This window comes from Patagioenas fasciata, chromosome 16 (assembly GCF_037038585.1).
Source record: "Patagioenas fasciata isolate bPatFas1 chromosome 16, bPatFas1.hap1, whole genome shotgun sequence".
NCBI lineage: Eukaryota > Metazoa > Chordata > Aves > Columbiformes > Columbidae > Patagioenas > Patagioenas fasciata.
Genome location: NC_092535.1, coordinates 8736239 through 8853387, shown reverse-complemented (window position 1 = coordinate 8853387; position 117149 = coordinate 8736239). Strand labels below are relative to the sequence as shown.

The 117149-nt window shown below is 42.8% G+C and overlaps 6 protein-coding genes and 1 long non-coding RNA gene across 13 annotated transcripts; 3 read left to right on the top strand and 4 right to left on the bottom strand.

Annotated features, from left to right (window-relative positions):
* Positions 1–11503: 11503 nt before the first annotated feature.
* Positions 11504–47403, bottom strand: TAF4 (TATA-box binding protein associated factor 4). Its single transcript, XM_065849997.2, has 16 exons — positions 47061–47403; positions 44057–45136; positions 27023–27189; positions 26355–26474; positions 24586–24705; positions 24031–24153; positions 23295–23384; positions 21917–22171; positions 20486–20630; positions 20001–20115; positions 19218–19387; positions 18512–18642; positions 17751–17876; positions 16937–16993; positions 16736–16855; positions 11504–13136 (listed from the first exon to the last, which is right to left on the bottom strand). Exons 1-16 carry the CDS (start codon positions 47374–47376, stop codon positions 12969–12971), a joined length of 3303 nt encoding a protein of 1100 aa, XP_065706069.1. The 5' UTR covers positions 47377–47403; the 3' UTR covers positions 11504–12968.
* A 1240-nt stretch (positions 47404–48643) lies between these two features.
* LOC136108281 (uncharacterized) lies at positions 48644–61629 on the bottom strand. 3 transcript variants are annotated; one of them, XR_011741581.1, is made up of 4 exons: positions 61013–61629; positions 59763–59876; positions 54934–56061; positions 48644–54660 (listed from the first exon to the last, which is right to left on the bottom strand). It is a non-coding gene; the product is annotated as an uncharacterized lncRNA (long non-coding RNA). The 3 variants fall into 3 exon arrangements; XR_011741583.1 differs by having other exon boundaries at positions 54934–55993; XR_011741582.1 differs by having other exon boundaries at positions 54934–54985.
* A 240-nt stretch (positions 61630–61869) lies between these two features.
* On the top strand, positions 61870–74078 carry LSM14B (LSM family member 14B). Of its 5 annotated transcripts, none has more exons than XM_065849806.2 (10): positions 61872–62145; positions 66543–66706; positions 67060–67195; positions 67658–67774; positions 69573–69743; positions 69857–69937; positions 70972–71133; positions 71310–71463; positions 72276–72493; positions 72797–74078. In XM_065849806.2, exons 1-9 carry the CDS (start codon positions 62025–62027, stop codon positions 72445–72447), a joined length of 1278 nt encoding a protein of 425 aa, XP_065705878.1. In that variant the 5' UTR covers positions 61872–62024; the 3' UTR covers positions 72448–72493; positions 72797–74078. The 5 variants fall into 5 exon arrangements, with proteins under 5 accessions (XP_065705881.1, XP_065705878.1, XP_065705879.1 ...); XM_065849807.2 differs by having other exon boundaries at positions 61873–62145; positions 69860–69937; positions 72276–72455; XM_065849805.2 differs by having other exon boundaries at positions 61874–62145; positions 72276–72455.
* Positions 74079–75409: 1331 nt separating this feature from the next.
* Positions 75410–81132, bottom strand: PSMA7 (proteasome 20S subunit alpha 7). The gene is made up of 7 exons (XM_065849759.2): positions 80959–81132; positions 79434–79560; positions 77889–78013; positions 76994–77116; positions 76501–76620; positions 75895–75957; positions 75410–75639 (listed from the first exon to the last, which is right to left on the bottom strand). The coding sequence occupies exons 1-7, from the start codon at positions 81052–81054 to the stop codon at positions 75547–75549; spliced, it is 747 nt and encodes a 248-aa protein (XP_065705831.1). The 5' UTR covers positions 81055–81132; the 3' UTR covers positions 75410–75546.
* A 359-nt stretch (positions 81133–81491) lies between these two features.
* SS18L1 (SS18L1 subunit of BAF chromatin remodeling complex) lies at positions 81492–95783 on the top strand. The gene is made up of 11 exons (XM_065850224.2): positions 81492–81780; positions 85143–85219; positions 86509–86593; positions 87374–87518; positions 88699–88896; positions 89885–90049; positions 90953–91054; positions 91449–91541; positions 92070–92189; positions 93232–93359; positions 93563–95783. Exons 1-11 carry the CDS (start codon positions 81712–81714, stop codon positions 93587–93589), a joined length of 1209 nt encoding a protein of 402 aa, XP_065706296.1. The 5' UTR covers positions 81492–81711; the 3' UTR covers positions 93590–95783.
* Positions 95784–97268: 1485 nt separating this feature from the next.
* Positions 97269–103239, top strand: MTG2 (mitochondrial ribosome associated GTPase 2). Its single transcript, XM_065850090.2, has 6 exons — positions 97269–97507; positions 98360–98507; positions 99064–99179; positions 99833–100051; positions 101163–101301; positions 101712–103239. The coding sequence occupies exons 1-6, from the start codon at positions 97280–97282 to the stop codon at positions 102104–102106; spliced, it is 1245 nt and encodes a 414-aa protein (XP_065706162.1). The 5' UTR covers positions 97269–97279; the 3' UTR covers positions 102107–103239.
* An 8629-nt stretch (positions 103240–111868) lies between these two features.
* Positions 111869–116640, bottom strand: HRH3 (histamine receptor H3). Its single transcript, XM_065849845.2, has 3 exons — positions 116415–116640; positions 115949–116115; positions 111869–115040 (listed from the first exon to the last, which is right to left on the bottom strand). The coding sequence occupies exons 1-3, from the start codon at positions 116623–116625 to the stop codon at positions 114162–114164; spliced, it is 1257 nt and encodes a 418-aa protein (XP_065705917.1). The 5' UTR covers positions 116626–116640; the 3' UTR covers positions 111869–114161.
* Between the last annotated feature and the right edge of the window lie 509 nt (positions 116641–117149).

Here is a 117149-nt window from a genome sequence, read left to right as displayed (position 1 = left end):
ATGCCAAGCAGCTTCCAGGGCTTTTTCTGAGCTCCCAAATCTTAAAACAAAGAAAACCATCACCAGAGACCACAGGTAATGTCCCCACACGTGCTGGCTCCTGCCCTGGAGCAGGAGGGGGACGGTGCTGAACCTCCAGCCTGCAGCAGGGACACGCTGCTCTGACACAGGCTGCTCTGACACAGGCTGCTCTGACACAGGCTGCTCTGACACAGGCTGCTCTGACACAGGCTGCTCCGCGCCGGGCTTAGTAAGAATAATTAGGTAGAGTAGTTTAAAACAAACACAGCAGCGTTCTGCTGCTCAGATGACCTTAATTAGACTGTAAAGTGGGGAAAACATTAATAGGAAACAGTGCTTGCCTGGAGGTGATGAATAAAATGCATTGATCTCCAAGTATCAACTTGGCAGCCCTTTGTTTGGAGGAAAACATACGATTACACGTAGTCCAACAGTAAATATAGCACAGAACCTCATTTACCTGTTCTGGTACAGGCTGGTCAAGCACATCTCTGCATTCAATGCACCAGCTGCCTGGAGCTACGGGTTACTTTTCTATAGAAGTTAGTGATAGAACAGTCCTTCCCAACCTCGAAGCTTGGGTCTGTGCAGCCACCCATGTCCTGCTACTGAGGCAGAGTGAGATTGCTGTGTAAAATCCCACTTGAACTCACAGATGCAAAAATGAGGAGGTCTTAGCTCACCCCCCTGTGTCACATACATACCACACCTCGTGTTTGCTTGCCAGTAGAGACTCATTTCCCCGTGCTTCTGTACCAGTGGCCTGGAAGCCTGCAGGGTCAGTGTGATGCGCCAGTGTGCTTGGAGGGCACCTGGGGCTGGATGGAGCCGGGTATTATATTTGGTACCTGCTGGTTGCCAGCTTGGCTGCAAACTGATTCTCCGCAGAGCCAGTTGTTCATTACTGGAGCTGTTTGGCACAGTTGCATTTTCCAGGGCACATCTGTGAGAACGAAGGTGAATTTCTGCAAGAGCAGGAGAAGAGAAGGTTTCAGCACTGGGATATTCCTGGGGCTCTGCAGGTGGCTTCCCCAGCATGGGATGTTGGCAGTGAGACACGCGTGTCTTCTCCTTCACCCTGCACAGCTTGGGAGCAGATTTCATTCTGCAAAACTCCTTCCTCCCTCTTGAAACATGTCCTGCGAGGCTCTGCAAGTTTTGTTCCTTTCGCACTTTGTGGTGCCGCGACGGCCGGCGGCAGCCACACTGCAATGCCCTCGCTCGCTGGCCAAGGACACTGGCACAGCGGAGGGGCAGAACCAAGCAGGGATTCTGTTGGTTTTTGCATTTAACTAGAACCATTTTCTTATCCACAACAACTGAGGAAGTCAGAAACTTGTGGCAGAGGAGCCAGCAGCGAGCTGGGTTTCCATCGCTGTTCAATATTTATGCCTTTCCCCACTGCCCATATCCACAGGGTGTTTTGCTGGCCGCTTCCCGTCTCGTTTCTCAGTCTCCAGTATCCCTTTGCCTGTCCCTTTCCCTCCTGCATCTCTTGCAGAGCCAGAGAAAACCTGCATCCCGTACCCCAGGGTACACACTAAGTGCTGAGAGACCAGCAAATACAGCATCAACATGTGATTTGCATCAACATCCCATTTGCAGGCTACGGCAAGGAACCTGGATGAGTTCCTCTACGCGTGTGTACTTTCCATCACCTACATCCCTCCTTTTCACATGGAAGTACTTTCTGTGTCCCAACTGTAGTGTCATTTTTACATGACGCATGCTTGGTTTAGAACATCTTTTAAGGAAATTCTCTGCAGAAGTATTTATTAAATTCCTTTCCAATTCATGCTTGATGTTATCATACACCAGATGGAGCTAAATAAAAACACCACATGAGTGCTGGAGTATACTGATGTGATAGATATATAATAATTAGGATGTGCTGTAAAGCTATTAAGGCTGAAAATCTGAAGTATCTATTATATTTTCCCTATTTCTACAACATTTCTCATAGCATGGTGACAACCAGCAACATTAGCACCCAAATACATATTTTTAAGGCATACACAGACTGTAGTATCTGTGATATTTATCCTGGTGTGACTCAGTCTATCTGATAATAACAGAATTAAAGCAAAGCCCTCTGCACAGTAGACAGCAGTGCCCTGGTCTGGATACACCAGATCTGGACCGATTCCTCCGGGTCGGTGGTTGTGGGAGCAGCAGAGCATCCGTGCTGTAAGGATGGGCAGGGACACAGGGACAGGGGCCAGGGCATTCAGGGACAACATTACCGACTGCAGAAGTGTCATCGCACACTTTGCAGAGAAACCAGCGTGGGGACACTGCTCCCTGCTTGCAGGCAGCAGGAAGACAAGCAGCTCCATGCTGCCGCCTTGCACGGGATGACAGCGGAGAGGAGCAAGTCTGAGCCAGCGTGGGGAACGAGCTGCTAGAAAGACATCCCTGAAACATCGCGTGTCTCCTGTGTTTTACCCTCTGGTATCCCTTAAATTAATGGATCAGCATCCCTGAGCTTGTTCCCAATGTCTGGAGCCACAACAGCAATGTGGTGCTCAGAGGGATGAGCTGCCCAAATCTTTACCCGACTTCTCCGGAGAGACGGCAGCTGGCAGGGAACGCTCCGGCCACCGCAGCAGCTCCAGAGCACCCGTATGACTCGCTCTGGTGGAACCCCCCTCAGTTCGTGGTTCTTCCCTGCTCAGGCAGCTTGTCCCATGGGTCCTGGTGACATTAAGCAGGCAAAGCCACCACCATGTCCTACACACCTGGCCTGTGCAGCCAAGAGCACCTGGACTCGCACTTTCTCATGCATTGCCAAAGCAGCATATCCGTATCACACAGCTCAGTGATCCTCCTTTCCCCCTTCCCTCCTGTATTTAAGATAAAATTCAACCATAAGGTTTTCCTTTCATTATTAATATTCTAATCATTTGAAGCACAGCAACAAACAGCAGTTCCTCCAAAACTGGGCTTCACGACGTGGGGTATATACAGGGAGAGACAGCCCTTCCCAAACACGACCATGTCAGGGAATCCACAGACCCACCGTAGTCCCCCACAATCCACAGTGCAAAGATGAGAATAAACAGACAAAATAATGATTTTCTATTAGGTTGCATCAGCTGCGTTTTGCTCATCAGCCCATCAGGGTTGCAAGGGGAGCACAGTGACAGTTTCCAAATCCCACCTAAGCCCCTCTGCTCACCTTCCCGCTCACATTAATAACTGCCAATAATTAGCTCACAAACAGCCCCGGCTCTAACCCACACCCTTAACCTCCTCCCCTCCTCACACCCAGCAATCTCCAACTATTTAATTATTAGCCAGGATAGTTTATTTTGACTCCCCAGTTCAGCCCTGCTGTTACCGCATCAACGTCAGCAAGACGAGAGCTCCCCATTTCTTCTGGCCCACCGCTCTGAGCCGCTAATGAACAATTTTTAGCAAAGTAAAGCAATACGACACAATTCAATTAAAATGACAAAACGAGGGTAGAAGTGACATGTTTCCTTCAGTGATTTTTTTCCCTTTGGTCCAGGCAAGGTATGAGCCCATTCCCCTGCAGCATCAGCACCAGGGATGCAGCTGGGCAAGGATTGCTGACAGCGCCTGTTCTGGAAGCGGTGGATGGAGGGGGTTCTCCTACCTGTTCAATTAAACATGTTACGAAACTGCAATGGGGAGTTTATTGGATTTCCCCCCCCCGCCCCTTTTCAATGCACTGGAGCTCATTAAAAAATAAAGGGGAGGGGGTGTGCTTGCTGCAAACACAGCTTTCAAATAAGTCTTAATTTAAATAATTAAACAGGTAGCATTTGTTTTTCATGTTGTTTTTATTTTCCTACCGGTTTCCTTGTCAGTTTACCCGAGATTTAAGGTGCTTTGCAGCACCAGGGTGGCTGCACACCTGTGTGATGCTGTGGGCTCTGGACCCCCAAAGATGCTCCAGGAGTTCAGAATATCTGGCCAAGACCTGTGGGGATGGTCCCATTCCATCCCATCCCATCCCACCCCACTCAGAATGGTAAATGTGTCATCACAAGGTCCCCCCTTGCTCCCGCTCTCCAGGGGCTACATTAAACTAAGCAGCTGTCCCTGTCCCCTGCAACTGCAGCCAAACCTCTGGAGTTGGTGTTTTCAGTTTTTAGAAAGCTTTGGGGAACACTAAACAGGACGAAAATTTTATAAGAGAAACATTATACATTTTTATACATATAATCCTCATGTTTCAGGATAAAAGGCACCTTCCAGCTGCCCAGGGTGAGTGGGAAACTCCTCCACGGGGTGCATTAGAGCCTAATTGTTTGTTATGGGTGATACTTCTTGCCCTGTGGGTATTCACTAAAACCTATGGACTCTCCTGAACGTACACATGAATTTAAAAAAAGTCTGATTTTTTAATACTTCTGCCTCAACTGGTCCTGCCTAGGTGACACAGCTCTGGAAATGCACCCCTCGACAGCTTCATCTTCGTCCCCATGGCCACGTGTCACCAGGCTGCTGGGACAGCCTGTCCCCCACGTTCCAAACAGATAACGTCCCCACTGCAGCGGGACACGTCCCGTCCCACCCTCACATAAACCCCCCTGCCAGCCCTGCTAAAACATCACCAGTTTTTCCTATTAGCAAACACAGTCAACTGACCTGTTTACACTGGGGTTGTGAGCGGTGTCACATCCCCTAAGTGCCTTAAAGAAATACTTGATGATATTCTCTCCTTCAGTAAACATATTGATTAGATTACAAATAAGATTACGGTGGAACGCGGCCCTTCGCAGAGAGCCCGGCAGCACCTCTGCTTCCTCCTGACAAGTAGGTTCAAGTTCATTTGTTACACAAGCTCTTGATTATTGCGATTTAATGCGACTCTGCTCTTCCTACCCCCACCCTGGGAACATCAAACAATTAGCAGCTGCATTTTGGGGTGATTATAACACACCTTGGGGGTGTTCAGGAGGCAAAGCATTAAAGAGCAAAGGACTTAAAGACCTAGAAATACAGCAATTCCCTGACACGGCACTGCCTGTGGAGAGGTTTGAGCTGGAATTGATGCAGCAACTGGGGCCGAGCCAGCGCCTGAGCCATGGGGTGACATTAGAGTGGGGTTTGGGGAGCATCTCAGAGGTCTGTGGTGACCCAGGCACCCTGGTTTGACCCTCCACTTGCTGCTGATGTGGATAAGATGGGATGGAAGGGGGTCACCCCGTGGCTGTCCCCACAGCCTGGCCCCGGGTCCACCTCTCGCCATCACAACATCCCCCAGTGACGGATGAGGGGAAAAAAACCCCGCTGCTGCTGAGCTCGGACTAACAGGGATTTAGGGCCAAGAGCCACAGGGAAACTGTGTTTCAGCCCCAGGGAAACCCACCCCAATCTGCTTCTCCACACACAGAAGTTCTCCTGCAAAGGCACAAAGCAGCTGTGAAGTTAATGGTGATGAGAACCAGGACAGACCCTGCTCCACAGCCCCCATTCCTACACCAAACAGTCCTCCCAAAGCACATTCTTGAGATATTTGGGATTTTCCACTTCCCGGCTCAGCTTACCTTGACCCTCTTCAAACGCATCTTGTATTGAGCCTTGTAGGTTTGTAACTTGTAGAAATCACAGCACTTGAAAGAAGGGATGAAATTAGGAGGCGGTGGTTTAAATTGTTGCTTCTGTGTGCACCGTGCTGTTTGACACTGATTTTCTTACATCTTGCCATCACCAGAAGTTCCCTTTGAACACCCGTGTCCTGTTTTGTGAACATTTTTAATCGGCAGCTCACTTTGTTCCGCACCCTGGCTTGTACCTGCCTTTGCGCTTGTAAGCTCACAGACATCTGCTGCCCTCGGCGGTTGTGCCCTCCAAAAAGACTTAAATACATAAATAAACAGTCTGCGGCACCCGTTCTGATCAAAGTCTGCTGAAGCATACAGGCCTGTCCTCGTTGCTCTTTTTTAATTTATTTTTTAATTAGAGGTTTGGGGTTTTTTCCCCTACCGCATCAACTAAGCTACATCCCCTTCTCACTTTCTATTATTTAGCACTCAGCAAATGAATAATTTATACTTTGCATTAGGCAGAAAAGCATTCCCCCCACCGCAGCCCGTGACTGCAGCAGGACCGTGTTTCACCGAGCGGGGATGAGGAGGGATGGAAGACGCTGTTGCTGCGTAGCCGGGCTCAGAGCACCATCTGCCGCCTGCCTGTGCGCGGCTCCGGCCTTTCCCTGCACAGAGAGAGAGACGGATACGGCACCTTATTAATGAAACAACAGCAATTACAGAGCATTTCCCAGCCCTGGGCTTCCCTGTGCTCCCTCAGCAGGAATTGAGCTGAGGCAGGAATGGGATGTGGTGCTAATCCCCTCTGATGGGTGAAGGCACAGGACAGCGAGGACCAGCTGCCTCCGTGACCTTCCCCTTCTAATGAGAAACCCAGGGCTGACCTCTTTACTCCCTCCCACCCCACTCCGCACTGACCCCAGTTTTCTCCCATTAAACTCCTGCTGAGCATTGAACTATTTTGCCAACACTTGGAGTATTTTTTATCTCAGCTTCTCACACATCCCCTTTCTCCCACTCCCAAATCCAGTGACAAAATACAACAGAAATGTTTACTGGATACAAAACAAAACCAGTAGCTTTCCTCGAGTAGCTATTAACATCCACTTTGTCAGAGCAAGCATCTCATTGCACATCTTTCATGCACAAGATGAAACAACTGAGAGGCTCCTCACTGCACAACTGCAGAATGATCCCCTCTTACACCTCTGAGCAGCTTTGGGTGACAGCTTACACCCCCCAGTCCTGCAAAATCAGCTTTAGTGAGGACCAGAGATACAGCAGACCTGTGGGGTCACAGAGCTGGCTATGAGAGAAAGGAGCTTCCCTGCAGAGACTTTTATATATACATGTGTGTATTTATATGTAAATATCTATACAATCTATATATAAACATATATCTACACATATACCATGTGATTTTAAAAAATCAGTCTGGGATTGGGGAGCCGCAGGCGCTGGCTCAGCGCAGCCTGTGCCCACCCAGCACCTCCCAACCTTCCTCCTCAATGGCAAAGTGACTTTACAAACTGGCAGCAGAATCCAGTCCCGGGACACCAGTTCCCATCTCGGGAAGGGGACACTGGCACTGGGGTGTCACTGTCTCCTCACCTTCCCTGCAGCAGCTGCCCCCAGCCCGGCCCCGCTCACCCAGTACAGGTTTCTGTTGCCAAGGAGACAGAGGATGCTCGCACAGCCCTGCTGTGTGTGTTGTGTAGGTAGCAGGGGTCTGGTTTAGCTGCTGTTTTAAATTTAATACCATTGATTATGCACAGGACCAGCTTCTCTCACATTTAAACCAACCTGAACAAAGCAGCAGGTGCAGCCACCTCAAGCTTCCAGTTTGCTCATCCCCTGGTGCTGCCTCAACATCTCTGGGGGTACAAGGGTGGGGAGAGGGCAAGGTCCCACACACATGAGCTCTCAGGCATTTTGCAATCAGGAAACAGAGTTTTGGGGAGTTTTGCTGGGTTCAGGCTACGGCATCGCTGGCCTTGCGGGGACAGGGAGGGACAGAGCTCTGCTGGGATTCAGGGAGCAGTTGGCGCTCAGCTCCACCGGCACCTCTCAGCTCTGCCAACACAGCTATTGCGCTCAAAACAGGGACCCTGAAACATCTGCAGCAAGAACGAGCGCACACACCCAAAACATGCTCCCAACATTCAAGAAGAATAAATGAGGAAGCAAAAACCTCACAACATCAAATCACACACCTCTGCTGTGCACCTATGTGAAGTGTGAGAAATTGTAATTTATTGAGACACTTAACAATTCTCATTTCTCAAACGATCATCCCACCAACTGCACCTCGAGGTGAAGGGCCTTACCACGACTTACCCAGGTTTTTCCTTCTCGAGCTGGAGTAAAGTAGCCTGGGTGCTCAACAGTAACACTACTGAGATGACATTAAGGATTTTCATTTTCTCTTAAAGCAGCTGTATCCAAACATCAGTGTGTTGGTCTCCTGGGAAATGAGATATGTTGTTCTTCAAAGCTCAATCTGTAATAATTGGGCAATGTTCCAATGTGTGTGTTTGAAATTAGAGCACCAAATGCATCACAGTAAACTAGAAAAACACTTGAAACTTTTTCTTTTTGGCAACTTAATTTTGTTATTGGATTGAAAAGTATGTAAGTGCTCAAATAAAACCATACAGTACTTTTACAGTGCAGTAAAAGTGAGATTTGTTATGCATTTATTCAGTACTTTTGCTGAAGCTGGTACATATCACAGACCAAATGCTGCTCATGTTGTTTGTACAAGTTGCCTATTGACTTCTGAACAGGGAAACTCCCAGGAGGAAACCAAACGGGGTGCAGCCCAATTCCTTACAGAAAACAACAGTAAATAAACCGAGCAGGAAAACAAAGGGAAAATATGCCATGTTTCACAAGGAAAACTATTTCTGAAGCGGCAGAACAAAAGCAAAACCAGGTGGTGGCTCTGAGGCACGAAGCCTCCCCAGCACCCCCGGAGCTCCTGCGTCCCCACGTCCGCGCAGCACGGAGCTGGGCTCTCCCGGGAGCCACAGGACACATGAGCCACAACTGAATCCAAAAAGCAAGTTTTAAACTACTTATTCCCCTTCCTCCCAGCTCGATATGTCTTTGGGTAACAACAACACACCAAATTAAGGAGTCCTGGCTTCCCCAGCTTGGTCTCCAGTGCAAACCTTGTCCCAGATGGTGATGGGGGAGTGGAGGCAGCAGGTTCTGGCTGGAGCAGCTTTGGGGGGGGGACAGAGCTGTTCTGTTAAAATGCAGTTTAAAGAACAGTCCCAGTTCGCAGCCTGCAAGATATTCTGACTGGGAGCACTGGGACACTCTCCTGCAGATGTAGCACATGCTGGGTGAGTCAAAGGCAGGTCAGCGAGGCAGAGCAGGCGCTCGTGTGCTGCCCTCCCTATTTATCCCTTCAGCAAACAAATATCTCCCGAATCTGTCAGCTTGACAACTTTCACAAACACAGAAGCATCACTTGCTAAAAAAGCATCTCAAAATACTGAGAATACACTTACATTGCTGTTTGCATGACACTTCCAAAAATCTAAAGATTAGGAGCAACTCATAGTCCCCAAACCTCTTCCTCTCTGCACTTTATACTGTATTTTAATCCAGTAGGTTGATCTGCACTTGCCTAGAGCCCTGATGTGTAAAAATCCTTGCACAAACACTGGAAATGTTTAAAGAAGGGACGTCTCTCACCTTGAACTCGCTGGCACAGGGGCTGAATGCTCACCCGAACACAGGGATCTACGTACCCGCTCCAGGGAATTGCTGCTGCCGAAATCCTCGCCGCAGCCGCACGCCCAGCAGAGCCGCCTCACCCCCGAAGTGATGGCTCTTCTCTGCAGATGGACAAACAACCATCAACACAAGAAAACGGCTCAAGTTATCATTGTATTACACTTCTCATACCATTATTTGTAATTCAGACAATCACGGAAATACGGCGAAGCTTCTCAGATCAGATAAAAATCTTCAATAAAATTTTAATTACTGTGGATGTGATGGCGTTTATCAGAGCACTCGTGCGTGCATCTCTCACTACGTATTTCAGTAGCTCCCTGAAAACGTTTCTATTCAATTATACACCTGCCTAATACAAAACTCTGAGAGCCTCATTACATCCTATTTGTTCTGCTGACTTTCATGCTAGAAAAGGATGATACCAATAGTTCAGGAACTTTACAGCTATGTGCTATCTAATCAAAGGCGTTAAAATATATAGAGACATCAAGGCTTCTGACAGGCAGGGTAGAGAGCCCACCTCAGGTCGGACACACAAGTGCTGGTAAACTCACAGGCAAAAGAGAAGCAACGTGTCACTAACATGGGGGCAAGTGTGATAAAAAAGGGTACAATAAAATATCATGGACTCATCCATGGAGTTTCCATGGGTCTCCAACACAAGCATCTCCAGTTTTGAGGGTGGTACAAAATTGCATCGCTTTTTGGATGAAGGAAAGGGACAGTAAATTCCCTTGCACATTAACTGTTCCTATTTTGGAGGAGTTGTGCAAGCCTATGGGCCAGAAAAGTCACGGTTTGTGTCTTTACGCATCACCAACACACAGAAGGGCTGCTGGACACAGACATTGCCCGGTCTACACCACCCCTCCTCAGGTATGACCTTGCTCTCAAATGTAAGGCTGCTGAGCAGCTTCGGAATAGTCGCTTTTAAATCATAATAACAAAAACAAGAAACAAACAAACTGTAAAGTGAACAACTCACCAGCCGTGAGAACACCTCCTGAGCAGTGCGCCCGTGGCCCCGGGATCACTCCAGCACCCACAATACAGTGAAGAACCAACAGCCCAGTCACAAATGACTTGAATTTGAGCTACTACCAGCTTTTCAGACTACAAGAACAGGAATTTCTACAAGCTGAGAATAATTCTATGGAGTGGAGGGCTGACTGTGCACTTAAAAACCATGTTAGGTAAAACAAAACCAAGAGCTATGGCCTTACAGATGATCTCTCCATCCTCCCAACTCCCTTGGCCTTCCCAGCGTATCTCCAAGCTACAACCTCTATTGAACAGGGAGTACAAGTACAGCACACCATGTAACATTAATAACTTCAATTTTTCCAACCTGTCTTACCCCCAACTTGTTGCTGGAACCAACACTTGCAGATCAGCTTCTTCCCAACTCACCTGCCACAGTTCGGCAGACGCTCGGTCGCTGGACGGCCAGCGGTGAAGAACATAACCAACAATTAAAGGGAGGCTTGGACAACGTTTTGGCCAAAAGTAAGTAGTTTCTTCCCACTTAATAACATTACAGAATTGGAAAGACAGTTTGGAGTTTACAAACAATTAAAAACTTCAGGTAAGTCTCAGACGCGGTGAGCACGTCACTTGAGGAGCCAAGCCGGGCTTTTGGGAACAACTGGTGTGGTGTGGAGTGGGTCCGAGCTGCGCTGCAGCAGCCTCTGCAGACAGATTTGTCTGTATGCAAGAAGTAATTATCAAATTCACGTGATCTTTCTATTATATCACAATTGTGAATTATTTGAGTTGTCCATGAGAGGGGGAATTGAATAAAACACAACAAAAAAAACCAAAAGCTACACATTCAGTACAGTGCATTGGAAACACACCTTCTCAGAAGTTCATGTTAATAATTAAGTGTATCCCTGATTAAATTCCTGTACAGTTGTCCTCCATATTGTGTGGTATGTGTCACACCTTCTTCCGAAAACCACTGCAGTTAACCGCATTTGAACAATAGGGCTGCCCTCAAGGAGAGGGTGTTTTATTAAACCTCCACTAGACAAAACTAAAATACTTCAAAGATCTCTTCTGAAACTTTCCTTGCTTCAAAAACAAATAAACCAAACCCCACCATCCACTGATTTTTGTCCGAGACCCCTAAGACAACGAGATTCCAAGATTCGTAACATTAAATACTTCCAAAGCACTGACAACACAATATAAAAAACCCAAAGTGCATATTTAGGAAACAGCATCCCCTCGGGTAGACTAATCTTTTACTGTACCAAGAAAAATAAATCCAAGAAGAGAAAAGATTTAGAGAGAAAAATACATTAGCAAATACAGATAAATTTGTTTTTAATAAAGGAGTTAATTTTCTTTCAATCCTATATAAAACAATAGCAATTAAAAACTTCATTTTTGAAAGTAAAATATTTACATATGAACAAGTAACTGTGCAAAATTTACATGAAAAAAAAATGGAAAGACAGGATTTCCTAAAAGACAAAATAAAAGGGGTGTAACAGTTGTCAGGTGTTGATAAAAATACTGATCAGCATTCAGTTTACACGCAAGAGAGTTAAATTCTACCATGAGAGTTCACACAAAGAAAGCCAAAGTATTTACAGTCATAAAAGTACTATCAATAGACAATTTAATACAATAACCTCTGAAAATATAAAGAACCAATTAGTATATTTGTAATAAAAAAATAGGTACAAAGAAGGGACTTTGCTCTGGACATCTTTAAAGTAGGTCCACAGCTTGCATACAGTCTTTTAGCAAAATAATTATAGTTTACATAGCCATTTTTATGTTATGTGCCAAAAATTATGTACAATTACTGACAAAATACACCAACCATTTTTCAACACTTGATTCACACTGAGAAACAGTCTTTTGATGATTCCTCTCAACTTTGATTTTATTTAATCTAAGCTTTCACTTTAGCTAAAAAACACAGTGCAAGTAAAATATATTTATGCTGAAAAGGTTTCTCTTTTTTTCCTTTTTTTCCTTTTTTAACTTTACAGCTTTACAAACTATAGCAAATAAAATGCATTTTTACAGATGCTGCTAAAACATTCAGAAGTAACCCTCCTTTATGGGATTTCAGGGCCTCTAATAAGCAATAATGTGATTAAAATTGAGGTTATGTTTAAAATTAACTGTATATCCCTCTAGATTTTGAACATTTGGGGAAAAGATAAATATTCTTAAAAAATCAGTTTGCTTTGCTAACTGACTGTTTAAAAAAAAAAGCTAAATGAAATGAGGTCATCTGCTGTAGACAACACGCCTATAGAATTGATTTAGTTGAATAAAACTGAACTAAAATGTACAATTAATGTTGAAACTGCTACAGGGCTGACAAAGGGTAGCTAGTTATTTGCTAAACGATTCCATCAGTCTTTATATATGGCTTGTTTGGCAAGAAGGCCACTCAATCAAGAGATGAGTTAAAATTTAATTGTCCTTTTATGGTATCCACAGGCCTTGTAAGTATTCTCACTGTTACAGAAATGTATTTCTCTTATACCGAAGAGTTTATTTATAAACAGGAATATAAAACTGTTCCATGTAAAGAGGTGGTTGTTTTTTAAACAATATCCCATTTGCTTGTTACAAAAAGGCGTAATTTGCAAATATATAAAAAATGTCCTCGGGCGTCTCTCCGTCAAAAATACCTTGATCTTTTCCGTTTTACTTAAGGAATGCTTTATATAGCAATAATGAATGGCTTGTCTCTCGCTCATTTTCTAAACAAAATATGAGGTCCCTGAGGTTCACCCGCGTTATCCTTTGTCGCGTAAACTGTCTGGTTGTTCCAACTCCAGAGCTGCCCGGGACTGCTGCACTCGAACCAGATCCCTGCAGATGAGAACAACAGATCAATCACAGCGTGCCAGGGTCCCCAGCTATTCCAAAAGCTTTCAGAGAAAGCAACTATGTACAGGAAGCTATCAAACTATGCTACCAGATCAGCAATTTCTTTTTAATTCTTATAAACAAACAGGCGAACAATCAGAAGTTTTCAGTGACGTTTAATACAGACCAATATACCCCAAAGCCCTGCTCTGATCTGGGGGATGGCACTAACGACAGGTGATCCCAACAACCAGAACAAGAGACAGGATTCTTCACAAGATCACACAGATCCCAAGGGCAGCCCTGGAGCTCTTGACAAACTGGGGAGCAATCCCACCCCCTGGATCATCAGGTCTTAAATAACGTCATAGATCCCCCTTGATCTTCACGGCCCAGTGCCATGAGGTCTCCTTCTGGTGACAAGAAATGTCACCAAGTTCAGGATTAGATTAAGAAGTAGCTATGTAGGCAGAGTCAGACATCCTCTAATGATCTCTGAATTCTTCTCCATAACCCACTAACACTTATCGCTCTGGCACACACTGGTAGCTGTCTGCACAAACCAGCGAGATAAACAAGTAATATATTGTTATATCTGTCACTTAAAAAAAGGAAAAAAACCCAAAACATTTGCTATCTTGAGAGATACCCACATCCTTCAGCTGTTTAGACACACACTGACTGTTAAGTGAGTTATAACACAGGTCTCCTGGGGCTGACCCCAATGCATCTTCACTTGCAGAAAAACACAGTTCTGATATGATATATATGATTAATGCAGCTCTTCTATGACAATTATACTTTCCTTCATATAAGCAAGAAAACCTTGGAGTGCTTTAAAATAACCAGCCATGAGAATAGGCAGGAACACCACCCAGTAACAAGGTGCCTTGTCCAGTAATGACTGGGATTTGATCACGCTCTCTGCATACGCACCAGAAACACCTTTTTTTGGCAGCAGGAGGGGTCGGCGGGCTGCAGGGACCTGAGCAGCAGCACTAAGGCACAGTCGCCAGCAGATGGCATGCAGACACCAAAAACCAGCTTTCAACTCCAATTTTAAAGTCAGGAATCTTTTTGGCAGTTGCCTGTTGCCGATACCTTGCTCTTGGTGTATTCGTGTAAATAATGAAGGTGTCCCGAGTGATTGGGAGCAGGTTATATTTCTGTGCCTTATCTATGGAACCTTTTTTTCCTCCAATTTCATTTACTAGAATAATGTTTTATTTTTTAACACAACTTCAATACTCAGTGACACCAGAAGGTCTGAACACATTCCACCAGGGAATAAAGATTTATCTGCCTGAGAGTTTGGAGAATTTGAAAAGACTGTTCTAAATAAGAACACACGGCTTTGAGAAAAGCCCAGATTTACAGTAGTGCACAAGGCTGCTGAGGTTCACACTAATACAGTCCTCTCTACTTGTGAAAGTAGAGTATTTATGATCAGCGCGCATTATTGATTAAGGAACTGATCTGAACATGTGGGTTAGTTGGACACTGGGTTATGAGCAGGTATGTTTGCTTCACCACACAGCTACCAGTGAAGTCAGACTTCTGTTTCTCAAGGAAGTCACCTGTTAAACCAGCATCAAATCACTGAAATCCTGTAGTTAAAACAGTTTAAAGGTTGAGTTTTCAAAGGGATATTTTAAGGCACTTGCACAACTTAGGAGCCTCATTTTCATCAGCTTCAATGGAAATTAGAAGATGCAGAAGAGCACTGGATGCAAACTAAACTTTGTTAAATACATACATCTGACTACCACCGAAACAACAGAATGGTTTGAAGGGTTCTTAAATTATTTTTTTTAAACATATTCTTTAGTAGAAGCTCAAGCCTGATTTTATTATGTACACTATCCTTCGGTAAATGCAAATGTAAAATGTCAGGAGTCTTCAAAGACAAAGAACAATGCTAGTCCTGTAGGCATGGAATAAGTTAAACAGCTTTTGATAACTTTCAATAAAATCATGTGGATACAGAACTCTAGCACTGACAGCAACCTGTTACGTTGAATTTTGAAATAAACCACTACAATTACTACTTAGACGTGATTTTACGTGTAATTAAAATTCAGCATTCCTAGACATCAAAAGCTTACATTTACACATCTGTGTCTAAGTAATGACAAACCTTATTTTCCACACTTGTAATATGCCTGAACTACAAACTGCACACAAATGGTGACAAGTGGAGCTCAATTTAAAAGTGTCAAGTGACACGGCAGCAAAAGCGCAGCTGTGAGTCTATCAGATCAAAAGCAGCTGGTTCTTAATTAAACAGACAAAAAGATTAGATTTCCAGGGAACCTGTAGTTAATTGGTTAACCAGTAAGTGATTAATCTAGGATAACTAAATTAGTCAGATTTAGATGAAATACAAACACGTGTTCGCAGTAGATGTAAAATACATTCCATAACCTAAGTGACATTAACAGACTATTAACGTTGCACAGTCTGCGTAAGTAAGCGACGCCAATGTTAACACTGCATGAGTTACTTCAGCATATTCCTCAGAGACAGCTTCATTTATATAGACATCTATCTTTGTAAAAGTGCCACATTCTGCAACTTTTATCATTTCAAACCACACTTATAAACCTTTAATACAGCAATTTGTTAACTTAAGTTTAAAAAGTCTTATCACTAACAGGTATTTTAGTAAATTTCAAAACTAAAAATTACTTTAAAAGATGCTTCAGAGGCTTGATTTTTTTAATAAATAAAAATAACATTTACTAATATTCAGATTGTTCTCTAACATTTTAGATCAAGCACATGTAAATCATTGCCTTTAGCAATTCACTATAAAATAAAGTGAATTGTTTTGAAACAAGAGGCTTTTCTACAGTATAAATGCTTTAGCACTACAAATTCGTAACGCTCAGGGAGTCATAAGCATAATTATTAAACTATTACTATCCTGCCACTTGCTATCAGATCCAAAACTCCGTAGGGAAGAATCCCCGAGTTACAAAGAGAGCTTTTGGCCCCGTAAATGCCAAGTTTCAAGAAGATTTTGTTCTTTAACACTAGAGAAACCCCACGTTGCACATGGGACACGGGTTAGTGGTGGACCTGGCAGTGTTTGATGATTTTAAAGGCCTTTTCCAACCTAAACAACTCTAAGATTTTATATTCGAATGGAATTGGTCAAACTGATCTGCTGTAGAGTTACTGAAACTAAGGCAAATCAACAGCTGAAATAAGAAATTAGGCAAGTTCCCACCACCTGAAGCTCCTGCTGTCCAATCTAGTAGTGATTCAGTTCTACCTCACTCCCCTCAGCAGCATTACTCTGCACTCTTAGATTGGCTGCAACCACAATCTCTTCCCAAAACTCTGGAAGTCCAAAAAAAAAGACTGGAGAGAACAGTGATGGCTTTTTTGTCATTCCTCCAGTTCCATCTATCAGGGAATGACAACTCAAATTTTACTCCCTATGCCACTACACAGATGCTAAAAATTGATCTTGGCCTTGGAGCAAACAGATCTGAACCCAAAATACACTTCTGCTGCTCAGAAAGCTGCCGCAAACTATGGAAAAGGTTTTTACAGAGGCTGACACAGCAAAAGCAAAGATCACAGTGGCACTGTACCTCTGTCCCCGATCCAGATCCCGGTGAATCCACTTTCCTTTTCTTTCTGGGACCGATGGCAGCTAATGCAGTCAGGTTGGCATCCCTCTGTCTCATCTGCGCTAGCTCTTGTTGCTGCATCTGCATTGGCCAGAACAAATACAGTTCATTATTTTTCTTTCAATTTCCACAATAAGAGTTCATACTAAGGTGAACACTTACCTCCTTCGCCTTCTGTTTCAACCTAAGCTGCTCTGGGTCTTCTTGTCGAGATCGAGACTATGTTGATAAAGGGTGAACACGGAAGAGTTGGAAAGAAATAAAGAAATAAATTCAGTTACAAAAGCAATTAAAGATAAGTTTCACATAGCATATGAAAGCTTTTCTTAAACTTCTGCAGGAAGCAGAGAATACCCACTGCTCCTGGAGAGGGCAACAGGGGAAAATCTAACAGGAACCAACTGAAATGAAGGTGTTGGTTCACAACTCCTGTGCAAACATTGCACCACAAGAATTGGATTGACATTGGCAACTTATACCGGATTAACAGACCCAATAGAAACCCTGAGTTGTTTTACTAATTACTTCTAGAGTGCTCCTGCCTAGTTTGTCTTATTCATCCTGTATTTGTGTCACTGAGTAAAATGACAGCTTACATCAACTGCTTCCTATTTAGTGTATTTCTGCAACTTATAAAAATCTTTTTGAACTCTATTTCTAGTTTCCAAAATATCTGTAACCTCTCTATTCAATTTAAGAGTATCATCAAGCTATAAAATTCTCTTTCTTTTCCACAATGCAAAGTGTAAAAACTAAGTTAATTTGGGAACACGCAATGAGCCTGGCAAAGCAGCCGCCTCACATGCTTTACCATGAAAAGCACAACAGAGCTCTCGCTAAACAACATATTCATCAAGCTCCATCTTTGAAGATTAGTCTTCCCCTTCATTGCAAGCACTTTAGAATTAAAAGAAACTCTGCAGTTTTGACGTCAAAAATGACACTTTGTAAATGTGTGTGAAATCCAAGCACTTGCCTTTGCTGCACGCATTAAAATTTCCCTTTCTTGTTCATCTTTACGCTGCTTTTCTATTTGATCAAGTTGTTCAAAGAACTTGAGCTGTGCCCGAACATCACTTGCTTGTTCGTATCTTTCATCATCCTGAAAACACAAATATGTTTCCCATTACATTTCTTAAAAACAAAGCTGTTAGCTTGTACTGTACTGTAGAAGAACATATACATTTAAAGCTCAAACGTTCACTTTGTCCTTTTCAAACAAATAGCAAGCATATACTTACACCAGTCAAACTAGCTAGAATTCTTAAAAGCATTTTGTTCTATTCCGTGAATCATCAGATTTTGACTTCTAAACTAATATCATCACAGCTTTAGCATCACAAACATATTCCACGGAGCTGTGTGGTTTTTTTTTAAACGCTGTTTAGGCATTTGCCTATTAAGAACACACATCTGTCAGATAGAAGTCTCTTGAGAATTCAAAGCAGTGCTTTTGTCTGCCTGAGGTACAATCACTCAGATTCTAAACATTCAACATACATAAAAGGGGAGGGTACACCTTCTCTGCATTTGTTTTAAAAACATGTTGTATATGCAAGCCATGGAGTTCTAGTCATCTGTGTGTATTAATATCTTAATGTAAGATGAATCAGTCGAAGAGAATAAACAACCTAACTTCACAGAACAAACACCCAAAGTCACACGTTATAGCCAACTTGACAGCCCGCTGTATTTGTGCAATTTTGCCATTTTATTTGTGCAATTAAATACAGTTACCTTGTAAGAAATGTTCTTTTGTTGAGCAGTCTCTGATAATTTTTCCACGAGGTTTTGTAGTCTTTGTTGCGTAGCATGCGATACGTAGCTAACTACATCAGGATGGATTTCTGTTATTCCATGTTTTTTACCTATGATCAGGACAGAAGTCAACAGTAAAAAATGATTTTACAATGCAGCTAAAGATATGGCTGATCTCAGTCACGGAAATTTCAACGCTGTTTCCAAAATAAGGCTTTCAGGTATTTCTCAGACAAGCATTAAATGGGAAATGGTAAACATACAAAAATTTACATCAGCTTAACAAAATTTAAAATCTCTTAAGAAGTGCTGTATACTACAACGTAACAAGCATTTGAAGAGCGCTTTTTGTTCCACAATCTGTTCTAAACTAGCAAGTAAATATGATAAGTAAGAGTTTCTGGGTTTATTTTTTAAAAAACAAATGTCATTTTTGTTACACCTTATCAGTTTATACAGGTCCAGTAACTTTCATGTTAAATTGCCATCATTTTAGAAGGCAACTCTACAGGTTTGCTATCCCTTAACACTAATTACATAAGCTCGATGATTGCCCACAAGCATCAGAATATACAGAAGTTAAAACTCTAGCAGCTTTACACTATTCAAATCCATTTCTATGGAAAATGTCTTCAGTTAAACCCAAGACTGGTGAAATTTCTTCATTCAAGAAAAATCAACATACCTATTTCTAATATCCTTCTTTGTAAAGGTGCTGGGAAAAGGAACGTTTCATCTTTACAGGACCTGGTTAATGTGCCCACTAGCTCTGAGTTTGTTGCCAATATCCGAGCACTTTCTTCTGACAGGTTGACTCCAGCCATTGATGCAACATCATTAATGTCATCGTCATCCCTTAACAAAGGAAAATCCATTATAACCATAACATTTAGTTCTTATCTGCAAACAATGCAACAATCCCCAGCTGCATATAATTAATTCCACAGTGAGCCTGAATACTTCATTTCATTTTTGCATTTTATTTGCTCTTATTATATGATAAAACTGACATAATTTTATTCCAAAGAGCACAAAAAGTATTTTGACAGTTTTGTACTTCCTAACTGTTTTCTCGAGATCCTTTCTTGCACAAGATTTTAACACCTTGAAACACAAGAGACCAGACACATCTCTACCACAAAACAAAAAGAAACTGCACTCATCGGTGCAAGACAGGCTGTACATCCAAATAACCTGAGCAGGAGTGAAAGAATGAATTCTGTTTGCTTGTCCAGGCAGGAATTGTTTGTGAGGTCTGATATTTACCCTTAGTGCCAGCTAAACGCTAAAACCAGTCTGGCACAACTATGTCCATGGCTGTGCGTTTAAGTTTTTATTAACACTCAAATCTGTCCACAGAAAATCCACCTCTAGTTCTTGCACGTTGACCCAGTCTGATCCAGCACTGCTGGAGCACAGGGACAGGCTGCCCAGGAGCACAAGCACAAACAAGCATATGGTTCCTCACCTAAAAGAGCCTCCCCCAGGTTCTTTCAGTTTATTCTTCTGAGCAGCAGCTACTTGTGTTGAAACAGTGGCAATAGCTTTGTTTCCAGGTAATACTGCTGGTTTTACCACAGGTACTGTAAGAAGAAAAACAAGATTTGTGCTCTGTCGAATTTCTGTGAGAGTTCAGATTTACGAGCCTGTTATGTGTAGTAACAGCAACGTGTCTGGTGCAAAGACTCAACCTTTATTAATATTTTCTGACAGCATTTCACCCATCTACAACAGGATCCTCCCACACAGTTCCAGCACCCAAACATCTTTTGACAGTAAATGCTGCCCTGACACACGTGTATCCCCAGCCAGCACGGCACTATGCAATGGAGATATTAGCAGCCCTACAACAGCCATCAGACAGCTATGGGGCACTTCAGAACCAACATTCAGAAACCAGACTTCAGTTAATTCTGTCAAATATGGCATAAACCATGTATCTTGACCCCTTACCTGTCTGAAGTTGATTCAGTTGAATTTGAGGAGTAGTGAGCATGATACGACTGTGTGGTTGCCGCAACGCTACCATTGGTGTCTGTGTCAACGTCACCTGGGGAGGCCTTATCAACGCCCCTGCTTTCTGAGACTGTTGGATAACCTGCAAATAGTAAGAAAAAAGGAACTGTAAACAATCTGAGAAATAGCTAAGGCTAAGAATCAGGTGGGAGGAACAAACCCTAACAATCAACTCATAAGTTGTGATCTTAACACATCTGTTCATTGATCCAGAATCAGCCCATCTTAAAGTATTTAAACATCTATTTAGATATACTGTACCCTACAGGAAAACTAATATTCCACTTTCTGTAATACAAAAAAGAAATCACTAACCTATTTCTAATTAAAAAACTCAAACATCTATATCCAGTTAAAACTTTCTGCATGTGGTTTCTACATTAGAGACAAACGCAAACTGGATATGCCTGAACAAGATCTAGAACGAAAAATAATAGAGACATGATGATAAAGATATGATAAAGATAATCCAGCTGGCTATACATGTGCTGTTTTCATCCAGAACCAGCATAAGCTACCACTGTGTAATTTTGTACTACTGGATTGTAAAGCAATCTACCAACTCTGCCTATTTTGCTAGTTCCATTTCTATACCTCTGCAAGTTGTCTTTTGCTACTGTTTCATATAGTTAAGTTAAAGGCCAAATTGTTTTATTGTAAATCCAGTACTAACTAGTCAATGTTCAGTTTTTACTCCTTCTCTAAGGTCCTAACATCCTTCTGTAATACCTAGGTTGTAAAGGCAGTAAGACCAACATAATCACCAGCTTTTCTCTCAAGGTAAGTGAAAAACATTCGTGGATTGACCAGACAGATCAGATCTCTCCTCTTCATATTATATGAACATTTTTGGACAGAGCAGGTCAGATGAATGCTGAAAGTTCTACAGAGCATGTTGAAGTAGTAAGTAGCAAAAACCCCCTAGTAATTCAATAATGTATATAATTAATACATATCCTATAAAAAGCTTACACAGATGGTGCTTTGCTACGAGAAGAATCAAAACAAGGTGCTGCACACTATACTGTTCTTATTTGGTTTACGTGCAGGCCTGAGAAAGTCTTTCTCCTCTTTTGGGGAAATCTCTTGTCAGACTTGCAAAGTAGGGAATGAAACATCCTCCAGAACCCTGCTCTCTCATGGATATGCAGCAACTGAGACAAATCTGCCAATAATGAATGTTAAAATTGGTAATCATTTGTAATTTAACCAAGACTGGATTTTAAATCATACTTTTTTTTCTCAGCAGTTAGTTTCTCTAAAGAGATCAAAGATCTCTAATTGAGCCAGACCACCAATTTCAGAAAAGTCACCATGTTTTTAAGAAAACCCTATGCAATAACAGGTGATGCACTTCAGCTGACGTACCAGCGGCGTCGACTGCCCTTGTTTACTAACACCAACTTGTGTGGGCTGAGTGAGGCTGATGACAGGTTGTTGGAGGGTACTTGTTACGGTTGCAGTCGCCTTCCCCGCTGTGCGCTGAACCGAGGAGCTCAGGAGCACGGCCGCAGACGGGATCGTCGCTATCGCCGCTTGCGTCGTCGTCGGCTGCTGCTGTTGACTTTGTTGAATGAAAGCTGCAGAGTCTGGTGTTAACTGTCTCAAGGCGGGTAAACTCCTCTGCAAAGAGGAAAGCATCTGCGTGAGTATTTTAATCCTAGATCACGCATGTAAAACATTAATTGTAAAAAGCAATGCACTTTGTTTCAGTCCATTGGATCGGTCTGTGCTCACCCGAGGAAACGCAATAGCGGCACAGCCAGAAATGCCACGCTACTTCAAGTTTAAAGCTGGACAGAGTGATGGTACCTTCAGTTGTGGAAGTTTGGACATGATGGGCACCTGGGCTATGCAAACCCATCTGGAACCCCTGTGTATATTTAACAATCCAAGCCCACGCTGCCTTCCTCGATTCTGTTTCCTACATATATAGTAAGCTATAACATCTGATGGCTTAAAAACCATACTGGAACACCAGTGAAGATTTTAGAATAGCTCAGAGACCACAGTATTTTACCAAATTCTTACCTCAGTTGTTTTCTTACAGTAACAACTTTTGTCCTCATGAACAGCTCAGGTTGAACAAGCATTTAAGAACCCAGAAATGTCACCACACACTTACAACTATAACCCTTAATCATACATTAGTCAAGCAGAGTTATACTCTTAGCATACAGCAATGTTGTATTTTCTCAGATTTTCAGATGAGAAATATTTATGAATAAACACTACTTTGAGATGGGTCCAATAGCTATAAAATTTATGACAAACAGGATTTATTATCAAGAGGTGACAAATTGCCTGTTTATCCATACAAACAGGTATACAGCACAGGCAGAAGAATATGAGTTTGTCCAGCGGGTACAGTTTTCTGTATCATTCAATCCCTTGTTTTCTTTCCAAGACTAAAAAGAGGATAATATATCAATTCACAGGTTTGGTGCTATGGAAAGAAACTGCTCACCAGTCATAGAAAGAAAACTTCACAGATTCTCAAAAGAGCTACGATGTGACACTATGGTAGAAATTACGTTATTGACTGTGCCAACGGATCATATTAACAAACTCTTGGAACCAAGAGGCAGAAATATTTTTAAGGGAGCAAAGTCTAACCAGGTACCATTTAAAATTTCCATTTACACTATTTTGGAATTCCACCTATACTGAAAATAAGAAGTGCTTGTGTTCATTGCTGCTGATACACATTCACAGAAATATATGCAGACTAGTGAACATGAGTTACCTTCAGGAAAGGCACAAGGTAAGGTTGAGGTGAAGAATTCAGTTCTCTGTACAGCCTACTGGTGAAGTCTTCTGCTTCAATTTTTCCATCCTTCAAAACAGAAATTTCAAATGAGCAAACTTGTAGAAATTTACTTTGACAGATATTCAACACCAAAAAAAATCTAAGACTTAGACATTTATTGAAAATACGTGGGTTTATCATCTATCACTATTTTCAGTTATCAATATCTTTGATTAAAGCTGTGCCCATCATATCCTCAAAAGAGATGTCTCTCACAAAACTAAATATGCATCCCTCATATGAAGATACACGCTGCATTTTGGTCTTGTGACAACCTCTGGCTAGCACGTGACAACATCTGGAATACACAGCTCTCCCTTAATGTAAAGGCTGCTAACAGCCAGGCTAAGCAATACTAGTGTTCATTCTATAAATATTAAGTATGTCAAGCTTTTACATCAGCTTCAGATAAAGTTTTTTTTTTTTTTGTAAAAGCTTGGGATTTCCTGGCGCTCAGCTGTAGTGTCTTCCCTCAAGTACATAATTCATCTTTTTTATTCACTGTTTCATCAATTAAAAAGTGTAGAATTTAAAGTTAATTCAGAAGAAGCTACATTTCTATTTGATGTATCTCAGATTTTATAATCTCCTTCCTCTCCAAAAAGACCCTTCAGTTTTGAGTCTAAATTTGCCCAGATACTGTTTCTTACAACTTCTAATGAACTTGTCTTACCAGCAGGTTCTGTACCAATTCCTTCACGTTTGCTGCAGTCTCTGAAGACTGTTTTCCAGATGATGCCAGTTTTATTAATGTGGACAGAAAGTTTTTGCATTTCTTCACATTTTCCATAGTTTCCTGTTATGAGAGGAGGATAGGTAGAAGGGAAACAGTCAGAGAAGGGAAGATAAACTCTTTTTAACACATGATCTGATCACATACTCTGAGAAATAAAGTCTTTCTTTCGTTCACCACCGCAGAATATTATTTCTAGATTCATGTCCCTCAGCACTTAAGATATAATCAGACTGAAATTATTATTTTGCCTCATATTTACATGTGCATTGTACATTTTTGGTGCCAAAATTTAATACATTTTTAATGAAGTTAGGAAACACCAGGCAGTTTAAGAATGACACATTGTGTATGGGAAAATATGAATTTTAGCAGGACAAAAAATAGGAAAGTTCCTCCATCCCGTGCATGGCACAGTGCGGAGATATATACGTACACGCACACATGTATATGTGAACGAACAAAACCAGATTTTAAATGCGCTCAGTATCTTACTGTGGCAGCGGTGGAGGTCGCTGTTGTTCCTTGCACTGTCCTCTGAGGAGTTCCAGTTTGTACGGCTGTTGCTGTCCCCAATGTAGTTGTTTGTGCAGTACCACCCAGAACAATCTGAGGCTGCAGAGAACATGAACATAACGTTATTTTACTCGGAATGTACCAAAGCCCGTTTTCCTGAATCATCAAACAGAAACTGAGCCACAGGACAGCACCTTTCACAGCCCCTGTAACATAAAAAGCAGTTGCTCAGCTGTTGCAGTGGAAAGAAGGAGCCACCAGATGGCACAAAACACTGCACATTCAGAACTGAAATCCTCAAAGTTGATTAAGAATTGCATGATTTTTGGTGGGAAAATAATACCATAAACATACCCTCATACACAGTGGTTTCAAAACACAACTAAAACAAGTACTAAATTCCTGTGACTGCAATAGCCTTTTTTGCCTGTTGCCCTAAACGCCACTTTGCAAAGGGAGGAATTTCTAAAAAGGCACAACAGACACAAAAGCTCGGGTCTTATCCAGGTCTTTTTGATGAACAATGGGACGAAACATTTTTTCAGTTTTGTAGACAAGTTGGTAAATCACCTTTAAAGAATCAACATTGTAAACAAGAACTTTTCACATGCCCAGTTAATTCATGGACTTTCGACACATTCTAATTCCGAATGTCAAGCCAACTAGAGGGACCGTAATTGTTACCAAGCTAAGGCTAGCTAGAATTTTAACAAATCATTTGTAAACTTGCTCTTTATATAGAAACACACAAGAAAAGAGGCTCCGGTGCTGCCCAAGCTAACTTGCATTAGTATTTTGGGAGACAGAAAAGGAGACAAGGATTTAATTTGTCTCAATTTTTGAGAACAGGATAAATGAAGTCCATGGTATGCTCATTACAGAAAAAATATGCAGATGGAATAATTTCTTTTTGTCCGGTGTAACAGCGGTGCAAATTTACCTAAGTGCGTCTCCTTAATTAACTCTTAGATCTGGAAAGATCACTGGCATAGGCAAAGGCTCTCCGAGGGGAAAAAGGTTAACTGGATGCACAGCAAAACCTGCATGTTTTAAATTAAAACTCTCTAATCCTGTCTACTCAAAGGCTGAAGAAAGCACAATGAAATAGATTAGGCAACAGCAATCATATTGTACCACTGTTGCCTGGAAGTCATGTGGAGAATTTCACACTTTTGCTCTGTGTTTTAAACTCAAACCACCACCACTCAAAAAAACACTACGAGAATCATTAATCCAGACCTGGGTGTTAGAAGGGAGCCCACATATTAAGACGCCACTATTTATCCCCGAGTTACCAGAATCTCCCCAACTCCACAGACCAAAGCAGAGATTGTGTAAAAAGGGAGAAGGCTTGTGGAAGTAAAGGGCACCAGTGTAGCTTTTTTTGTGATTGTGAATTTTGCTGCAGAATTGGGAGGAACGGAGATACATCACAGGAATAATACCATGGCTCCAAACCCAAAGGGAACTGGTGTCAACTTATCTTGATGTTTTCTGCCTCAAGAATTTTATTTTAGCCAGTTCTATGATTATACAAACTAATACAAGAATAGCTTTAAATATATATTCATATACACACAATATAAAGTAAATTGAGATCTGCATATGTTTTCAAAAGGATAATCCAGAAGATATTTCGCCCATCCATATAACAATTATATTTCCTGTATTTCTGGTAATCTTGAGCAGGTTTCCAGCTAATCTTCACTGACGTATCTCATGCACGCATTAATTTCCTACAAACTCACTTGCACAACAGGAGGACGCTGTAGCGTTGTTGTGGGTTGCACTGTTGTTTGAGCCTGAGACACTTGCTTGATAATAGTAGTTGGTGTCACCTGTCGTGCAATAATGGGCGTTCCTGGAGCCTGGGGAGGAGGAGAGGAAAAAAAACCAAAACAAAACACACATTAGTTCCTACATTTAAATACAGTCTCCCCTACCCAGTATTTTGTTTCTGGATAGTTGCCATTGTTACAGATACAAAAGAACACATCTGGACCACTCTAAAACTGTGAGAAGGATTTTTAGTCTTGAACTTAATGCAACTGTGATGATCTCAGCGTACATATATCCATACCCACTTTTTTCTTTTAGTCTTATAAAGAATAATGATTCTTTAGGGAAAAGAGTTCTGCACATTAACCATATATGGTCTTGAACGGTCTTCTTTATATCAGTTTTAAACTTAATGCCATTCAGCTAGGTAAAAGTATTTTTAAGAGTAACAGACACACCAAATTAGGCACAAAACGCAATGCCTATGCCATGTGGAAAAGTCAGTAGAGCACCAGGTTTGATCACTGGTATCTTCAGATCACTAACATCATATCTTACTTTTGGTGTATTCCTCACAGGAAAAAAACAAACCAAACCAAATCCTAGGGGTTTTAACACTATAAATGACCGAACCAACCTGCACTGTGGATATCTGCACCGGAGGGGCACTGGTGGGTGTAGCAGGACGAGGAGTCAGAGTGTTTTGCGGCTGGGACTGGGCATGTGCCTGCGCCTGCATCTGCGCCAGCGCCTGCTGGGGGATCACCAGCAGCTGCCCGTTCTCACTGCGCACCAGGACCATGCCTGCAACAAACAAACTGGTCAACACCACGCACCCTTTGCAAATTTTAAAGAACAGTGTTTTTCAGGTGGTTTTTTTCTTAATCCAAGTTGCATACATATGGAATTAATGTACTGGTGAGTGACTACACAGCTAACGAAAGTGGTTTGGAATAAAAGCAAAACACCCAGCTGCATCCTCACATTTTGTATAGAATAGCTTAATCACAGAAATACTCTATAAAAACGTTCCGTGTGGTGTGCATCAGAACACATGAGGAGTTGTATTCACTCCAACCAAAATATTCCACGTGACCAGAGGTTAAAATGAGCAGTTGTGTAAAAATCCTACCTGCTCTTTACTAAGACATTTGCTTTATGAAACACTGCATATAAAAGAAAATCTTGTCATCATTAGGCAAGATTCCTGTTAGCTTTTCTTTAAGAGGGCGGGGAATCAAACAGTCTTCACCATCAACGGGAACACAATTGTCTAAGTTCTAAATTAATTTCCCATAACAAATTTAGTAATGAAAGCAGCTATAAAATCATAATCTCTCTCATGTGCATCAGCAGCAGACTGCACTGTTACACCCCAAAAGAAAAATAAAACGGAGAGAGAAAAACAAGGCAGTCAGTCCCTGCTCACTCACTCACATCCATACACTTAACCCCACCGGGTAGCTACAGGGAATCAGATTTTAACGTGCAATTTTCAGATTACAGTCTCTCCTTGAAGGCACAATCAGGATCTGGACAACACAAAGTGTTTTTCATTAGCTCATTCATTCAGCCCAAGTCAGTCCACAAGAGCCTCAGAGGACCTCATCTGCTCTGAAAAAGCCACCTAAGAAACCAACTGGGGCCTGAAAACGAGTCTTTCTGAGCAACAAACCGCAGGAGGAAACTTCACCATGAAAATCAAAAGGCGCTATCAAAATGAGAAAGTTTTTCTGAAGTGCTGGTCAGCCCATGTGCGCTCCCCAACCTGGCAATCTGGTCTGTGCCATCTCAGAGCACGACTCCTGCAAAAGAATCCAGCTTTTATTTGCTTTTCTGTTCAGATGAAGTGCTGAAACATGTACAAGACAACACCTTTAGTAGTTTTCTTGGGCTGTTTGAAAATTAGTGTTAAACTGCAAAAACACATATACTGATTTCTATTAAAATGAGTTCAAAAGAAAACGAGATTCTATCAGCTGATTCGCCCCAACTTTTTTTTCTTACATTCTCCACATTAGCGCTCTGATCATGAAGCAGAGTCACACAGAGATGTTAAACTAATTGTCATCAAGAAGGTAACTTTCCATAGCGACTTACTTAGAAGTGTTAAAGTGGGACCAGAAGGTGCTATGGACAAGAGTTATATCCAGAAACAAATATTTTCAAGCCTGTTTTTCTGTAGGAAAGGAGGGGGGGAAGCTTATTTATAATCTTGCAGACTGCAGAAATAAATACTCTAAGTTTAGCTGTCAGGTCCAAAATAAACATTTCCCAAGCCATGCCAAAAAGTAAGGTCTTTTCTCCTGTAACTTACATAGGGAGAAGCATTTTCACTGAAACAGCCAAGCCAGACGCCACCACAGCTTACAAGAACTGTAAAAACCTCAACCGTGAATACAGACCTTGATCCCATCAGCTGCTCATTAGAACCATCACAACTTTCTCACCATCAGCCTCACACTATGGGAAAAGGGCTACTGATAAAGAACAGAGAAACTCAATATTTTAAAGAGTAGAGAGTGACCTGTGACTACACCAAGCTCACTCCTGCACAAACAGGACCTGGCAACCTCTTCCAACCTGCAAACATAAAATCTTGGGAAATGAACTCACGTTGCCCATTTTTGTCACTCCTCATAATAATCAGCTGAAGACGACAAACACTGAATCAGTGGAAATCTTCAATATTATTATAACTGAAACCACCAGTACAGTGGCAGTCTGATTAGAAGAGCTATTTCCAACTCCGCATCAAATATTAAGGCTTGCTGATTACCATTTAGTTTCTAAAAATCAAAAAGGCACAATGCAACTACACACTCCTGTGCTTTCGGAGGTTCTTAAATATCACAGAATTATGCTGACATCCCATAAGTTCCTTCTTTTTCTTAAAATTCACCATTCTTTCTAGCATCAGGAACCAGCACACAGGGCTCTGCTGCCTGTTCAGTCCCCAGCTCCATCCACACACCAGGCAACACCCCAACCTCCCCTTGGGACACCAGCACTGTCAGCTCAGCACTTTGCTCCCCAAAACATGAATCAGAGAGAAAAGAAGGGAGAAAACCACAAAAATGAAGGCTGACTACCCCTGAAGAGCAAGTACGATGGCTGAACAATGAAATATTCTCCCCGAGCTACATGTAAAATTAGAACATGCCTACACATTAACACAGCACAACTGCTGGAACAGACAGTTGAAAAGCATATTAATGTGAGCTTTAGAAAACATATCAAGAAAGTTCAATTTTTGGCAGCCAACAGACAAAACAATCATTTGTGATTCAAACTCTGACTCTAAGCACTATCCTGCTAGATTTCCAACTACGGGAAGTCTGAACCTTCCTTCAGGTATCCAAGTTGTAATAAAAAAGTAATTCATACAAAGCTACATTCGTGTCTGTCCCCATTTTAACAGTTCTTTTATAGTCCTGTTTTTATTTGATATGCTGTTATTTCCAATTTATACAGTTTATAACGTGTCTTTAAGTCACAGTCTACCACTGATAAGCTATATACAAACACAAAAATCAGACCAGCCTTGTACAAACTTTAATCATGGTATGATGATATAAGATATTTTGCCTGTTCAAAATTATATCTTGTTAGTGTACAGGCAACTTCAGAAAAGGTGTAAAAATTCAGATCATGGTGAACTTTGTTATTGACATTTCTGCACAGAAATTCACCAGTAATACCATGTGTGGGTAAGTAATTCTTGCCTGAACAATTAACACCTCTCCAGCCTCACTGAGAATCCTTTAAAAAGGACCCAGCCCAACTATAGACTCTTCTCCAATCCAATGAGCTAAAAAAGAAACTCACTAACCCAAAACTATACCCAAGATGGCATTAAGTGGATTTTCAGCGAAGCTCAGAAAGCTCATTGGAGCTAACTTGATTAAGAATTAAAAAGGAAGTCTCATTTATTTCCTGCTTCTAAACAAACTCAATGTAGGACTATACCAGCCCCTTCTCTCCATCCGCACATTAACCATCTCTCAGTTGATTCATTTGTTGCAATAGAAAAAAAAAAAAAAAAAAAAGGAGGGGCTGATAGTCATATGTGTAGAAAAAATAAAACATTTCTTTCTCTTAGGTTCCAAAACTGGTATTTAAAATATTTAATTACAGACAAGTATCATAATCTCAACTCCAATGTATAAAGGTGCAAGAGCTGTAGGAACCAGATCAGAAATGATTACCAGGTACCAGAAGACAGACAAAATTATACCAAGGTAACTCACTTCTCTAATTAAACTCATCAACATATTTAAAATAAGGATGAAAAAACATCTTTCTGTTTCAAGTTTACCATCCATGATTTTGTTCCACAAATGGATGAGCTGCTATTTGACACCAAATAGCTAAAGATGATGGGAAATGTTCAATTCGAAAAAGGTGACAATAAAACTTGCTCATTTTAAATATCTCTCTGCCTTCTTTTCCTAGAAAGTCTGACCACGTGTACTCTAAAATCATATTCGCTATTAAAAATGCAAATGTTCAAGCATTCTTTCCAAGTCTCTCATTAGAAAACTAATTGAAATTAAAATTAATTACCATTTTTGTTAGAAGTTAGAGGCTTAAGAGAACCCTGAAAGCAGCTCATATTTTATTTTGAATTGAACAATACATCACAGCTCCAAATGAAGGATTAACAAAACTGAGCTGGATCGTTCCTTATGCCCAGAGGACTTGTGCTCCTGGTCAATCTCATGTTCTGGTGAGACCTTCCCAGATCTCACCTGTTTGCAAGAGTGTTTGAATGGAAAAGTTCGTTATCATATGATGTAGCTTTGCGATTCTACATTGTGTCCGCTTTGCCCCTTCTTGTTTGTATTTCCACCTGCTAAAGGCACTTCCATTCACAAAGCGTTGTGCTTGGGTTTTGTTTGTTGTTGGTTTTTTTGTTTGTTCTCTTTTAATTAATAAAACTTGTAAAAATCACTCACTGGAATAAAAGTGAAGAGCTTTGGCCATATGACATGTCAGAGAAACACAAACCAAGCTTTTTTCTAATGCTTTCCTCTTCCTTCTTTCTTTGAAACACAGCTTGGCTTAGCAAAGACTAAAGAAAAAATATCAGAATAATAAAGGAAGATGAACAAAAAATATTTTGTAGCCTTTTCAGACCACTGATTAGCTGTGTAAGTCCTGAGACATAGAGCTTTCTTGCTAGAGGTCCTCTGCATCAAAAAAACCCAAACCAAACCAGTTTTCTGCTTTGCTACCGGTTTTTGCTGGTAAACCTCGGTTAACAATAGTTATAGGAGCTGGAACACTTCCCTTCCTCGGGGACTCGATTCGTACAGTAGGTGAGAAATTGAAAAACTCCATCTACAGTCAGCAAGCACCCAACACCAGGACCACTAACAGGTGTGTTCATGCCTGTTCCTGGGCACACCAGTGGGCAAGAATGGAACTCTTGCCTACCTGTGAAATATAAACCCCAGAAAGTCTCCAACCAGATCCAGTGACATCAGCTCTCCTTCTGATGCAGACACTGAACACAAGGACAGGTTCAAGCACACAGGTTTTGCTCGTTCCCCACAATGTAGCTCACGGTCCAATCCACACCAATTCAGAACCATTACTAAGGAACCAAGACTTCCTACGCTTCTAGTATTTTTTTTAATATAAATAACAATGAGACATTACATAAGAATGAATGGATGTATGCTCTTGAAATTGCATGAAGAATACCCTTTTCCAGTCTCCTGAGGAAATTTTCTTCTTAAAGTAAAAGAGTGACTGAACTTTATTTCCAGAGGAAAAAAACATGGTCAGGAAGAACTGTCATGCAGCAAAGAATCACCTTCAACACCCACACACGCTGGTGTTCAGAAAGGATGCTCGAGCCTGAAAAAAAATAATGCTTCTGGTATAAGAAATCAAAGTCCTTACAAACATCTCCAGAAAAGAGGGTTATTGATCATACAGTCCAGCAACATCTGACAAATCTTCAAATTCTAACTGGAGGTGCTGGGAAAGATAACTCAGAGGTTACCTGAATATCAAGGCAGTTTGCGCCTTAAACTCTCAAGCACACGCTCATTTGTGGCAGATGCTGCAAATATTTGACATGGAAAAAAAAAATCTGACATTAATCATAAGCAGGCTGTGCCATATTAGCAGAAGAAAGCTTTATAATAGTATCGCTTCTGTATTGTCAGAAGAGATTCTGTTGCAACAATAAGGAAGTCAAGTGTCTCTGAGGTTATGCAAGTTGATAAACACAGCAGAAAAACCATACAGAGCACAGGGGTAAGTCAGTGCTCTGGAGATGATTGGATCAGGCTATAGAGACCCTGGAATGACAAAATCTTTATAAGAGGACAAAGTTTATAAGATTTTCTCAATACAAAAAAAGCTAGAAGAATACTGGAGAGACAGCTGGAGAAAAGGAGAGATTCTTGTACAAACTACAGGAATAACTTCCAGCAGAAGTGATACATACAATATGGTCCCTTATTGCAGAAAAGGAAATTATAACCTGGTACCAACATCAACGCTGTCCAACAATCCACCTTTTCTCCTCTTATGACAAATGACCCGTCTGGCAAAGTTCTCACTCTATTGGAATGAAAGGCCAGGAAAAGAAGGAAGAACCTCCCCAGGTCTACTAGTCCACTGCAGCTCCATGAAAGTCTGGGTAATCTTCCTTAAAACAAAACTTTTAGCAGTTCTAGAATTATGTACATACGTCAAAGGAGAGCACCTGTAATAAACCAGCAGATGAGTAGCAGGTCATGAAGGACAATCTACACACAAACTCATCAGAAACTGTAATGACAAATCAAAATGAATAGCCCAGAACTTGAAAATGACAATGCAGCTCTGAAGCAGGTGTTACTGAAGACCCATTCTTTGTCCCTGATGAGATATGAGCACGACCACAGCAGATGCACTTAGTTTAGGTGCTTAGGACATCAGATCATCTGTGCTGCACAAAAGATCCAGAAACAACTTTTACTTGAACTTTCTTGCCAAAGCCTTTGACACCGCTAGCGATCCAGGCTCTTGAGTTTCATGAACAAAAGATGCTGAACGCATCTTACAGGTGCCTGTCCAATGTTCAGCACCTGCTGTGCTCAAGGTGAGCTACAACTTGGCATGAAAAAACACGACTGTCAGGTGTTGCTTGAGCATCTCCGATACAAAACACTTGGAGTGTCTCCTGACAGGCGCTGAACATGAACCACAGTGCAGATCGGCATGGCACAGAGTATGAAGCAACAAAAGCACATCAGTCCTTTCACTTTCCAACTCATGTCACGCTGGAATGAAGTCAAATTTTACCCAAATTTTACCACAACACTCCATTTCATTTCCCTATCAACACCCTCCCCACATGCCCAACCTGCACACACAGACCATAGATCACAACCGATGGTTACAGTCTGTGACATACTAATTCTTGAACAGCTGATTTACAATTATTGCCAACATAGATAAAAGATATATTCTCAAAAATCATCCAAAATCCTGACTGCACTGCACAGAAAAATGTATTTTGTACAGACCAAGTGCACAAGTTCACATTATAGTAAGAAAAAACAAAAGCAGTTTTCCATAGAGTCAAAAGACAAGAGAAACTCAACTTCATAGTAAAAGCTTTTGCTTATTCTTACTATGCAAGAATTCAGCTTCAAACTACAAAACTGCTGTCTAAAAAGGAAAAAAGTGAATCACTTTCAAGCTTCACTTATCTTTTAAGAATATAAATTAAAGGAATAAAGTCATGCTGGAGTGCCGAAATTCACTGCATTTAACAGTGATCCCATATGGAAAAGAATTAACCTGCTCAGTTGAAAAGGTGTGTAAGAAGTGTTCTGAGAAATATGTCATTTTATATAGCAACAATTGACAAACACTTCAACAACAGCGTGATTTGAAACTATTTTGACTTTTCTGGAAAGCTATATTCCTTGAAAGTGTCTTAACATTCCTTTCTAGTCAAGCATACAAAGCCAGAACACCAGAGTGCTCTGTCAAACTGCAACCCAATCATCACGCAAATCTGTCTTGAGTCTGCTGCAGAAAGAGCTAAGAAAAACACTATCAAGAGATAAACCAATTACTTTAATTATTGATCTCCAAGTCGTTCAGATTTAGCTCCACCATTAATTTCAATATCCTGACATCAAACAACAATGCAGTTACACCAAAACTGGATTCGGTTTTGAGAAAGAAAGACAAAAAAAATGTCACTAATTCTTTTGACCTGTTACTCTAAATAGGAGATTTTAAAACTCAACTAGTATTCATTTCTGGCAAACAGTTTGTTTATACCAAGTCATATAAACATCAGTGCTGTTCAAGCATCTGAAGAAATAGGAATGGACAAGCTACTTTCCATTTACCACAGCCTCTAAACAAATACTTAACAGGGAGTAATGCATTAAATCCACATTTTCCTCCTTCAAAAAGGAACAGTCTAAAACAACTAAGTACATGAAAACCCATAAAAATGGGCTTCTTTACCTTGTCCTGACTGTGAATGCCCTACTCTAGGTATATACCCTTTGTAACAGAAGTTATTCTGGTTTGAGAATAAGCCAAACACTATACCTGACTATCCATGTGGACATGTCATTTGGCTGATAGGAACGTTTATTAAATAACACTGCTTTTTCAGTGAGTCTGAACATGGAAATAAAGGTATTTTCACACCTGTAAGCCTGAATATAGAAAGCTTTTAAACAAAAATTGAATCTAGTTTAGATTTTTACTAACCATCAAATGCACAGTCCTGCATAATGACTAAGCTTAATGACTGGGCATGACTAACACTTATAAATAATTAGTGTCTTCTCCCCCCCTCCCCCATGGAGGAAAGGGAAGGGAAGAAAACCAAATGATAAACTGGAAAAAAAAGAAGAATGAAAGGAAATAAGAGGTTGAAGTTAATGGCACGAACACTTCCAATCCACCCTTCACACTACTGCAAACACGACTGCAGGTATGTTCATCAAAAACCAACAGCTCCCCATGCTTTTCTATAAAGTTCTGCACAGTTTAGCTGCTCTCAGCTGTCCCACTGCAGATTTCTTCGCCTGATCTCCTCCACGGATCCCTCAGCAAACTCTCCTGGTCACCTCCGTGCACTCTTTTGCCACAGGTGCTGCAATTCCTCAGCTGCTCCTCGGAGCTGGCACTTCTGACTCATGGGAGCACAACAGGTCCCACTCGCCCCACCGCCACTCAGCTGAACGCTCCTCATGTTATTACACTCAATTTCACCCTCCCTTCCAGAAATACTCGATTAATAAGCTGAAAGCAAGGTGTGAAGACAGCTCACTGCAGCCTTGCTGCCCTCTCAAGCCATTTTAGACAGACCAGAGCACGGCGCCACACCTCATTGCTCGGTTTTTGTTTAAACTCTGCTATCTAGAGCACACATTTTTCAGCTGAATCTATACTGGTTGTCTGCACAGAGTCTACCCAGCATGTACTTTATGCTGTACAAGCGTACTGTGATGGTTTTTAACAGTTCAACTACCCGCAGAAGCAAATATTAATCAAGTTAGAATGGTAAGTTAGACCGTTTTTGCTACGGAGACTTACATGACTCAATACAAACCCTAGAACAGTCGCACAGGCCATGCAGAATAATACTACACACTGATGCAAGTTGTAGGTTACTAGTTGCCTAGGTACTGGTTACAATGCATTACTGGAAAAAATACTCTACTAATGCATTTGAAGGAAAAAAACATCAAAATTAGAAGATGCACGGCGCTCATAATTGACAGTTCTAATTTATAAACAGAGTTCTACACTAGCAAGAAGTTACTCAATTTTTATCAATATACTTTTTTCCAAACCCCACAACTGAGTCGAAGTTTGCACTAAAATCTGTGCAAATACACAGTAAAAGTACTGTCCCTGGGTAAAAGGATTTATAACCTATTTATGCACTTCACTGAGAATCAGCCTTTTATGTTCAAAGTGTAACTTTCTCATCACTGGTAATACAAGCACAGAAACTCACCTTTTAAAAGTGTTATTTCTAGTCTGACAACAGTTACAGAGCCAAAGAATATCCACATTTATACAATGCCTTAGGACAGCTCTGCTGAGGGGCTGAACTGCACCTACACAGACCTCACTGCAGAAACAGGACACAACCGCATCAATTCCTTATTATTATCATCATCTCCTTCTAGGTAACTGATTATCTATACCATTAGACAGAGAGGATAACAGAAGTTTTATCCTCTCCAAAAATATTCTATATTATAAATAAATAAATAAATAAATAAAAACACCAAACAAAAACTTCAAAGCATAAGTAAGGCCTCAAGGACAATTATTTCACTTTATATTAAATATTACACTACAGACACATGAAGAAAATTACTCCAAGACAAGAGTCTCTGCGGTAAAAATCTGGCTCTTGGTTTTTTGAAACACTCAAACATCCAGAAGACAACTGGCATCTCTGGAAGAAAATTACTATGGAATAGAACTGGGGTAAAAACTTCTGGACTAAGCTGAGGTAAAACTGCCCCAAAAAGTAAAAAAAAAAAAAAAATTAAAATAAACCAAAAAAATAAAACAAACCACAACAAAGCTTTATTCCTGAGGCACCAGTGTGTTTCTAGGATAACCTATTCACGTGCTTGTGGTCTCAATGAAAAAAAAAAGCCTCATCTAATTTGAAATATGAGTGATCACACAATCTTCACACCTCTCTAATTGCAGCCTTGTTTGCGTACAGTTTTTACACTTCTCCCAACATTTGAGCTTGAAATGGGACCATTTTGCCACAATAATTTAGCGATACAATCTCCAGCGTGGACATAATCGTATCATTATAAAATATGCTTATTGTATTTACGATTTTCCTTCTCTTATGCAGCAGAAGTACACAAGAGGGCTGATAAAGCAAAAATGCTATCCAGACAAGAAAGGTTTTACAACTGCCAAGAAACCTGTAAATAAACTACAACTTCTTGCATTTAGGAAAAACCTTAATTAGTTTAAAAAATAAATTAGAGTTAACGCATTGACAGCTTATAACACAAGCTCAAAGCCTAAATATCCCCCCAGCCACTGTCTCTATAAAACAACCATGTGTGTGACCTGGCAGAGGGACGGGGACACCCTGAGCCTTCAGATCACAAACTATCTGTGCACAGAAAAAGCCCTTTTAACCTATGAGTGCCACATATTCTCACTAGAGCTTGCCCTCCCTCCACACACCGCTTTATAGTTCATAACGCAACTGAAGTAACTGTCTACCAAGTACCACTAAGAATTCCTTTCTATCAGTGTCTTCAGTTGTGAGAAGCACAATTTTCAAAATCACTTTTTTCATGCCACTAGCTCTTCAAATCTTCTTTCTCAAGACATAATACGCTTAATGTTAGAAAAGTTAAACTTGTAACACTTACTGTCTTCCAACCGGCAAAAAGATTTGTTTTTAATATCAAACAACAGCATCAGATTCAAGGAGCAGATTCGGACAGATAAATGGAGTTATAAAACTTCATAAAGTTTCAACACAGACAACAATTCTGACAAGAGTAGTTATTTTCAGGTAAAAATGCTAATTGTAAGTATTTCTGGCAAAAATTGCATACAGTAGCAACAAAAATGTTTAGCATGTTGTGTTCTTAAATTACCTGATGTCTGGTTCCTACCAAGCAGACTCTCAGTATTTGCTCACCCAGTTTTTACGAGAACAGAAAGCAAGCTTTCCACAAGCCAATCTCTTCTCTTTGGTAAAACCCACTTAGGCCAATACCCATATTTTTTAACCACCTCCCTGACCTAGTCCATATAGTTTTTTACTATTCCATTTACATATCATTTCCCAAAACAGAGAAGACAATAGTAGGAGTTTTTATACACCAAAACATTTCATTTGAAGAGAGTTTGTCACATCTACTAACTTGTGTCTCACCAGTGCCTAAACCTGTTTTATTTCCATCACAGACTTGTTAACTTTGCAGAATCCTGGGTTAGCAAGTGATTCAAGTCCTGGGCAGCATCCAGATTTGTGGTCCTCAAACCAAGATGCTGCATTTTGGAAGTAACCCACATAGATTTACAGAGATGGAAAAGTTTTTCAGCTCACTGAACACAGAACAAGTCCCCGTGTAACTTTGAGTAGCACAGTGCAAAATGACTCTAAATAAATAAATCATTAGCTTCTGGTCATTGACCAATGACCTTGATCATGAGCCTAGTGATACCCAAAAAACCCAGAAAGACAATCTGAAGTGCAGATAGGCATATGAAACAGATTCATACATGCTCTTCCAAAGCCTGTTGGGAACAACAGCAATTTTCCATAACAGAACTGAACGATACGTAGTTGAAGTTACTAGCTTGCACAGCTTAATGGAATCACAACTGTATTCCTATTAGATCCCATCACTTAAAGAGATGCCCTTATCAGACATGCAAAATGAGGCATTGATTTGTCTCATAACACTCATTAAAAGAAAAAATCCTATCACGCAGTTGGAGTCTTAAGTTCTTCAGGGTACAAAGCTAAGTGTGCAGGATTCCTCAGTTATGAAAGTTGCAATAAGAACAAACACAACTTTCAGTCTGGCAACATATGGCAGATCTGATGTAGCAGATTTCAAGTAAAGCAGAATGTTCCTTTTGCTGATCCATGATCTGAACATAAAATCCACCACTCACCCAGAAGAGTTCTGCAGAAGAGATCCACGGTTATCTTTCAGAAAGAAAGATACCACTTCATGTGCCAAGTATAGGAATCCCAAGCTCTAATCTTGGCAAAATATCGATTCCTTTGTGGCCTTGGGCAAGTCAGAACTTCTCTAACTTGCTCTTTCCCCCAGCTCTCAAGCAGAGTTCATACTACTTTATTTACCAACTACACAGGCATGCTGCAAGGATTAAGTTTTGTAAAATGCTTTGAAAGTAAAACACACTATAAGTACTATAAGCAGCTCCTATTATCATTGTGCATTACAGACAGTATTTTTAACAATATACAGCCATGCCAACACAGTTAACAGGCATAATATTGGCAGCACACGCAACATACAGGGAAACTATAATCAGGATATGTTTGAACTCGTTTGCTAGTCAGTGAGAAATAGAAACAACTACATTCCACTACTTCATAGTATTTCTTCAGTTCCTTTCTGTGTTTCTTGTGTTATGGAAGTCTCCTCACCTATTTATATCTCTAGTTACTTTCCCCACTTCTGGGGTATGTTTCCAGTACAAAGTAACCCAAAGAATGCCACATTCACTATGAAGAAGTAACAAATTGCTCTGCAGTGAAAAGATTGTCTGATTCTTCTCAGTCTGCCACCTTCCTCCTTTCTCTATCCACTGTCTCTCGCCCAGCACCCCAGCTCCTTACTGAAGGAAACTGAAGTATGACCGTCCAAGTCAAAAGGACGTGGACCCATGCTTTAAATTAAGTAGATGTTCTGGTAGTTTTTCCATCCTAAAGCCACTCTAATCAAGGCCTAAGTTAGAACCATTCTTAGATAGCTAACACAAGCTAAAAGTCAACGGTTTCTAAAAAGCCAAGCTTCCATTTAACACCAAGTGGAGTCTCCAGCCTCTAAAGCCATGAAGAAAACCTTGAACATGCGAATCCTCCTGGGTCTGCAGGTGTGTGGCACCAAAACTCTTCCAGGTACCTGTTGCTTCTAGAAAGCATCAACAGTAAGTTCACACCAACTGTAGAGCTCATTTGCATGAGTTCTGTTTGGAACTCTGAAACATTCAAGTTTTAAAGGAGCCACGGCCGTTCTCCAGCTGGGAAACGATCCGTTCTGTGGTCACCACAGAAATGGCACGAGACACATCCAGAAAGTCATAGAGAAGTCCAGTCTCATTCCCTATCATCAGCTACTGGCGGATCCAACTGAGTTTTGTGAAAGTCATGAAGAAGTTTTATTATTAGACACAAAGCAAAGCAGATCTGCGATAGCGGTTCTGCTACAGCTGCACAACTGCATTACTGTTAAATGAGAACAGTGGTCATGATCACAGAAGTTAAAAAAGAAATCATCACATAAAATAGGAAGACAACCCATCATACCTGTTATCTGCAAACAGGACTGAGTGGCACAGAATCTTGTAAACGAAAAGAGAGGGATGGTGAAAGTGAAGGTTTCTAGAGTTCAGTTTCACCTGAGCTACTAGAGAAAACTGTCCAGACCTACCAGCTCTATATTGTTCTTACTATATATCTACAGCACTCCCTCCCACCAGCTCGTTCCTTTAACCAGGCACCTTAAAAGCTTAATATGAGATGCTTGTACATAAAGCAGAAGAAGGTAACAACATAAAGCATCTGCAAGAACAGAAACCAAACCTTTGAGCCCTCAAGTTGCCGATGCTGCTAAAGTAAGTATATGCTCATAGAGCTTGGGTTTGAAATTGTGTTATAACATTGCTGGAGAAGAGAGTATTTTGAAAAGTGATTTTCAAGTACACAAGTTTTGCCATCTTACAATATGATTCTACCATGTGTCAGCAATAACCTCTAAACATTTTACAAACAGCTGTGTTGCAAATGATTAATCTTATGGCATAATTTCACACTTTTCTGAGTATCTTTTAACAGCAAACACTGAATGCTTTAACAAACTCACCATTTTTCCTACCTCTTACCATATTACTTTACACAAGACACTTCCTATTATTGCTTGAAGCAGTCTGAAACAAAAACTTGCACAATTTCTTTTCAGTCACAGTTTTAAAAGATGTTGCATCTTAAAAGCAGCTTTGTATGACAAGAACCTTGTGTTCCCACCCCCTAGGAAACTACCTGACAATATTTCTGCATCTTTGCTAAGCAGCTGCAAATAAGGTTATTTTTGGACCTTCATTACCCAGATCTGTCCAATTCGACCACAAAGTTCCAAACACGGGCTCCTGAAGAAAGGACTAAGCACAATCATCTTCTTCCTCAAAGATATCAGTAGTGGAAAACCATCATTAATGAACAGATACTCTGAACAGTCTGGTTTCTTTGAGAAGTAATATACCAGGATCCATTAAGGTCACAACAACTACGGCCCATTAGCTCTTCAAAATCTCTAATTTGGTCAATGTTTGTTGCACAATTGGCTTGATGCAATATAAAGCATCATTCTGAAAGTAATATATTTCAAAGAGTGTTGTTCTAGCCGATTTTCCACATGCTCTTTTTAAGAGAACATTCAAAACCTTTCAGGGTTTTTAATTTTCAGGTCCCAGGTTAATAACACTTATTGACATTTTATATGCTGCTTTCCATACACGCAGAACTTCAACAGTGTGTTGGAGAGCTAGAAACAGTAATTCAGGGTAAGAAAACAACTATAAAACACATGTTGCTTATTGGTCAAACCTTGCATAAGAATTTTCTTTCGAAGTGTTTGCAAGTCCTGGTGTAAAAAGCAACACATGCAGTGTCTGATCTCGAGCTATTTCATACACCAACCGTTACAAACTCTTATGAGCACATGCTACTAACTTTTACAAACAAAAACTTGTGTGCGCAATTTTGATGCATACAGGAGATGCACAGCACACAAGCAGTTGCAGCTTCATTCTACCAAATTGCCTTTAAAAATCTGGCCTATCGCACTGTAATTTGAAATACAATTTCAAAAGCAGAGTCATCTATGCTCCTTTCACTATAGATGCAAAGGCACTCTACTAAGATTAAAGCAGTTGCATGTGGCTGGAATTCCAGAGCTGCTCAGCCCTTGCACCTGTGAGATGTTTGTAAGAGCTCGACATCCATCAGTTCTTAAGTGTTCCGTACAAAATGCTTTATGCAAAACATTTTCAAAGTTGGCTACTTTTGCGGGGTATAAAAATGTAAACCAAAGCAATTTTTAAAAAATAAGCTGTTCCACTAAAAGAGAAATCCTTTCCAATATTAAGTCCATCTCATCATGCAAGAGCCCAACTTCCAATTTCTATGTATTCAGTCATGAATACTTGCTTATTGTAAGAGTCACGCTATTCTTTTGAAGTTATAAATATTTTTAAAGCGTAGCACAGACAAGAAAAGTGCTTAATAAAAAACCTCAAATGTTTAGAACCTATATTGTTTCACTTTGATCTATCGAGACCTCCAAAGGAGCTATTTATGGTCCAATTATGCTTAAGGACTTGCAATGCTGCTTCTAGGAGCAACACATTTCAGTAGGCTACGGCAGTTTGGAAACATCAGCTACCTGGAAAAAAGGTCCCACTGGACTCAACAGTAGTATTTTTCCCATAATCAGGCTTATAATGCAGTATTAGTGAAAATGTAGGCATACACAGCAATAGACTGCAAACCTGGAAAATCCTTTGATACACTGTGGCAATAAATAAATGAGGCTTGTCCAGCCTATCCATTTAAAAGCTTCAAATTAAGCACTGGGATTTCAAGGTCTGAGTTTTACTGCCTTTTTTTTTAATTAGTAACATGTGTCATTCAAATTACTCATATAGGGAATAATCTTCTATACAAAAAAAAAAGGAATATTTATACCAGTTTGAACTTGGATACACAGGATGTCTGACAGACTTCATCAAACTGCATGGCATCCCATACCATAAAAGTATATCACACAAAAAGATGGTGTGTGGTAACAGAGTACGGTTTCTGATCTACCTTATGCGGCAGGTGCATTGCTTTAAGGTTGGTGAGGAGTTTCAATAGATGTATTTTTACTAAGACAAATTGAAACAGACGATACAAAACCACCACTGATTTCATTTGGTACTAGCAGCAAAATTTACTTAGTTGTTCTTTGTATACTGCCTCGAAAACAGTAAATAGTAAGAATACAGCTATTACTATATATTAAAGAGATGGGAAACTATGTGTAGGTTCACACAAATATTTTCAGTTAAAAATGAAACTGGACACAAGTACAAGCCTGGTTCAAAATAGCAAATATATAACCTTAAATCTTCAAATCTAGGATATTTAAGGAGGGACAGAACAGTTCTCAGAAAATAAATGTTTCTCATCCTGCTTTTTACCCACCCACTGAGTTCAGAACCAGATTCCTTGTCCAGAGATGCTCAGCACTAAGCAGGAGAGTAGCTACTACAAAAGCTGCAGCCCCAGACACAACAGGGTGAGGTAAGGACATAGGAGGACTGCCTTTTGTATCAAAACTCCACTGACTAAAAAGATCTTCATAAGCTTCAAATCTGTGAGGTTTTAAGTCAGACTTTGAAGGTATTTAAAGCAAAAGAAGGTAGTTTTCTTGTACTGCATCTGCTGCTTCTCTATTTGTGAGCACTATGTGGTACTGGGGGCACGCAGGGACAGAGAGGGAACGGAACAGCATGCGAAGGTTATACACACTACTGACAAAACCACCTTAAAATTCAAATTACTTCACGTGAATACCAAATAGCATCATTTCATTTGATATTATTCCATTGTCACACCAGCTGTTTGCAGCTTCATCCACACTTACATCATAACAGAGACATCAAGCAGAATTATTTTCAAATTATTACTGCTGAAAAGACTTTTTGGTCACCCAAAAGCATAAGCTAAGTAGTGGAATGCTACTATTCTACTACACAAAACCAGATGATTCTCAATGTTAGACGTAATGTCTTTTTCACAATTAAAGAGCAAGAAATCTGATTTGGATCCCTTCCTTCCTGCAAGAAACACACTTCGAAAACAAAACCCCTCAGTCCTCTCACTTACCTGGTGGTAACTGAAAATTCTGAATGTTAGTTGGATTCTGAGGTGGCTGAGGCAAACGAGGTGCTAAAACTGTAGGAGTCAAAGTTGCTCTGATTCCACTCGTAGTTGCTGTTGGAGTCCTTGGCAGACTTTGTGCCACTGTATTGGCAGCACCTTTAGCCATTCCCGTGGGGGTGCCAGGAGCCGCAGGAGGTATCCCACCAGGATTGGGAGCAACATTGGAGAGCCCAGCTTGCATAGTTTGCCCAATAATCATGTTACCCCCTGTAGTACTGGGCTGGCCACCAGTAGCCAGCGTCTGCTGCTGGGATACTGCCTGGACTATAGTTTTAGGAGACTCAGATTTGATGACCTGTGTGGTGGGAGCTGCTGGCACAGTGGAACCAGACTGGCTGTTCACAAGCGACGTCTGGAGGGAAACTCCAGATCCCACAGTGGCTGTAGCAACAGCAGGAAAACTCCCCACACTGATGGTTGAATTGATCACAGTATTGCTCCCATTTTGAGTGGCTGCACCAGCTGCAGCGACTGTGGGTCCTGCTGTGTGAATCGGTGGCCTCACAAGCGTTACCGTAGGCGCCCCAGTTCCGATGCTCGGTGGTGGCTGTGAAGAGATAACTGTGGGTGAGGAGGAACTTGCAGAGGACGCAGCAGTATTAAGGAAAGAAGTCTGGATGACAGTGTTTGAAGCTGACGGCAAAACAGCATTAACAGTATTTCCTTTCCCCACAGATCCAGGTCCATTGTTAACGAGAGGGGCAACAGCAGGTGCAGAAGCAGTCACAGGAGTCCCAGAGAAAGCAGCACCTCCTGTATGGTGAGAGTTCATCACCACATTACTCCCATTCAAAGTCTGCACTGTCGTGGTCCCAATCTTGCCATTCCTGGTGGACAAGGCAGTTGCCATGGTGCTGATAACCACTGATTTGCCCTGACTGAGGGTCCCTGGAGCAGCAGTGACTTCAGATCCTCCTGCTGCTGCAGTGGTGGTGCTGGTGCTTGTTGTGGTGGCTCCATCCAGAGCTGAAGTCTGGGACCTGGTGTTATGATTAATAACACCCCCTTGCACTCCTCCTGCTCCTGCAAAACAACAACAAGGTTAAACAGAGAATGAGCAAGAAGCAAAGTTCGGCAGAGACAAAATATTCTCCCTCATCACCAAGTCTTCTCCATCTCCCAGGCTCCCTGTCTGGAACCAAGAAAACGGGAGAGACTACAAACTGAAGCTGGCTTTGAAGACATTAGCTTGAAGACTCCAATTTCCCACCAAAGATCGGCAGATTCAATATTAATTGTAACACCCCTGCTTTCAACACTACAATAAGACAAAATGATGAAAACAGATTTGATATGAACCAAGGAAAGGGAGGAGGAAGATCATCTTAGATTTCTTCCCCATTCTATAACCTGAAATCACATTCAGCAACAGGACTGCAAGGAGGGAAAGATGGCAACGGAAGACACGTTAACAAAACATACACCCTATACCAGCACACGCAACCCTCTAATACTTCCATCTCCTACAGAGTACCTCAGTTAGATCAATAGGCTCAACAACAACAAAATACAAAAACGTGAAAGGAAATAAAAACATCAGCCTGGCAAGATACAAAGTACTGCCAGGCCCTCAGCAGGTTACCAGAAGACCCTTCCATGTTATTACGGAATTTGTTCTTGTGGATCTGAAGTTCCCACAGCCAGAGGTGGTTAAAAATAAATAAATAAAAAGCAAAGCAGGCTTTGAGAAGGGACAAGATGATGTAGCTTCTTGTCCTGAATAATCCTCATGCCCCTTGATGAGGCCTGGTGTTATCACAAGTACAATCACACACAGTCCAGGTCCTGGCCCTAAGGAGACAGAAATGGCAAAAGAATAGTGACAGACAGATACTGAGATGCACATTATAAGGGTTATGGAGATCCTCCTAAGAGAGGTTCATTAATCATAACAGAAGGTCTGTAATATCTTCTTACACTTCAGCAACAAGAAAGCAAGAAAAAAAAATGGGGGGGGAGGGGAGGAATTGCAGAGAGATTCTGGGGAGACATTTTTTTTTTTTAATTTCCCTGAAAAACAGTTTCCCTCCATTCTCATGTAGTGAGCCCTTAGTCCCAGCCTTCATCCTGTCCCCCCACAACCTCCGCAATGTGAAGAAGGGGAATATCCCCAGGTAGCTCGGGAGGGTGGGAGAAGACACCGCACAAGGTGGGGTGTTGTGGCCCGAACTCCCCCCCCTTTCCAGGACCCGGTGTTGTGACAACACCCCCTTGAGGGCAGAGGAGGAACGCGAGGTGTGGAATGTCCCCTCCGAACCCCGGGAACAAGGGGAGGGCTGGGGGCAGCAACACCCAAGGCAAGCAGATATGGGGGGGAAACATTTTGAGGGACTTCCTCCCCTTGAAATCCCCCCTCGCTTCCTCCTCTACAGGAAATAGGTGTCATGATTAATAACACCCCCTTGCACTTCAGCAACAGAGAAGGGGGAGGGGAAGGAGCATTTACACAGACAGCTAAGGCGGCATTATTAAGAGGGAATCCCCCCATAGCCTTCCCCCCCGGGAAGGGACGGGGAGCAGCCTCAGACGGCACGGGAGGCACAGCCGTGACCAAGGGGGTGGGCTCTGCCTCCTTCAGCCCCCCCCAGATTCAGAGAGAACCTCTTCCACTCAGCAACAAGGGCAGGAAAAGCAGAGGGGACCGGCAGAGTCCCGGCCGGGCAGTGCCGGCTCGTTCTGCCCCCACATATGATCCAACACCCTCTAGTAAAGCAGGAGCGAGGAGGGAAAATAAAGGGGAGGGAGCAGAGGCGCGGATACACACCGAGGGGGCATGATGAGGGGAGGCTCTCCCCCGTATGATCGATACCACCCTTTGCACTCCCGTTCCTGCCACAACGAGAAGGAGAGAGGGGGAAAGGGGGGAAAGCAGTAAGGGAAGGAGCTGGGGAGTGGGGGGAGGGGAGGGCCCCTCTCCCTCTGAGCCCCCCACCCCTGCCCATGTTACCTGCTTTTGTGATCTCTGGGGCACTCAGTCCCATCTTGCTGCTGTTGCTGCTCTCTGTTTGGGCATTAGCATTGCCTCCTACTACTACTCCTCCAGGGCTTGGGCTAGGGCTGCTGCTGCTACTGCCGCTGCTCACAACATGGTTCCCCAGCAGCCCCCCAGCGGCCCTCAGGGGCTCCTGCGCCTTGTGGTGCTGGTGGTGGTGGCCCGAGGCCGCCAGCTGGGACTCCAGGGATCCCACCAGGTCGCTCACCACCTTCTCATCCACCTCCGTGTTCAGGAAAACCTCATCCAGCAGATCCGAGCCCGCCGCCATCTTTTTTTTGGAGGGTTCCTGTGAGCTGCTCCCTCCTCCCCCCCCTCCCCTTTCACTCCTCCCTCCCTCCCCCCACCCCACACACACACACTCGGCCCCGCCGACTGCGCAGGCGCGCGGGCCCAGCCTCACATCACCGGCCGGAGAGGGATTCCGCCCGCCGCTGATTGGCCGCCGGCCGCCTATAAAAGGCAGGGCAAATGGCTGCTGACGCTTAGTTGGGAGTCGGGCGGCAGCGGCCCGACGGCGGCGTGGCGGGGCGGCCGGGGGCTGGCGAGGAGGGGCGGGCGGCGCGGGGCGGCGGGTCGCGGCTGTAGGTGCGGACGAGGCCGTGCGGGCGGCCGGCGGAGCGGCGGGGGCGGCTGCGGCTCTTTGTCTGCCTCGGCCCAAAATGGCTGCATGTTTCCCTGCTGCTCCCTGCGTCCGGGTCTCCCCCGCCGGCGCGAGTCTGAAGGGCGCCCCACACCTGTGCCAGCTGCGTGTAACTGATCCACCGGCGAGGCGGGGGGGGACGGAGGGCGGGCGGCCGGGCCCCACGCCCAGCCCCGGGCGGGGGCAGCGGTCGAGGAGGAGCGCGCCGGCCCCCCGTACCTCCCTCGGCCGCTGACAGAGGCGGGCGGCCCCGCAGTGCTGCCCGCCCCAGCGGCCGGGGGCTGCAGTCCCTCGGTGAGGCGGGTGGCAGCCCCGCCGGCCGGGCTGCGCCGCCGTCTGCCGGGCGCGGTGTCCGCAGGCTGCGCTCCGCGGCCTGGCCGGCCTGACTCAGCACGCTGGGCCCGACACGGAGGGGCTGCTGCGAGCCCCGGGAAAGCGCGCCCGAGGAGGGAGGGACGGACGCTGCGATTTCAGCGCCGGGAAAAGGAAGAGGGGAGGGAAAAAAAAAGGAGAGGGAGATGACAGTTTTAAATGGGCCACTCGCAGCTCGGAGCCCGGCACGGCGAGGCGGGGGCCCTGCCGCGCTGGGGACGATCCCCGCCTGTGTGTCAGCCCGCGTTACACCCCCGCTGCGGCTTAACCCTTGTAGGGAGCTGCAGAACGGCCCTTGGCGGGGACCGGCCGCCCTGCGCCCGCTCCAGCGCTGCACCCCGTGCCGCCGAGCCCCGGCCCGGAGCCGCGGCCGGAGGGGTGCGGGGCGCCCGGCCGGGCGCTGGCTGCAGGTGGCCGTGTCTTCCCGTACGGTAGGGAGCTGCACTTTGACCTCGTTGTGCAACTGTCATAAAGGAAGTAAATATAGTTAAAAATACAACCAGCTTTTTAATAAATGCTCGATTTTGCCAAGCACTGTTTCCCCAGAAAGCTCAGCTATTGGGATAATATTAACTGAAAGATAAATCGTAGCATGTGGTAAGTTTTAAGGCGTATCAAGCTTAAAATAACACCTCTTATTTCTGTATTATAAAATAAGCTTTGCTCTTACGTTTTGGGAATGGGTGGAATTCGAGGCTGGGACTGTGCTGCAGTGGGACCGACTCAGCAGCTGCTGATGCCCTGGGTGACAATGCCCAGGACCGACTGACCGGATTGCACACTGAGGGCTGTGAAGGTGGAAACCCAGAAGAATAGGAGCTACAAGTTATCTCTGAGAAGAGATGGCTTTAAATAGGTCAGAGTATTCTGTGCTCAGGGTTGCCCAAAAATGGGTGTCAACGCCTCCTGTGTTACGTATTTGCGGTGATTACTGAACTCATAGTACTGTAACATGAATTAAATTGCTCTGCCTGCTGGTTGGCCCCATGAGCAATGGCAACAGTGCTGAAGTACTGGCCCCACATCTCATCCTGCCCCCAAATATGCAAACGTGTCTACATGGAAGAAGCTGTTTACCAGAAGCTCACAGGGGCAACATAAAAACTGGTCGGTATTTGTTCTTAACATACAGGCCTCAAATATAGGGTCTAAGACCCTATTATCAAAAGTCTTAGAAATTCCCAGTTTATGGTAAGGGATATTACTGTTCTAGTTTCTCATGTCCTCTTGCCTGCAGCAGACTTGGGCTGCTGAGTAAAAATTACAGCATTGAGCCTTTGCTAAGACTCCGATCACTTTACCAAGTGGCATCACTAGAAGGGACTGCTGAGCTCCCCTGAGATGTTTAATATTAATCTTTTATTCTTGTTCTCAAATGTTTTGTGCTCTGCAGCTTTTCTCAGTCATTTGAAACTCAAGGGAGAGAATGAAAATGCCCTTTCACTCTCTATGACTTTTAACTTCCATTTTATCAATTTTTGCCAAATTACAATGCCGCAAAGCAGCTGCGATTTTACAGATATCACTGTAGGTCATGTTGCCTGTTTCTTACATGGCAGGAATGTTGCTTCAAGCAGGGTAGTCCAGACCAGTCCGCTGCTGCCCCAGTCAAGCACGTTGCTAGTTTTAGCTATGGTGAAATTCTATAAGCAACATACCAAAGAACTATCTAGAATAGAAGTCTGTTCACATTCCCTAACCAGTGGAAGAGTTAATCTGCATCAGCTGCTCAAATGATTTATTAAGGGTAAAAAGCTAGACTTAAGCTAAACCAGCAGAAAGGTGCAGAGTGGCTGCAAGTCTTTATCTCCCCCGGAGCGCAGCCCCACGGGGGGCCACGGTGCCCAGGGAGCGATGGGGGAAAAGAGGGTGACGGGGGAGATGGATGAAATTATGATCAGCATGAAGGGTCAGAGCAGCCTGTGTTCCTCTGCTGCTCGCGTTCTAGGACAGCTTGAATGAAGTTTTCACTTGCATACAAAACTAGAAATAAAAAGCTCGAAATCTTCATGTCCTTGTTCGAACGCTCTCTTTAGTGTACCATATGGCATATCTACCATATTAGGTAAACAACTTTACAAAATTACAAGAGCAACTGAGATTCATTACAACTTGTGCATGATAAGTGTGTAGGATTCGTTACTGAATAATTTATCTTTTCATACTCTCTGCCTCTTGTTTGACATTGGAAGTAACTTTCTAGACTGGATTCCTCAGGACTGGGATTCCAGCTCCTCCGTACTGTACTGTTCACCTTCTGTTTTAAGTGGTATAAAAAAGCAACTTGCACGAGAATTCTAATATTGGATTAGTGGTAATTATTAGTGTTGGTGTAGAACTAGTCAGACTCGATATTCAGTGAATGCCTTGTATTTCACCCATCACCAATTGCATCAAACGTTATTGAATGTTTCAGGCACATAAGGATTCTCTATAGTGTCAAAAGAGGTGTTCCTTTAACCTGTTCTTTTTAGTATATATATTTTTTAGTATATGCTATTCAAAATACTTTTTTTTCCCCTAGAACTGGCCTGTGTAGATCATGGCACAGAGGCTGTACCTCAAAATACAAGTGGTAATGCAGAAAAGATCTGTTAGAGACCACTTACGAGCTTGATTTTCAAAAAGAAAAGCTAGCTGAGCACCCAAGTGCCTCAACAATCTTCCCCAGTTCGTATGAGACAGAGACTGTCACCAACACGTTACGTGCAATTCACAGGGGAGTTAAATTTACATGTGGCTGTACTGAGACATACCAAAGTCCATGCAACTCAACATCCTGTGCCTAAAATAGGATGCCCAGATAATATACTGTGGGATAAAGGATTATGGTTTAAGGTATAAAAGTGCTGTGCAATATGTGTAATACTGTTTTTTCCTTCCCAACTGCTCTTAACCTAACTCGTCATACTCACTACTGCCTGCCAAGATAGGAAGTATCAATATTCAGACTCATCTCTAAGGGAAGAGCAAGGGAACTTTACGAAGAAAAAGGAGCGTTTGTATGAGAAGATGGAAGTTTCCAACTACATACCCCAGCAGCTTGCAGTTATTTTTTTAAGCAAATCTTCTGAATGGAGATTGCAAGCAAATGTCCAGAGTTGTGTCTGAGGAAGAGGCAAGAAGCAGGCATGTCAAGAAGGATTTGTGTTTTATCTGTACTGAAAAAAGTATTGTGCAAGTTGGCATAATTCATGGGGAAAAAAGTATTATTAAAAGATTAGTGGTCCTTCTGGTCACTACAAGTAGCTTCAATAATTCCACATATTTTGAATTTAGCAAATTATTAGAAGTGACTGGGCAAAATGAAAATGCTTTCCTCTCTAAGCAAATCAAAGTAACTTCTGGAAAATTGAATCCGAGTGATACTCTGACAGAATCTATCAAGAAAATGTGTTTACTGATGGGTCTCATTACGAAAAATCCAATTTGCACATTGTACAGTCAGGATTTGTTAGAATATGTTTGAAATATTTCTTTGTAGCGAGAGGTGACCTTGGCAGTTTTTGCTTCAATTGTTTTGGGATTCTTTGTGAGCAGAGTATTACTCTGCCAGGGATGTTCGCTCAATAACACCCCCCCAGGCAACCTAAACATTATACTAATACAACGGATATTCTGGTTCTGGACTCTTGCACCCTCTTGATTCACAGCTGTTCTAGTTCTTCTCCAGCAGTCTTCTTCACCTTTTGAGCAGTGCAGATCACTGCTCCTCATCCTCCTTTACTCCTTTTCTGGATGCCAATTCTCCACCTCCCCGCAATTTAAAATTAATGGACTAATCAGTGTGTTCCCTCCAGACACAAGCTTGGTAGCCTGCTATAGTCAGAAGGTACCTTCTGTTCTGCTTACAGCTCTGTCTGGCTTCATACATGACAGCAACACACTCTTAGAACTGGAATTCCTTAAGGAACTGAACATGGCTTGATTTTTTCCAGTCAATACCATACTACAGCCTCATTGCCTTTTTGCCCTATCAAAAAGAGTTTTTGCTGGACTTTTTTTAACAATTGACCAGGTACGGCAATTGGAGTTATCCTCTTTATATGTTTCCCTCCACCCAGATTCAAAAATACATAAATAAAAATAAAGAGCTGAAGATAAATCTTCATCTTGCTCGTTCTTGGTCAGTGCCAAGAACAGGTACAGTTAATGCCACATCAGTTCTGAAACAGCAGTTGCTGTAGATGAAAACATTTGTCCTATGGAATGTGATAGGCATGTGTTTTACCACGACGCTTAGAGACCGTAAGTTACAGGAGCAGAGCCGGACGGATTCTTTGTCTCCCTGCCCCTATCTTGATCATTCAATAGCCCTATTAAACCCCTCTTTTAAAACAGAGGAGTATTTAAAAACAAGATTGTGCATGTGCCTGAATATACACATTTTAGCTAAAGAATAAGAAATGTCAAATGAAACTAACCAGACAGAAAGTTGGTAAAACTTTAAGCATACATACAATATGTAGGTCAAAATCCAGATTCTTGTAGATTTGAACCAGAAGAATAATCACATGTGCAAGCATTTCTGAAAGTTTTCAGTTGATAAAAATGGCTAAATCATTTTCCCTACCCCATCTCTGGTTCACAGTCTGCCAAATGCTCTTACCGAGCCTTATGGGAAAACAGGATTCCCATGAGCACCCTGACTCATCTTAGTGACATTCTAAAGAAAACAGACACAAAAGACACTGAACTGCAGACAGACGAGGTATGGAAACTTCATCATTTAAAGAAAAAAATGAAAGAAAACAAGTACAGGAGGTTTGTTTTGGTTATAATGAAATGAGATTGCATCTAAACATTTTGTGGATTTGGAATGCAGTAAGTATGTAAACAAGATTTTGCCAAGTTTTTATTTTAATTACTTTTCTGTAATAACTGATTAAAATACATCATGCTGTAGCTTCTTTGTTGAGCTGCCTTGGACTTAATGAAAATACAGGACAAAAGGCTATTATACAAGGTTTTTTTCTGAATTCTTCAGCAGCCTAAAACAGTTAAGGTATATTATTCCAGATGGTAGGTTACTTTCTTACACTACCTAAAATATATCGTCACTATTAGACCTAATTCAAGGATTTGCCCCTATTCCTTTAATGAGCTTTTGCTCATTTTTGAAACTCCAAACAAACCCAATAACTCAATTAAATATGGGATGTGTTCCCACTGTTGACAGAAGAAACTAGTGCGTGCTTTGAAGCAAGTCAGACCAATGTTTTATCTCTGAAAATACAAAATGGGGAAAATTTCCAGCCCAAAGGAAATGACACACCCAGATGGAGGGCCAAGTTTTTTTTATGTTAAGTTGTTCCTTATTGTCAATTTTGTCTGTATGGGGTTACTTGCAATACTCTTCCATTACCACCAAAGTATAGCAACATTGCCATAACTATTGCTTAATATTTTAGCTAGGACAGTAAACCCACCCATCTATGTAAAATAACCATTTATTAATGACTAGACAAAATGGCAGGAAACAAATATCTTGTTTAGGAAGGATGATTAGTTAGGGAAGAAATAGACAATTTGTATGTTCTTGTCTAAGAAAGTAAAATTGTTTTTATGAAACTATAAAACTTATCTTAATTATTTTCAGCAGAGCAAAAAGGGAGATAGTTGTACTGTTCTGTACAGCTCTGTGGGCCAGTCAGTTTACTCATTCATTACTATTCCTTGCCATGAAGCCATCCAAGTAGCTTTCTACAACTTGGCAGCCTGAAGCCATCCCTGCTACACCCTCATCCCCAGCAAGAACGCATCAAATCTAACATCCTTGCAACTTGAAAAGCTGTGTGCATTTACCTGCTGGTACACGTGCTGGTATCCTCATAGCTCTTACCCCTGCACCATCACCAGTATTTCCACTGACTCAAGGAGGGAGGAAAAAAATTTTAAAAAGTCTGTGCAGGGCCAAGTTGCCCTCTTCCTAAAACTGCCCTGTCGTTAAAAGAGATCTACGGAAAACAGAACCGTTAAACCTCCTCTGGCCGTTTGACTGCTTTTAGATGTTCTAAACTCAAACTTTTTAATTCGGAAGGATCATCTCTCCTACAGGAGCCACACCACCCTCTCGTACGTGGGTGGAGCAGTGAGCCACCCGCATCACACACAGACCAAATCGCTAACTCTTGCCCCATAAAGCCCAGAGTGCATTATTATGCTGTTACAGCTCAGGCTGCTCTTTGCAAAGTTATTCAGTACAAGGTCACTTTGGGCTTCCAATTCATTCTCTTGCAGATGTGAACATGAAATTTCTTTCAGTTTAGAAGAAAAGAAGTTATGTGTTTTTCTAACTCACAACCTCGCCCTCAGATGTACTCAGGGTTCCTTCTGCTTCATCAACAATAATTATGATTCTTTGGACCAATTCATGCTCTGAGTTATACTTGCACAAACATTGCCTTCAAAATGTCTTACTAACAACTCTATGTCCCAGATACCTTATAGAAGTTTGTCACAGGTGATGTCATGGGCAGAGTAAATGCTGAGAATGCTGCTGAGTAAAATGCACAGTCCAAGATGAAGTTGTGAGGCTCTCTAGAAAAAAATAAGCATATTAATATGAACTAAGTGACAAAACAGAAATGCCAAATCTCAAATGTTATTGTTAGGGTTACTTTACAGAAGAAAAATGTGGTTTAAAATTGCACTAATAAACCCCTTGTCATACATGAGGTAATAGAGATATTAGGTGTGAAGTACAGATAATTCAAAGGCTTTGGAACAGTAAATGTCAGAATTTTCAGGCATATGTGGAAAGTGTGCATGCAAATACCACAACAGGAAGGGGAAGCATGAGTTAGAACTGACCAGCCAGAGAGATGCTGCTGTCTTATGTGAAGACTGACTTACAGTTCAGCTTCTGAAATGTGAAGGAGATTAAATGCCAGTTTATTGTCATATAAAAATAAATTACTTTCTGAAACTGCGCTAAAATCCTATTGCTATGATTTATGTTACCATTCTTGGTATCTTCAACCTCAGCCTGAATTAAAACCTGTAAACTTTAAACTCCAAAGGCTGTTTAGTCTTATTTTTAAAAGTAAAATAACAAACATAAAGGAAGAAGAACACCCTAGCAGATAAAACAATTACTAATAATTCACATCCTCAAAGACATTTCTGAAACATGCCTTTTAAAACAAGTCCAAGAACAATCCAAGCTATGCAGCAGATGTTATGCAGGGAAGGAAAAACATACTGCTGAGTCCAGGTAAAATGATACGTTACCTTGCTGAGCAGAAAGCAGCAGAGTCTACTAGTTGTTTGTAAAACAGGTAAGGAGAGGGAGATTAATTTATTTGGCTCAAGAACAGAGTCCACCATGGAGAATTAATGCAAGTGAGGTCTCTGACCTAAAACATCTAATAAAGGTGCTCTTTCCTCTATGTTCTCATCCCAATGATGTGTGCTGTCCTATGATTTGATCTGCAGCAGCAAGAACCGGGCAGCAGGTTCTTGGTTCAACCCCGTTCAAGCCTCCATGCCAACTAAATAGTGCCCAATACTGATCACCTGAATGTGTTTGTTAATTCGTAGCGAGAGAAAGAAGTACAGAGAAAAGAGGAGGAGCTCTTAAGCAAGAACTGCTATTGAGCTTTCTGGAATTTTAGCCAAACCCAATTAGTAAAGATGTATTTCTGTGCAGGGAATGTTGAAATTTGCTAGTCTGCAGCAGCCAGGGGTCTGAAGGATGCAGTGAATACAACCTGTACTCTCCAAAACATATTATCTTTTTCTGGAAAGACTGTCCACAGCGTGATGTATTAGGCTGCACTCCCATCTGCTCCTTAGCCTCTCCACTGAGATGACTGTCAGGTGCACCAATGTCAGTTGTGATAGTCAAGTTGTAACTTGGACTCTTTTCAGCCTAGAAGTTGATTTAGATCATTGGTTATCACTGCAGTTCTTGAAACTCTCAGTGAGTTGTGCATAAACCTGAAACCCAACAAAAATCTTTATTTGCAGACTAATCCTCTGCAGCATTTCATACCTCAAAGACAATTTTTTGCCTTTGTCTATTTTTTATCTTCACCTTTTGCTCACTTCATGCCTGAAAAAACTTTATGAAACCCCACTTTCATCCCATCCCCTCACATCAGTGCATCTGTGGGAAGGATGCACAGAGGTTTGCAGATCACTTCAGCACAACACTACCCAAGAAAAAGCAGCCTATGCAGAAAAAAAAAACCCAAAACAACGAAACAAACAAAGTCAGAGATTTTTCCTAATGGAACTTAGTATTTTAGGTTATGTTCAGTGCTCCCCACTGTCCTAGATAGACAAGTCTCTTTATGCCCTAATTATTTCTAAACTTAGGTCTGAATCCTCTTACTCATTTGAATGGGAGACAGATGCCTAAACACCTTTTTTAGAATCTAGGTCTGGCTTGTAAGACTTCACCCTTCAAGTTTTGTGACCAAACTGCAAACTTCAGCTTTGTCAACCTTTTTTGTATCACATACATCATCTATTTACCTTTCTTCATGAAAGGATCTCTTAAAAATATCTCTGGCTTCCACATTTGTGAATAAATCACTGCCTAGTTAGCCAGGATAGCTTCATCTTGCCATTTCTGATGCAGAAAGCCTCAGTATAAAAGGTATTTGCAATTTTCTAACCGCTCTGTCCCCCCATGCTTCAATGATGAAATGAATTGCAACAGCAGACAGGATTTTGGGTTGTGTTCTTGGTCTTATGTCCAGCACTGTGTTTTTCTAGCCTCATTTTCACAGCTTGTAGACACTGCAGTGTAGTGATGTGAGTGTGAAAATTCAGGAATAGCAGTTTGGGTTCATTCCAATAAAAGATGTTATGCATCTCAAAGATATTTCAGTTTTATAAAGATAAGTAAATGTATGTTCCCTCCTTACTCTGTTGCATCAAAAGTGTCCCAATGACTTTTCACATCTCTAGGTTCAGGTAATCAAACACAACTTTTATAAGCAGGCCCTGCAGATTCATGAGGTATAAATAGCAAAGGCTGGGCAGGTCAGAATAGCACTGTTGGCTCATCCCATAATTTACTGATTTATTGAACCTATCTTAAAAAACTGAAGAGTTTAGAAGTCAGACTGGTAAGCTGAATCTCCACATGGTAATTTGAATCTTCCACACAGAAGTGCTACACAAACAGAAAAATTCTCCAGCATTTTTTTGTAATCTTACCATTGGATTTTCACAAATACAAAAAGCAATTATCATTTTGCATTATAGCAAAGAACTATCTTTCCCTGTAGAAAATTATTGATTTAGCAGGGAAAAGAGTAAACTGAATAGAGTATAAGAACTGGTATTGAATGCATACACAGAACAATAAAATAAATATATACTATTTTAATATGAATGTATTTATAATAAAGCTCATTAAAAAATGGCCTGCTTAATGTAGTACATAAAAATACTACTTTGTAAATCTCTATAGGTAAAGCTTAACCTCAGATACAGATAACATACCTTATAAAACCTGTGTATCTGTACAAAATAATGTTTGTTTTCAGGCAAACTCACATGAGCAGTTCCTCCCCTTGTATTTCACATAGACATATTTGGATTTCATAGAGTTAGAGCACTGAAATAAAGAGCAATGCCCAAATTGTGGTCTTGCTTTGACATTCATAAACTTTGTAAGTCTGGATAAGAAGTTTAAGCTCTCTGCCACTGCATTTTAAATGGTAAAATATATTTTGTCTTGACTGTGCAACGCACTTGGACTGCTGAGAAATGCAATCGAATAATGCAGATTTATGCCAGTTCCACTAAGCACACTAATTAAGAGAGCAAATTCCACACAAACCTAAAACTATGACATTTTATAAAAGATTTCATTTAAATCCAGGCGTTAAACTGACTTTAAATTTGATAATGGGGGTGGACTGAAAGGTGTCAAAATTGAAATGTCTGAGGCACAGACTCAAAACTGGGAAAAGACAAAGGCAGAAAGGGGAGAGAGGACAGAACTGTATCACATGTATTACAATCTATTTTCATCTGGAATAAAAAAGAAAACAACACCTATTGTTATGATGGAATTTTCCTGAGATGTAAGACAAACTAATGTAATGAAGTATTATTTCCTACATAGATAATTGTGTCTCTTTTTCTTAGACTGTGGGAAATGGGGAAACTAATTGTATAAAGCACACGTTTTCTAAAGAAAAGTTACCAAATTTTCAATTTTTTCCTACTGATTAGTGTATCTATTTTTTCATTTCCTTATTTCTTTCTCCTTCCCCCTCCCTTTTATTATAGTTTCCTTCAGTTGACGTCACTTTTTTTCTTTATTATACTTTCTCTGCTTTTCTTTATTGAGAATAAAAACACTTATATGGATCATTTTTTTTTCCTTCTCATCTGTCCTGCATCTTTTCGGTTTCTCCTTCTTTTTCTACTCTCTCCTTCTTCCCTGGGCTCTTTTCTCCTACCCATTCCCTGCACCACTATAGAACCATGTTTTGTCCTTGGGTGACATTATCCTCCTTGCCAGCAGCTACCACATTTCTCTTTGAAACTACTGGTACGTTTCTAACTTTTCTTCCTCTAGGATTCACATATTTCTCCTTCCCTTTGGATCATTCATGTTGTTTGCCACACCCAAATTCAAATCTCCCTTCCACTTTAACCTCTGGTATCCATGCCTGTTTTCTTCCCTCTTCTGAGACCCCAGCCTTCCCGTGCCACCTCTGGTAATTTTCCCCAGCCAACTCCCAGAATTTCAGTTCAACCACCGCTACCATTAGCTGCCGTTTTCCTCAGCAGCTGCATGTGTCCCAGTAATTCCTTGTGCCACCAACTGCAAACATCCCACTGTCCCCAGGTGCAAGAGGTGACGCTCCAGCAGCCATTGCCTGGGTCACAACTTGTTCAGACGTCTTCTCAACAGCTGCCCTCTACCATTAACTCTGCCAGATGTCAGCTCTGCTCACATTGTCACGGACATGGCCATCGGCCACCACATAAGTGCTCTCTCGCCATCACACACCCCACAAATTTCCAGTGTTGCTCTAAGTCACAGGTTTCGCTTCTAACTGCTATGAAATGTCACTGGATCTATCAGTGGTGATCATCACAAATGCCACTAATTGCATTCCAGCTGCCATGGGAGCCTCCTTAGTTGTGGTAACATAGGTTTTTCTGCAACTGAACTAGCTCTGTGGTGACCTACTGACTGTACCCCACCTCCAGCCTCCAAAGCCCACAGTCATTGCCTGTCCAAAATGCTGATCTGTGAACATTGTGTCTGCTGCTATCACAAGGTGCCACTCTGCTCGGTTTCTTCCCAGTCCCATGATGAACTGCCATCAGCTTCTTCAGATGAAGCCGAATATTCCCTCTTCATATGAGGGATGCCAAGGACCACACACTTGTCATGAATTTACACCATGAAAGATAATCTTTTGTTCCCCTTTTCAACCCATAATGGATGAAGAACTGTATTTTTTAGCACAATAAAAAACACTAACAGTGCATTTTAAAAGTCAGGTGTCATATTTCTTCTTGCTGATCACTTATCTCTGATTGTTGTCAAACAAAAGACACCAAGGAAATTCATTACAATAAGAATATTTTCCAGAGGCACGTCGATTCATGGCAATGATGGTTACAACTAAAATTCTACATATTTACATATCACTCCTTACCAAGGTATAGTATGTGCCACTTTGGCGTATGCTTCTTGTTTCCACGTTGCTTTAATTAGCCTTCCTGCGGCATCCACATTGCTGTATCAGTAACTGATCGTCCCTTTCTCTTTCCTGGTATTGAAAACAAAATAAAAGGATAAACCAATCATAGTACCTTTTGCTGAATACAGAACAAAATACTGGAACTAGAGGTGCTCATGAATCAGCGACATTTTGGTGTGCATGAAAAAAAAAAAAAAGAAGCTGAACTGAAAAAACCTGGAGGCCCATGTACCATTTCTAATTAGAGTGGAAATAAGGAATATCAAGTGAAATTTATTGTGGGGTTGGAGAATATAAACCAAAAGAGGGAGTACTGCTTCTCTACCTTTGGTTGCATTGCCTTTACTGACATAATTTTTCCCATTCAAAATAATTATTTGTCACTGCCCCCATAATGAGCTTTTTATTAGTAGTATTTCTCATCCTATTTTTTCTCCATTTGAACTTTTCCACATTCTTACACTAGAGACTCCTCACACAGGGGAGCTGCATGAGTTTTTTTCATCAGGGAAGTTTCTAACCAGTAATTTGCCCACTAAAGGGCACTGTTTACTACAGGAAAAAAAAAGGAACCTTTCCTTGCTCTGTATAGGCTGTACTTAAGGCTGAGCTAAAAATCTAAAACAATTGAATTTAAGGGCTGACTTTCTTATTCAAACATACTCTTTGCCTAAATAACATCTATTAAATAATCGACTATATATATATATATTTTAGCAACTCTCTCCGTGCTAGAATGATGAAAATCTAACAAGACTGCACAAGCGTGTTCATAAGAGTGAGAAGGAAGGCATCTTCCCTATTCAGACAGAGATCTGCTCTCCAGGCTGTGTAAACAACACGAAGAGCAGCACCATAAAATACATAAGGTCACAGGGCAGAGAGCTTGGGGCATTTGTAGAACAGCTCTCTGAGCCACAGTGCACATGGAAGTAGGTTGTCACGACACGAGGGTAAACCTGTGGACCGCACATTGCTGTGTCACTGATGGGAGACATGTCACCGAGCCATGGGCACATGCAGCTCCAGCAAACCCCTTATCGCTCAGACAATGGCTCCCACTGTACCGTCTCCAGCTGCTGGTTTTGAACCTTATTCATTCACGTCACACAAATTAGCGAGATTTGTGCACTCTGACCCGCTGCCCCAAATGTAACGGCCCTGCCTGCTCCCCATCCTCCCTCACGTTGGTTTAGTGATTTCACCTCCCGTGACTGTGTCTGCCAGATGCTGCCCGTTGTCTCTCATTGACCCGCAGATGGCTTGGGGAGCCGGAGAAGTCCCGGGAGACGCTGCACTGAACGACTCATTCTCCAGCTGCGGCCTGGCGCTGCGGTCCCTCTGTCACCGTGTCACTTGCCGCCATCGGCGCAGCGGGTACATCTTGTCTCCCTGCTGAACAAAGGCCGGTGTGCACCTCACAGGGGTGGCCCCTGCGAGCACCGAGGCCTCTCGCAGCGCAGAACCGGGCACTGCTGCTGCCACGGCCCCGAGGGAGGAAAGGGGCTCGGACGGGGGCAGCCGGCCCTGCTCTCTGTGTCACAGCCCTCCCCGAGGTGAGGTAGAGCAGCCTTGGAGCGGTGTCTCCGCTGCACAACCCGGAGGAGCGGGTGAGGTGAGGCGGCGCGCGCCTGGCGGGGCGGGAAACGCTTCCTTCAGAGACCGGCGCGGCGGGGGTGGCGCGGGGGAGGCGGTCACCCTCCATGCCCGCGTTCTGTGACAAAATCTCAGCCACACGGGTGACCGGGCAGAGACACGCAGCTGCTCTGGTCGGTACCGAGCTCGGCGCCGCCGTCCCCCGTTTCCCGCCCCCCCTCTCCCCTCAGCCGGTGCAACGCGGGAAGCGCGGGAGCTCTCGCCCCGCCCCGCCTCGCTCCGCCCCGCCCGCCGCGCACGTGGCACCCCCACCTAGGCCGGTCACGTGACGCGGGCTCCGGGCTTCCCCCCCCGCCTTAACCCCCCCCTTCCCTCCGCGTCTGACCCCGTCTCCCGTCTGGTCAATCGCAGGCGGCCCGGGCGCATGCGCGGCGGGCCCGCATCACGCCCCCTCCCACCCTGCGCCCCCTCCCACCCCGTCTCCCTCCGCGCTATATAAGGCGGGCGCGGCGGGGCTCCCGGCTCCGCAGTGTGCGTGGGCGGGCGCGGCGGCTCCGCGCAGCGGTGCGGCCACCCGCACGGCCTCCTACGTCCTCTCAGCCCGGGCCCAGCGGCAGCGCCATGAGTTCGGGGACCCCCTACATCGGCAGCAAAATCAGCCTGATCTCCAAGGCGCAGATCCGTTATGAGGGCATCCTCTACACCATCGACACCGAGAACTCCACCGTAGCGCTGGCCAAGGGTGAGGCGGCGCGGCGGGGCCCTCCCGGGGCGGTGTGGGGGGGGTGTCGGGCCTACGCTCGCTGTGGCTCCGCCGCCGCGGCCCGGTGCTGGCGGAGGGGACGCGGGGTGCCAGCCCGCCTCGCCCGCCGCCTTCGTCCCTTAAACAATGAGCCCGGCCTGGAGCGCCCGCCGGAGCCCGCCCGCCCCGAGGGGCTGCGGCCGGGCTCGCGCGGACCTGGGGGGCGGCGGGTCCGGAGCCCCGAGCCCTCGGCGCCGCTGCCTTTCCGTGAGTCAGCACTCGGGAGGCCGCTCTGCTCGGCGGAGCCGAGCATGGGCCGTGGCGGGGGCTCCTTGTGGCTCTGGGGCGGGAAGGGCGCGGGGTGCCGGGGAGCCCCTGGCTTCCACGGGGCGTTGTAAGTTCCTTGGAGAGCGACAGAGGAGCTGCGAGCGGGGCTGGCTCCTCGTACCATTGTCAGAGCCAGGAGGGTGATGTTCTGTATGTCCGTCCGTGGTGGGGTTCTCCTCTGCTGTCTGTACGGAGATGCGCGGTGGAATCTCTGCTCGGCTTGAGCAGGGCCTTGGGCCGGTGCTGGAGAAAACACAGTTGCTGTTGAAGTGTTGAAGTGTCTTTGTTCCTTTCGTGATCGATAACTGGGCTCTCTTCAGGTGTGTATCTGCACACAGGTCTGGCTTTTCCTACCTTGTAGGCGGCTCATCAAGGCCTTGCATTTGTTCCCCTGTAGAAATAATGATCTGCTTAAGTGGTGTCATTTGGATTCAGTTGTCACCTGCACTGGGAACTCCCATATTGACTCCTGGAAAAATAAACAAACCTGTCCCGACATGTTTAATCTCTTAAACGAGATCTTGTTTCTGTAATGTTCAGCTTGGCTACTCCAGCTAATGTGCATCAGCTTGTTCTTTCCCTGAGTTTTGTCCATCCCCATTCTGAGAAGTTCACACCTTCTTCATTGCCTTCAGCAACCCATGGGGATTGTCCACAAACCAAGCATCTATTGTTTTAAAAGCCTATCTGCTGGCACTGACTAGCCCAGTTCTCAGCTATCCTCAAGGCAACCTGTGCCACAGTATGTATTCAGTATAATGATGTTTATGTGATGTTGGACATGAGTGTTTGACACCTGCTAGTGTGTATTCTGAAGTTAAAAATGAGTTTTCAGAAATTCACCTTTTTTTCTAATGATGTAGCTGTTTATTTAAATGTACAAATTGAACTATTTATGTTAGTGTTTCACTCAAAGTAATTGAGAGGTTGCAGGAAGGTTGCAATTCCTTTAGTGTGTGTGCAGGAAGGTCTTCACCTTCACCCAGCAGCAAGCAGAAATGGTTTCTTACATAGTTCTGGCTTCCACAAAGCACTTGCTACTTCAGAGCTCAAGTGGTGCATTGCAAAGTCCTATGTGATCAAAGTGCTTTATGGTATGAGAAAGTGTGTGCTCTGTATAAGATTTCTGGCACTTCTTCTATTTATTGGTCTCAGTGTTCAGTTTTGTTGAACTGGAATGCCGAAGAAGTAGTTGTTACAATAAATGGAGATTACATTTTTCCCTGCTTAAAGTGCTGCTCTATAAACTTTACAGTGCAAATTCTGGTTTGTTTTTTTTTTTACCTCTGAGGGTTTTTTACATTCAGAGACTTTATATCAAAGTTAGTGTCAGAATTATGAACATAGCAACATTGTTGGAGTCAGTGACAGCAATATCAACACTGTGTGTTGGGAGGAACAGCTGTTTGAAACACTTGATCTCAGATGGGTTAGAAGAACCATGAATTACTGACATGCAGTTCACGTTGTCCAGGTGGATGGTAGATTATTAAGTTCTAGATGCCACTGATTAAGGCTCATGCAACTTCAGTATGTAATGTAAGTGCTATTCTCTTGACTTTTATCATCCAAGTGATATAAAAAAGAATTTAGGTTGAAAGAGACCTCAGGAAATAATCTGGTTAGCAGGGCTAACTTCAATTGATTTGTATTTTGTTGCTTTTAAATCTGGACACATGTACAATATCTTAGAGATTCCACGTACTTAATTAAGCACTGCAAGAAAGTTCTCTGTCTTGTTTGATGCTAAACTTAAATTGTGAACACAGGAAGTTTAAGACCATTACTGTCCTGTCAGAAGTGAACACCAGAAACTTACTCTTCCTTCTATAGAAGTCTGAAGAAGCTAGAGGTTTTGAGCAAGAAACATCCACATAAGCTTTGCTTTCCAGACATCCAGTCACATTTATAGTGCTTCCTGACCCTTTGGAGCTCTGGCTCAGCAGAGCCCTGCAATTGAGTGCAAACTGTATGGTAAAACATGGGCTGCAGCGCAGTGGAGCTTGTTTCCCGTTCATCTGTAAAGAGTAGTCATGTAACCCTTCATGGGCAACAGCCCTTTGGATCCAGCTGTATTTTGTGGTGTGCCAGAAACGGTGACAACACTTCAGGTGCTCAGCTCCTAGAGCCCTCTCAAGTGTCCTCACTGCTCTTTTGACTACAACAAGGACAGAGTTTTACACCTCTTTCTGTTATAAACCTTGGGAGCAGCCAGTGGAGTGGCTGCCTGGCCAGCTTTGGGCTTTGCAGGTCATGTGTTTCTCCATGTGGAAGCTGATGGGCTGATTGCAGTGCTTGCCAAGCTGGCTGTGGGACTCTGCAGTAGCCCTTGGGTAGCTTTGGTGTGTCTCGCCATAAGCTATGTGCTGCAATAATCTGATCTTCAGCAAGATTCATATCTCAAAGGCCACAAGCGCTGCCTTCAGTTGATAATCTGTTTCTAGTTGACTAAGTTACAGCTGTAATATGATCAAACAGCGGCTGGAGAGCTAAAATAACTGTGAGGTTATATACACTAGTGACTGATGGGAGACAGTCATTCAAAGGAAGCGACTTAGAGCTTGTCCTCGCACCAGTTACAATTCCCCTCCAGTTAGGTGTGAGCTGAGGTGCTAAGCAGCATCAGCGCTATGGGGACAATGTTTGGCCTTGGCCTGCTGTACCCGGAGCTTACTGCTCTGTGTGAGCTGACATGGCATTGAACCGAGGTGAAGGTGGCTCACAGCCCTGACAGCTGAGTGGTGGGGGCAGCCACCTGGACGCTGCTTTTTGTCTCCAAAAACAGGCCTCTGGATGAGTCACCCTGTCCACAACCATCAACACCCCTAGTAAGTTACTAACAGCAGAGTATACCAGGGATGCTCCACACTGGGGTTGAGTGAATCCACTTTGTGCTGTCCTTTTTGTGGGGAAGCTGTGGTGCCCTCTATCCCCATCATCCCTGTGACAGGGCTGTCTGTGCTTAGATCTTTCCAGCTGTGCAGCAGGAGTGGCAGCTGGCTTGCGTGTCACCATGGAGAGTGACATGGCAGGTGCTGGGGAAGAGTCTGTTATGGATGGAATTTGTGAAGTTACTGCAGGAGTCGTGGTGTCCTGGGTGCTTCTACAGTAACCTGCTAGAAATGGTTGATGCAACTCGGATCTATTGGCGGAAAGCACACATCAAACCAGTATGTGCTGAGGCTTATCTGAACTGGAAAAGCTTTACAAAGACAGAAAAGAACTAGACTAGTAAACTTGATGAGCTGCTGTAATGTGTGATTGAAAAAAAATCTGTATACCCGTAGACCATGCCCATTCTCTCGCCCATTTCTAGCTTTCATGGAACAGTGTCTGATATAGCTATGCTACACGTTTTCTTGCACTAACAACCTAGTAAGTCCCAGTCTGACCTATTCCTGTTTAATGGCTCAGAGGTAGCTGCCATACACAGTCAGCTGCAGCCTTTTTTCCACTATAATGTGTAGTATTGCTGATTGGTACCTTCTCAATAGCTGGAACTCAGTAAAGCCTTGGCAAGCTTGTTGTGTGGTCAGTAGATATCAGTCAGAATACCAATGGTGTTGGGTAGAGATAATTTTAATAGGAAGTTCTTGTCATGGATAAAACCTTACCTCTATCTGTATAATAAATATATTAAACTGAAGGTGCAAATTTGAGCCCTGAAGCCTTCTAAGATTTTTTTTTCCTTGCTGCATTGGGGCCTCTCCTGTTCTCCATTGCAGTGGCAGTTGTCTCAAGCAGAATGCTGACACAGGACAGGGGCTGGGGAGGGAGGGGATGTGGCAGTACAGCACAGTGGGGATGTCCTTGCGTTTGGAATAGGAGTCTTCGCTCCAGCTGGTCTATGGTCTTTACCTTCACAGCTTGATGTAAACAAAACTGTTTATGCAGGCGGCTGAAAAAGTTGGCATTTGAGGGAACAGATGTGTGTGATAAGGAGATTCAGAGGTACCCTTTGTTTTGTTACCTTTGGCAAGTATTACAGGAGTACATTTTAATTGCATAAATATCTTGCACAATGCTGCAATGGTAATACTGGACTAATAATAATCTTTCTAATGCTAAAGTGCGATCCTTTGGTACTGAAGACCGGCCTACAGACAGACCTGCTCCTCCGAGAGAAGAAATCTATGAATACATTATTTTTCGAGGGAGTGACATCAAGGACATCACTGTCTGTGAACCTCCAAAAGCTCAACATACTCTGCCACAAGATCCTGCCATTGTTCAAGTAAGTTAGCCTGAAGTGTTGCTAGAAAGCTATGATAAAACATTGGTGATGAAAGACTTGATTTTTGGTATAAACTTAAAATGAAGGCCAGTAAGTGTCTCCAGGAATCTTCAGATTGAAGTATCCTGAATTCTGTTGTAATGTTTAAAATAGCAGCCACATTAAAGACTTCAGTCAACAAAAGCCAGAGCTAGTTACCTAGCTGAGGATGCAGAAAAAACATAAAGAGGTAAACTAACCCTTCTCAGTATTTACTTAAGCTTCAGTAACAGTATACGTGAAGTAGAGAATCACTGCCAAAACGAGCTGACTTGTGGATGCTGTAAATGGAAATGTACTTTGTCTTGTTGCAGTCTTCACTGGGCTCTGCCTCTACATCATCCTTTCAGCCACATGTGCCTTACAGCCCGTTTAGAGGTATGCCACCTTACAGCCAGCTCGCTGCCAGCTCTTTACTTAGCCATCAGTACGCAGCCTCGTTAGGTTTAGGTAAGTAAAAACTTTACTTGCTAGAATAAAGGTACAGTCCTTGTATGCAGCTCCCGTGAAACCAAACAACAGTAACTAATTCTGAATTCCTTGTCAAGCGTCAGGCTGCAACAAGCAGTGAATATAAGTAGTTAACAATTTTATTGTGAAGAGGCCTGCATTTCTCTTACACACAGACACACATCGAAAAATGCAAAAGAAGGAAACAAACTAAGTAGCTAAAGTTTCTTTCTGAAGGTAATGTGAATACCAAACAGTTGAGGCCAGTTCATTTCTAACCTGACATCCCTCACATATCCATCACATGTAAAAAGAGCTTGTATTCACAGAGAGGACTGTAAATAAGCTGCTCTAATGCTGTTCTAGAGATTCTTGTATCTCTTTCCAAGTCCTTCAGATGTTTCACTACCTTGTATCTTATCCATATATCTTTGCTTTCTCTTCTTCCCTCCATCTCTTTAGAGAAATTGGTAAGCCCTCCAGCATCAGCAGCTGCTTCCAGCCCTAGTTCTTCTCCGTCTCCACAACCTGTTTCAGAGCCTGACATGTCTTCAGAGCCCCATCAGCTTTCTTCCAAGGGTAACAGCAGTTTGAGGACTCCAAATATTTGGAAGAACTGCATGGCACTTGCAAACACTCTGTTCTTGTTAACCCCTCCTAGAATGGTAGTACTTATGTGGATAATGCAAGTAGAACTAGTTTGTTCTCAGCTGGTTTTGCCTTTCATTATGTGAAGCTATACCTCCTGTCCTAGAAGTATCAATTAGAGAGACAGGAGAAACAAAGTACAGGACAGCGGATCCTCTGGTGTAAGTATCAGGAGAGGGCTGAGGTTTAGTGATGCTGATGTGCTGCATCCTATTTAGGAACATGTGTCACCTTAGAGACTGGGCGAGAAATTAATTAGTCTTTCTTGGAAAGAGACGCTCACTGTTTACATTGTGGGTGGCCTTGCTGCTAGAGACAGAGGTTAATAGAAAATTCAGGAGTATTGCTGTAATTGAGGAGATACCAGCATAGATTTCCTGCATGATGGGGCACAGTACCTTGTCAAGACTCCTGACTAGTAAAGCATGACTAACAGTAGCAATTTCTGAGTTGTGGTAAGCTGAGATAACATAGTTCTGGGTGCTTGCTATGTGTACAAACTCTTAAAGGTGGTTGAGTAGAGATACTAGACTGACCATCCTCAGAGCAGAGAGACCAGGTGCAGCCTGCATTTAAACATGGTAATTAGTTTCATCTGTTTATAACTTAAGCATGTCTGCTTGTGTTGGCATGAAACTGTTTTTACTTACTCTCTGGTTTTGGCCGTCTGTCTGTATGGACTTTCTCAATATTCTGGCTAAGCTTTGAAACTTTGTCATGTTAAACATGCACAGCAGCTTTGTCCTACTGATTAATCCTTAGGATATGTCTGTCTTCCTTGCAAGTTTTCCAGGTGTACATTAACTGGGAACCTGCATGATGGTACCTACTGGGTATATCTCATGTGGACGTGGGTGACCCAGAAGTGTCAGTGGCTTGGTTTGTGTGTACTCTTCAGCTTTTCACTTTTCTTGCTCTTAAAGTATATTCAGTTAAAGTTTGCTTCCAAGCAGTTCTTGCGCATAACTACGTAAGCCTGTAGTACTCCAAAACTTCTAATTAAATCTAGAATGCAGTGTTTCTTCTGAGTACTGAAGACTGTCACTTTTTAATATAATTGGTGTAAGGTATACCAAACCATGAAAAGTATTTACATGTTTTGTAGTGTGAATAAATAAGCCTGGATGGAAGAGCAACAGAAGTCTTGGTAACACTTTGGCCTTGACCAAGAAGGAATTTAAAAGGGTAACTTTGAGATCCTGGTCTGGTTTCAGGTTTTCTTTGTCTGAAAGCTAACAATAAGCAGTAGGGTTGAAGGACTTCTAAAAGCAGCTTACAAAATGGGGTATAGTTGAGGTGGTTAAACTTTTGCTACAAAACGTTCTTGACGAAGTGGGGAAGCTTGCTTGAGCAGTTCCAAAATGGTGGATTTTTGCTTCAGATGTAAAGTATGTAAAATCAAATCCTGTATAGCCAAGGATAAAACTAGAAATTAGATTTTGGTATAAACTGTCTTAAGAGACTGACCTGGCTTGCTTACCCTTATGTGTGTCTAACTTGGTTTAAGAAATAAATGGGTAGATTTCCTGATTTTAAAGCTCTGGATTTGAGAGCCATGACTTGCGTGGCAGTAGCGCCTTACCTACTCTATATGCCACTTAAACATAGTGTGTAGTGACAAACACTCAAGGCTTTGAGTAATTCTTGACAAAACTGATTCTCCATAGAAGTGGGCAGGGTTTGAACAGTGGCAGATTTTGAGGCGCTTAGTCACTGGGATTTTTTCCAGGTGCTGGCTTTCCTTCCGTTCACCCAGTGCGCAAAAGCCCCATGGTGGAGCAGGCTGTGCAGACCGGCCCAGTTGACAACGTGAATTCGCAAAAGCCTCCCCCAGTGAAAGTAACTCCAGGGGCTCAGCGCAATGGGCGGCAGGTTCCGCAGAGCAACAGTAAGACAAATGGTTTGTATCTGCCACTTTGAAGTGTTGTTTTCAAGCACCAAAGGTGCGTAGCAAGACTAAACTGTTTGGTTTTGGTTTTGGGCTCCTTTATCGAGTTTATCCTTCTCGTTCAGTAGACGCAGTTCAGGCAGCACCTGTGCCGACCCAGGGACAGGTGAATGATGAAAACAGAAGACCTCAAAGGAGAAGATCAGGTAGGTGAACCTGACACTAAACAGTTGTGATAGCCTGTGAAGGCTGATATTGATGATTTTAGTGATGGATTATCGGACAGAAGAGTGAGCGTGTAATAAAGCTTGATAAGGCTTTGGGTATCCAGAGATGGTCCCTGACAGAATAGGTTCTGGAGTCATAGAAGTTCAGAACATTTCAGGGACAGAATTCTGGTGTCTTTCCTAGACACTTGAAGGTATGTTATACAAATTGATGCTATGAATTGGCAGTAGAAATTAGGTTTCTCTGCAACCTGAAGTATTTTTTACTGGAAAGGCTGGCCTGTTTAAGGATTTCCAGAGCTCTTGTAGCTGGGATCAGCTATGGAGCCCTCACTTCCACAGAGCAGGGGTCTTATCTCAGGACTGAAGTTAAGTGATTCTATGGTTAAGCACAGGTCAGAAGAAAGTGAAATTAAATTAGAATAGATATTTCTGCCCAAGCAAAATGAGAAAAGGCAGGAAACAAAACTTCACACTCTCAGGTCTTCAAATTAATTTGCCTGAGGGGCAGCACTGTAGAAGGGTTTATAGTGTTTCCAGGAAGGAGTTGATAGCTTCGCAGTTGGAAACCAGAAGCTGCGCAAAATACAAGCCCCTTTTGTGGACAGGTAAGTCTCAAGTGGGTTTTCTGCACCCGGTGGCCTGTTCCTCTTTGCCATCACAACAGCTTTGTAGCCTGTTTGTGCCCTGCTTGCAGATGAATAGACAGAAAAGGTAGTTTTCCCTGCTTGCCTCAGCTTTTGGTATAGAACCTGTTCTGATTCTCTCCTCACATTGGAAGGAAAGTTATGTATACTCTGTCTTAACGGTACGGCTGACATCCAGGGATGCTTTTCAGAGAGTTAAAGTATTGCTGTAAAACGTCTTCTGCAGTTCAGAAATTACTTGCAGAGAGGTGTGGCCTTAACCGCAGGACTAGAAACTCCTGAGCTCTAACCTGGGTTCTCTCTAGTCTGGTGCAAGTCATTTAACCTCATGTGCGTTACCAAGTGTTTAAACTCTCCTGCTTTCAGGAAACAGGAGAACCAGAAACCGCTCCAGAGGACAAAACAGGCCAACTACTGTGAAGGAAAATACAATAAAGTTTGAAAGTGACTTTGACTTTGAAAGTGCAAATGCACAATTCAACAGAGAGGAACTTGATAAAGAATTCAAGAAGAAACTAAACTTTAAAGGTTTGTGACTTCATTAAATATGAATTGCTGAGCTGGCAGTAAACACTGTGTAGACAAACTTGTTTTGAGAAACTGCATGATTAATGTGGCAGCATCTCAAACCTTGTTTGAGGGAGCAGGAGAACACATGGCTCTTCAATAAGTATCAAGGAATGTAATAGCTTTTGTTATCTCAGATGACAAAGCAGAGACGGGGGAAGAAAAAGGGGACCCTGGAGTGGCAACTCAAAACAACGATGGTAACGTAGAGGAGGACCTTCTGGGACCCAACTGCTACTATGACAAATCCAAGTCTTTCTTTGACAACATTTCTTCAGAACTCAAATCGAGGTGAGTGTTTTCCAAAAGCTTGCTTTTTAAATGCAATTTTTAGGCATAGAATTCTGGACATAATCTGTATTACGTGGTTTAATTCATTAAAAGTCTTAGAATGCAAGAAAGTTGGCAAAACAGTCCTTAGAAGGGAGTGTTGGCTCGTAAGTGATATTAATGGAGCTTTCTGCAGTGGGATTGAACAAAAAGCGCAGATTTCAGCTGAAACTGATACACTTGCCCAAACTATGATAGAGGAATTTCCAGTTCTGTTTCCCAGTGCTGACTTTGAGCTCATTGATTTTAAACAAATTCCTTATCTCCTTTGTGGGAGGAGGCATCAGGGTCATGCTGTGCTGAAGGTGCTGCGGCTTGGAGACAGGAGCCTGGGCAGAGAGCTCAGGTCTGTCTTTGGAAATGCCTTAAATTAAATGTTGGGAATATTAAAATAAAGCTTCATCTTTTGCTGCTGACACTGATGTTATCAACTACCTGGCAAAGTCAGACATCCCTTGAGTGTTGGTGTGAAATTCCCTTTAATGTTTCTCCCTCCCTCAAAGCTTTCTCCCAAGTGCTGTGTGGTGCTCAGGGCCAGGTGGGCTTGTGCTTTTCAAGAGAACAAGACAGGGTTTGAATTTGTAGACCATGGCCATCCCTTTTCTAGGCCTGTCTTTAGTTTTCCCTGTAAAAGTAGCTCACAGAAGCCAATAGCTGGCACTGCCAAATCCCCACTCAGTTGTGCTTTAGTTCAACACAGGGTGCTTGAAGCTTCCTGACTGACGTGCTGGCCGTTGGACGTTTATATTGCATCTGAATGCAGTCGTGTTCAGTTCTAGGCGCACCACGTGGGCTGAAGAAAGGAAGCTCAACACAGAGACGTTTGGAGTGTCCGGACGGTTCCTTCGTGGCCGCAGCTTTCGTGGGGGATTTAGAGGTGGAAGAGGAAGCGGAGCAGCGAGGCGAACCCAAACCACCCACAGAGCTGGTACTGGCAGAGTGTAACTCCAGAGGCAAGTTTTTTAGCAAGAATAAATTGTCTCTGAGCCAGGTGTGTCTCTTGTTCCTTGTTTGAACTGTCTGTGCAACCTCTTGGGCTCTCCAGTCTCATGGATATATCAAGATTTGTTCATTGTTGTATCTGATATGTTTTGAAGTGGTAGAAGGAAATATGAGGAGTTTCAACATGTTGGTTTCTTGGGCCAGCTTTCTGTCTGAGGAAGCAAGAGCTGCTTGGTGGGGCTGAGGCTTTTGCAAAGCCTTTCATTTGATACCTGGGTGTGAACTTATCTGCTTTTCTTGGGAGAATATCCCCATTATATCAAATCTAACTCTGCCTTTTTTTTCTGAATAGGTTCTAACATCTGTCCTGAGTGGATGAAATTGTAAATAGAAAGAAAACAACCAACTGCTGCACTAATGTGCGAAATCGTTCGTATTGTTTACTGTCTCAGCTCAAGTGACAGAACTTCATGTACTACTGCTTATATTCTGGACTTATTTTGGACCAGCAACTGTCAGCTGGAATATTCTTTGGAAGAGGGAATATGTTCAGGGGTACCTTCTTCAGGGTGTCTTTTTATTTGTGTTTGGTTTGGGTTTTTTAAGTGCAGACTAACATGGTTCTTCTTTCTGGGTCTCTCAAAGGCTGCTATAGTCTAAGCTTAAAGTCAGATTCCTTTTCTGAACCCTGAAGAAGACAAATCATGCTATTTTAACACAGAACCAAAGCTCACCTGAAATAAACCAGCTCTAATTTGTTTGTTCTGAGTAACCAAACGGATTCTTTGGTGCTGCTGGTCTCACAGTGCTCAGCAGCAGGTGTGAAGTAGCACTTGGTATCTGGAAGAATGGATTCCTGGTGCTGAGGAGTTGTGTATATTGTCACTTGGGAATACTGGATTGTTGATCATGTAGTAGTGTAAACGACTGTACAACTGTTTGCCAGCTGGTGCTAGTGTGGCGGTACTACAGGTTTACACAGCGCTGGGTGCTCCCTGGAGGTTTGGGGTTTGGGGGCCGGTGCTGTGTCCTCGGCAGGATGGGAGCGAGTGGCTGCACCCCTGCATGCAGGTCACAGTTTTTGGCAGCAGTTGCTGTCTGGGAAGGGGATCAGAGCTCCCAGTTCTGCCTCCGTTCGTACCTCACCCACAGGTAGCGCTGGGCGCAAACAGTTCTCTGTACACTAGTAGGCTGTGGTGGAACACTATGGAATGTTTTCATTAAACTAGGGATGCGATCCATGTAATGAAGCTTAGCAGATGGGCATGTTTAATTTGTTTCCTCTGTAACCCCCATACTGTAAATAGTTTAGTTTTTCTTTTGTTTTTTAAAAAAAATCTGTTATGTGGGGAGAGGGGCTGGGAGGGGGGTTACATTTCTTTGCATGAATATGTGGGTTAAATTGCTATAGGCATGTGTCCCTTTTTTGGTTGGTAGGGAGTTTTGTTGAAAAAGCACCTTGATGACCGAACCCCTTACATAGCTAGAATTCTTTAGTTATGCGTTGACCTAGGTTACTGTAAAAGCTTGGATTTATTTTTGTAGGACTTTATTGCTGAGAATTAGAACATAGCAGTGGGGCTGCTCTTTGGAGTAATGTAAATTGTAATTATAATAAACATGTAAATGTTTAATGTTTCCCTCCTGATTTGTTTTGGACGTAGCTCAGTGACATCAGTCTGTGCAGCTCGGCAGATGTCTGTCCAAGTGAGACTCGGATCCAGGTTGGAGAAAACTGTGCTGCAGTTGTGCCAGGCCTGGGAGGAGTTAGTGTTTGGAAATGGCTTAAAAACCCCAATCCAGGCTCTGACCCCTGTGTCATTTGTGTTTTGAATCAGCCCAATGAGGGTTCCTGTTGTCCAAACTGTCCTGAGTCAGCACCCACTGCTCCCTGCCTGACCCAGCCCCTGTCCCTGTGCTGCTGGGGTGTCACTGGAGTGTGTTTTGGGGGTCAGGGCTGCTGGGGCAGTAACCACAACCACCTTCAAGTCCCTGGGCTCACACCAACAAAACAGGGTGTGTGCTGGAACAGCTTCCTTGGAACCTCCTGCAGCCTCTAATTTCTCTGCTGGCAAAACAGCTGTGTCACATTGTCAATGGGCTTGTCCAAGGTGGCTGTGGCAAAATAAGGAATCATTAACTGCTGCATCATAACCCCTTTTTGTTTATTTTTAAGGCAGTGACTCCCCTTGTTTCTACAGTAAAGCCTCAGATCTAATATAAAGTGTTATAACACCCAGTTGGTGATGGTGCTGCAGGTACTGTGCTGTGGGAGCAGTGTGAGGGGCTGGTGGCTGCAGCTCAGCCCTGGGCTGCTGAACTCCAAGTCCATCTCCACCAGGAATGTTTATTCTCTGGGGTCTGGGGCTGGCAGCTCAGGCAGCAAGTCCCAATGTGAGGGAATGACACTGGTCACTTGGGCCATCGAAATTTCAGTCTGAGGGCTGATAAATGAGATGCCAGTTCCAGACACTCACTCTCTCCCTGCTGTGGCCTAACAGGAGGAGGAGCAGGAGGAAGCAGCTGCAGCTCTCCTGGCCTTGATTCCTGTGGGATGCTCTGCCCACACTTGGCTTGGCAGCACTGAGCTGTAAACAGCTTCCTTGTGGTGTGGGGGGTCCTGGGGCAGTTCCCGTTCCACTCCCATGGTGGACAGAAATAGGGAACTTGTAATAAAGGGACAACTGTAACTATTGCAGGTGGGTGCTGAGCCCAGTGGGTAAGAGCTCAGGAGGGGACTGAGGTGGCTCTGAAATACAAAAAGCCAACACCAGGCTCTACAGCACAAACTTAAACAAAAAAAGAGGGGGAAAAACTGACAACTCAGCATGGACAAGAATCATTAAACAAACTGAAGTGCCCAGGGGGAAAAAAATGCAGAGTTTTTGTCCTTTAATGGGTCACAACTGCTGTTTTGTATCCAACCAAATACTCCCAGTGAACTGCATACAAGGAACAGACAGACTTTTTTAAAATAAAAAAATCAGTAGGTTTATTGTAGGTCTCAGGAGGGCACACTATGAGTGGAATGCCTACGTGCCTATACAGAACAACCTCTCCCTTGAATTAAAAAGAAGCAGCTAAGCAGTTGAATTTCATTCATCATGATGTTTTCTTCTGCTTTTTCTTTTCATTTTCTTCCTTTTCTTTTTCAATTTCAGCAACATATTTCTCAATTTCTTCAGGGTTTAATATCTACAACAGAAACAGAGGCGACCCTCAGGATACTAATGCAACCCAGAGGCTTTTATTTAAGCACCTCCAGTTCCGACAGGGAGAGTTCACTGGTATTTATCCAGACACAACAACATTCTTTGGCCACTACTAATAAACAAAAGTATTTGCCAGGGCAGAACGTGAGATTAAGGGCTGGAAGTTCATAAAAATCAACAACAACAACAGTATCAGAGAAACCGGCTGCAATGGGAAAAGACAAAACTAAGACTTTACCTTCAGCGGCTGCTCTCGCCTCATAACCGCCAGCTCAATGTTCTTCCCACCAGACTGCACCACCTTAACAAGAGTCAGATTTAATATTAGGAGTGTGTCCATCAATTAATTCTAACCACCCCCTTTTAGGTCGTCTTAGAAGGAGAGTGGACACGGATCAGGAGTATTTTGCTTGTGAGCTCTAAGCTCTCACTGCAGTATCAGGGTTCTGCTGCAGGCAGCAGTGAGCTCAGCGCTGGGGAACAACCCCTCGTTTGGGCTGTCTTCTGGGTCTTCAATAAAGGAGCAAAACATCCCGCACACGGTTTAGCACACCTTTGGTGCATTTCGCACCCAGAGCTGAAGTCTGTTTTCCTCCCCACACAATTGTGAGTAAATTCTTCTGTGGAAGCTACAGAAACTGTTACCTGAAATACAGGGTGTATAATACACCTGCTGTTCCGACCCTACAATTTAATCCCACGTGTATCGCCCACAACAAACAGTTTTCACAGATCCTTTTCTAGAAAACCCTCATGCATGTCACAAGAAAACACACACACTCGCATTTCAGCAGCTAATCCAGACAGAGTGAAAAGCCCCAGGAGGGATCTGAAACAGACTCACCTCCAGAAGAGCCTTGATGACAAGCTTGATAGTGAGATCGTCTGTTTCAATGGCTTCATCAGTGTAGTTCTTCTCCAGAAACTCTCGCACAGATTTGGCTCCTCTGCCAATGGCATTAGCCTGGAAACATCGAGGGGAAAAAAGATGATAAGTGGAAGTTTAGAAAAGACTTCATTTACAGAATAAGCAAGAAATACAAGTTGTGCAATTATAAAATCTAAAACTGTTTAGTGATCATCACGTATTTTTCAGAAGACTGAACGTGTTACTGCCCACATGTCACACAAGACAGCTGCCCGGCACAGGTGGGATTTTGGAAAACAGGGCAAGATTTCCCAAGGAAAGCTGGACCGCAGACTGCTGCTCAGTAAATTTGATCATGAAGGATTTTTGCAGCTGCGAACCAGCACCATCTGGTCAGTTAGATCTCCTTTCTAGACCAGCCCCTCACAAATACTTCGTTACTTCTCCACAAGAGACAGAATCAACTCACCTTCCAAGCATGGTACGTGCCAGAGGGGTCGGTCTGGTACAGCCGGGGGGTCCCATCGAAGTCAAATCCCACAATAAGAGCAGAGATACCGAAAGGTCTGCGGCCGTTGCTCTGCGTGTACCTCTGAGCAGAGAGAAGAGAGATTTATTTCATCTGGGCGAGATTCACGGTTTGTAACAGTTTAAGAGAAACCAGGAATGTGCCAGAACGAAAGACACAAATGTGAGATCACAGTAAAGGGACAAAGTGAAAGTTCGGAAAGTGGCGCTCTGCTCTGGCAGATGATTACAGGAATTACACTATTATCACCATCACTACACTAATACATGGCTGTGCATAAGTAAATTAGGCTTTTTCTAATCCCCACTAGTTGCTGAAAATCAGTTTAATACCCTGGCAAATGAATAATTTTATCACAGAATGCAGTTGGACATATTTTTACACTGCTAATTCATTTTAAATTCATGAATATCAAATGTAAAATACATTAAGTCCTGCAGGGATTTGCTCCTCTCTTACCCCTCCCTGCAATGGCTCAGTGGGAGGAAAAACAAACAGGAGCTGTGAGGTTTTGACAACAACCCGGCACGGTTGTTATGAGAGTGAGCGAGAGCGGGAGATTAGCAGCGTGTTCCTGATGATATCACCAGTGGAGTTACGCAGTCCTCAGCAACACTAATTAATTTCTTCATCTTGGGAAAAAACTCAAGCAGTAATCAACCCTTCTTTTCTATTGCTCCATCCCTATTTCCAATAAACACCCGCAACATTTTGTTGTGCTGATTTTTACCGATCAGCCGAACAGAACACGGCCTGGACAGACATCTTCCATATTTAATCTGAAGCACTGTTGGTCAGGATGTATTTTTAAGCACCTCTGTGTGGTCCAACGTACCTGTTTCAGACTCGCAATGTAGCGTGTGATGTACTCCACGGTGACAGGATCCTCCACGGTCAGCCTGTGGCTCTGACACTCCACACGGGCTCTGTTTATAACTATTCTGGCATCAGCCGTCAGCCCTGAAACGATGGGGTGTTCTCAGATTCACGCTTCATACCGTACGCACAAATAAAACACCTGTTCTTGCCCCAAGAGGCTCGCGAGATCAGCGACAACAGCGATGAAAAAAGCAAACAAGAGATCGCAGTTCCTCACGTTTGCTGGGCGAGAATGGCGTTTGGGAGGCAACAGAAAGAACCCGATGTACTAAAATAAGCAGAGGATTCAGTTTACAGCTTTCATGTTTAAGTTAGATAATGTAATTCTCAACCAGGTAATGGAAATATTACTGACAGACAGACAGCACTACATCTGGCAGCAAATTATCAATCTCAATTCCCACACACATTGAGTTTATTTCTTATGCAGTCTCCCTAATTATAAACCAGCTTTATCTGCACAGCAGATCTTGTCCAATTGATGAGGCTACAGCAGCATGACGTTAGTTGACAAAAATAAGTATGACCCTTACGAAAAAATATTAAAAATAAATTTATTTCTTATTTTACTTTTTAGTTAATGGTGCTGTTTTCAATTTAGAGCCTTGTTTCTACTAGACAACTTGTCTCCAAGCTTGTGAACCCCCGTGTGTATCACACCCCTCAGCTGAGGAAACCAGGCGGCAGGAGCTGAGCCTGTCACTCCTGACACTACAAACCCCAGAGTGTGTGCAGGTTAAATCAGATCTGCCCTTAAAGCATTAGTGACACCAGCACAAAGATTCCAAACTACTTGAAGAGAAACCTCTGAAATAGATTTTATCCCCATTTACGTTGTATTTTTTAGCTGTCATGCCTCATGTTTAAGCTTTGAACACTGGAAATTAAGGCTTTTGGAAAAGGGAGAATGTGGAACTGGAATATTTATGCTTCAAATCCAGAGCTGTTCATTCAGGAGGAGCCTTCTGAAGTAGAACAGAGGCGATTTTTCTTTGTTTTATGCAAGACTGCAAAATTTAGCTTTTTTGGCTTGATGCATGTGGGAAAAGATCCCCAGAACTGACAAATGTCTCTTACAGCTCCTGTGGTATGTGTTAATAATAGGTATTGTAAATATAACATATAAAATTTTAACTATCTAATTTTTAATATATAAAATATCTAAAACAAATGCATACATATACATTTAAATATATATATTTAAATGGGATATACACGGATCTGTACCAACAACACATCAGTTCTCAGTCTTCATCCTCACAGTAAACCTAGAGGACCTTAGCAGCTTTAACACATATATCCTATCATTAGATCATTGGCTCGCTCTATATATTTACCTTACAGCAGGCTACTCCTATTTTAAAAAGAATAAGCAACCGTGGAAATATACTCCTTCCCCACAGTCCTCAGCCAGTTATGCTACGTGTTGTATGTTCTCAGAATCCACTAACGTACCCAAAGGTGCTGCAGTAACTGATAAAGCCCTGAAGGGACCACGTACCTGCAAAGGCCATGCAGACATTGTCATCCAGAGCACAGATCTTCCGTACGGTTCTTTCATCCTGAAGTTTTGCCACAGACTTCTTTTCCACACCAAGAACAACAATATCCTTCCCTCTTACTCCAACCTTCAACATATTAAAAGAAGAAGAAAAAAAGTTAAGCTAGGCTCGAAATACTTAGTCTTCGCAGACTTTACTGAAATGAGCAGGAAGCAACAATAAACACAAGACCCTCACATTGTAAACATTATTTCCACTTTGAGTCAATATTTTAGTCCCTATTGCCACAACCTGGATAAAGAACCGATGAAACAAAAATTGCATTCGATTCCAGGATGCGGTTTCATAATCAGCTTATACCAATTAATATCCATGTGGCTCCCCAGGGAGATGTTCCCGCTCCTCTGATCAGCGGTGTTTTCCCCAACTCTCCCCACTCCAGATTGGTCTTTCTGCTGCCACAGAAGCAGGATGAACAATAAAACTACAACTAGTCCAGTGCTACCGCTCGAGTCAGAACCCAAAACACCGAAGATTTGACCAAGTAAAACCTACAAGCAGCCTGTCCGCACCTCGATGTCCCAATTCAGACTTTGAATACAGCTTTTCCAACACCAGAGAGGAAAAAAAAAAGTTGAGCTTTTACACTCATTCCCACTGCGTCTCACAGGGTGATGGGGGTAATTTTGTCTTACAGGGTGGCCCTGCTGTCACAGATGCGTTACAGATGTTTCCAAAAACATTAAACACAACCTATCAATCAACAAGAGACAAGACAGAAGCATATTATATTAGATGTTAGCTCAATTTTCACAGTATTTTTCATTTCTGCGGGAAAAAACAAAATATATATATATTCTAAAGTAACTCTTGTTACATTTATTCCCATCCCAAAGGCAGAACATTTTCTTCCAGGAATTTTGTTCTTTGGGAATGAATATTAATACACCTTTTCCCTCTCAAATTAAATTAAAAAAATATTTTTAAAAATTAAAAACAAACAAACACAACAAAAAAAACCCCAACTTAACTGAGCAAAAGCTTAGGACATCTGGAAACTAAGAGACAGAAAGTTGTTCCCACATGCCTTCACTGACACGTTGCCCAAACCACCGGGAATCTGCATCTTGCAGGAAAAGAAAATGAGAAACCGCTGCCATTCCCAGCACATGCAGGGAATGGACCAGAAGGTCCCGGTTCAGCTTTGCCGGGGGTCGAACGGCAGCTCCGGGGCCGGGCCTGACACCCCGGGACCGCACCTGTCCCGGGCCTCACGCTCAATGCGCAAAAATTCCCAACGTTCCCCCCAAAAAGCCACAGGAATGGCCTGAAACAGAGCGGGAGCTTTACAGCCATCCCCTCTGAGGAAAACGGTGATTGTTCGGGCGGTTCCAGGCCCAACACCCGCCCGGCCTCGGGGCAGCTCCGGCGGCCGCTCTCAGTCCGTGATGGTGACAGAACCCCCAGGCCAGGCCCCAGCCCGGGCCTCCCCTCAGCGGCCACCGCCGCCCCGGCCTCACTCACCGCCGTGGAGCCCTTCTTCACCGCCTCCTGCGCGTACTCCACCTGGAAGAGGTGCCCGTCTGGGGAGAAGACGGTGATGGCCCGGTCGTAGCTCATGGCTGCCGCCCGTGCGTCCCCGCGGGCCGGAACCAGTCGCCTCCCTCAAAACAGCACACTCATCCCCCGCCCCCCGCTTCCGGAGCCGCCCGCCATCCCGCCGCCGCGCCGACGGCGCCCCCTGCGCCAACTGCGTACGCTGCACCCCGCGGAGGGGCGGGGCCCCGCCTGCGCTCTTGGCGTACGGAGCGCCGCGTTACGCATCCAGCGTAGGCTGGCCGGCGGCTCCCCGCTTTCCCCGCGCTGGCGCGCTTGGCGTACGCGCCGGCCGCCTTACGCAGTTGGCGCAGCGCCGGCAGGGAGCCGGAGCTCGGCTGCGACAGGAAGCCCCGGCTGCAGGGACGCACCATGTGCGGCCGGCGGGGAGGAGGCGGCGGCGGGGGCGGCGGCGGCGGCCGCTTCCCGCCCCCTTTCCCGAATCCCCGCCGCCGCCTTCCCGCCCCGAGCCGGCGGTTTGGGCGGCGGGGCGAGGGCGGTGCGTGCCGGCCGGCGGTGCGGTGCCCATGGCTCATTGCTGGGCGCAGATCGTACCATCTGCGCCGGCTCCCCTCCCCGTGCACTGCGGAGAATCTGTGCACGGCAATAGCAGCCAGATAATAACAATATTATTAGAGCCTGGAACCAATATATTATAGACACATAAAAAAAGCCCCAACCATGTCGGTTGCCTTTGCTTCTGCTCGCCCAAGAGGCAAAGGGGAGGTCACCCAGCAAACTATCCAGAAGGTAAAAAGCATGCTTTTCTACAGACAATTTTAGACATTTATTCCGTCCACGCTCCTGTGGCTGAGGCAGGAGGTTTATTTCTAGGGCGATGAGGAGAACTCGTGAATTTCCGAGGGCTGCAGAGATGGACAGCTGGAGAGAGAGGTGGGGGAAGGAGGAGGAGGAGGAGGTGGAACAAAGCAAAGGTGTTCAGAGCACTGCAAAGGGAGAGCCGGAGAAGGACTTAGGGAATAAAATTGGGATGGCACGTTCTGCTGCTCGCCAAGGGGAAAAAGGCTGCCAATAATACCTTGGGAAATTGCAATAAAATTTGCAAATATATGATTAATTTATGATGGCATGTTAGCTTCTGGCCCCTGAAAAATCCAACCTCAAAAATGAGTTAAAATAAAATACTGAATTTGCAAAGCTTTTCTTTTGTATTTGGATGCAGAATTTTAATCATGCAGAAGACAGAGGGAGCACCGATCACTGGTATTTTTCATATATTATTATTATGATTTGTGGTATGTTTCTTGATGCTTGGTGACCAACAAAGGTTTTATAAGATTTTCTCCGGAGAGGAGCTCTCAGAGGGGTCTCCTGAGGACACCAGAGCAGAGGGGTCCTAGTTGGGAAGTTGTTTCCTATTTGCACGGTTGGCAGCAGGACTGTGTACACATCCCGACACCCCTTCCTCCTGCAGAAGGAAACGGTCTGGAAGGAAGGGGCTGGAAACGTCGATAAAGAACATGCACGTTTTTCCTTTTCCCACTAATTCTCATTTGTACCTGTACCGTATTTCTCGCGTGCTCCGCGCTGCAGAGGTGCGTCGTGGTGCGGTGGCACTGAGGTGTGTGGTCCACTCAGAAATGGTGACCGGTGGAGCAATGTCACCGGTAGTACAGCAATGACCTGGTCATCAGTGGGTTTTCCAGCCAAACCATCATCTGGTGCCAATTTGTGACTTCTAGGGAAAAAAAAACCCTCAGTGGAAGACTGTGATGGAACAGAAGTTAAGGCAGAACAAAGTGCCACAAGTGACCAAAGAGGTCACTTGGATCTCAGGAGACTTACGGGGAAACTAATCCCATTTTATGTAGCTCTTGCAGCGCCGGTGGTATTGTGAACCCAGTAATTTTAAATATTAAAATATTTCAGACTCAGTGGATAAGTTTTTCTTTAACCTCCAGATTGGTTGACGTTAGGACAGAATTTCACAGTTCAGATAGTTTGTACTTAAAACCATGAGAGTATCCACAGGCAAAGGGCAGCCAAAGTATCTTTGATTTGATTTTCAACCCCTTTTTGCGTATTCATAAACTTTGTGAAAGCTTCAAAATGTTATTTCTTTACAAACAATGTGTAAAAACATTTCCCATCCCGTGTACATTTGCTGGTGTGTTACCTGAGGACTGTTTGTCAGTGCTGGACTGTTGGCTGAGATTTTCTGTTGGACAAGTGGTGGTGCTGAGGAAGAGACTCGTGGATACCGTTAATGGGATGTTTCATCGTCAGGGACAGAAACGGGGCCATGAGTGAAGGAGCAGGTGCTGGGAACTCAAAAATCCTCATTACAGTGAGCCTTCTCCAACATATATCACTGTGACAGAAAAACAAGATTACTCTTATTTGCATTTGTAATATATAAGCAGCTTATTTTTATTTATTAATTCAATTTTGATAGTCTTTCAAAGCTGTTATTATCCCAGTACCAACTGTTCCTGAAATGGATTTCCCATAGGAAGTTAGAGCTTTGTGGTGCTTTAAAATTGTTCATCCAATAGCATTTGCGGGCCAGTAAACTTCCGTTTTTCTGTGCAGTGGAGATCAGAAATTGGTTCTTTTTTCCTAGTAAGTTAGGAAAAGAGCTGTTCCTGATGCCTTTTTCAGTAAGCAAAATGTTTTCCAGCTAAATCTAGAAGCATAGCCCTTTTCCGATGAAGGTATCTGTCACATTGCTTGGCCTCTTGCTGTTGAATACACATCTTAACTGAAAGTGAAAATACTGTCAGTGATACCTGCTGTGGGAACCGAAAAGGATCAGTTTATATTTGCTAATTCTATATACAGAATTTCCACTGATACAGGTGGAAATTCTGTACAATGAGGACAGAGCACGAAACAAAGAGCTGCACTGTACCACAGGCAGGAGTATCTTCCCTTAAAATGCCCCGCAGCGCCCGGGTTGCCGTGAGAGCCCAGGTGGGCGTGCGGAAAAGTTAAGACCGACTTGGAAATGATGAGCAAGAAGCCGGACGAGCTGAGCTCCCTGAGGGAGTGACCACGCCGGTCATTGAGCCCTTTGCATCCGAACAGGTCAAGAATTTGTTCTGAGCAGAACACAGACCTACACAGCTTAATTCACATGTAACTCATGAAAAAATGTTATTCTTTCCTCAAGAGTTCTTCTGTCATAATGACACAATGGTTCAAAGGCCCGGTCTTGTAAGCTGTTAATAGTAGTGGTACCTACAAGGTGTATTATGTAGTGAGTTTTTGCTTGACACAAATCTAAATTTGTAAATATCATCGTTATTTTTCCACTCATTCAGCTGCAGAAAGTTTGCTGCATTCACAAGAAAGCTGAGGGAAAGAGACAAACTATTATATTTGAAATTTTAAAACAAATCAAAGGGTATTTTAAGCTTTTCATTGTAGTATCAGTTAATTAAATAAAGGTCAGTGGCTCAGTTGTCCATCAGCCCTGATTTTCTTGGCACAAGTCAGTCACTAAAATGTACTGAATGAAGCTAAGCAAGCAGCCACTGAGACACATAAATTAATTGGTATATAATGACTCTCTTTTCATGTTAAACCCTTCCTGTATTAGAACTGAACTACCCCGAAGAACGCATTGGGACGTAATTCTCTCAAATGTGCTTCCAGTAGATCCAGTAATGCAAATTTTCTACTTCATCAAGTTCAGCAGTCTGCACACACGAGTCCTATGCAGGAAAACCAGTAGGTTTAAATTGCTTGAAAGTATATTTCCTATTTGAAAGTAGGTGTGTTTGTAAAGTCTGAAGTTTTGGAAAGGGCTGGATGATATTTTAGAAAGAGGCAGAGGTATTTCTTAGTAAAAGTGTGTTCCTTCTTCAGCACAGAAGTCTGTTTGCCATTTAAGGAACAAGAAAGGTAAGTCCGGTAATTCTCCTGAGTTGAATATCTCAACTAACTCCTTTAAAGATAACTGTTCATAAATGATGATTTGAAAAGCACAATCTTGTGGCTCAATAAAGTCACATGTAGATACTTTGTAATATCCCAAAGCAACAAAACTGCACAAGACAGTGCGAGGGCGAGTGTGGAGTATCACAAGAACCCAGGACTTTGATAGGATTCTCATAGTAACGTGTTTTGATCATATTTCTTTTATGCAGATGCTAGATGAAAATCACCACCTAATACAATGCATTATGGATTATCAGAGCAAGGGGAAAACTGCAGAATGTACTCAGTGAGTATTATGAGGTTTGGGATGTCAGAAGTTTTTGGTGTACTTAGGAACAGTATTATGAACAGTTTTGTTCACTCATCACTGAGAAAACAGTTGGACTATTTTTTTAGATTCACTTGTATTGAGAAATGTATATGGTTCTTGGAACAGAGTTGGGTTTTTTTTCTGAAGTATTTAATATTTACAATATTTTAACAGATAATTTATTAAAATAATTATAAACAGTTATGGTTCTTGGACCACTTGCTCTATGCAGATTCATTAAATACAAGCGGAATCTGGTACAAAATAAATAACACATTTTCATCAGGAGGTAATTAAATGTTAAGAATCAGCCCTGTGGTTATGTATGGCTAAAACGATGTGCATGTGGACATACCAGTTTGTGTCTCTGCTTACTACTCCTAATCTTGAAAGCAAAATACTTCTATAAACGTTAGGAGTTAAATCTCAGTCAAGAGGAATAGCCGGTCTGCCTCGTGAAAGGTAAAGTTATGGGATTAAGCCCAGAAAGCTGTACTTTCCAAAAAATTGTCTAAAAAAGATACCTTTGCTAAAGAAGTCATGTCACCATTCTGCCTTCATCTTTTCGCTACTTCTCCCACTTCGCAACCATTCTCCCCCATATCAGAAGAAAACACAGGCTAAAGAAGAAATTATTTTCTCCTTATTTTTTCCCTGTTTCCCAAAGTGTAACTCTTCACTTTGCTCAGTGGCACAGCTGTTAGTTTTCTTTTGTAAGTTTTTCACCTCCTGTTCTTCATGAGGAGCTTTCCCAGTTCACTGAGAGCTGTTGGTTCTGATGGGGTTTCCTTGGGTCAACACTCCAGTTGGAGCACTCTTGTGAAAAACCTTGTTGCTCTCAGCTTGCTGGCAGGGCAAACAGGTTCTGGTTTTTGGAGTGCTGGAATTTCATTACTACCAGGATCCCTGTTAAACAGAGGAAGAAAAAGTGGGTAACTGTTAGAGCAGCTGAGTGGGTGTCAATACCCAAAAACAGAGGTCCCAGCTTCACAGATGACTCCAAGTGCTTTCAGAGGAGAGTATATTTTACCTCTCCCTTCCCCCAGGTTTACCTATTGGTAAAAGGGGTGTTGGACACGCTGATCCTTAATGAAAAGTATGACAGTGCAGATATAGGTCATTACTATTTATTATGACAGATGAAAAGTGGGCCAATTTAATTTAACTAACTATTTCTAAATAGCAAAAAAAAAAAAAGAGATAAAGGTTTGGAATTTTCTGTCTTGTTAACCCTTTCTAAATAAGCTTTACTCCATATTCTGTAGATACCAACAAATCTTGCACAGAAACCTGGTTTATCTGGCAACAATAGCAGATTCTAACCAGAATATGCAGTCCTTGCTTCCTGCTGTAAGTACCAGTGCTACCATCAGGTATTTTTACTATGGCAGAGGGAAATGTTCTTTAATTCTGTTCCTGATCACTGTCAATAAAACATTTTTTAGTATTTTTCCAGCTAGAGTCTTGAAGTGGTCCAGTAGACCACTAAACAAATCAGAAGCTACTTTTACTGTGTTTAAAACGTATCTTTAAAACGTATTTGTGTTAATCCATGTGTCTGTACCTCAAGGTCTATATACTGCAAGTGGTGCAGGGGCACAGATCTGAACAGGCTCCATTTGTTCCAGATTCATTATTCTTTACCTATTCTTACTGTATTCTTTACTCAGGAAAAACATTCCACTGTTGTATATCAAAAATCTAATTCGGCGTTTTGGCATTGGTTTGTGTTATTCTTGCTGAATGGGTGGATTTCGGAGGTATCACACAGAACACAAAACACAGCATAGCTTTATGCCTGACAAAGGTCAATTTGTCAACACACTTCTGCATTGTCTTTGCTAATGCAAACCCCCTCAGCAGTTATGTTCTAACCCACACAAAATGAAATTCATACGAGTAAGGAAGAATGGGCACAGATCACAGTGCTGCCTGCCGGCTTCTCTGTATCGTGCTGAATGTCATTCACACACAGTCGAATTAAAGGTTTATGCAAGCAAGCCCAAACCGTGCAGAAAGCACGTACTTAGTTGAGGCAGTTTTTACTCATAGTCAGGCTAATTTGAGGGTTATTATTTTTCTAATTAAAACCTAACCAAATATTCGCTTCTCCTCCTTGTTTGTTTGCAGCCACCGACACAAAACATGAACTTGGGCCCGGGAGGAATGACTCAAAGCGCATCCAACCAGTCTCTCCATTCCCAGAGCAATCTCAGCGATGCCATCGGGACGGGCCTTCCTCCGTCCTCCCTCATGCAGAGCCAGATCAGCAATGGTGAGCTGCCGGCCCCTTTGTGCTGCTTCGCTGTTGCTCGGCAACAAAATCATTAATGCAGAATATACTTACTGAGCTGTAAAAGACCTTTCCTAACTCACCTTTCAAGCATATGGGGATTTCAGGCACATGTGGAAATCCTCACAAAATGGCTACAGTCAGTAATGATGTTGGCTTCTGTGAGGGCTCTGGGCTGCTTAGGGTTTCTATAGGGGAAATAAAACCTTTTGTTTTTTTTGAAATGTGTAATGAAAATCATCAAGTAAAGATGCATCCAAGTTTTTAGTAAGAAAAATTATATATTGTGTTATTTTTCTCTCGAAGGTGGTGGGGTTGGCCAGGGCAAAGTGGAATTGCTTGCATGACTAACCACACAACCAAGCCTTTAGATTGTGAAGACCTTCCAGGATACGTGTCTTCTTAAATATAATTTGGTGTTGCCACAGTCTTTGTCCTCTACAGAAGCTTGCAGGGATTGTGCTACGTAGCCAAAGAGTTTGCACAGGCATTCATATGAATAAGACAATCTATTTGTTTCTTTTGGTTGTGCAACTAAAAAGAACCTAATTGAAAGACATTTTTTTAAAATTGTGCATTTTATAGTATGAGCAATCTGTTTATTTATTTTGTAGTTCATAGCTATTTAGTCAGTTCTTGCGTCTGTGGGTCTTTCCCAGAGTGACAGAAAGATAAAACAGTTTCTCCAAATAGAAATATCTGATTGTAAAATCACAGACCCTGGCACGGGGACCCGAGTCTTGAAATTACTTCTGACATTTTTAAATATCTATTTGTGGTCAAGCTGATAGTACCTTTTAAACTAATGGATGAGGTACCTGCTTTAAACAGTTACAGCTTGTAAACTGAACTTATTAAATTTATCTGGGCCTTCTTTTTGAAAGATTTATTACCTAGTATAATTCTTATAATAAGTCAGTCAAAGCATTGGTTTGTGTTACTAAGAATCTACATTTTCAGTGTCACTGTTGCTGGTTTTATTTGTTTGTGCCCCCTGCCCCAGCCCAGTTTTTTGGTGTAGTTCAGTGCTGGTGGAAAGAACCAGACTGGCAGTCCTGGAGACTCGAGTCACCCGCGAAACAGAAGCAGCCAGGGCTTTAATGCTCACTGCACTTGCCAATAATAGGCCAGATTTTCTTGTTGCTCTCTTTAATTTTTCCAGGTCCTAATCACGTGTCTATGCAGCAGTCAGGCCAGAGCACAATGCCCACAACCTCCCTGAGCATGAGTGTCAGCAGCCACGGGACTGGGCCCGGTTACAGCCACACGGTGCCTGCGTCTCAGAACGTGCCAATGCAAGGCCAGGGGTCAATAGGCAATTATGTCTCTCGAACAAACATCAACATGCAGTCTAACCCAGGTAAACTCTCTCTTCCTCCTTCTGGGCCAACTTGACTTTTCAGTGACCTCGGAAGCTCACCACACATTAATTTGTTCTGTAAATATTTGCTGTAGACAGCGACACACATCCGAGAGGAAAACACAGCTTTAAGACATCTCTGAATTTCAAGGTGTCGGGCAGTGGTGCAAGTCAGAACAGTTTCAGACTGACTTCAACTTACACCGACTCGCTGTGGTTTGCAGTGAGCTGGGGAAAAGACTCTTAACTAAAAATGCAGCAGCTCTGATAGCCCTGGGCAGCAAATCCCACAACTGTGGTAGGAATCTGAGAAGCACCTTTATCCGAGCTGTAAGAGCCTGCCAAAGAGTACTACCCATATACTGTTTGTACATTACTACCCCATTTTTGTTATGTTATTGCTGCTTTGCACTGCTTGCAGGGCATAAAGAGACTAAGAGACAACTCAGAATTAACCTCTTAATTTATAGAAATGTTTGCTGCTGAGTATTGAATGAGATGTCCAATGCGTAAGAGTTCTTTCTGAAAATATGAAATTTAGGGATTGAATAAATCTTAGAATGTGAGTTTATTTAAACTGTGTAATCATCAGGTATATAATCAGATGGAAGTAGAAGAGTTGATTTTGAAAGAAATGCAGCAATGAATTAGTCAGGAGGTAGAGAGGAACAAGCATCAGTTCTTATTTCTTTAATTCTACTGTAATAATGATTACATTCTTTTAAATAAACTAAGAATAATCAAGGCTAGATGTATTTGTACAGGTCTGACTGATGCAAATGGAAAGAACTGACTGTGTAATAACATCCTTTCTGGATTACAGTGCAGCAGAGTTAAATACGTCTAGTAGGAAAATATCCCCCACTGTGGAAAACGCACAGAATAATCAGGATGTATGTTAGTTGAAGGTTCTAACTTGCTTCCAAAGAAGCTAGGGTAAGAACTGTCACAGCCTTTTAGAAACCAGCCTTCTCCCTGTACATCATAGTGTCCATGATGCACCAGCAAGCAGCAACGTCACATTACAACTCGGCGCAGGGCGGGAGCCAGCACTACCAGGGCCAGTCCTCCATCGCCATGATGAGCCAGAGCAACCAGGGCAACAGCATGATGGGCCAGCGGCCCATGGGCCCCTACAGAGCTTCACAGCAAGGTAACGGCTTGGGCTACTTACTGAGACAGTTATCATTGCATTGATGATATTCGGTCCTTCCTGTGGGGATAAGTAAGTCAACAGAATTTCCAAGTCATCCTAATGAACAGGGAATTCCATCCGGGAGCAGAGGAAATCTTGGATGGTGGAAGGACCACGACAATCAGATTTATCTATTTAATTATTTCAGGTGTTTAGAAAATAAGTCTATCTAAGAACAATCAGATATCTCTAAAGAAAAGATGAACAATTTGCTATACAGCTCACTCAAGCCTCTGGGAATCTTTTCAGTTCTTTCAAATGGTATTGGATCCACCATAACATGGTACAGTTACCAAGGAACACATTTCTGCGGAGAAGATATATTTTTCCAGCAATTAGTATGAAAAATTAGGCCAAGGAAAGGAAAACACCAGAGGATAAATACCATGCTCTAAGACCTCTCTGGAAAAAGTTCTTAAGAGTTAATAAGAGGCTGCTAGACTGATTTTAACACAAACTGGATTTTGCTAAGAAACAGATTAATATATTAATTAAAATATATTGAATTCTGACTGTGTTCTAGAGCATGAAATACGTTCCCGAGCTTTCATCTACTCAGATCAGTAGATGAAATGTAGCCATTACTTTCAGTATTGCCACAGAAGTGAGTGGTTTTGGGACATGTTACTGACTTGCGTTATTTCGATTTCAACCAGTTTTTCCTGAGAATGGAAATTTATTTCCTTTTTCTAGTGAGCAAAACATCTTTGAAACTTCTCTCAATGTCCACAGTTTGTTTACTTATCCAGATGTAAACACCATTTTCTAAAAAAAAAAAATATATATATATATATGTATAAGAAAAACCCATCCCTTAGGAGTCCGCAGGCTCAGTTTGCTCTCTCTTGTCTTTGCCCGCAGGTTCCTCGCAGCAGTACATGGGGCAGGAGGAGTATTACAGTGAACAGTACAGTCACGGCCAGGGCTCATCAGAGCCCATGAATCAGCAATATTATCCCGATGGTAAATCCTCCGAGCTGTCGTCACTGGAATGCTGCTGTAGACCCGCATGACCGCCACATCCAAGGACATGGCAAAGCCATCACAATTCATTTCCACTTGAAATGCTAGAAAATTCTAATCCCAGGGCATGGGAGCCTGGTACACAAACATTCACATCAGTGCATCCCACAATCCAAACTGCTTCAAAAAGAGCACAAAGCCAAGTTTGGATTAGTAAATGCAAGAGATTTATCCATAGGTGTGACTTCCCTTGCCATGTATTTGACCTCCTAAGTGGTCTGTACTTCATTTTTGCCTCATCTTTGTACATAAGCAGCTTCATAATGCGTCATTCAACAATGCATCTATAGTTATATCAACAACATATCTGATGAATCTTTGCAATTCCTTGCAGGACATGGTGATTATGCCTATCAGCAGTCATCCTACACTGAGCAGAGCTATGACAGGTCGTTTGATGACTCTACACAGCACTACTATGAAGGAGGTAGGAAAATACATTGGCAATCTTTGTAAAACAGAGCTCTAATCCCCTAAAACACTAGTGAAATGCTTATGAAAGTGTAAAATATTACTTGAAATCTCTGCATCACTAAGCACTACTTAGCTATTACTTAAGGAGTGTCCAGGAAGCAGTTTAGCTATGGATAGCAGTTTTTATATGGAGACTCTATCAGACAGTATCCGCAGCATCATGTCAGTGATATCTTTGTGACTCTTTTTCTTCAGAAACACTTCTGGGATTTAAAAAAATCCTTTGGGGAACAGGTTCCTTGTTTGTTTGTTTAGTGATGTGTGTGGATAAACAGCTCTCTCCTGTTCAAAAAAACCCTAAAAATCACTGAAGACATAAACATCCTGATTGGCAAAATGCAATCATCTGTTTCTGAGCAGAGCACTTGTCTATGAGTTCCAGACCAAAGCTCTTTATGTCGTTGTTTTCCTTATGATTCACATATACAGTGAAATACCTGCCTCATCTATAACCAAATTGTTTAAATTCTTCCCTGGTTAGGAAATTCTCAGTACAGCCAGCAGCAGGCAGGATACCAACAGGGAGCTGCACAACAGCAAACATATTCCCAGCAGCAATACCCAAATCAACAGAGTTACCCAGGACAACAGCAAGGATACGGTAAGAAAACCATCATAGACCAGTCAAGCGTTTACAATTCTTCATCCTGACGCCTCCTTTCCTAAGCTAGAATGTGCTGTAAACGATTTCCTGGATTAACCTTGGACATTTACATACTAAAACTAGCTGAAGAGCATAGCATGAAAAGGGATTTTGGGCAGTAAGATCCATTAGTACAGCACTGCATTCCATACTGTCATGTTAGCATCCTGAATCTCTCTCTCATGCAAGATAGAAAGTTCACTTTGCCTTTGAGGCAGCTTGTATGTATCCTCAGTCTTTGGGAGAATTAGAACATTTCAGGTTATTTAGTATGAAAACAGGGGCTGGAGAGACTGGAATAATCTAAAGACCAGCTTCAAGGCAAGGGATTGCTGGTGCATCTCCCAAATGGGATGGTACTTTGAACTGGTCATGTTGTCCAAACTTAATAAATTGATGTTGATATAAACAGCAAAGCCATTTTAGAAATGTAAAATCTCATGAAATTTATTGACACCTGACTGTGGTACTAGTAGATAGTTCAGCCTACTAAAACCAGACATATTCTGTTAAATTAAACCCCAATTCAGTTTATTATGTTAAAATCTACAGTCCCAAATAAAAGGAAATCAATATCCCTGTGCAGTTGTGTGTCTGATTTCCATGTTTTTGCAAGAGATTTCTTAGGTTCTGCCTGATCAGCAGGGCTTACGGTGGATAAATAGGAAGTTAAATGTGCAATTGTTACTGAAGTAAAGGCCAGGTGGTGCAGATAGGTAATAACTGAGCTGTGCCAATACAAATTTCAGAGAGGCAAGTCACTTATATAATATTTTCTGAGTGAAGTTTGAAACTTGAACTGAAGTTTACAATGCTTCAACTAGAACATTATTAGTATTAACTCTTTGTATCATGAAGCTAGAGGGGAGGTCTGGGCAAATTTACTTACAGTTGACACTTGCAGGGCGTCCTTTGTTACCATCATGTTTTACACTGTGTTAACCATCAGAACTCACCCTAGCAAATCGAGCTTTAGTAATAGATTCTGGTGTCTTCTCAGGTCCTGCACAAGGAGCCTCCTCACAGTATTCCAGCTACCAACAGGGACAGGGGCAGCAATATGGAAGTTACAGAGCTTCTCAGACAGGCCCATCCGCTCAGCAACAGAGGCCTTACGGCTATGAGCAGGTAAATTGTCTAAATCTCTACTAGGAAAAAGCAGATTGAGCTGTTAGCTTTGCAGAGAAAGCTATCTGATCAACTGATGCAGGCATATTGGTGATACTTCAGTGGGTCTTTCAAAATTCATAGACCAAAAGAAGTTGTCTAACTCACTGTTTGTAAACCTCAGGTATATTCTTCTCCAATGCTTTTATTTCTCTTTTTTATAGGGACAATATGGAAATTACCAGCAATAAAAGAATACGATCCTGTATTGGATTCATTTCAATCGTATATCCATCTTTTGAACTGGATGTACAGGCAGTTTTGATTAATTGTAATATGTTGGTTACCCCTTAGCACAAAGCAGCGTCTGTATGTGAACAGTGTTCATTTCATGCTGGATATGAAGCAGTGCACTACTGGTAACAAGACAATGCTTTAATGGTTTGATATTTGGTGCTGTGTATAGTATTGTATGTTGATACAATGCAGAAGTTTTTTTTCATTTACTCCCCCCCAACCCCATTCTTGATGTTTCTAAATAGCTTTAGGATCATTCGATCACAGTTGTGCCCCGCTCTGGAAAAGAGCCAGGTTGTTCTGCAATCTGACTCGATACAAAGCCATTCAGTCCAGGGAGGGATCCTGCGGTAGGTTACTGATCTTTTTTAGCTGAATACATGGAGGATTACCTGCCAGCCTCCGAAATCCATGGCTCTTAACTTTTATTTCTTAAGAACAAGGGGATGGATACATTCCTTATGTGAAGACAGTTCTATGCTAGATGATAAAAAGAAAATTAACTGCAACTTCTGTAATACCTACCTACCCAAGTCTTATCATTCAGTAATCTGCCTAAGTCCACATTTCTGTTTTACAAGTTACAGAAAGAGGTTCAACACCTGTATTCAAGGAAGTGTTAATCAGTAGAGGCACCTTTTATAGATCCATATAAATCAAGGTATTTCTGTCATGGAAAGAAATACAGAAGGGAGCTCCGAGCTCTGCAGTGTCAGCCTGCTGGGCGACAATATTGCTTCATATTGTGCTTAGCTGAGAAAAACATCTGCCAAAACTCCAGTCTTAAACCTGCTACTCCAAGTTTTATAACTCGCATATACATTTTCATGCCACATTTCACAAGCAGGTGGCTGGCATCCCTTCTTTATTTCCCGTTCTTCCATTGCCCTTGCTCAGATTTTCCAGCAAGCGCTATAACCATAAATATTGTCAAACTTTTGGTTGATTGTTCGTGTAGCTCATCATCACTTTTATTTTTCTCTTGTAGCTTGACAGAAATAGTTCAGAAGTAAAAGAAAAAAAAATCCATCTTTATTGGAGATAAGCAAGTAAATTCAGCTTTAATTGTGAACCAATATCATGCATATAGAGAGGGGAACTCTTAATGGGGTCAACCAGTGAGAGAATACCTAGAGAGAGAGAATTTAGAAATAAAAACTAGTGGTATGTGAAAGCCAGTATGAACAACGTTAAAGTCACTTCTGTTCAGTTTTATATGTTCTTTAAAAGTGTTTAAAAAAAGCACTTAGAAAGTGCTTATATAAAGTGCTGAACAAAACACCATGTCCAGATTTCTCTGAGGCAAAAGGCTCGATGACGATAATCCATGAGCATTTTTTAATATGGGATTAATTTCAAATTTACAATAGAAATACACCCTCTGTAGGATTTTCTCCTTTTATTTGTCTGAGCTGGTGTATTTATGGGATTTTGAATTCTAGTGCTTTATATTTTGGAAAAGCAACACCACAAGGAAGGAAAATAACAGATCTCTCAAGTTGTTACTTTTTTTTCCCATAGAGGAAAGTCGTTAACTGGACTGCTCAAGAGTTGACTGTTAAATGTTGTCCAGGCACTGCCCTTGCTACGTTACTGATTTTAATTACTGATAAAATAGAAGACATTTTTTCAGTCAGTCCTCATTTCTCTCATCTTTCCTGCTGGTGTTTTCATACGAATAAGTACTCTCAAATAGCAAGGAATGAAAAGAAGTAAGATTGTTTTCTTTACAATATATTAATATTACAGGTAGCCAGAAGAACGCAGTATTGCTCTTTGCCAGCTTGGAAATATGCCTTTTATGTGGTTTTTGAGAGAATATGAACAATTGAAACAAAACAGCAACATTACACCAATCTGAAATGTCTTACATTAAGAACTTCTTGAATGTTGTGTATATAATGTATTTGAAAGAGCACTTTGGAAATAGTTTGTACATTTATTTCCTAATTTATACATGATTTTTGGTGTTAATATTTCTAATTGTTAATAACAAAATGTTTATTTAATGTGTTGTCCATTTTTATGTATTAATGTGGAAACAAAGTGATGCCAGCATTTTGACTTCTTCCATTAATTGTATCATTTTCTGTTTTGTAATACAGAATGCTTGAAAATTGTTTAGGTTAAATATTATCTGAAAATGAAGTTGGTGGTACTTTTCTTATGACACAGACTTTTGAATGGAAACAAGAGATAGAAGGAGATTCTTGTGAGTTGCACCTTCTCCGATATACTTCATAGATAATTGTCACAGAATCACAGAATGTCCTGAGCTGGAATGACCCACAGATCACGGAGTCCAACTCCTGTCCCTGCACAGCACACCCCACAGTTCACACCGTGTGTCTGCGGACGTTGTCCAGTCTCTTCTTGAACACTGTCAGGTTGGGGCTGTGAGACGTCCCTGGGAGCCTGTTCCAGTGTCCAGCACCTCTGGGTGAAGAACCTTTTCCTCATGTCCAACCTGACTCTCCCCAGCACATCTTCCTGCCATTCCTTCAGGTCCTGTTGTGTGTGGATGACAAAAGCTTGTTCCATTTTTCAAATTATGTGATAGAATTATAGAATCGTTTTGGTTGGAGGAGACCATCAAGATCATTGAGTCCAAACACTAATCTGACTTTAGCACTAACCCACATCCCTGAGAACCTCATCTATGTGTCTTTTAAACCCCTCCAGGGATGGTGACTCCAGCACTGCCCTGGGCAGCCTGTTCCAATGCCCCACAGCCCCTTCCAGGAAGAAATTGTTCCCCAGATCCAACCTCAGCCTCCCCTGGCGCAACTTGAGGCCGTTTCCTCTCGTCCTGTCCCTTGTTCCTGGGGAGCAGAGCCCGACCCCCGCTGACTCCAAGCTCCTTTCAGGCAGTTCAGAGATCAGAAGGTCTCCCCTCAGCTCCTGTTCTCCAGCTGAACCCCCCAGGTCCCTCAGCCGCTCCCATCACACTTGAGCTTGGAGGAGACTGAGGGGTGACCTCATTCATGGTGATCAATATGTAAAGGGTGAGTGTCAGGAGGATGGAGCCAGGCTCTTCTCGGTGACAACCAGTGATAGGACAAGGGGCAATGGGTGCGAATGCAGGAGGTTCCACTTAAATATGAGAAGAAACTTTTTCACGGTGAGGGTGGCAGAGCCTGGCCCAGGCTGCCCAGGGAGGTTGTGGAGTCTCCTTCTCTGCAGACATTCAAACCCGCCTGGACACCTTCCTGTGCAACCTCATCTGGGTGTTCCTGCTCCATGGGGGGATTGCACTGGATGAGCTTTCCAGGTCCCTTCGAATCCCTGACATTCTGTGGTTCTGTCTGTGAATCTGTTCCTGCCCTGCTCAGCCCTGGGATGCGCAGGGTCGCTCTCTCACAGGCTAATTTAACCCTTACGGGAGCGAGCTGCGTCCGGGAGGTTCTAGGCTGGGACACAACAAGTGCCTTTGTGCGCACCCCGGTGCCCAGACTCTCTGGGCGGCTGCTGGCGTACGAGCGGGACCCGCGGGCTGAGCGGAGACGGGCAGAAACCGCCGGGGGCCTCCGAGCGCACCTTCCCGCGCTTTCGCCGCAGGGGGCGGGGCTGGGGGCGGGGCTGGCGTGCGGGCGGCCGTTGGGCGGGACCGGGCGGGCGGGGCTGGGCCGGGCCGGGCGGGCGCCATGTTCGCTCTGTGCTGGGCCGGGCCGGGCGGCCGGGCGGTCCCGGCGGCTGTCAGCGCCTTAGTGCCGCGGTGCGGGGCCGGGCGGTTCCATTGGAGGTCAGCCCTCCTCCTCAACCCGGTGCCGCTGCCGGCGGGGGGCCGGCAGGCGCCTTTCTCCACAACCTGCGTGAGGTGCTCGAAGAACAGACGGCTGAGGCAAAAAAGAGTGATTTCGGAAAGGAAACTGGTAAGTCCTGGAGTGAATCAGCTGTCGGTTTGTAATGCAGTTGCCTCTCAGATACCTCTCAGCAAACAGAGCTTGTCGGCTCCTTGCCGTTCTCTACTCACGATGATCGAATAGATGAAAATCATGCGAGGAAATACCTTTCTAAAATCTGATAAACTTACTGAATAGTGAGGAAATAACTCTGCCATGTGACACTGTGGGTGTTCAGAGGGGTTGTGTAGCAGTAAGTGTGACTTCAGCCCCAGCACCCCTTGAGTTGACAGCGAGCATAGGTCCATAAAGCAGAAAGTCTTATGTAACTTTAAGGCTAAAATATTGTTTCATTTCTCCTTCTCTCATAGTGTTACATAGTGATCAGATGCCAGACAGACAGCATTTTATGTCAAAGAAACTGCAGGGTCTTAGAACTTCTTTTTTTTTTTTTTTTTTTTCTAATTATGTGCCTATGGAAAATCTTATTTTCCAGTGATCAATAAATCATTTCCAACTTAAAGCAATCGTTTCATATCTCGCCATGTGGTGGTGCCAAATACTTCTCTAAAAGAAGCTTTTCAAGAGACCACTGCTCATAGCATGACTTAAATTTTCAGGAGTTAAGGGGTTTTTTCAGTTGCTTATCTTGGTATCAATACTAATACAACTTTTCCTCCCTCACATGCTGTTTGGGCTGTTTAATTGAAGTGACCCTTATTGCTCATTCTCATTATAAAGTCCCTTAGTAGTTGACAGAATTTGAATGTTACCATAATCAAGGTTGTGTGCTCTCTTTTCATCTGGATATATGAACAATCCACGTGTTGGAAGAAGACTGATAAACTGTACTTAAAGGATACAAACCCATCCTTGTTACAGACACGCTACTTCGTGGATCACCGCAAAGTGCGTGTGGTTGGAGGCCAAGGAGGAGCGGGAGGTCACTCCTTTCACAGTGAACCCCGAAAAGTATTTGGAGGTCCTGATGGTGGAAATGGGGGTGATGGGGGTCATGTCATATTGAAAGGTAACACTCACTAGTTCTCTTTTGTTTCACGTTTCCCTATCACTTAAATGTCAAAAATGTTAAAATGGTTATTTCTGTGTAAGATGTCTTTGCTTTTGAAGCTTTGTCCTGAGCTGCAGTAACAGGGACATAAATGACACTGGCAGTGTTAGAAAGCGTTTTTTTGAAAATCAAGATATTTTGCAAACATTTTAGTGGCTGGTGCCACTTACGATAAGGCTGGGATCTGATCAACTTTTACTCTTAAGATGGATAAAACTGCTTCTGCCATCACCCTGCTGCAAAATCTGCTAATTTAAAAAAATGAGTAAAGGTTGATTTTGGAATGTCCACTTAATAAAGTGCATGGTTAATAAACCTAAAAAGATATGTAAAGGCAGTTAAACTTTATCATAACTTACATTAATATTAATATTTCCTGATGTTATTATTGAGACAGTAAATAGGATATGCATTCATGCAGTATTCAAAAAGAGAAAGAACAGTCAAGAAGTTTCTCTTCTATGCCTGTTCTGCTAAAACAATGTGTTTAAAACATGCATATTTATTTTTACAGCTGATCAGCAAGTTAAATCACTTTCTTCAGTCCTCCCCTTCTATCAAGGTTTTAATGGAGAGAGAGGAGGACGCAAAAACTGTTATGGAGCTAATGGTGCATACGTGTATGTTAAAGTAAGTAAATTAAGGTTGTGTGCTACTGTTTTAGCTTTCTGTTAACACTGCTGATCTGAGAGCTGGATGACCTTTTTGTGAGAGAATCTCATGTTTGTTATTTTCATGGAGCCTTATGTTCTGTCTCTGCTGAGACAGGGCTGGTTGGCACATTGACAGATCAAGCCGGTTGAAATTGTTTATAAAAGTTAAAGTTCTTTGGAAGGTACACTTGACCCAAACAAATACGGTTCTGATTTGCTTTACTTCTAGGCATCATATGCCTAGAGTAATCACAGCACAGAACTTCTTAAATGGGAGCAGAAGCAGACTTTTTTCTTCTGTACTTTTTTTCTTTAACATGCCCGCTTTGGTGCACACATACAATGTGTTTCTTAGGTCACTACTGTGCTTAGGCTTCTTCGCATAAAATGAGAGAAAGAGGCTTATAGTACTGTTAACATTTTAATGAAGTGTAGATGTCTGACAGTGCTGTTTGGGTCCAGAAAGCGAGCCTCAGGAAGTACACTTCTGTTCTTGGATGCCCCAGCTTGAGAATGTGAAGGAATAATTTTCAACCAGTCTGAAATCAGCTGGTCAAGTATCTGCTGAACTCAGCTCCGCTGCAGGCTTTTAAGTGTCAGCGTAATGCTTGGATCTCTCTTCACTCTTAGGTCCCCGTAGGTACGTTGGTTAAGGAAGATGGGGAAGTTGTTGCTGACCTCACTAGACATGGTGAAGAGTATGTTGCAGCTTACGGAGGAGCTGGAGGGAAGGGTAATCGCTTTTTTCTTTCCAATGAAAACCGAGCTCCAACATTATTCACTCCGGGAGAACCAGGGCAGGAAAGGGTCCTCCATTTGGAACTGAAGACAACAGCTCATGCAGGACTGGTGAGTGTCCAGTGGTTCTTCAACTCCCTTATCGCTGTAGGGTGACACTTGACTGACTGAAGAAATAATGTTTGATAACATTTTTGTTAGCCTTTTGGTTTGCTTGTTTAGAGATGCAACTTGATGCTTTCCTGTTGGTAGTTGGTAGAAGGATGTCCAAAATGATATGCAGAGCTGTCACTCTCTTGCTATTTGACGTCATCCTACTTTCACTAGAATCAACACTATATATAGAAAAGCAATGTGGAAGATTCATGGGTGATTAACAGATTTGCTGATGATGTACAGCAGGCTTGGTCTGCTGATTCTGCAGGTGACCAGTACAGTATGGAGGGTTATTCTAAATTAGTTTCTGTTTTCTTGGTTTTAAGAAAATAAAAATGTATAAAGTTCAAATCATCTTCTATTTCATCCCTCTATTTCTCTTTTTACAGGTGCTAACATTTGACTTCGTTAGTTCCAGATTTAGCATCCTCTGAAATTAAAATACTATTTAGACATGAACACTAAGTCAATTTAGGATATCCCAGAGTATCTTCATTTCTAGAATGGGTTTGTTTAAAATCTTGCCTTGCCCCAGAAGGCCAAGCTTCAATTTAATTCTTTGATATCAAGATTATGAGAGAGCTGTAAAAACCCAAGCTTGCAGGCATTCTGGTTACTTCTAGGCCAATGTATGTTACTGAATCAGGGACAAAGTTAATTGTGAATTCTTTTGGAAAATAATAAATAACACAGTTAAAAAACACAGATAAAATGGAAAGTGTAGGACTAAGTGTCATATTATTTCAGGGTAAAAGTGTTCTTATGGTATGTACATTTTTGGTTCTAAACAAGGGAAGTACTTAGGGTGGCACTAAGAAATTTTAGGGGACCCTTCTATATTTGGTCTGTTTAATGTTTATGATAAAATACACATATAAGTAAAACAGTGTTTAGGAGAAACAAAAAAGGGAAAGCAGGATGTTTTTCAAACCTAAGTACACAAAATTAATGTTGTTATATTCGTGCTGGAAGAACTTTGCCACATCTGTAAAAGCTTACTCTTTTTTTTTTAATTTTAATCGGGTTTAACCTGGAATTATGGCTTTAATAAGTGTGTGTATTCCAGGTGGGCTTTCCCAATGCTGGCAAATCATCACTTTTGAGAGCAATCTCCAATGCAAGGCCAGCTGTGGCTGCCTACCCATTCACAACCCTCAATCCCCACGTCGGTGTTGTCTGCTATCAAGACTACGAACAAGTAGCAGGTAAGAACTGTAGGATGTTTTGTGTACCTTGATGGCAAGTTGTGTCACCTGGTTTATTCTTTGAAATACTTCAGAAATAAGTTTGGCAGTTCTGTAGAATTCTTGCGAGTTTTAAATAACTTCAAACAAAACAACACAGAAAGCCCATTTTATGTTCACTTTTATGTGCCCTTGATATCAAACTAGCAATCTTTGTTCTGTCTTCACTGGAAAACTCCAAATTTAGGGGTTTTAAAAGATAATAGCAGCCAAACTTAATGTGAGGTATGCTTTAATATTGATGCATTGAGATGTAATCGTAACAGTACTTTCACTGGCCAGTAAAAGACTGGTTTGGTTTTGTTGCATTGTGGGGTTTTTGGGGTTTTTTTTGATCAGTTGGATTCACTGTCAAATTTCTCCCATTGCAGTTGCTGACATTCCTGGCCTAATAAAAGGTGCTCATCAAAACAGGGGCCTCGGGATGGCCTTCCTCAGGCATATTGAACGCTGCCGCTTCCTCTTGTATGTGGTGGATCTCTCTGTGTCTCAGCCTTGGATTCAGCTGCAGGACTTAAAATATGAACTAGAACAATATAAAAAAGGATTGTCTGAGAGGCCTTCTGTTGTCATCGGGAATAAGATCGACCTCACTGAGTCCAGGCTCAATCTGCCGCTCCTTAGGGAACAGATAGATGAGCGGGTCATTGCACTGTCTGCGCTGACAGGGGACAACCTGGAGGAACTGTTCTTGCATTTGAGAGAACTGTACAACACTTATGTGAAGACAGAACAATCACAAGGGCAAAGCCCAGTCAAGTGGTAGGAGCCAGACCTACTGTGAACTATACTGAAAGGAGGAAAAAAAATCATAATTTGATTAGATTACATCTGTGTGGTTTTTGGTTTATTTATGGGGGGTTTTTTGTTTGTTTTTTAAATGCAGGGGTCACAGCATTTGGACTTGTTCTGGACTGCTGCATTGGAAAGATTCTTTTGTTTGCTCACCTTTGAGATGTCTCAGGTGTTTCACAGCAAAATTTGAAAATTGTAATCATGATGAGTGTTGAACTGGAAACCTGGGTCTTGTTTGGTATTAGATAACTAATTATGGAACGAAGTGAATGCTATCTAGTAGAAACGACTGAAATTCAGGATCCGCAGGAGATGCTGGCTTGCTTTCTGCATCAGAGTGAAGTGACTTCTCAATTTTTCACTAGTCAAAAACTCTAAAATAAAAACGAGGTGGTCCCATGTTTATCTGTTTTTATACCATTCCAATTCTGTCGTCCTGTATAACTTTGCGTTTTTCATCCCTAGTGCTTCTGAATGGTGCATCCTTAAAAGTCTGGCTTTCCTGGAGCCCACGAATGATGGACTTTTTTCCCTGACTGCCTGTGACTGGACAAGGCAGTCTTGTTCAATCTCGAAATTAAAGCTCAGCTTACACCCTCCTGTTGGATCAGTGTTGGGATCAGCTCTGTGATGGTAATTGTGAATTAGAACTATGCTTGTATAAGAAAGAAGGTGCATACCCCTTCTTAAGATCACAGGTTTTTATTCTGAATAAGTGCAATGTTGACTCAAATGCCTGGATTATTAAACAAAAATATAGGCAAACCAGGTAATTACTTGTTCTAAATTCACATTCTGAGTATTTCTATCTGTGGTCAGATGTGGAAAGTAATCTCTGCATTATAAACAGTGATATTGGTATAAATATGATTGGGGAAAAACGAAAACAAATATTAAATCCCAAAGTGGCTCTCATGTTTTGTTTCACACTTGCTTCATCCCTGGGATTTACCCAACTGAATTATGTAGAAATGAATATTCCGTTCAGTCCTTTTGTTTCACTTTGTGCAGCATTTTTTGGCTTCACTGTTGTTTTTCTTTCTGTTGCTACATGTTTTTCAGCCGCATTTAATAAAACCAGGAGAAGATTGCCTGAACACAAAAGCTGGTGACGGTACTTTGCAGAACATTTGATACCTGCAAATACTCTGCGCTCTCTGTATTGTGCGTTTGGCAGTCTTTGAGAATGACAGAGGCTGCTTTCAAAGACTCTGTCCTCACAGGAGCTTTCACGCTTACTTCCTAGTGTTTGTGTAACCTCTGTTCTTAGAGTGGAGATTATTTTGTATACTGACGTGCAGAAAACACAGCAGGTCGCTGGGTAGCTTAACAGAATCTCCAACTGATCATATAATTGGTTTCTTTCTTAACATTTCAGCCACCTGTTCTGAGATGACAGTACCAAGTCCCTAACCACATGCTTGTGGGGTTCAAAGAGGCTTCATGGTGCTTCTGCTCCTTCGTCTATCAATGAAAAGTGCCAAATAGCTCCTTTTTAGTGTTGGAACAACTGTTTGTAGGAGCTTGAACTTATTGTAGTCAGTGTACATCTGTACCAAGTGAGGTAACCTCATGCTGGAGGTCCCTGCGGTGATGCCGGACAAGCGGCCGTGTGCTGCTCCGCGCGACACAGACATGGTGGCTTGAGTCACATTTCTCTGTACTGCTCCTTCAGTTTTAGCGTGAAGATCTCTTGCATTCCACTCTAATTGTCAGGTACAGAACTGCAGAGCCACCTCTGGTTCTGCTGAAAATAAGGTATTTACAAAGGAAACTTGGAACAAAGAAGAAAAAGTAATCAGGTTAAGAGAGAGAATGATGAGTTGTGCCAGGGAAGAATGATGTGCTATCACATTTATTTCCACTTTTTTTGCTGAGGTTGGGGTGGGCAGGCTTGTTTTGCTTTACATTTTGGAGGGGTTTGGGGGGATTTCTTCTGCATGCCTTTCCTTAACTAGCTTTTGCTTTCCTCTGCTGAACCTTTTGATGTTGTCCTTGCTTTTCAAGTTGACAAGAGGAAAGAGATGAGGGATTTTATTTCTCATTCTGACAATGAGCCTTATTTTAGTGGGAATTGAAGCCCAGGCTGTTTTATGTTTTATGTTTCCTAGAGAAGCTTGAGCCATAATTTTGTTTGGCACTTTACATTTCTAGTACTCATCTTTTTAGTACATGATTACAAGTGTATTTCAGTGCTAATTGTGTTTGTTTATATTTATTTGCAATCCTCTCCCCCTTTGTAGATTCTTGTGAAGTGTAGGTGGTATCAACTGAACAGAAGAAGAGAATGTTAATAAAAAACAAGCATTAAAAAGGACCACACTTCTTAAACATATGGATGTCAAGGACTCATTGCAGTACATCAAATACAACATTGAATCAGCGTCTTTAAGCATGGTATATTTTGCAATCTGCTTATACAGTTTTGTTAAGCACTTTTTTTTTAATTACTTAATACTTTTTGAGGTGAATCAGAATGTGTTTGCACTGAATCGAACAGACAGCAAGAAAAATGAGCCCCTCGCTGAACTCACATCGAGCAGTTCCACTCTGCTGCGGCACCGTGCTGGGAGGAGAGCGAGTCCGGTCACCCCAGTGCTGGGGGGACCTAACTTTTGTGTAAATTTGCGGTAGGTTAATAGAGACTCAGACTTGAATGTGTTTAAAAACTTGTAACCTGTTGATTTTAAATGTTTATTCCAATTACAGAATTACAGGAATGGCTATGAAGCAGAGACACTACTGCTAGTAGAACGGGACCTTACATAGTTTGCGTGTTTGTCCAAGCTACAGGATCCAGAACACCAGCTGAACTCCTGTGGTCCCATCTGCCCCAGGATGTTGCAAGCTGGGCTCCTTGGCCAGCACTCCTAATGCAAGGTTAATGTTGGGAGCAGAGGTCAGGTGTGCTGTAGGTGTGCAACTTAATGAGATATTAATTGAGTGGCAGGTGGAACATAATGAGAGAGTGGACAAGCTGTTGGGATGCTAATGTGTTGTTTGAACTTTAACTCTGCAATGGAAATTAAGGGACAATATATACTTTGGCTTAATCTGTCTACAAATATCATTGTTGTGTAAAAATTGATCTTTACTAGCAGCAAGATTACTTTAGGAGACACCATTATCTGGAGATTGTTGTCTTGCATAAAAGTTGTGAGAGATCAGGCTTTTTGGAAGCAGTAGCACATTGTGCAGTGTGTATAGGGAAAATAGTTAAGTTTGGAGCTCAGTGTGCCTTCAGCAGGTCTACAGCTCTGCATTCCTGCAGAAGTTATAGTTTGGTTTTGAACCACTTCAGTTAACGATGAAGCTCATCACCATTGTGAAAATGGCTTTGATATAAATGAAAACTTTGTCCTGATATTGCTGAGCTTCATCGCAGTATTGATGTGTGCCTGGCCTTCAAAGAACAGCTTTATTTTCTTCTGCTTATCTTTTACACTGCAGTTTCCAGAGCTGTTCCCCATTAACAATTCTCCCCATCTTGTTAAATAGGGATTAATTGTGCCTGCACTATGGAGGTCTGGAAAGACTGAAGTTATTAATATTTGGAGGGGAGCTTATATATGTGTGCTAATAATGATAAGGGGTGATTTTGCAACTCCTGCTAATAGAACAAAGCTACCTTCAGGCTGCCCTCTCCATTTTTCTCTATGCAGTTCTGCAATTTATTGTGTGGTATGTGCCTATTTTTCTGAGACATGAAACATAGCTGGTAGGACAAAGGCAAAGAGATTTTTATCAACCTTGTTTTAATATTGAGACTGTGTTTGTCCTTCGTTTTCCCACTGAGAGTAATTTTTCATCTCCTCTTTCCAGATTGAAATAGAATTGTCCAAGGTGGCCTTAACAGCGGCTGATTTCTTATCCGCAGGGTTGGCTTTTTTTTTCCTCTGCCACTGTTTATATGAAATATCGCTTTGCACTCCTTGATTAGGCTGTATTATTTGCTTATTGCTATACTCTTGTGTCACCAGGATGGAAGGACTTGTGTATTATATACGTATGACGAGTGAAGACCAAAGACTGGCCATACTACTAAACCCTGTAGTTCTGCTTTAATAACTAACTCATGTCTGCATGTACAGTTTCAGTAAGAGGTAATGGGTATGGCTGGTTAGCTTTGTTATGATCCATTTTATTCTGGTAGCATTCCATTAATTTTAATTGCAGTCACTCTGGCATAATGCAGTGGTGACCCAGGCCCAGGTTATGGGTTTTTTTGTTGTTTTGGGGTTTTTTTCCAGCTTGAATGTAGCATTGCAGCGTACTCAGATGCTGTTATTTTATGCCATGGTTATTAGGTAAAATAAGACACAAAGCATGAAGAGCCTTTTGCTTTTTCAGATATGCTGAAAATGTTTTATATAGACAAAATCACCTTTTAAAATGCGTGCTTTAGAAATGCACTTAGATCCAGACTTATTAACACTGGTTGAAATGCAAGACTAAAAACCAGCTGCAGAACAAATCACCTTTTGTTATTAAAATCCCCAGTGGGTGCCGTGTTTTCTTTGAAACTGAAGAAATCGATAGTCAATTAATGTGTAGGTAAGAGCTAATATTTTAGAAAACATCTATGGTTTGGGATCAGCTTTAGCATATGGAAAAGCTTAGTCATAGTTTTAAATATTTGAATCTTGACATTTGGTTCTTCAGTGCTTAATCACCATTGAGACTGGAACAGCAGTTTCCCAAAGCCTTGTGAATCCCCCCCAGCACATTCTTTGTACACACACTAATCAACCATTGATGGAAGTTATCTACTCATTGTCTAAATCCAGGGAAATTCATCTTCCACTCAAAGTGGAAAATGCTTATGAAGAAACATATTTGTATAAGGCAATGTAATTGCTAAAACACTGGTTGTCGAGAAGACATCTGTGATATTACGGATGAAATATCCATATTTTGATTATCTTATTCATGAAATCATACTGGTTTGTGGCTATTCATTTCCTGTTGTTTTCCTCTCTTACAAATCAGGAAGATGGGTTTGGGCAGCTAGTTTGTTTTGTCCAGACAGGACACACATTTATCACATTTAAAAAATAACTTGGTAAAAGGTCACTCTATTAACTCAATTTTTTTTTACTGCGTTCTTTTAGCAAATGTTGATTTTCTTCCTTTGCCCACCCCCACACCAGACACGTCATGGAAGTTTTAAACAGTAGCTCAAATCAACAATTAGTGGGACAGTGAGCTCTGTCTAGAAAAACAGAAACTGGTAACATTTACTAACTTCAGTGCCAGAAGTTGTGTTGTTGAAGCCGGTCCATCCGTGCGATGGGTCAAGTCCCATGTGAGCTCTGCAAGGTCCTTATGGGCACTGGAACCATAAATGTAAAGAAATCATTTTATTTCGGTGTGCTAACTCATCTCTGTTTCTATATCAACTGAAATTTTCTAACTTCGTGAACTAATTTATCGCCATTAGGAAATTGGTTTTAAGGGATGAACATTTCAGGTGTTTTACACCGTATCTTCTTTTTATATATATATTACAATACCTTATGTTTGAGAGTGATTTATTAACCTTCTTTGACTGGTAGAAACTAAATCACAGAAAGCTTGGGATGGCTTTTTAAGGTATTTAGGATTACTGTAACAGTAAATAAAACTTGATTTGTAGACAGATAGATGGATAGCAAATTGCCAGGTGAAACATATGCAGTTTATTAACTGGTGCTACTAATTAATGTAAATTATCACTAATTAAATGTTCTAAAGATAGTGTGGGGTTTTTTTAGTGCTTGTTAAATATATTGAAGTGACTTACGAAACTGAAGAGCACAGAACAGCTCTAGAATTGTACATTAAGACTAAATTAAGTTAGTGCTACAGAAGTTAATGTCCTAATGTATTTAGTCTGGAACAAAAACAATAATTTAACTAACCAGGGCGCTTGATGAATGAGTGCACAGTTGGAAATTTGCATTTAGTGAATACTCAAGCTAAAAAATAGCTATGTTACCACTTCCATGCTAATAAAGCCTGAGTGCTTATATATTAATGGTGAAAATAATTGCAAAAGGTCACAAATGTAATTGAATAAAGAGGGAGCTTGTTCAGATTTTCTCTGAAAATATCTTACGGTTGTTCTTGTCTTTGATAGTTCATATATCTGCTTTTCTAAGGCAGTTGGGTAAACCCCTCAGCACACAAACACTTCTTCAGAGACTGCTGTATGAGTGGCATTTAGGGCAACTAAATGTGGTTTGTGTTGCTTTGGTGTGGAGGAGGCAATTCTCTTGTATTACCTGCTGATTTGATAGCTTGTCATGCCACAGTTCTGATTAATATTGATTAGAAATCTTTCCTACTTACAAAATGTGATTGAAAGGCACTCAAGTGGTGCACAGTGACGGTACTCGCTGAGTTAATTGCTGAGGTGAAAACATGGTTATTAAGATGAGTTGCCCATAATGACCTTAAGTAGTTGGTTTCCCAGTCGTTAGCCTTCTGTTCAGTACTTTGGCTGGGCAGCCTCTCAAGAGGTAAATGAAGGAAGGTTATATTCTGTTTTTTTCACAGGAAATTAGTATAAACCCCATGTTTTCAGGAATGGTATTTGAGATGGTCACTTTGTAGCCAAGGTCAAGCGCCTGTGAAACTCCAGAGGGAGGATTCCTAGGGGATTTCAGCTCTTATCTTCCTGAACTAGGTGGACTGTTCTGCATACTTCAGTCCACATGAGTTCTTCTCCCTGACAACTTCATCAAGGATATATTGGGCATTTTGGTCCCCTGCTGAGGGTTTGTTTTCCCTTGTTGCTGTACACTGGCAACGACCATCATCCCTTCATGCTTGATTTCAGTCTTTCCCTCACTCTAGAACCAGCTGTATGGCAGCATTCTGCTGTCTGTGTCGTTCTGGGAAGTAGTTTGTGGCCTTCATTTCAATTTAAAGTACTAATGGCAGCAACAAATGATCTTCTTACTTGTTGCTTTCACGAATTTCTTGAATAACAGCTTAATTCCTGTTTCTCAGAGTGGTTGACATAGGCTTCATGCAGGTATTATACATATTATTTTATCCCTGTATATTTTGCATACAAGCTGTATCAGAGTTATTAAACAGTGCTTATCTATAATGGCCTGTTAAATTTTTGCTTCTTAGAGTGTGAATTATTCTCATAATGGAGGGTAATTGCTTTGCTTTGTCAATCCATCATCAATTCATGCACACTGCAGGGTGTATGTGCAATCTCATGTTCAAGGAATTACATATGCAACTCCCATTATTGTTTGTTGTTCAATAAACAGCTTCTAATGACTAAAGCTGTGTGTGAGCTGTTACTTAACAGCTAAAAAACCTGCCAGAACTGTTGTTGCCCTTCTAGCAGAGACCTTATTGTTGTGAATGCTGAGATATCTTGAGTGAGATTATTAACTGCTTTGCAGTCAGTTTTCCTTCAGTGCTAATTGTGCTGCTAAATCCTAGGATATTGTGTTAAAAATTGTTCAAAAGCCAGTGTCGCATCGCAGATGCATTTTTGTACTTAAAAGGATAGATGCCTGATTGTGGGCATAGTCTCTGCCTATATAAACTCTGATTTTGTCATGAATTGTGTATTTACATGGACAGGAGGGATACTTGTGATAATTGTACACATATGCACCACAGCTACCTATTTTCATACCCTTTCCTTGACATCTCTAATATATAGTAATTTTATGCTATAGCAGGGGATCCTAAGAATTATTGCCCGGTATTTGATGTATAAGAAAAGCTTTTTACAACACAACAAAACGTCCTGCTTGGTGCATCTGAGTCATTTAAAGAAATGTTTTATATTGTAGAATTTTACAAATGGAAAAATAAGTCTCCCCCACAAATGAGCATGCATAGCTCTACCTATAATGCCCGGTAATTGGATTAAATATTAATTTCCTTTTAGCCAGACTGTGCAAGCAGCTTGCAAATTACGGAGTAAAAATGTGAGGCTTGTAAGACCCTGGTAATATGTAATGCTCATGCATCCTGGACTCTGGCAATACAAACGGTGCTGATTTAATGAGTCATCAGCATTCCTGAGCTCCCAACAAGAGGTTTAGGGACGACATGGGTTTTCTTACCTTTTATAAGTCTCCCTCTCGCAGGCAGCAGTGGGTTTGTTGAAATGAATGCCAGTGGTAGTTTTATATCTCAATAAAATGATCGTAGTAGGTGTGACACCTGATACCTTCCACCCTGCAGAATTCCTACTTGCTTTTCTAAACCCCAGAATTCCTTTACCCTGCAAATGCAACTATATTGGCAGAAAAGGGTGTTGTGCAGAGGGAAAGAGGAGATGCAAGTCAAGGTGAAGGGAACACAAGTGCTGTGAGTTCCCTGCAAGGAGAGCTCCCAAGTCTTGAATGAACAGTCAGCTCTGTGGTGGTAGAAATTGGGAGAGCTCATTCCTTTTGTGGCACTCGTCATCCAGGGTGGCCAGCAAAGTGGTTTTATTCTTTTCTGCAATACCCACATCAGAAATAAAGGTCAGAATAATCCTTATTGTATCTCATTTATTTGCAGAATGAGTTCTGTGGAGCAGAGAATGTCTCTTTCAATACCAGGCCTACACTGCAAAGTTGTGCTGGTGTCATTGCATGTGAGGTAGGGTTATGAAAAATCAAACCTCCCTCAAAAATCACATTGTTAAACTTCTTTCTAGCAAGGATACCAACCCACGGTCTTCCCATCCTCATTCTGCTATGAAAATAGATGTTCTTTTACAAACATGGAAGGAAAACCATTAGCATTCTTCCAAATCAAAATATAATCACAACTCCCAATTTCAAAGCCCATCCCTCTCAGCAAATCTCATTAATTATTCCACACAGGTGTCTTTCGACAAAAGCTCCTTCTTGTGTTTTCTCCTCTAGCCTCCTACTTGAGCTAATGAAGCTTCGCTGATGCCTCTGGAACAATGGAGCAATTTATATAACTGCAGGTTGGAGGGAACAAGTAAGGAACGGTAATTGAGGGAGCAAAGTTCCTCTGTCTGTGGAAAGAGATTGCTCATTATTGCTGATTAGGGAGGAAGCATTACAGAACTGAAAAAAAAAAGTAGCTGTGCTGAAAAATGTTCTTTGATAGTCTATTGACAGGCGGACGCTGCTTGGTGGAAGCACCCCAGACCTCCTTATGGTGACACTTCCATCCCCCAGTTAATGGAGTGGGGTTTGTATTGGGAGAACTGGAATTACCTCCACACAGTCACTTAGCCTGTTTCTTTAAAAAGCTCCTGGGTAGGATTTACAGCTGCATGAACATTGTTTGCTAACGCTCCATGCATGAATTGGATACTTCTCTCCGGAAACAGCTGACATGGTTTTCTTCTATGTGCTTCCACAAATATTTGATGCATATTCATAATTACAGCGAGTCTTCTTTCATGGTTTTTGAAAACAGGTCCTGTCGGCTCAGTTTATGTCCAGACAATAGGAACGGGGCATTTTTTTTTTTAGCAGATATGGCAGCAAAAAATATATATTGGTGTTTTGTAGGGTAGTTGACAAGAAGCTGTATGTTGTCTAGTGGTAATGCATTTTCACAGCTCATGTTTCATTATGCCTAGAAGCTCCCTAGTCCCTGCCTCTTCCAAATGCATATAGATATTTATATTCTGGACACTAAAAATCAGCAGAACTCAGACACTCTTTTAAGCGTATTTGATTTAGTCATCAGCTGCTCTGAAACTTCAAACCAGCTCATAAGGTTTTCAGTGTGAAAACCAGGCTCAGGTGCGACCTCACGGCCAGGCATAAGTAGTTATTTTTCTTTTTTTATTTGGCAAGGCAAGAGCTCTTATTTCAAGATGGAATATAAGCATCTTCCCTGCAAAATCCACCAATGAATAAATGAATAAAATGACTTTCAGCCAAGTGTAGGTAATACCGCCCCTATGGAGGTCAGCGACTATAAAAACCTTGTGCAAAAGGCCCACAGTGAAGTGTGTGCGTTTCCTCACTCTTAAGGAAAGGACTTTAAGACCAAACGCTTATTCTGATGCTTAGAGAAAAGTACTGGTAGGACTTTAAATTCCACAGGAAATACTGATGTCCTTAGTGGGACTCCAGGGCTGCGCGGTGCTCGCACAGCTGGCACGTTCGCTTCCCGCAGGTACGCCGGGCTCTTACAGGCTCTACAGGCTTCACTGTCTTCTCAGACAAACCCGGAGATGTTTTGCTTTCAGTTGGATTTTACCATTTCCAGCCACATCCCGTTTACCGTATAATGTTTTATGAGCTTTGTATAAAAATACTTTATGGGGCTTTTCGGAAGGTAGCAGACACAAGGAAAGGTACAAGCAGGCTCAACAGCATATACTGACAATTCTCAGAACAAGTCCTTTAAAGGATATATTTTAACCCATATATAATGGTCTGACCGAACATGTCACAACACTTAAATGTCCTACAGACGAAACAAGACGTCATGTAAAACCTGACTTCAAATGACAATACTGATCTACTCAACAAATGGTATGGGAATAAAGTGGGATGGTAATTTCTTTTATTCCTAGCAGCGGCCGAAAAGCAGTCTGCTTACAACAGCGAAGTGTAATTGGCAATCACAACATCATCAGCTTTTGGGTATACTTTACAGCATTTGGGTTTCTATTTGTACATGTAGTTTTCAGACTTATTATCTTGAGCTCCTCTGTACAATACTGTTAAATATGAGCATTTACCATGGCAACAAATTACGTATTTGTGTTCCTATATAGCTGAGCAGTGCCAGCAGAGGTGCGGAGCTGAAGTCTTTTGTTTTATGGTCTTAATATATTTATTCCCAGAGAGATTACAGAAGAAACAGGCAAGTCTGATGAAGCATGACATGGAAAGCAGAGATGAAATGCCCAAGGTTTTACATTAAGACTGAGGCTAGAGCCCCAGACTTTTGGATCTGATGCCCTGTCTGTGGAATATATGACTGCTAATAAATAAATAAATAAATGAAGAGATCGATGCTTATGTTGCCTGGATCAGCTCAACCCGGGTCTCCATTCAAATGATGTATTTTCAAAGGAAGCGTGTGAGAGTTGTGGAATTTGCTAGAATTAAGAGGTCTGAAACAAACTTTTAAAAAAGAACACAAGTTTCACTTCTCCCAGTGCTTGTCATTCTCTAGCGAGTCGCCAAAAGAGTATTTTGTTAGATCCTGCAGAATTGATTTTTAAATGTCTTTGGGTCGTCAGGAGGGGGCTGCGGAGAAGCCGATTCCCTGCCGGCACCTTCACCTCGGCACCACAGCCCTCGCCGTCGGGTCTGCGGGGGCTCCACGTCCCGCAGGGCCAGAGCTTGGGTTTGCACAGCTCCGGGCAAGGGAAACGCTCCCTGTGCCGTGTGGAGGCAAAGGAAACCGGATCAGTTTTGACACAGGGATCAGGGAATGCCGACAGAGTCCTTCGGGATGCTTGACACCTCTGAGTCTGCTATAAACTCCTTAGGACAGAGATTTGTCCCTTCATAAGGGAATGGAAGGGACATCTATTGCACCACATGCATCTAGACTATGGCTGTAGCTACTGTAGCAGTAATGAAAAATGAGGTGTTTTCCTTCTGTTTCGTTCTTTTCTTTCTGTATCATTACGTGTGTATAATATCTTAAGCATAAGGAAAAAAAACCCTCTCATTCGTGGGAAAAATCAGGTTTGCAAGCAGCTTAGTCCAGTGGTTTTAGGTTAGATCTTTTTGTTGTTGTTAGCTTTTATTTTTCAGGTTTTATTTTTCCTTATTTTAACAAAATGCTGGTGCTGCTCCGGCTGACTAGGTGGCAGCAGAGCTCTTTCGTGGCACCTGCAAGTGGCGGACACAGATTTCACTGACTGTGGTTCATGTCAAAAAAACCCTTACCCTTCTATTCCAAGTGATTTTGTTGTTGATGGACTAGAATAAAGAAACAATGGTCTCACTGCTGCCTTCCTCACATGTCCCAGACCAGCGCTCCCACATTCTTCCAAGGATGCAACCACTACGGTGATTTTCCATAACACAAGTGTGTTAAAGAAGGTTCTTCTCATCCTCACACTTTCAGTAGTTCTGAAGCGGATCGTGAGGCTGAATCTTTAGCTTCTTGGGACAGAGGAGTTTGACAAAAGCCCTTCTGAAGCTGTAGTGGCAGAGAGGGTAGAGGACGGGGTTAACAGCCGAGTTGATCCACAGCAGCCAGAAGGAAGTCTCGTACCAGTAGTCAGAGATGCAGTGACCATGGCAGCCAGCACGGATGATCATCAGGAGGGTGTACGGTGCCCAGCAAATCCCAAAAATGCCCACGATGATTGCCAGGGATTTGGCCACTTTCTTGTCTCTAGAGAGCCTGAAGCGTTGGGTCATGCTCTGGGACACCACCTTCATCCGCTTCTCCAAGGACAGAGTGCATGCAGAATTTTTACAGCTCTTTTTGTTGGAACACTTGGGTTTCGTGGAGCTCTCAGAGCTTGTTGACAGCAGGTTGTTGGCACTGAGGCTGGCAGTGGAGGCTGCTGCTCGAGCTTTGCTCTTAGAGAGGTCGAGGGTTTCCACTGGCTCCTTCTGCTCCCACTTACAGCATTTCAAAGAAAGCTTCGCTTCTGGGCTCATTTCCATCTCTTCTGTGAAGGACTGGTTGTGCACTTCATGGAAAACATCCAGGCGTAGTTTGGTACGCTTCTGTATGTTCAGGTAAATGCTCAGATTGAAAAACAGCACACTGATGAAAGGGGTGAAAAACTCCAGCGTAGAGGCTGTCATGAGAAAATACCAGTTGTAGAAAAACTCAGCGTAGCATTCCCCAGTGGGTATGATACTCCGGCCTGATATATACTCCCAGCTGATAATGGCAGGTCCGTAAAGCAGGAACGCCAATACCCAAACCATCACCATCTTCAGCACTGCTTGCTTGGTGTTGCCTTGCTGGGCTCTGTAGGCAACCTGCAATGGGGAAATCTTTTCTTAAGTATGGCCACACAACCCAACTGGTTGAGGTTCTTCACAGATGAACTGTTAGTGTTCCTGGCAAAGTTGCTAGGCAATATCTCAGCACTGTAACAAATTCACATGCCATAGGCAACGGGAGCAATTGCTAGATAAATCACACTCCTGCAGGGAAGACTTAGAACCCTCATCTCACAGATCCAAAATGAGACGTGGCTTTTGCTTAGTGGAAATGTACTGACTTGGTTGGAGCCTGGCAGTCGGCCGCACTCCACCACTCACTGGAGTTGTCCCCGGCTCCCCCCAAACCTCCTGGGCAGAAGGATGATGCCTCAAACTCCTGGGTTTTGCAGATGCCTCGCCCTGGCTCTCTCTGAGCCTCGTAACTAACCTGTGTTGTATTTGGAGTCAGGGAAGAAGAAAACAGCAATGAATCTAATCTGCCTGCGGATCGCTCGTTACCTTCTCTGGAAGCCGGGGTGTTTTCATCTCACCCTGCACCCAGAGAGCTCAGGGCAGTGGTGCCAGAGCTGGTACTGCAATCTGCGGCCTCGGTAGCCAGGGAGAAGCTGGGAGTCCCACTGCAATCTGCCTGTTTGTCCTGGAGATAATAAGCCCCTGCAAGTCAGTAACAGGTCTGCTCACCTCGCTGACTCACTTGTACTTCGCTATCCTGTCATCTGGGAAGGGAACACCTGCACAACGGGGTCTGAACCTTAAATGATTTAATTATGCCAGAAGTACTAACCTGAAACCACAGCTGAATTATATATTTGTGGGTAATTATTGCTTTCCATCACAACCTGAAATTTTTGGACGATTCACAGGGCTATTAATTATTGCAGAGAATCGGGAGAATAAAGCAGGAGAGTTATTCTCCTCTCAGCTGCCATGACACGACTCACCGCTCTTGTCACCGAGAGGAATCTGTCATAGCTAATCAGCACGATGTTGAAGACCGAAGAGGTGCAGAGCAGGTAATCAACTACCAGCCAGAGTTTGCAGAGACTTCTCCCGAAGATCCATCTCCCCGTCAGCACATAGGGCACGTACAGGGGAATGCAGAAGGCACCTGTAACCAGAGGGGTCCGTTGGCCCTGGGATGGGGGGTCTGCACTCCGGCTGCCCCCCGGGATGCCGGGCCGGCTCCTTCCAGAGCCCCTCACCCAGCCGGGGGTGTCGGGAGGGGCCCCGGGGCTGCGGGAGGGTATCGGGGCGCAGGAGCGGGGCTGCCGGAGGGGACCCCGCGGGTGTCGGTGCAGGGGGCAGCCCCGGGCGGTCCTGCCCGCTCCCCGCTGCCCGCCCCGCCGCCAAGTTGCTGCCGGGCCGGGGCTCGGCGGGCGCGGAGCTCCGCGGGGGGCGGCACTTTACCTACTAGGAAATCCGAGATGGCCAGGTTGAGGAGGAAGAAGTTGTTCTGGGTGCGCAGGCTGGAGTCCGCCACGAAGGCCAGCATAACCAGCGCGTTGCCCGCCACCGTGACGGCGATCAGCAGGGCCATGAGCGCGCCCAGCGCCGCGGTGCCGGCGGCGGCGAAGCGCCCGGCGGCGGCGGAGCCGTTCAGCGCCCCGCCGCTCTCCATCGCCCGCGCCGCTCCACGCCGCAGCCGCGGGGCTGCCGCCCCTCCACGGCCCGCCCCGCCTCCCCGCCCCTCCGGGGGCCTCAGCTCCGCTCTGCCCTGCGGCCGCTGGGACCGGCGCTCCAGCCCTGAGCATCCCTGGGTCACCCCAGAGGAGCCCCGAGCCCCTGGGGGCATCCCCGCATCCTCCCAGAGCAACCCCGAATCCCCCAGAGCAAACCCGAATGCCTGCGAGCATCCCTGCATCCTCCCAGAGCAACCCTGGATCCCCCAGAGCAACCCGAATGCCTCCAAGCATCCAAGCATCGTCCCAGAGCAATTCTGAATGCCCCAGAGTAACCACAAATACCTCCAAGCATCCCTGCATCCTCACAGAGCAACCCTGAATGCCCCAGAGTAACCCCGAATACCTTCCAGCATCCCTGCATTAGTCCAGAGCGTTCTTGCACCCCCCTAGAACATCTCTACATTCCCCTTTACTCTCTCAACCTGAGAGCATCCCTGCATTAGCCCAGAGCATCCTTGCA

What these genes read in the sequence shown, in the direction of transcription:
- TAF4 (XM_065849997.2), bottom strand. Translation starts at nt 47,376, where the DNA reads ATGGCGGCGGGCTCGGATCTGCTGGATGAGGTTTTCCTGAACACGGAG. An exon ending in TGCAGATATCCACAGTGCAG is followed by an intron (nt 26,475 to 27,022) that starts GTTGGTTCGGTC and finishes CCTCCTCCCCAG; the next exon opens with GCTCCAGGAACGCCCATTAT. An exon ending in AAGAAGGATATTAGAAATAG is followed by an intron (nt 18,643 to 19,217) that starts GTATGTTGATTT and finishes TCCTGATCATAG; the next exon opens with GTAAAAAACATGGAATAACA.
- LSM14B (XM_065849806.2), top strand. Translation starts at nt 62,025, where the DNA reads ATGAGTTCGGGGACCCCCTACATCGGCAGCAAAATCAGCCTGATCTCC. An exon ending in GAAGAAACTAAACTTTAAAG is followed by an intron (nt 71,134 to 71,309) that starts GTTTGTGACTTC and finishes TTGTTATCTCAG; the next exon opens with ATGACAAAGCAGAGACGGGG. An exon ending in TCTTCAGAACTCAAATCGAG is followed by an intron (nt 71,464 to 72,275) that starts GTGAGTGTTTTC and finishes AGTCGTGTTCAG; the next exon opens with TTCTAGGCGCACCACGTGGG.
- PSMA7 (XM_065849759.2), bottom strand. Translation starts at nt 81,054, where the DNA reads ATGAGCTACGACCGGGCCATCACCGTCTTCTCCCCAGACGGGCACCTC. An exon ending in ACATTGCGAGTCTGAAACAG is followed by an intron (nt 77,117 to 77,888) that starts GTACGTTGGACC and finishes CTCTCTGCTCAG; the next exon opens with AGGTACACGCAGAGCAACGG. An exon ending in GCACGTACCATGCTTGGAAG is followed by an intron (nt 76,621 to 76,993) that starts GTGAGTTGATTC and finishes CGATGTTTCCAG; the next exon opens with GCTAATGCCATTGGCAGAGG.
- SS18L1 (XM_065850224.2), top strand. Translation starts at nt 81,712, where the DNA reads ATGTCGGTTGCCTTTGCTTCTGCTCGCCCAAGAGGCAAAGGGGAGGTC. An exon ending in AAAACTGCAGAATGTACTCA is followed by an intron (nt 85,220 to 86,508) that starts GTGAGTATTATG and finishes CATATTCTGTAG; the next exon opens with ATACCAACAAATCTTGCACA. An exon ending in GGCCTTACGGCTATGAGCAG is followed by an intron (nt 93,360 to 93,562) that starts GTAAATTGTCTA and finishes TCTTTTTTATAG; the next exon opens with GGACAATATGGAAATTACCA.
- MTG2 (XM_065850090.2), top strand. Translation starts at nt 97,280, where the DNA reads ATGTTCGCTCTGTGCTGGGCCGGGCCGGGCGGCCGGGCGGTCCCGGCG. An exon ending in TGATTTCGGAAAGGAAACTG is followed by an intron (nt 97,508 to 98,359) that starts GTAAGTCCTGGA and finishes TCCTTGTTACAG; the next exon opens with ACACGCTACTTCGTGGATCA. An exon ending in AGACTACGAACAAGTAGCAG is followed by an intron (nt 101,302 to 101,711) that starts GTAAGAACTGTA and finishes CTCCCATTGCAG; the next exon opens with TTGCTGACATTCCTGGCCTA.
- HRH3 (XM_065849845.2), bottom strand. Translation starts at nt 116,625, where the DNA reads ATGGAGAGCGGCGGGGCGCTGAACGGCTCCGCCGCCGCCGGGCGCTTC. An exon ending in CATCTCGGATTTCCTAGTAG is followed by an intron (nt 116,116 to 116,414) that starts GTAAAGTGCCGC and finishes CTCTGGTTACAG; the next exon opens with GTGCCTTCTGCATTCCCCTG. An exon ending in TCCTCTCGGTGACAAGAGCG is followed by an intron (nt 115,041 to 115,948) that starts GTGAGTCGTGTC and finishes TCCCCATTGCAG; the next exon opens with GTTGCCTACAGAGCCCAGCA.